General features: G+C 37.9%; 1 protein-coding gene and 1 non-coding gene across 2 annotated transcripts; one reads left to right on the plus strand and one right to left on the minus strand.

The window, feature by feature from the left end:
• Positions 1-28,878: 28,878 nt before the first annotated feature.
• On the minus strand, positions 28,879-90,499 carry TFAP2D (transcription factor AP-2 delta). Its single transcript, XM_053603006.1, has 8 exons — positions 89,946-90,499; positions 88,453-88,950; positions 84,818-84,878; positions 74,964-75,129; positions 74,668-74,786; positions 56,762-56,903; positions 49,129-49,242; positions 28,879-29,265 (listed from the first exon to the last, which is right to left on the minus strand). Exons 1-8 carry the CDS (start codon positions 89,982-89,984, stop codon positions 29,046-29,048), a joined length of 1,359 nt encoding a protein of 452 aa, XP_053458981.1. The 5' UTR covers positions 89,985-90,499; the 3' UTR covers positions 28,879-29,045.
• Positions 90,500-124,769: 34,270 nt separating this feature from the next.
• Positions 124,770-124,913, plus strand: LOC128594977 (U4 spliceosomal RNA). The gene has a single exon (XR_008382676.1). It is a non-coding gene; the product is annotated as a U4 spliceosomal RNA (small nuclear RNA).
• Positions 124,914-144,179: the final 19,266 nt, after the last annotated feature.

Raw genomic sequence — 144,179 nt, forward strand, 5'->3', positions numbered from 1 at the left:
TATATATGTGTGTGGAAGTTCTATTTGTTCTATCTCAAGCTTTGAGACTCCAGATTCTGCATTCTTCAGAAGAAACTCTTCCATATTCTGCTAGTAGTGACTTTCTCCCATAAAGTCTCTTTGTGGTTTTTGGCTGGGGCTGGGGCTGGGTTTGAACCCACCACCTCTGGCATATGTGACTGGAGCCCTACTCCTTGAGCCACAGGTGCCGCCCTTCTCCCATAAAGTCTCACTATGAAGATTTCCAAATCTTGATTTATGCAATAGAAGCCTGTATCCAAGTTCTCATCTCTACTACCATCTTAGCTTTTGGCCCTTGGCCCAAGCAAGGCAAAGGGCATTGGACTGTGAACCTAAGAGGCTAGCCTTGGATGATCTTTTTATCTCCTGGGTCTCAGAATTCAGGAACTGGATTTTGTGACTGAATAGCATGTTGAATGACAAGTTTTCTAAGCCCTTATTCTGTGAAAATACAGCTCAGGGAGAGAGCAGGGTCAGAAAGTAAGTAGTCGACTACTTGGAAATATTGGAAAGACTCTCTCTCAGAACTTACATGCACACATACATGCAGACATCACACACACAGACATACACATACGAGGTCTTAAAATTAAGTTCATGTACTTACCACCATGCATTTATGTTGGCAGCACTGTAAAAAAGCTCAGTAAGGTTTTATAACCTTGGTGTATCAGTGTCTCACAGCTGTGTTTGTGTTGATGTGTGGTGGTTTCTACTGAGTGGTGTTCAATATTGTTGCATGTTTTTGTGTGCCAATGTGAGAATGTCAGAAGTTAAATTAGAGTAATGAACAAACATTAAATTTTTTGTTAAACTTGTCAGAGTAAAAGTGAAATCAGGGACATGTTAGTCCAGTTTATGGGGATAATGCCATGAACAAAATGTCAGTGTACATGTTTCTGAAGGGAGAGAAAGCATCACTGAAGAACAGAGCTAATGGCAACCAGTAATGAGCAGAACTGATGAAAGGATTGCAAAAATTCATCAAATTGTGCACCAAAATCATTGGCTGACTATGAAAAGCATAGCAGACCAAGTAAACATAGACAGAGAAACAGGAAAATCTTAACTGAAAATTTTGACCTCAAATAGGTGTGTGCAAAAATGTTCCCAAAGGAGCTCACGAATAAACAAAAGCAAAGGAGAGTTGAAGTTTGCCCAGACCTTTTGGAGAGGCAAGACAATGTTTTGGCCATGTGACCACTGGTGATGAAACATGGGTGTACCAATCCGACCCTGAAACAAAGGGTCAAAATGCACAATGGAAGTCAGCCAATTCTCCACAACCATAAAAATTCCATCAGTCCAAATCAAGAGTCAAAATGATGTTGCTAATCTTTTTTTGATATCAGGAGGATTGTTCATTATGAATTTTACCAAATGGACAAGCAGTTATCCAAGTTTAACTTTATTTGGAAGTGCTGAAAACACTGTGTGTAAAAGTTAGACAAAAGTGACTTGAACTTTTCACCAACTCATGGCTCTCGCATCACAACAATGCACCAGCTCACATGGCACTGTGTGCAAGGGATTTTTTAGCCAGTAAACAAATAACTGTATTGGAAGAATCTCCCGACTTACCTTATCTGGCCTCCAATGGTGTTTTTCTTTGCTCAAAGATAAAGGAAATATTAAAAGGAAGACATTGGAAGACATTCAGGACATTAAGGGTAATATGATGGCAGCTCTGATGGCCACTCCAGCAAAAGATTTCCAAAGTTGCTTTGAAGCATGGACTAGACACTGGGTTCAGTGCATAGCTTCCCAAGGGGAGTACCTTGAAGGTGACCATAGTGATATTCAGGAATGTGGTGTGTAGCACTTTCTCTAAGATGAGTTTGTGAGCTCAATTGTCAAACATTGTCCCCAACCAACATTTATATTTTTCTTTAACAGAAGAACAGCATTTCTTTTTGAATGATTGTTGTATTAATATACTCTATTACTATCAACTTATATCTGAGAATAAATACAGTTGCTCCAATGTGAAATGGTGACATTTCAGACACTTCAACTAAATTAGAAATTTGTGGCTTTAACTGGGCAAAAAGGCACAAAGGATCATCATCATTAACTCTGCCCTTTGCTCTGCATTTATTTTTGACACCAACAAAAACACTTTAATTTCTATTATAAGCTCTTCTACTCTTAAATTCTCTTTACTGTGATTGGAATACAGCTTCCTTCTCCCTGGTAGCCTAATATTATTAAATACTGCCATGTAGTAAGACCATATCTCATGCCCAGCACATTACGTCCTTTAGCTCCCTTCATTTCATTTTCACAAGGTCTATGGAAAAGGCATTATTACTCCAGTTTTTCAGGTGACAGAACCAATGCTCAAAAAAATTAAGCAACTTTCACCAATTGTCATAAAATTAGGATTTGGCATAAATAGGATTTGAGCCTAAATTTGACTTCAATTGTGACTTCTCAGCCTCATCTCCATTCTTTGGGGGCTCAGAGTCAACTTTTCTTTTCCTTCCACAGGTCAGTGGTTTGGACAATGGCAAACTAAATCACATGTAATTACAACAGGAAAAAAAGTAGAATAAATGAAAGAGGAAAATGAAATTAAATGGAGAGGAAAGAAAAGAAAGGTGAATAGAGAGAGTGTGGAAATTGAAAGAAAGAGAAAATAGACTATGTGGTTGATTTTTCATGTAGGCAGTGGTCCTCGACATAGAGGTGGGTGATCTTGATCCCCACAGGATATTTGGAAATGTCTGCATTTTTTTTTTTTAGTTGTCACCATTAGAGTGGGGTGGTGGGGGTGGTATTACCAGCATCTGGTGGGATGAGGCCAGAAATGTGCTGAACAATGCTTACAGGATGGCTCCCCCAGCAAAGAACTGCCATCGTGTCAGCATTGTTGAGGCTGAGAAACCCTAGTCAAGCATTTGCTTATCTAAACTTCACAAGCTACCACTAACCATTCAGAAACTATTAAGAAAGAGTATTTTTGGAGTAGCTTTGTGATTTTCTGTGGCTCAACAGAGTAGGGCGCCAGCCCCATATGCTGGAGGTGGCAGGTTCAAACCCAGCCCCTGCCAAAAAAAAAAAAAAAAGTAATTTTCTAAGAGATCTTAAATTATAATCTTCAATAAAGCCTAGGGTACACAAGAACATGAAAATACTGCCTTCACTTTACTGTTAACTCTCTTTTTGCCTGCAACATCTGAGAAAAAAATAATTCTATAAGGTAGTTTTAAAGTGATTTATTTTATATTTTTGTGTATGTTAAATATTTTGTTAAATACCATTCAGTTAAATTCAGTCAACTCCAAGGAAGCAAAACTGAGTTGAGCAATTAGTTCTAACTTGTGTGTGAAGACTTTAGGAGCCCAGAGTAAGAACTGGGAGGAGGCCCATTATTTTACATAAGAGAGAGTTATGGCTCAGGAAAGGTAAGTGACTTGGTAAGGTCATAAGTGGCTGGATTGGGACAAAACTCCAGTTCTTCTACTTTCTAACTCTTAGTTTTTTTCCTCTATAAAACTTGCTTCTGCAATCTACTGCTAATCTTCACCGTTAGAAATGACTTAAATATCTTTCTCTTTAATTTCTCAGGTCTCTTGGGTGAAAGGATACGTGAACACGCTGATGGGCACACATTAAAATTTACGGTTTCTCTTAAAAGTTTTGTGATGATTGATATATCTCCTCTTTCTACTGAGGACAGAAATGTCCTGATAATGAAGTATGGTATTTGATTGAATTAAATTATAACTTTGCCATGATGGTAGTTCATGAACTTTTATAACTCGCCATAGCAACAACACTACAAATTCACTGTTTCTTCATCTCATGCAGTTTTCAAATATGTCTAAATTCTTATCAGTATAATTGTAACTTAAACATAGGAGAATAAAATTCAACAATTAAAATCAAATATATGAATCAACTGTGTATTAATCACACACATTTCCTAGATATCTGTTGCTTGCATTGTGCACCGGAGGTAGTGACATTGACATCTAAGGCTTATCAAGTGCTTTCCTGAGCCAGGTAATGGTGTAAGCAGACGTGTTAATTGTATTAATTCAAGCGCTGCACTAGTAGGATCTGGATATGATTAGAAGTTTAAGTCCAATTCTTTTGTCCTTTGGGAATCTGTATTTAATCAGGGAAGCAATGCATAATAATAGGCCGAAACCCACTTATGTAGAGAAATGTCTGATCCAGACTAAAAGGGAAATGGATCCGAGAGAAAGCCAGCACTTGTAAGAGCATGATTTTAATCAGAGGAAGTTTCTAGGAGAAGGTAAATATCCAGCTAAAGCTGAAAGGAAACAGAGAGGAGAAAACACAAAGGGAGGTGCAGGAAGAGGGGGGCAAGGCACTGTGAAAGCATAAAGAATCCTGTCCCAACTACAATTGAGAAACCCTATCAGTGTTACTGTAATATGTGTTTGGTTGATAGTTTCCATCCTTATACACAGTATTCTAACGCTTTAAAACTAATGAAACTGCTCAAGGTGAATCGAATTCACCTTAACCCACCTGAACATGGGACCTGCAGCTGCTATGCACAAGCCAGCGGGGAAGCAACCTGAGACAGGAGGGGCTCTGAGCAGAGGAGCTGCAGATCTTCCTGTGTGTGGAAACGTGCGTTCTCCTCCCTCTCAGGCTGGTTCTGAGGAGTCAGCGCACCTCCAAAGAGCATCTATCAGTTTGTTTCTTCAGTCAGAAATAGTTTCCTTTGATGGGAGAGTTAAAAAAACCAATAAAAACAACAAACCATTGCTTACTATATTTTCCTGGATAACCAGAAATGTGCGCAGGATAATGAGTTAATTGACCCACTAATTTAATCAAATATTCTTTGTTAGGAGGTATAACTCTATCAAATGTTACATATAGAGTGAAGTGATGAAAAAAAGCAGCAAAATACCACCTTCCCTTTACTATTAACTTATTACTTAAAAATAATATTTTGGAGCCTATTAATCTTAATATTAAAATATTTATTTAAATATTGTTAAAATATTAATTTTGTATTGTTATTAAAATAACAATAATATTTTGTAACAAAATCCTAAAGCCTAGATATAAAATTTCACATGTGGTTCATTACAGCTATCTTACAAATATATTCTGGTTTATCATAACAAGTTTGTGGGGAGCTACATCTAGTGGAATTAATACAGGAGACAATGAGAAGAATGGCAGGGCTAAAGAACCATCTCAGGTCCATTCCATGAAAGGCATCATTTTTTCATTAGGGAGTATACTTTGCTTTCTTTTTCAAAAGAAAGTCTGGCTAACTTTACTTTTACTTATTGCTTTATTTTTGGCTTTTACCTCTTTGAATTTTTTCTCAATGCATTTCACTTGCCCCATCACTGGATCCTTACTCATATAATCTTTAAAAGGACATTATTAGAAACTGTTGACATTCCCTGTTCACAGGATTTGAAGTTAGGAATAAATTATATTAAAAATCATATTTTAAAGTTATGTATAAAGGAAATATATAATTAAAATCAGACATTACAGATTAATCTGTGAAACAAAATAAAACAAATGAGTAAAATATGGTGCAGGAAGATAAACAATAAATGTTAGTAAAGAAAACATGTTTCTTTTCCTTGCTTTGTAGCTTGGGTTTCATGTGGCTCTGAACATTTGAATTTACCCTGTTAGACAATGAGAAAAATTTTGCATTCATTCTCTGCGCAAATAATAGCAATGTATAAATGAATACATACAGGCATTCATGAATAAAAAGGCAATTTATTTTAACAAATACTTTAAAATCTGTTTTTCGTCTTTTGATCAGAATGATGAAGCACAAACCAATTTTAGAGACTGGTTAAAAAATAACACAATGGTGGGCGGCGCCTGTGGCTCAAGGAGTAGGGCTCCGGTCCCATATGCCAGAGGTGGCGGGTTCAAACCCAGCCCCGGCCAAAAAATCACAAAAAAAAAAAAAAAAAGGATTGCTTTAGGGCAGTGCCTGTGGCTCAGTCGGTGGGGCGCCGGCCCCATATACCGAGGGTGACGGGTTCAAACCCAGCCCCGGCCAAACTGCAACCAAAAAATAGCCGGGCATTGTGGCGGGCGCCTGTAGTCCCAGCTACTCGGGAGGCTGAGGCAAGAGAATCACTCAAGCCCAGGAGTTGGAGGTTGCTGTGAGCTGTGTGAGGCCACGGCACTCTACCGAGGGCCATAAAATGAAACTCTGTCTCTACAAAAAAAAAAATAAAAAAATAACACAATGAGTAATAGTCTCTTTTTCAAATTCTGGAACATTAGATGGGAACTCAATTTCCCTTTCATCTTTCCAGGTTTTGGATGTATATTTTTATATACAAAGAAATGGTAAGAACAACAGCTGCTTAAATACAACAGCTCTTAGTGGAGAAAATTATGGAAGCCTAGAAACCCAGATGTGGTTACGAGTGAAACATATACTCAGCATCATTTTTCCATAGCACAGCATTCAGCCTTCGCTTGCAAACAATCTAGATCTTGAAGTAAATTAAGTTGGTTGAACTCAGTACTCCTGATAGAATCACACACGGTTCATCATTCACTTACAATGATGTAAGCAAGAGTAGTGTTAAAGAGAAGTCTTTTTTCCTTAAATGGTTTTAGCATATTATAATAAATAAACATGAAATTAGGTTAATTTATGTGTTTTTTCAGGACCAGGAGAGGAATTACGTGATCTTATTGCATCGTTTCAGAAGGCAAATGAAGTCAATTCGTGCCATCACTGGTGATATTAATGTTGATTGCTTGGTTAAATGGTGTCTGTTATGTGTCTACACTGTAAAGTCATTCTCTTCCCCTTGTGGGGAGGGAATACAGAATGAATACTATTTGAGAAATATGCTACAGAATACCTGTCAATATCACAGAAATGAGAAGGAGAAACTATTTAATGTTGAAGGAGATCAAAGAGATAAGACAACTGAACACAAAGCATGATTTGATATTTTCTTTTACTATAAAAGATTTTTGGTATAATTGGAGAAATCTAAATAAGATTGTAGATTCTAAATGGTATTTATAAATACTAAGTTTCTGATTTAAAAAATTGTGTTGTGGCTATATAAGAGTATGTGTTTGCATTTAAGAAACACGCAAAGAGGCATTTTGGGGTAAAGAAGCATTATGCCCACGAATTATTGTCAGATGGATATATGAAGCAAATGAATGTTAATATTTGGAGACTCTGAGTGAAGTGTATGTTAACACACACTTCGGCAGTGTATAAGGCAAAAACAGAGGCCTGCTTCTGACAGCTGGTTCTTATTTTGATTTCTCGTCTAATTCTGGGGAAAATACTTAGATCCTACTCTTCAACTGTCACTCTCACCATTTTTCACTTTGTTCTCTTTCCATTTGTAAAGACTGTATGTTCAGACTTCGAAAGTCATTTGCTTCACAGCCTTTGTGATTTCAGTTTTACTAGGAATAAACCTTGCGGAAAGGCTACTTTTCCCAGTCTCTGATGGTCATATAGTCATATAATCAGTGAACTGTGAGTACATCACAGCCTGAGACTTCAGGAAGTGAGCAGATTGAGCTAAGAAGAGGACATTTACTCTTCTCTCCCTTTCTCATTCCTTTGTATGCAATGTGGGTCTGCTGCAGCCATCATGGGGCAGGCATTGAACCTTAAAGACGGGAGCTGGTTCTCAGATGGTGGACCTGAAGAATAGAAAGAGCCAGACCACTGATGACTCCAGTCACCACACCAACCCTGGATTGCCTACCTCTGGACTTCTTTTATATAAAAGAGAAATAATTTTTTTCTCATGTGGATCATTTATATTTTGAATTTTCTGTTAAACCTATCCCAAACTGACTGACAACATTATTCTGAGTCTAAATATGGGTAAGATAGTTTCTATAGGCACCTACTATATTAAGGCATCAAATATATATTAATTATATTTTCCCCAGTTTTTAAAGTTTGGCATGCCTCATTGAATGACTATATGAATGAAGACCACGGTATTCTTTAACCTGAAAGAGGAAAGTTGAATTGAAAGTTTTGAAATAGCTGGGCATTGTGGTGGGCACCTATAGTCCCACTTGGGAAGCTGAGGCAAGAGGATCACTTGAGCCCAAGAGTTTGAGATTGCTGTGAGTTATGATGCCACTGCACTCTACTGAGAATGACAAATGAGACTGTCTCAAAAAAAAAAAAAATTTTTTTTTTTGCTTCCCTGGACATGGTGGCTGATGCCTATAATTTTACTATTCTGGAGGCTGAGGCAGGAGGATCCCTTGAGTCTAGGATTTGGAGACCAGTCTGTGGAACATAGCAAGAGCAGATCTCTCTAAAAAAAAAAAAAAAAAGGGTGGCGCCTGCGGCTCAGTCAGTAGGGCACCAGCCCCATATACCAAGGGTGGAAGGTTCGAACCCAGCCCCAGCCAAACTGCAACAACAACAACACCAACACCACCACCACCAACAGCAAAAATAGCCAGGTGTTGTGGCAGGCGCCTGTAGTCCCAGCTACTTGGGAGGCTGAGGCAAGAGAATTGCCTAAGCCCAAAAGCTGGAGGTTGCTGTGAGCTGTGATGCTATAGCACTCTACTGAGGGTAGTCATACTGTAGTCATACATGGTTGTAGTATCAGCTGCTGAGGGGGCTTAGGTAGGAAGATGGAGTAAGCAGTGGAGCCAGGAGTTTGAAGTTGCAGTGAGCTATGATTGAGCCACTGCACTCCAGCCTAAGGTGATAGAGTGAGATCCCCTCCCCCCCCAAAAGTTTTACTTTACTTTTTGGATCTTCCCAAACAGGTTTAGGTAGAGAAAACTAGTACACAGGTTCTCCCCTTCTTCCAAATCTTTAGTTTACCAAGCCTGGAAAGGGAAGGCTCCTGACCATTGTAAAAAGCTGACAATGTCAGGACATGCTTATCCTTATGAGAAATTTATTGCAGAAAATCAGCATCTGGGACAAAGCCTCTTAAGACAACACTGCCAGCATCCCTCCTTCATGCTTGAGATCTCCACTAGCTCTCCGTTACATAAACCCTGTGTTTGGACTTTAAGGCCTCCCAGATGTTTTTCCATGCTCTTTCCTTGGCTGCTTATTTCTTCCATTTCTTATTAAGCAATCCTCATCATTGTACACTAGCTACATCCTTTCAATTCCCATCTCTAAACTTTTCTTACTTGCCTAATCTTAATATTACTTGGGAACCAGCCCACATTTTACTTTTTTCTTGAATCATCCCTCAAGCAAGTTCTCATTGATTTCTCTTTTGTTATTAGTGTCAAGAGCACACAGTTGAGCAATTAATTATCATTATATGTTTAATAGCACACCCATCTCCTCGGGCAAGATTAAGTCCTCCTTAAGGCTTGTCTCTCAGTATACCCCACAGATTACTCTTATATGTTTTCATGGACATGATTTTCTGCATCCTTACTGTTTTATTAAATTTCAAAACATCTAAATGAGGTAGGTTAAAAAATATCATTTAATAAGAAGGAAACTGTGAGACCAACACAACTGAAAAGAATAATATGGAATAAGTTGGAAAATAAAGATTGGGACTCACATCTTATTTCATAGACCTTCCTCTTGTTGTTGGGTAACGTAAGTTAGAATGTAAGCTCAATGAAGGCAGGGTCATTAGTTTGTTTTATTTACTGATATGTCCCCAGTACCTAGAAGAGTGTATGGTCCTCAGTGAATACTTTTTGAATAACTGAATGAGGATTTTTAAGCTCACACAATAAAGTTAGCTCTTTGTTAAAAAAGACCGTGGACATATAAGCTGATTTCTCTATATCTTCAAGAAAGTATCTTATAGTTAAATAGGAGAAATAAGTTCTAGTGTTCCATTGCACAATTGGGTGACTATAGTTAATAATATACTGTCTACTTCAAAATAGCTAGAAGCAAGGATTATGAATGCTCTACCACAAACAAATGATCAATGCTTGAGGTTATGGGTATGCTTATTACTTTGAATTCATCATTGTACAATGTATACATGTATTAAAACATCACATTATATCTTATAAATTGTACAATTATTATGTATCATTAAAAATAAAATAACCTTTAAAAAAGGTATTCTATTTGTGGGAAATAAATACAAATTTAAGGATATTTATTACACAGAAATGTATTCATAAAAATATATAAAGCACCTATTTATTTCATGTTCCTTTTTGTTTGTTTGTTTGTTTTTGAGACAGAGTCTCACTTTGTCACCCCCAGCAACCTCAGACTCTTGGGCTCTACTGATTCTCTTTCCTCAGCCTCCCAAGTAGTTGGGACTACAGGTGCCTGCTACAATGCCCAGCTATTTTTAGAGACGGAGTCTCCATCTAGTTCAGGCTGGTCTCCAACTCGTGAGCTCGTATGATCCGCCTTCCTCGTCCTCCCAGAGTGCTAGGATTACAGGTGTGAGCCACTGCGCCTGACTTATTTCATATTCTTTAAAAAAAAAAATTCTTAATTAGGAGGTAAAATGATCCTTTAGTAAACAGGTTAGTAAATTTGCTTTTGTGTGTGTGTGTTTGTTAAATGAAACACATTTTTTAAATATTAAAAGAGTTAATTCTTAAAAAAAAATAGTTTATTTTGAGAATCTTGAGAATAAATAAAATAAATAAATTTGTGTCTTCACATGACACATTTGCTTAGAGTACAGCCACCTGATAATCAAGGAATGAAGACTTGATTCTTTTACCTATCAACTTCCCCAAAACATTTTGTCTCTATTAATAATTCATCATTCTTGACAGATGATGGCACTCACAGATGGAAATATTTACTGGGAAAGGAATTCAGTGTATTTCTTTTTTAATTGTGATATCCTATGCACCTGGAAAGTACTAACAAGTACCATGGAAAATGACCTGAAGTTAACTGGAAATCCCCTCAGATTTTCCAACTTAAAGTTCATAAAAATCTCTTTTAGCAGAGCATTTATGAATGAACCTTATAATTTTGTGGCTTGCAAATAATGACACCTTCCCATCTGTTATTTATTTACTTATACAAGTTGAAGCAGCAGACACATGAAGAAAGATCTGAATAATAACATTTTGATCCTTTGGAGGAACCACATCAAATAGTTGAGGCAACCAGGGGTGCAAACATTATGGAATGGTAGAGGTTGAAGACATATTGGAAAAAAACAAAATGACATTTCTCCTAATACGATTGAAACTGAAGGGAGGGCAATTTGTGATGCCCAAGAAACCTCTATGAGTCAGGAAGGACAACTCTAAGATCTTACATTGCTTCTAAATAATTATCCATGAGAACAAATTGATTTTCATCTACTCTATGTAAGAGTTGGGACATATAATAATAGATTCCTATATTAAATAATAAGTTCAAACAGGGTAATCTGGGCCCAGATCTAGGTAAATTGTGAGATTGCCCCAAAAGTTAAACCATGAGTATGGAGAAAACTTCATCTTAATACCTACTCTAATGGTATACACAGTTTCAGTTAGATAGAAAAAGAAGATGCCATGTTAGGGCTCCAGGTACCCCCTCCGGTCATGGATAGGTGAGAAAAAGGAAGAGCTAGGAAAGATATGGGACATATGAAGAAAGGATATTTTTCTCTTCTTTCCAATGTTCCAATGGGATTCCATTTTCTCCCAGTTGGTCACATTTTCACAGGTCTCCTTCATCCTTTCAATTAGCCTTCCCATCTCCTTCCCCTAAGCAGTTTTTCCTTTCTTCTGAATTCTCATAGTTCTTTTTTGTTGTTGTTGTTGAGACAGAGTCTCACTTTGCCACCGTTGGTAGAGTGCGGTGGCATCATAGCTCACAGCAACCTCAAACTCTTAGGTCAACTGATTCCCCTGCCTCAGCCTCCCTAGTAGCTGGGACTATAGGAGCCCACCACAATGCCTGGCTATTTTTAGAGATGGGGGTCTCAGTTTTGCTCTGGCTGGTCTTGAACTTGTGAGCTCAGCAATCCACCCACCTCGGCCTCCCCTAGTGCTGGGATTACAGGTGTAAGCCACTGCACCTGGTCTTTCTGGTAGCTCGTAAGCTACCCCAAAGAGATGGATGTGCTTTTCCAAGCTCCTTTCTCTCCTCCCACTCATTTTTGCAGCCAACTGACTAGAGAAGAGTTCATGAAACCCACTTACTCTACAAGGTCCTGAGGTGACTTTTCTCTGTGTCATTAGCTCTTCTCAGATGAGTTGTTCTTCAGGGATAAACTACCTTAGGATTCCATGGAGATTTTGCCAGTGTCAGAAAGTAATTTTGATATTGAATCTAAAGATGCTGCAATAATGTAAGAAATGTGATTAAAACCAATAATCTGCCTGGGAGTGTTGGCTCACACCCATAATACTAGCACTCTGGCAGGCTGAGGTGGGAGAATCGCTTGAGGTCAGGAGTGTGAGACCAGTGTAAGTAAGAGTGAGACCTGGTTTCTATTAAAAATAGAAAAATTAGCTAGGTGTGGTGGCACATGTCTGTAGTCCTCACAATTCAGAAGCTGAGGCAGGAGGATCCATCGCTTGAACCCAGGAGTTTGAGGTTACAGTGAGCTATGATGATGCTATTGTACCCTAGCCAGGTGACAGAGCAAGACTCTGTCTCAAAAACAAACAGTAACCACAAAAAACCCCTCAATAATCCTTAGCACAAACTTATACCTATCCATAAATGCTGATCGAAAATTCATAAGCATTTTCTAACCTATACAGATTTCATTTTTACCAAGAAGGGAAAAGGAAAAGAGAAAGAGAGAGATGAAGAGAGCGAGGGGGAGAGACAGACGCTATGGGCAGGAGGGAAGGGATGGGAGCAGAAAAGAGAAAGAATCAAAATAAACTGAATCCTGGTAATACAGGCCCTAGCAGCAATTTTATTCAGCACCTACTAGGTATCAGTATGCATACTTTATGCTTTATATATATTTTCCCAAACTCCCCCAGACTCAGCCATCTACATTTCTCTATTACATTTAATAAAGTTTGAAAATATGACTCTGGGGAAATAAAGTGGCATAACATGGAGATTCAGATCAGGAACTCTAGAGCTTTTAGTCCTAGGCTTGAATCCTGACTTCATCACTTAATATGTGTAACTCTGTGACTAAGTATATAAAAGATATTTAACATTCTCTATGACTTAGTTTCCTCATTTGTAACATGAGGATTATAATAATAATCCCCTCAGGGGATGCTATGCATGGTAGTATTATGCAGTTGTTTGTTCTAACGTTTCTTAGATGCTTTGTTAGAGAATGAGATTCAAACTCAAGTCTGTTTAATCTGAAACCCAGGCTAATTCCTAGCTCAATGATTAAAATAGAAGTGTGAAATCAGTGTTTGAGTCCAAACTTCGACCCAGTGTGTGAAGACGTATCATTCACACTAAAAAATAAATATCAAAAATAATTGGCAAGGGAGCATAAGACTGTTCCCAAACTAGGGCTAATTACGTTTTTAAGCCATTGTATTTCACATACAATTTGTGGAAACTTTGAGTTAAAACCATGATTCAAATAAAATTATGCTATGTTAAAACACAGAGTCCATATTATAAGAAAATTCACACATACACAAAATCACACACTGTTTTCACCATCAGTATATTTGTAAAGTTGGAGTTAAAACTTTTACTTTAAAGATAAGTGAACTAACGCACAGAGTGGTGAAATTATTTACTGAATGTTGTGTTAAGTGTTCTCATGAACTTTAAAATCCAGAAAAGCTCACAAGTGGATAACATCACACAGATTATAATGTTGCAATAAGGTCTTTAGTTACGCAGTCATTTGTTCTTTATTTACCTGACACCAATTTTTCTGTATTCTAACCTAGATTTCATCCCTTTATCGAGCAGCTTCATTTTATTATCTTCATATAAATGCTTATCATTTTAAAAGTGTTATCCTACTTTTATTTGTAGATTTTCAGAAATCCAACTTAGTCCCCTAAATAGAGCTGATATAGTTGTAGAGTATAGATATCCCGTCTCACCTCTGATTAATATTCTTCTATCTATCTATCTATCTATCTATCTATCTATCTATCTATCTATCTATCTATCTATCTATCTATCTATCTATCACTACCTACCCATCAATCATCTGGAACATTGGCTGGCAGGTGATAAATAACAAGTTGCTGAATGAAATTGCAGAGGGAGCCCCCATTCCCTCCACTTGCCCCAGCCATCTGTTTGATGAACGCTAACTCACTCCATCTTCCAGCAGAGGGCAGTAGAATACACTGTGTCGCCTAGTAAGGTTTTGGGAACTACTGCAGTTATTTTGAAAGGAAGTAAGCATATTTCAAACATGTTTGGCAGCAAAGTAATGTGAGAGTTTTGGGTAAAAAGAAATTGTAGAATAAGGGAGGGTTACATTAGTTCTTGTTATAAGTCAGAATTAAAAAAACATTTCTCTTTTGTTAACATTTTTTTCTTCAGGGAATTGGTAATTGGAGTGTGACTGAAAAGTGCTCATCAACCTATACTTTGTACTGATTTTTGTTAATTATCTTCTATATTTAAATAAAATTATACTAATACTGTATTTCCTTGTAGAATGGGGTATAGAGAGTATGAATCAGACCGTATGTTTGCTTGTTTAAGAAGGTGAATTTTAAAGTTACTAAAATATGTAGTACTTATATAAATCTGTCTTCTATAATTGTTAATTTGTTAGGTAGATATTCAACAAAAAAACTAAAAATAATTTTAAAGAAACATTTTTAGGACAGAGATTATTTTGTAGAGGTTCATCTATAAAAATAACTTTCCCCCCAAACTTGTTTGCCCTGCCTGTAAACATGTTGGGATATATAGATGCAGAAAGTTTTCCCAGTGCTTACACTTTGATCTTACCATCTGTTTGATCAATTACACATCCGGACACATGTAAAATCTTCACCATACACAAAATCCAAACCTCCCTTGTTCTTCCCTCCACGATGGTTATCACTGTGTTTGCCAATTTTCAATTTCAAAGATAGAAAGTAAAGGAAGTAAGGAAACCCAAATGCTTGCCCAGATTAGAACTCCTGGAGGCATCCCAGCTGGAGACTAGCAGACACTGCCAGGTATTTGTCACTCAGCTACTTCTTAGCTTCGATGAAGGAGAAACTGGAATTTGGGGAAACAGTGGGTAGAAAGCAAGAATGGGCCACAATAGAAGAGACAGGAAGAGATTCCTGAGCAAAGCCACGTGTACAGACATTTTTAATAGCTGTCCAGGATAAGATCCTATGACCCTATCATCTCAAAGACTGTTATTTTTTATGAAACTAAGGCTAGGTTGTATTATATCAAAGGTCCTTTCCAACTTAAAATTCTCTAAATATGTCACACTCACACTTATGTGAGTGTTTGTTTAACTGGTTCGATGTAACAGTCTATGTCATTACATCAAAAACAAGAGAAATAAGGTCCCTGCTCTCATGTACTTCACTGTCCAGTAGTGCTCATAAACGCATAGGGTATTATAATAGAGAGAACTATAATGTTGCCCCTCTATTCTTTATTTATTTGGCTAATACTTATTGATGATGTTCCCTGTGTTAGGTACCCCAATCTCATGGAGACAAGAAATGAATCACTAAATAAATAGATAATTTCAGATAGTGGTAAGTGCTATGAAAAAAGTAAATTTTGATAGGTGTGGAGGGATATCAAAGAATACTCACCAAAGATCTAGTGTGACTTACCCTTATAGGTTGTTGAAAATATTCCAGATCTGCCCAGGACCTTTGAATAAATGTGGTGAGTGGTGAGGCAGAAAGGCTGGCAAGACCAAAAAACAAACAAACAAACAAAAAAAAAACTGGATCTCTCTAAGCTTTGTTAAAGTTTTAAAACTTTGCCCCAGTATCATTAAAATGGAATTGCTTTAAGTTCTAAACAATGTTTTTCAAACATGCTTTGGTATAAGTCACCATTTTTTTATTTTGTAAATGGTGAAAAACGTTTTTAAAATAAAAATCCTGTATTAAGCATGTATTTTCCAAAGATTATTTTAATTTCATTTATTTATCCACCAGGAGTCTTTTACTGTCTCCTCAGTTTTTCTAATAGCCGACTTGGTCCAATATAGCAGTTTTTAATTGTCAACTCAGTCAGTTACATATTGCTGGGTAACAAATATTCTAGCACATAATGAATGTAAAACAGCAACCATTTATTATTTCTTGTGAGTCTAATTAGCTTGGCCATTTGGCTGATCTGGATTGAGTGTCCTTGTACTTGGTGGGTCTTGTTCATGCATCTGTCATCTCTTGGCGGGTTGGCTGGGAGCTCATGTTTTTCTCACAAAATCCCTTTTTTCTGCAACAGGCTAGCCTGGACTTGTCCTCTAGGTGGAGGCCGGAACCTAAGTGAGGAGAAGGCAAAAGGAAGGGATAGGGAGAGGTGAGTAAGGGAGAGAGGGAGAGAGAGGCAATGAGCAAGTATTCCTTCAAGTCCTTGCTTGCATTGTCTGTTATTATCTTCATTGGCTTAGGATGCCATGTGGCTAAGTCCAGAGTTGGTGTGGAAGAGCAAGAAAGTGTGTGGTTAAAGGAATGTGGGAAAATTAGGGCTGTTAGAACAATACAAAAAAAATGCAACATGGAACAGTATTTACTAGAAGGACAATCTCGAAATCACTGCAACTCAATATCTGTGAGAGGTTCAGATGAGAGGAGGAGCCTTCTTGAATTCCTGACTGGTGGATATCGAGTTAATTATTCCACATATAACCATGGATTAAACCTAGCTAGTAGAAGGCTAAATAACTGGGCTATTGTTCTGACCAAAAAAGGCTCTTGTTTGAATTGTGTTTTGACATAATGCCATTTGTCTAAAAAACATTCTTTCTCCTTGTTGGACCTACTGCAGTGGTTCTTAATAGGTAAGGTAGGGGGGTGGGGATTGGAGTAGGGAGCATAGAATTTTGGCCTCTGACAGACATTTGGCAATGTCTGAGGATGACGTTTGTTGTAACAGCTGGAGGAAGGATGCTACAATCATCTAGTGGATAGAGGCCAGGGATGCTGAACATCCTGTAATACACAGGATAGCTTTCCCCTGCAAAATGTCACCCAATGGGCCAGGCTTGCTGGTGTGCTCTTGTAGGACCAGCTACTTGGGAGCCTGAAGAAGTAGAATCACTTCAGCCTCAGCGTTCAAGGTTGCAGTAAGCCATGATCAGGCCTGAGTGACAGCGAGACCCTGTCTCTAAAAAAATAAATAAATAACACAAAATGTCAGTGGTGCCAAGGTTGAGAAACTCTAATCCATTGAAAAGATGTTCTTTCCAAGGAGTCTTTTGAAAAACTTTCTTTTTCCCAATTATATGTCAGAAATTATTGCACTTCTGAGCAAATGTTTTGATTTAATCTTAGTCATAAATATTGTGAATTGAACACATGATCAACTTTTCCAGTTCTGAGTCTCTGAGTCAAATTTGTTACAGATCTATAGCAAATACCCATGTTTCTGTTTTGTTTTTTTTTTAACTTTTTAAATAGACAAGTTCTTGCTATGGTTCCCAGGTTGAAGTGCGGTCACAGCACACTGTAGCCTCAAACTTGTGGACTCAAGTGATTCTCCTGCCTCAGCTTCCCAAGTAGATGGGACTATAGCTACGTAGCATCATGGCTACCTTCTCTATTTTATTATCTTTATTTCTAGCTCCATTTTATAGCCTTACCATTAATTTTCCTCTGTCTTTCCAAGCTGTTTCTAATTTATAGTATTTCATTATTTTTTAAGTTTCTGGATGCTGTTTTAAATCTCACTTTCAAAGAATCTAGAGGCATAAATGAATACATGCATAAAATAAAAAATTTCTGGTCTGTAATCAAGGACTTTCTCAAAAATAAGTACGGAATGGGAATTGCTATTTGTAGTCACTGGAAGTAAGCATGAGCTCTTAGATCTAGAACTTGAAATTGATTTGATTCTTAAAGAAACAAGACCAATGAAACAAAAAAGTGAATAAAATTTAAAGTCTGAGTGCCGAACTTTGTCAGCACATTCTGTTACGTATCTAGCATAGTGACTGGCATATACTCAGCTCTCAAAACATATTTATTGAATGAATAAATGAATGCATTTAACTATTCTCCCTTCTAGGAGATACTTTTCAATGCTTTTAAGTTCAAGAAATTGTTGACTAAATATACTTTGTTGCTTATAGTGAAAATTTCAGCTTACCCACATTATGAAGAAATCTGGATTTTCCTCATTAGTGTTTTGATTTGCATTTCTCTGATGATTAGTGATGTTGAGCACCTCTTCATATGTTTGTTGTCCATTTGTCTATTTTCTTTAGAAAAACTGTTCATGTCTTTTGCCTACTTTTCAATGGAATTATCTGTTTTCTTCTTGCTGCTTTGTTTGAGTTCTCTGTAGATTTTGGATATTAGCCTAGTATCAGATGTGTAGGTTTTCTAATATTTTATCCCATTCTGTAGGTTGTCCATTTACTGTGTTGATTATTTCCTTTGATGAGCAGAAGCCTTAGTGTTTATTCAAGTCCCATTTATTTATTTTTATTGTTTCCATATTTGCCTTTGTAATTTCCTAAGTTACTATTATATGTTCTATGAGATTTACGTGTCCATGACAATTAAATATACACTTTTATCCTAAATTTAACTACACGATGAGAAGAAAACTTATTTGCAGTGTATGCTCAGCATCCTATTGCTTTTCCTCATGCCCTAAGGAAGTCACAAGCAAGCTTCTCCAAAACCCTTTCCAATAATACCACACCAGCAGTCTTTTGTTTCATTACATGGTGGCTTACACCTGTAATCCTAGAAATCTCGGAGGCCAACGTGGGTGGATCACCTGAGCTTAGGAGTTCAAGATCAGCCTGAGCAAGAGTGACACCCTATCTTTACTAAAAACAGAAAAAACTAGCTGTGCATGGTGGCTCATGACTGTAGTTCCAGCTATGTTAGAGGCAGAGGCAAGAGGATAATTGAACCCAGGAGTTTCAGGTTGCTGTGAGGTATGATGATGCCATAGCACTCTACCCAGGGCAACAGGGTGAGACGATTTCAAAAACACACAAGCAAACCTTGAATTAATTATAATAGCTTTATAATATCTAGGATAAAAGACTAATTTCCAGTGGAAGTCTGTCATTCATTAAGAAAACAAAACCTTATTCACTGTAAAATGCAAGGTAACTAATTAGGAAAAAAACATTTATGAGTCTTCTCTGCTGCTCCTAAAAAAAAAAAAAGTCTTTTCTATGCTAGTAAATAGGCTTTAAGTAGATAATGAAACAATAAGCATGTTGATATGTGTTTCAGTATTGTTTGAGGATATCCTAATTTGTACAAAGAACGTTTTGCTATAGATGAGACAATAAGCTGTCAGCTTTGTTGACCATTACTGTTTATCTAAATATTTTTTTTAAAACAAATTTTTGAGGACTTATACATAAGACTAAGCTTGATACTGACTTTCTGTGTTAGTGCATGAGATATTTTGCATCTATCACTCTGTCACTAAATGTGAAAACACTCCTAGGGCTTCCAATAATTATGTTTGTTTCTATTTCTTTCAGAGAATCTTAATATTTTCTCTACAGATCTTGGAATAGTTCTTGAATGACATATTCATTCATTTGCCTATTATTTACAACAAATGAATGAACTCTTGTCAACCATGTGGCAGGTAGGAAGTGGGCTGGTAGCTGAGGATGCGATCATAGGCAAGATCTATGGATTTTCTCTTCAAAACCTAATGCTATTTAATATTAACAATTCTAATATTTGCAATAATATTAACAGCTAATATTGATTAGGCTCTAACTATGTATCAGGCACTATTATTGTTTTATGTAGGTCACTCAGAATGTTTTGAGACAGACGGTTAAGGTCCATTATTTCACTTCCAAGAAACACAGTTGACAGCCTCCTTTCTGATTCACCTGTGCAAGTTTCAACTTGCTTGTATTATTGGTGATGTTGGGAGGGCTTCATTTGTTTCTGTCCTTGTGGATTTTGTGTTCCTTGATTCTTGCAGATCTTATAACCTTCGTGATGATCCGTGTACATAAAATATGTAATTGAACACTTATAAAAACCCTATGATGTAAATTCTATAATTATCCTCATTTTACCACTGTGGAAACTTAGAGCAATCTTTCTAATAGAAATAATTAAGCAAATGATTATTAAAAATGTCTTTAATAAGTGACACAACAGGTGTAAATGGTGGTATTGGATCACCCTGGTTTGTGGAATTGGAGACAGTTGTCTGCAATAGGCAGAATGTTAAACACGAACTCTCAAGATTTGGCCCTCTAATCTGTGGAGCTGTATGTATAATGTGATATGACACTGCGATTATGTTACCTTAGATGGTAAAAAAAAAAAATGAATGCTACTAATCAATTGCCTTTGAGTTGATGAAAAGGGAAATTACCTGAGTGGCAATAAGCTACTCATGTGAGACCTTTAGGAGCAGTGATTTCTTTCCCCAGTGGTAGCAGAAAGAGAGATCCATGTTGCTGACCTTGAATATGGAGGGGGCCGTGTGACGAAGACCTGGAAGTGAAACTGCTATGAACCCTACTGACGGCCAGCAAGGAAATGGAGACCTTAGTCCTACAACCACAAGGAAATAAAATATTGCCAGCCATCTAAATGAACTTGAAGTGGATTTTTTTCTAGAGCCTCTAGGAAAGGGCCCAGCCTGACTGATGCCTTGAGAGCCTGAAGCAGAGGACCCAGTTGAGCCCAGCTGAACTTGTGTGCTGTAGAAATATGCACTAATAAGTGGATCCTCTAGGCCACTAAGCTTGTAGAAATATGGTGTGTAGTGATAAAAAAACTGATACAGCTGCAGGGACTTAGTAACTTTTAAACTGACTGAATGATAAGTAGGAGCTGGATGCTGATAGAGGTTAGTAGAACAAGAGGTTCCCATTTAAGATAACTATAACAAACTCTTAGATCATGGTGAGTTTCAGGAATTAAAAGAAGTTTGATGTGGCTGGACCATGGCACATGTATGGTGGTGGGGAGGAGATGATATGGGGGAAGCAGAGACACAAGATAAAGCCAGGGGAAGCTGGAGAAGATGGCAATGGCCATGTCAGAATCACACTGTGAATCATGTAGAAGAGTTTGACTTTATCATGAGGGTAATAGCTGGCCATGAGGAAGATTATTTGGGATATGCAAACCAGATTTACATTTTAAAATCATTTTCGGCCGCATGCTGGAGAATAGTATATAGAACAAGACTGGAGGCAGAAAGTCCAGTTAGGAGGCTGTAGCAGTAATGTGATCCTAAATTGCTGGTGCCTTGAATTAGAGGATTGGCTGATCCATACTGTCAATCAAGAGGCCCTGACAAATTAACTTATTGTACTTTTATGTATGATAGTAGGAGAGGATAGAAAGAGAGGGAAACTGTTAAGATAACTCACACGTTTCTGTTTTAGACAATTATATGGAATCATCTTTAGAGAGAGAGAAAATTTAGGAGAAGAAATTGATTGAGGGAGGAAGTAGATTAGGACTCCATAGTTTGATATATGTTGAGTTTGAAGATGCTTTTTTTTCATGAAATGATCGTTAAAAACTGGCTTCATGGACTGGGTGTCCATAGCTCAGTGGTTATGGCACCAGCCACATGTTCTGGGGCTGGTGGGTTTGAACTGGCCCAGGCCTGCTAAACAAACAAACAAACAAACAAAAAATAGCTGGGCATTGTGGCAGGTGCCTATCGTCCCAGCTACTAGGGAGGCTGAGGCAAGAGAATTACTTGAGCCCAAGAGTTTGAGGTTGTTGTGAACTATGACACCACAACGCTCTACTGAGTGTAACAAAGTGAGACTCTGTCCAAAAAAAAAAAAAAAGGCTCCATCTGGAGTGCAGAATAGTATGGGTTTAGAATTCATTAGCATTGTACTAAGCTAGGGTGATAGTAAGAAATAGTATCTCCTGACCTCCCCACCCCAATTTCAGAGGTTAAACATAATAGAAGTTTAGGTCAAAGTCACAGGTGCTTCTCCTCCATGTGATCATTCAGGCATCCGGGTACTTTCTAACTTGTGTTTCTGACATCTGTAAGATGGTGGTTCTCAACCCAGAGTGATTTAACAATGTTTGGGATTAATTTGGGTTGTCAGAATGGGAGGAATACTATGACATCCTCTAGATAGGGGCCAAGGATCTAAATATCTCACGACACACAAGACAGGTCCCCCCAAGAAAGAATTATCTGGCACAAAATCTCAATAGTGCCGAGGCCGAGCATCCTCGCTGCGGGTCCTTCCCATATACCCCAGGTAGAAGAGGGCAGAACCGCAGAGAAGTGCAGGGCTGAGGTTACCAGTAGTAGCAAATATCACTTCTATTCTTCAACAGGAGAGAACTTTATTACATGGCTACAAATAGCAAAAAGCTTAATCTAGGTCAGGATGGGAAAACTCTGCCTCTCAGGGCTAATCCAACCCACTATTTTTGAGTATGACGATTTGCTGGATCACAGTCACAGTCACTGTATGTATGGTCTGTGTAGCCACTTTCAGGCTATACTGGCAGAGGTGGGCAGTTGCTGTAGAGGCCATATGGCCTGCATAGCTTAAAATATTTACTATCAGGCCCTTGCTAAAAAATATTTGCCAACTCCTGGTATGGGATAAACCCAGGACAAAGGTAAAATGTACTTTGTTATATGATAATTGGCCTCTGCCACAAGAAAAAAATGATAATTAAAATTATGGTAGAAGATAATACGGCCCAGGGAGAATGTTCATGGTGAGAAGATAAATGATCCTAACATTCACACCCACAGTTGGCTTTTACAGACAGCAAGAACATTATAACTAGACTTGGAACGATGTCTAAACACAACTTAAATATCACACTTCAGTATCCAAATAGCTTTTGACATAAAGAAAATAATTAAGGAAGTGAAATGTTAAAGAATAGCTTTGAAAACTTACACTAGACTCTAACTGGAAATAACTAATACATCCATATTTAAAAAAATTCTCTTCTGCTTCTTATGGAAGATTATTGAGTTATTTTAAGTTTTCAAAGTGCCTGTGTCTTTTTGAATTATCTATGACGCAGATGAGAAGTAGCTAAAATAGAGTTTTTAAGTGTAGTAGGTCTGAACATCTGTCTGCCAATTTGGATGTATGAGAAATGTCACTTTATTTTCTATAACGTGACAATTTTGATTTTTGAGCTCCCATGTTGAATGAAATGTGGCAGAAAGTTGATCTTGGTCTGCCGAGAGTCCACTTTGTTTGCGTCTGTGTCCCAGGGTTGGGTAGAGAGGACTTATGCAGCACCAAGCGTACCAAGTGTACAGAGAAACATCTGGCCTGGGTCTCTATCTGTTGATGCTGCATCTGCAGAGACACCCTTCCTTCTCTATTGTGTGAAGCCAGGCTTGGAAATCTATTGACTATATTTCTCATAATTCCTTGCCCGCTGGCTCTAATAGATTCTGCCAATGGGAGACACTGGTGGGAACCGGAAGGAAGAAGGAGGGGAAATGACGCCGCAGCATATTTCTGGCTTCTCCAGCCTCCGGCACGCCCAGAACTAGGTGCTCACCCCCACAGCAGGACAAGTGCAACCAGCCCCCGTGTAGAGGAGGCTCTCTCGGAGCTCAAACAACCATGAGTAGAAATGTTCTCACCTCCCAGTTCCTAGATTCAGGTGACTACACCTCTTTCCTTTTGTTCCTCCATTTCTGGGGATGGTAGCTGCTTTTTTAATTGCTAATATTTGGTGTCTCATTTTTGCTCTTTTAGCCTTCCTATCTGGTCTTTGACACATCTTGGGTTCTTCCTGTGTGTCCAGACTCCAAGGCCCACTCTGCATTCTTGCCATGGGTTAATCCTGGGTGAGCCCGAAATATACCATTGCTGCTTCTTGGTTTCTGCTTGCACTGTGTCATCCTGGTTTGTTACAACTCTTTGGGGGAAACTCAAGGAGACTATCTGAGAGCCACCTGCTGGACACAGTACAGTTCTTTTGCTTCTTCACCAGGCTGGGCGTTCTTCCTCCTTGGGCTTTTCTCTGGGATGAGGAGAAAATCCTCTGTCAAGGATTTTCCATTCCACCTCGGGCCATGTCCTTAGATGAGAGATGAAAAGACAGCTAAGATTTTAAAAATTCCACATTTCTCTCTCTTTCCCCAACCTGTGAACTATTTTCTGGTTCTGGTCTCGTGTGTGTGTGTGTGTGTGTGTGTGTGTGTGTGTGTGTAGAAAGAAAATGAAAAGATCCTGATGATATGCTTTTAAAACTCAAGTGCCCCTTAGAGCCTAAGATTTTAAAACTAAAAACTTCTATAAAAATTCACTTTTTTGTTGTCTGCATTCTTCTGGGTCACATTCTTTCCCTGAGACAATGCAGGCGAAATGTCAGCCACCCCCAAATGCAGGAGGAAGGTAGGAATAACCAGATATACAAGGTGCATCTGTTAGTTTTCAAAATAGCATCCTGCCCTACAGTTTTTAATTCTCCCAAAATTATAAGGTCCTCTTTTCCTGATCTCCACCTTTTTCTTTCTGTAGTCACAACTCTCTTGATTTCCCACGCTTCTCTCTCCCACCTTCTGTTTCCTAGACTCTGGTCTGCTTTGTGCTGGGCATCCTATGCAAATTTTCTTCATGGCACACACCATATTCTAATGGCTACCTTTACAGGAGACTGTGAAAATCTGAACAGAAAAAAATAATGTCCTAGTACACTCTTGTATCCTCTAGGACAGAGCTTGGCGTGAAGAGGTGCAAGAAACTGAGAAGAGACTGATGTCTAGATACAAAATGACTTGTCTAAACCAGATGTCCTCAAACTTTTTAAACAGGGGGACAATTCACTGGCCCTGAGACCACTGGAGGGCCGGACTATAGTTTAAAAAAAAACAAAACTATGAACAAATTCCTATGCACACAGCACATATCTTATTTTGAAGTAAAAAACAAAACGGGAACAAATACAATTCACACCGCTTCATGTGGCCCGCGGACTGCAGTTTGAGGACACCTGGTCTAAACTCTAAGAATTAATGGCAATAACCAACACGTAGCACTAACATGACCCTTTTCTGCTGTAAGCAGTTTAGATACACTACTTCTATGATTCTGACAGCAATTTTGTGAGTAGGTGTCCATTTATCTTCATTTTACAGATGGGAAAGTTGAGACACAGAGAGGTTCAGCAATCTGCCCAAGGTCACACAGTAGAAAATGAAAGGACAATAACTTAGAGCCAGGTATTTGGCTTTAGAGTCCATACTCTTAGTCACCCGGTCATGCCACCTCTCACACATTGACTTGGCCTCTGTAAAGAGTTGGCATACTCATTGTACAGAGGAGACTGACACACATTTTAAAAATCTTGCTGGTCCAAAATGCTTCCAAAGAGGCATTGGGAGAAGAAAATATGGGAAAAGAGATTTTATTATTTTACTCATTATTAATACAGGTGATTTATTGGTACATTTACCTCAAAAGAGCTTTGTGGCAGAAGGTCAAATTCTTATCACTGTCACACTTGGGTCTCTCTGGCTCAGGCTGGTCTGGAAACTGTGAGCTCAGGCAATCCACCTGCCTTGGCCTCCCAGAATGCTAGGATTACAGGCGTGAGCCACCATTTGAAGAAAACATACTCCCAAAAAGGGAAGGGAAAAAGGGACTGGAAAGTCAAGAAAAATTATCCTATTTTTAAGGCTTCTAAAAAGTAGGCAGGAGGAGAACAGAGACATTTTTCTAGTACTCTGATTTTTTCAGGGAAAAAAAATGGAGTAATTCATAGTTTTCATTAATTTTTCTAGAGCCAAAAAGTCAAATAAAGTCAAATGGTGACTTTATTGACCTAGCCTGGTGGTGGCATTATTGTGGCAGGTGCCTGTAGTCCCAGCTACTTGGGAGACTGAGGCAAGAGAATTGCTTGGGCCCAAGAGTCTAAGGTTGCTGTGAGCTATGATGCCACAGTACTCTACTAAGAGCGACAAAGTGGACTCTGTCTCAAAAAAAAAAAAAATTTTTTTTTTCTGTTGTCATTAATTTTGACTAAGTATGAGAGATTTGGACATTTTTTCTGGGCCAGTAGTAGTTTATCTGAAAAGCTTTCCCATTACTTTGTTATGTATTGTAGACCTGAATATCAGACAGATTTTTGGGAGCTATCTTCCTTTGCTACAAACTACGATAATGATAATAATTTCAACTTTGGTAGTGGGGGAGAGGGAAGAAGGGGGGATTGGTGTGCTCCCACATAATAGGCACAGTGTAAGGTTGTATGGCACACCTCTCGGCTGTAGGACACAACTACATTTAACAAATGCGAACATGGTAATCTAATTGTTTGTAACTTCACATTAACTTGAAATAAAATAAAATAATTTCATTTTTGTTGAAATCTTGATATCTAGTTTTCTTTGTTGTTGCAACTAATGTGCCATCTTGAAAATATTTCCTTATTCAAATAAAAATAATTATTGATAAATTACCATGGAGGAAGAAAGCCAGATTGAAGCACCATGTACTGAAAAAAAATAAAAATTAATAAGGTCCTTTGGCCCATTTTGGACAAAGAACACACACACATTCATTTATTCATTTATTTAAAAAGTGTTGAGTACCTATTATATACAAGGCAAAAGTTGGTATGTTAACAATGTCTATTAGAATATGATAATAAATAGTGTTTCTAAACATGACCAGTCCATCAATTCCTTTATGTCCTAATGGCTGGTTAAGTTAAATGATGGGTGCTATCCATTTAAGGCTCTTAAGGCACCCCAAATCCTGGTAAATAATATGCATTGTAGTTATTGTTATACTTTTTTTTCAAGGCTAATAAATAATACCCCATTGAGGTGTTTATAACCCCAACTAGTTACAACTAAAGGTGAAGAAGTAAGCTGGTAATATAAGCCAGATCTAACTCTTTGTCAGATTATTGGTGAACATTTGACGTGGTGTATAACTACATTAAGTACCTAGCAGATATGCATATCAAAATATCATATTAATACATATGCATTGTTAATAACAAATGAAATAAAAGAAAGTTAATGTGGAAATTTCATTAAGGAAATAGTAGCCCACATTATTTGTATATAACTTTCCTACTACTTATTAAACTGAAATTTTTATCATCTTTATACTTTTATTTCATATTTTACAATATGGTAAATTTTATGTAAGATGGAATCATGTATTTTGTGATGAAATTTGGAACTGTAGCAGAATTTCAGCTTTGTTCTGCTTTATTTAAAAATTTTAAACCATGAATAATGGTAAAACTTTAAAAATGGAATTAAACACATGAAATCACAATTCATTACTTTTATGTTTCTTTATTTTAAGCTCTTCTACTGTGTAACTATAAAACCCCTTTTTATGGAATTCCTTAGTCATGTTTTCTGTTCATTGAATTTAGAAAATTTTGATTTTCATCCATATAGTTCTTTTTGTACAAAACTGAAGATAATAGTCAAGTGCCTTTAAAAATTATTGTTAAGTAAAAATAATTTTTTGACCTTTCCATTAAAATTCTTGAGCTATTTTCCCTCAATTAAAAATAATACTAATATTTCCCATGGGGTTATAATATGGCAAAGACTTTTTCAAATTAAATATGTTAATGAGAGGAGAATAGTTTCATGCTTAACTAAGTGTCGGAAATCCACAAATTATTCAAATGATACTTGTGTTTTTACATAGATGATGACCTACATTTTTATTTGCCTAGAAGTTTATCAATGGTTAACAGTAGAAAGATTAGTTCAATGTGTTACCAGATTTCTCAACACATTCAGGTTGAGAAATCAAACTCTTGTTCAATTAATCCTGGCCTTTGCAGCTAGGAACCTCTGGTTTTTAGTGTCTTAACTAAAGGATAACGAAGTTATATAGAACAAGCTATGAGAAAAGGAAGCATCTTAAAGGCAAAATCTTCTCTGATCATTGTGTTTTGCTTTCTTTATTGAACACAGACCTGAATGCTTTTATGCCTCAATCTTTTAGAACACAGCTATCAGGTAGGTAGAAGCAGCACAAAAGTAAAAAAGAACAGCTCTCATTTTAACCATACAATCATTGGCCAGCAGCACTGCACGCGGCCTCTCCTAAGTCCCTGTTCTGCCCTCCTGTCTCTGAGGGGAAGGACTTTCCAGAAAGATCAGTTCTTATTCCCATGGTTTTGTGAGCAAAACAATGCCACTGCTTTTCCCTGGCAGCCCAACAACGGCAAAGCTACCCTCCTTTCCTGTACCCATCCTGCCTCAACCCAATAACCACAAATGTGTCCTTGAACTGTTACGCTGGTGATGTGAGGAGAATGGCTAGAAGAGCTTATCACATACACTGACAGTATTTTGCTTTCTGAGTATCTTCTCCAAGGGGGAATGAATCTGGGATGAGGTGAGAATGTCATGGATAGAAGGAAGAGAATTTTCTGGAATTTGTACATACCACCAAGGCACTGGTAGTTAAGTGGGCTAGGGGTGACCAAAATTTTAGAACTGCTGCTATCAATTTTTAGGACAAAGATTCATAACTGCCCTTTGAGTTTCCCAGACATTTAATTAATGGATTAATTTCCACATTGATCTATTTAATGAAAAGAGGCACTCTTTAGTTACAGGGAGTTAAGTCAAGAAAGACTGGAGCTGTAAGCACTGGTGGTGGATTCCAGTTTGGTCATGCTTTCTGATCCGTAACTATTGAGTTGGATAAGAAAGTGCATCAGCTAGATGTGTAAAAGCATGTGCTGCCTCTCCAAAGTCCAGAAGTGCTTAAAAACTGTGATGTATATAATTCAGAACAATAAGTTACGTGCACAAAAGGAGTTTATCATAACATAAAATTAAAAAGTGACAATTTCATCACATGGTAACACTGCTGTTTTCTTTCTTTTTTTTTTTTTTGGTTTTGTCCTTTTTTGTTTCATTTTTCATTTCCATTTTTTTTTTTAAGGAGTGTTGGGAGAGGGTAGCGACTTGGTCCACTGAAGATTAGTCACCCTCAATGATATATATATTAGAAAAAATATCAGCAGCAAGACTCTCTGGAAATAGACTCTGTTTGATGTAGCTAGTCTGTCTTTTCTGTTTTGCCCTCTTTCACAGCAGCCTCTGAAGTTTTCCGCAGGGGGGCTTTCTCCGAGTTGGCATGTCCTTGGCCAGAATCTGCCGCTCCGCTGTTTTTGTGAGTAGTGTGCTTTTCCAAGTAGTTCAGCATTTCACTGAGGACTGTTTGGAAAGTGCTTAGCGCTGCACATATTGCTGGAGTCCCAAAGCCATGAGTGATCAAACTGGAAATGGAAAAAAAGAGATGAATGAGTTACAGAACAATATGCAATGGAAAATCTCATCATTTAATGCACAGCCTTCAGTTAAGCAGGTGTTTATTTTGTTCTTAAGGGTGCTGAACATTATGGAAGATGCAACACAATTCAATGTATTTCTCTTGACTATAAGAAATTTAGGACAAATTTAGAAAGACTCCTTATTGATAGACTTGATATGCACTAATTACTGTCAAGTCTGACTATTTAACACATAACTTGATTTTTTACCTCATTAGGAAGTAGGTAGAAAATGTAATTTTTTATGTATGAGAATCATCTTGCTTTCAAGAATGGCCCACGGGCTTATAAGGACACACATTATTGGCTGAGTGTGCCTCATGGCTCTTCCTCTAACTTAAGTCCTCTCCTTTTCCAGAGGAATGCAGTTTTATCTGGGCAAATGGCAGCTGGAAACTACATTTCTAAGCTTCTCTTGCAGCTAGGTTTGGACATGGGACTAACCCACCCACAATACAACACCAGGGGAATGATACATGTAATTCTTATTTGCTTAAAAGGAAATTGAGTGCCCTTTATTTCCTCTCAAAATAGCTATGCATTATATAAATAAAGATAAGTCATTGATTAAGGGACAAAATAAGCTAGGATGAACCTCTTCCCCTCTGGACTCCTAAGTGAGAGAAATAAAATTCTATTTTATGTAAGATACTCTACATTTTGGGTATCAGAAGCTAAGTAATTAACTAATAACCATAACTAATAAGCACATTTAAGGAACGTTATGGTAACCTCAGGATAGGTAACCCTTCCAACTATGACACATGTCATCTCTGGTTGTACAATTATATAACTGTAGATTCAATTTTCTTGTGAACAGAACCTACTCAGATCATTCATTTGTGTCAATTTTTCTGAAGTGACACTTTACTTATTTGATCCCTATAACTTAGTCTTTTAATAATACAGAAAAATTTCCTTGCCATGTATTATGCCCATGTTATAACACAACAATTGTACATTAAAAAAATAAAGCCATTAACTGCTTACAAGTCCTAGGTTGTAATAGTAGTTATGACAGTAGCAATTTTAAAATTAGATAGTACCATCCTTCGTAATATGTCACTTCTCTTGTGGTATGTAATCTTTAACAACAAAAATAGTGGGATTTTAAAACAATGCAAATGAGGAATTTAGGGTCCAAGGCGGTCTACTGATATACCTTAATGGAAGCAATAGTAGGATTTACCATATAGAGTTATGATTTGTATTAATCCATGCAAAGTCTCAGAATAATGCCAGACCTAAACCAACTGCTTGACAAATAATAGAGATTGTTGACGCAATATATTCATGGTAAGGCCAAAGTTTTCTGCATGTTCCTTATTATATTCCACAGGCTGTTACCACCTTTCCCATGGATATATTACAAAGCTTTCCCCATGCTGCAGTCATAATTGAAACATATTTTTAAAAAAGGACATCAGTCTGTGATTATTTAGTAAATAAGAAAATATAATGCTTGGACAATTGTGTGCACCAAGTACTACATGTATATGCAATATTTGCTGCAATGTCTTGAATTGTCAAGCAGGAAAACTGATTTCATTTCTATTTCTACAATGAGAAAACTAGAGGAGAATTCATATGATTTGGGATCTATCAGGGAGCCTTGGACAACAGTTAGACTTCTTGGAATAGTAAAATAATTAATCATGGTGCCACTCACAAGAAGAACTGAGAGAAACCAAGCACTAATGTCTACATGGTTGGCCCCAGGCACAAACTGCCCTTTTTCTTACGTTTTTCTCCTGTTTATAATTATTTGCATGATTATATGTATTTTATTTTCCCTCTACTGGCATGTCCTTTTTGTTGTGACTCACATTTTCATCTACAGCTTAGTATACAGAATTTGGTTTCACTGGAGCAAGTATTAAAGTGAATGAATGTTAGGTCCTGTCCTAATTTGTTAGATCACTTCATATTATACAATAAGAAGTATTCATATTTCCATGTTTCATATGAAAAATTAAGACTCACAGAAGTTAAATAATTTGCCTGCGAAATCGGATATTCTGTATTATCTCTATGCTTATGTTCCTCTCAGACTCTTCTTTACCCCTTTTCATTGAGAAATCACATTTCTATTAGCAGGTTTAGCTCAACTTCTCTACTTAACTTTATTCTGGGGCAGCCTTGTAGGTCTGGAAGATAAGACTCTTCTTATTCACCTTCCTGTCTAAAGGTTTTTAAATATCAAGCCTAAAATGGGTAGTTCTACATAAGAGGTTCAAGCTTTAATTATCCATGTCAAGAAAAGAGTTGTCACCACAATAAAAGATTTCTCTTAAGCTGGTATTGTTCTTGACCGGTGGGATTTCTAACTTCCTAAATATACATCTGATCATTAGCAGGTTGCATTGCCATCTGTGCTGTGGATTAAGAACCAGGTGTAGCAGGTCCTCACATTGGTTCTGACCTTAGGCACTTCGTGATTTGGGGGAAGTTATTTAGTCTTTTAAAATGGCAGGATCTGACAAGACCATCTGCTTTCAGGTTCTTCCTAACTCTAAGCTTCACATTAGGAGCAGTAATGTTTATAGTGTTCTTTTTAATCCTAAGGATATGGACAGAGGTTATGGAAGTTGAAAAACTACTTAGATGAACAGAGAAGTCTAAAACTGTGGGATATTCAACTTAGAAAAGTAACTACCTGAAGTGTTATCTTTTAACATGAAATAGACCATACAAATTTTGTTAATGACCTGAACGTTAAAAAATGTTCATGGAGCACTGTACAGGATGATAATAAATATAAAACATAGCTTCTTTTCTAGTAGTTTTCTATTTATAAATCCAAATAATCTAATCTTACACTAGAATTAATGCAAAAAACAGTGTATAAAATCAGAAGATGATTAAAAAGAATTTCTGGGAATAGCATGCTATTCATTTAGCCATAAATTGTAGAAAAACAGGTGTGTAGCTCTTTCATAGTGACATACAAAAAGGAGATAAAAAATAATGTAGAATCTACAGTAAAACTAAAGAAAAACAGAAATGGTTAAGGTTGACTTTCAATCCTAGACAGAAAATAAACTAGAATAAACTAAGGTCATCTGCAAGGTAACAAACTATAGCAAAATCTTCACGATCTCTGATCAAGATTACTTTTGTCTTTAGGAAATCTTATTTTTCAGGCACAGATTTTATATTTAAGATGAGCACACTTGGAATTTGCATATATATGCATTAGATTACTATCAGAGAACATTTCATCTGCAAATATCACCAGGTTATGTAGTAGCCATAATGCTTTGAAAAAAAAGTGGTCAAAATACAAGTCTTTTAGGGCGGCACCTGTGGCTCAGTGAGTAGGGCGTTGGCCCCATATACTGAGGGTGGCGGGTTCAAACCTGGCCCTGGCCGAACTGCAACCAAAAAATAGCTGGTCGTGTGGTGGATGCCTGTGGTTCCAGCTACTCCGAAGGCTGAGGCAAGAGAATCACCTAAGCCCAGGAGTTGGAGGTTGCTTTGAGCTGTGTGACACCACGGCACTCTACCGAGGGCAATGAAGTGAGACTCTGTCTCTATCAAAAAGTAAATAAATAAAAAAATTAAATATGTCTTTTAAATTCAAATTCATCTAAAACTTTATCCTCAGTGAAATGACTGAAAGAAAATACTGGTATAATTCTAGACCCTCTTACATCATGTCCATGACATATTTGTAAAATTTCTGCTGAACCATGATTGCACAGGGTTTAAATGCTGTATCAGACTTCTTCATGTTTCCCAACTCTCTTTCCTTCACCCTATGTAATCATGTTTTCTATTGCCTTATTTTTGTGAAGCTTATCTCAGGCTTATTCTTCTTAATCCCCAAACCTTTGTTTCTCTTCTCTCTTTTTAGTCAATTCAAATTTTGCTCAACCTTCAAAGCTTCTTTGATGATACTGATAAAAAAAGAGTTAAGTTTCTGGTCCCTTGCTTAAGATACTGAAAAAGATGTACTCCTTCCAAAGGTTAGAAACCTGCCAAAGTGATCAGAAGAGTTAAACAGAATTTGGGGGAGAAAGTAGTAACATTCCTCCCAAAAATGTAAAACTAGAGCCCACAGAGGACCATGGGAAGGAAACAGACAGATGAGGCTAAGCTCCTAGTCCACAAAGTGAGTAGTGGGAACAATATTGGTGGTATCAGAGCGTAAATGATAATCAAAGTACACCAGATACTTACTACAAGTGGCAAATAAGATGTCATGTATATCTCCAGAAGTTCATGATTTGGGTTTCCTACCACATATTAGTAATCATTAGTAGGTAATCTTTTCTCAAGATTATAGTCTAATCTCGAAAAAAGTATAGGAAGTGTTAAACAACATCAAAACCAACTATAAATCAACAGTGGAAACAATAATACACTGGGATGAAGATAAAGCATTTGACAATACTTAAGATCTTTTCATGATAAAAATTATCAACAATTTAGGAATAGAAGGAATGTACTTCATAATAAAGACTGAAAATTAAAAGCCTACAGCTAACATCAGTGCTAAGATTACAGGCATGAGCCATTGTGCTGGCTGAAAACTTTTTATTTAAGATCAGGAACAGTACAAAGGTGCCTACCCTTACCACTTCTATTTAACATAGCACTGGAAGTCCTAAGCAGGGTAGTTAGGCAAGAGAAAGAAATCAAAGTCATCCAAATCAGAAAAGAAGAAGTTTGTATGTTTTAATCTGCTGATGACATGATTTTATATATAAAAAATCCTAGAGGTTCCACTTAAAAACTGTTAGAACTAATAAAGAAGTTCAGTAAAGTTGCAGGAGACAGATATTGGTTGCATTTTTAATACACTACCAATGAACGATCTGAAAAAAGGAATTAAGAAAGCAATCACATTTACAATAGTATTAAAAAGAATAAAATACTTAGGACTAAATTTCACCATGAAGGCAAAATGCATGTAATGTGAAAATTATGAGACATTGATAAAAGAAATTGAAGATGACAAAAATAAATGAAAAGATATGCTGGTTGCTTGGTAAGTACAATTATGCATAGCTTCAGTGATGCACTGAAGGCCCTGACTTCACCACAATGCAATATTTATAAATATTTATATATTTATAAATATATAAATATATTAATGTAGCAAATTGTGCTTGTACCCATTAATATATACAAATTGAAAATGTATGAATAAAAAGAAAGATATACTATGTTAATCAGAAGAGTTAATACTTATAAAATGTTCATATTGTCCAAAGCCATCTATAGATCCAATACAATCCCTCTTAAGTGGAAATTTTAAAGGAAATAGGAAAAGCAATCCTAAAATTTCTATGGAACAATAAAATACTCCAAAGAACCAAAACAGTCTTGAGAAATAAGAATAAATATGGAAGCATCATGCTTCCTGATTTCAAATTATATTACAAAGCTATGGTAATTGAAAAAGTATGGTACTGGCATAAAAACAGACACCTAGATCAATAGAACAGAGTGAGTCCAGAAATAAACTCACACAGATATGGTTAGCCAATCTTTGACTAGCACACAAAGAAGAAACAATAGAAAAAGGACCATATCTTCCATAAATGATGCTGGGAAAACTGCATATACATGTGCAAAAGAATGAAATTGGATCCTTATCTTACACCACACAAATAAATTAATTTGAAATGGTTCAAAAATTTAAATGTAGGATCTGAAACTGTAAACTCCTGGAAAAAAAAGTAGGGAAGGATCTCTTTGACACTAATCTTGGCAATGATCCTTTGAATATGACACCAAAAGTTCAGGCAACAAAACCAAAAATAAGCAAATGGGATATGTCAAACTAAAAAATCCTTCTGCACAGCAAAGGAAATAATCACAAAATTAAAAAGCAACCTATAGACTTGGAGAAAATTTTAGTATACCATATATCCCATATGGGATTAATATCCAGAATATATAAGGGACTCATACAATTTACTATCAAAAAACAAAAAACAAATAAACTGATTTTTAAGAAATGCTCACAATAACTGAGAAAATGCTGTGAAGGCTATGTTAACCAGTTTGATGAAAACATTTCACATTGTATATAAAACCAGCATATTGTACCCCATGATTGCATTAATGTATACAGCTATGATTTAATAAAAAAAAAAAAAAAGAAAGAAAGAAATGGGCAAAGACAAACCATGGGCAAAACAGACATTTTTCTAAAAACAATATACAAATAGCCCACAGGTATAGGAAAAGATGCTCAACACCACTAACCTTCAGGAACATGCAAGTTAAATCACAATCAGACATCACCTCACACCTGTTAGGGTAGCTATTATCAAAAAGATCAAAAAGACAAGTTGTAAGTGCTGGTGACAGTGTGGAGAAAAGGGAGCCCTTCTTGGTGAGAATGCAAATTGTTCCAGCCATTATAAGAAACACTATGGAGGTTCCTTAAAAATTTAGAACTACCACCAGTAGTTCCAATAAAATTACTTCTGGGTATATAGCCAAAGGAAAAGAAATCAACATCTTGAAGAGATATATACACACCCCTGTTCACCGTGATGTTATTCATAATAGCCAAGATTGGAAAGAGCTGAAGTTCCTTCACTTAACGAGTATATGAGCACTATGTACATAAAATGGAATTCTATTTGGCCATAAGAAAGAAGAGAACCCTACCAGTTGTAACAACACGAATGAAGCTGGAAAACATTATGCCAATGTGAGGTGATGAATGTGGCAGTCATTTTTCAATGTATATATCAAATCATCAATTTATTAAATATTTAAATATTAAGGCAGCTTACCTCAATAAAGCCAGAAAAAAATAAAGAAGTAGGAGATGGGGAACTATTACCATCAATCTATACTCTACCTGATGTTATCTTCTGGCAGTAGTAACCTCTCTCCAGGAGGCCTGAGATTAGGAGAACAGGAGTGGGGACTCTAGTGTATAGAATAATTGAATTAACAAGAAGCGAAATGTCCCTTTCATTTGGGAGTCTTAATGTGTAGACTAGTAGGATTTAGTTATAAAATTTTGTTCCAAGAATAAGGAAGAGGAACAGCGCATTTAGGCCCAATGTTTAGGGAAAGAGTGAGATGTTAGCACATGAAAGATTAGATAGTAATTAGATACTTTGCTTTCTTTTGAAAGAATTTAATCTTTAAAACTGGCAGTCATATAATTAATGAAGCTGAGACTTTTTTTTTTTAAGCCTGGAAAACTCCTATTTCTCGATAAAGATACTATACTTGATCTCAGCCTAAAGGCCGAGAAGCAATACTATTTCTGGGTAAAGGCACATGCTCCAGAAACAATGAAGCTGTTAGGTAATCTCTGAAAAATCATGGAAGATAAGAAACAAAGTAGCAAAATTAAACAGAGAAGTGTGCCTTAATAGTTAAAGGAGGGGGAAAAGAGACAGATTTTACAAACTCTGGGTTATTAAATTATTTTTAACTAGTCCTCCAACAAATTTCTGTAGTGGGATATTTTTAAAAACTGAGTTTATCAAGTTTGAATTTGCATATGGTAATATTTCCTCTTTTTAGGTGTACAGTTGGTTGAATTTTGACAAGCCCACACATTTGTGTAACTACCAACGTTTCTCAAAAAGCTTTCTTATGCCCCTTTTCAGTCAGTTCACTCTCCCCAACCCCAGCTCCTGGCAATCACTGCTGTACTTTCTGTCCATACAATTTTTACTTTCCTTTGGAAGATCATATAAACTGAATCATAAAGTCTGTGGACTTTTGTGATTGGTTTCTTTCACTTAGTATAACAATTTTGAGATTTATCTATGTTATTGTACTTATCAATACATTGTTTCTTTTTATTGCTGCTAAGTATTCTACTTACAGTATTTATCACAATCTGTTCCTGTAATGGGTTTTTATTTTTACTTTTTTGAGATAAAGTCTTACTATGCCACCCTCGGTAGAGTGCCATGGTGCCACAGCTCACAGAAACCTCAAACTCTTCTCTTGCCTCAGCTTCCTGAGTAGCTGGGACTACAGGCATCCACCACAACGCCTGGCTATTTTTTTGTTGCAGTTGTCATTGTTGTTTAGCTGGCCCGGGCTGGGTTCGAACCCACCAGCCTTAGTGTATGTGGCTGACTCTGTAATCACTGTGCTACGGGTGCCGAGCTCTGTCATGGGTTTTTAAAAAGTTGAAATGTGAAAGTAGACGTGATCAGTGAAAGGCTGCATAGATTTGGTAAGTAGTGCAATAAGGGAACCGTATTTTCTTTTAGAAAATGGTTATTAGAGACGTGGCAATGAAATGTATTGTAGATTTTAGTAATGCATCTGACAAAATCTCTTCAAATAGTATATGATAGTTGGGGGCGTGGGGAAAAGCTAGATGACAGCAGAGTAAGGCAAATTCACAGCTGGTTGTGCAATGACACCCAAAGTGTAGATGTAAGGGCAGTTGTCAGCCGTGAAGGATGTCTCTAGTAGAGTGCTGCAAGGCTCTCATTAATCCCACTCTGCTCGACATGTTAATTAACAATGTGATTGACAGCATCATGGATTTTTAACTTAATGGCTTGCGTTAAAATAGGGAGGAAAATTCCTGCATTGCATAACAGAACCAAAGTTCTGAAATACCTTAATGTGGTAGGCAGCTTAATTGGTGGGCCAAAATCAATGATATGAAATTTAGGAGAGATTAAGGAAAGCATGTCTGCCTGGGTAAAAAGCAAATTAGTGTTGCAGTACACTAAGTGAGAGGTCTGATTCAAGAGCAAATCGTAGGGGAAAGACTTACAAAATCAGGAAGTCTAAACTGAAAAAAGGAAGAGCCAAAATTTGAGGCCTGGATCATAGGTAGGCAGCTTACAAGGCACATTTACCTCGGACTATATGCACTTCCATTTGTCTTTCTATCTTGCTCTAACTAGATTCCAGCTCATTGATTTCATTTTCCTATTACTAACTTCACACTGAGGAGCAGAAAGTCTGACAGCCGACTGTGAGCAATGCGATCACCTGTGGAGAAAATCCAGCCTGCTGTAGTTTACGGCACCTGAAGTTAGAGAAAATGTAACTTACATTTAACAGTCATCTTCCCTATTTTATTCATGGTTTTAAAAACTCCGATTTTGCCAGACCTCCCAATTAACATTCTTGAAAGCATCTTTCTGCAACATAAACCATCTCTTCAAATTGGCTCAATTCAGGAAGGTGGTGACTGTTTGCAGGATTCAGAGGTGATGCTCTAGTATTCCATCCATCCCCTATTAGGTTACCCTCTGAAGGGTTCACAATTCAGCCGAGTGAGAGGGAGAGAGACAGTGTGTTGTGTGTGTGTGTGCCTGTGCACTTGTACTGTGTTTGCCTTTTCATACAGAGTTAGAATGTATGAAAAAGAAAATGAAAGTTTAATTGTATATAAAACCAGCACATTGTACCCCATGATTGCATTGAGGTACACAGCTATGATTTAATAAAAAAAAAAAAAAAAGAAAGAAAATGAAAGTTTCTTTAGTGTTTGCCACTCAAGACTTGGTCACTTATTTGTGTCTGTCAACCATGGATGATTTTTTTCTAGGTATGAAAACTGTAAGTAATAGATACTATTATGTTATAAACTAGAAGACTGAAAATCAAAAGAAAATATTGTCATCATCATTTGAGTAATTCAACTAAAAGATAATTTCATTTTGTAAAATTTCAGTGTACTACTCGAAAAAGAAAACTTCTCTTTTCCCCCACTTCTTTTGGTATGTGTGAAGGCTGAAATAGAGTTTTGGTTATTATTCCTATTATTTGTTATGTTCTATCATCCCAGTATGTACAGTCATGTACTGTCATGAATCTGTTAGAGTCTAGAATTGCATACAGACACTACTCAGTTCTGCGTTTTGGTCTCTGGGAAACATGAAAATCAGATTTAAAGGGAAGACAGATCTCCCTTTCCTTTCCTAGGGGATTATTCAACTGCTGCAGGTTTAAAGCCAAATGTGGTCCAGGACGCTCAGTCTGTGCTCCCTACCACAGTAATAGATGGCCAGTGGAAAAGGGCCTTCTTCTACTCATGGGAACAACCTTTGGGGAAGGTGTCTATGGCCTAGACCCTGGAGAACAACAAGAAAGGGGTTGCATGTCTGTTCTGCCAAACTTTACTTCCTTTCACAGCTCTGAGTATGAGGCAGCACAACTTCTAAATATAGGCAGGCCATGGAGAGAGACCCCTGCCCTAGGCAAAGTAGGTGGGGCTTAATCTTTGCAAAACTGATGGCATCTATTTTGTGTATTCTAATTTATTAAGGAATCAGGAAAGGGGAATCTAGCTGATGATGCTTATTTTCTACATAGATTATTTTACCTCATAGCCCCAAGGGCTTAATTTAAAATTGAATTTAATTTGTTAAGGTGTATAATTAAGACATCTAGTTCCCTGGTAGTGGGGAATCATTGAAATATATTCATTAACAAGGCTTTGACCACACTCTGAATGTTCCATTCTTTCTTCAGTTGGTGGTTCTCAACCCCAGATGCATACAAGAAATCACCCTGGAAGTTTGTTTCAACAATATCAAGGTATAGTTCTTACTCCAGAGATCCTAATTTAATTGGTTTGTGATGGGTCCAAAGCATCAGTATGTTTTAAACAATCCCCATTCAGTGTAAATGCAGTCAGGGAGTTAGACATGTCTCCTTGAGGCCAAGAAAGAATGTCTGCTTTCCTCCAGACAGAGAGAGAGAGGATGATGTACTTCTTCAGTGTTTCTCTAAGAACTTCTACAGAACGTTAGTTCCATAGAATGTTAGTAGGTATTCAGAGATTTGAAAATAGTTTCTGTGATCAAATTTTGAAAACATGGGCCTAAGAATCCCTTTTTTTGTTAAAGGGCCCTGGGAGCCTTTAATATGCTGGTGTACATTGTCATATTTGAAGGTGGGTAAAATACTCAGGGTTTCTTAAACAAAAAATCACTTGACCATGAAATAGTTGTAAGAAGCATCTCATGGGACTAGTGTTGTATGAAGCTCCATTTGAGGAACTGTGTTCCTAACTATCATAAATCTTTGTTAGATTGGCAGGTGGGTGCCCATCCACTGCCCTAAGGTCACATTTCTTTTGTTCTTCTTAGCCACTCACTTCGAGATCCCAAAGGGGAATTAATTGGTCCGTATGACTCCATTTTACATCAATTCACCCATTAGCAAGGCAGGCTCAGGATACAGCCATTGCAGGTACATTAGAAGAGACCAAAGTCAATCGCATTCAAGTCGACTTTAAAAGTGGTGATACTTGAATCGGCACTACATTTTTTACATATGGGAATGGAGTTTTTAGGAATAAGTTAATCATTTTCTTACATTTCTCCCCATCAGACACATTAACAGGTGAAGAAAACAAAAAGAAGATATGAGATCATATAGAAACACAGTGTGACTAATGATTTAAAACAGGGTGGCAAATTGTGAATGGGGTAAAATATCACTGGTCTTGAAGGAGATTTAAAGATCATCCAGCTTTACTGCACCAACTTACAGATGGACATGCCAAGGTCAGACAGGTGCAGTGTCTACTCTAAATCAACACAGTTAGTTGGTAACCAAGAAGAAATTGAATTAAGTTCCCTGACCATCCGTCCTGAGTACTTCCCACCATGCTCTGCTGTCTCCCTCCCAATCCAAAGCTCCGCAAAGACAGAAATTAGTTAAATAAAAATTCACCAGATTTCTTTCCCAATGTATGCATTCCCTGAAATCAATTATTCACACATGAAGATATTACAGGTCATGTTTCCAAGCTATAATTAGAAGCAATTGATTCTGGTTTCTACTGTTCAAATTAACAGTCTCTTATATGTCGAACAAAAACAAAAATCCATAAAAATTTAATCAAATGAACTGCAATGCATGATTTAAGGCTTCTATCTCCTGACAAAGATTCTTTGCTGGGTCAAACTTTAGTGAGGCCCTTGGACCCTTCTACAGCCCCTGTTTTAGCAAGGATCTTGCTAAGTCAGTGTAGCAAGAACCCTACAACCTCAGCTTCTGATCTCCCTGGATATCTGCTCAAGTCCTTCACTTTTTACCATTCACTAGGTGATGTCTCATCACCATGGTCTATTCCATTGGGTGAGTTTAGCAAGAATCACTTTTACCTCCAAAGTTTCCTCTTGGCAATTTTTCATCCCACATTGTTTCTTTACTATAAATTCCAACTTGACCATGTTGTATTTAGAGCTGAGCACAATCTTTCTCCTTCATTGGCAAAATCTCATTGCAACAGTCCCCATATTGATCACATTGGTCTTGAATAATGTCATTCTCACCATGCTTTAATAAGAATCATTGAGTATTTTTTCTTTTCTTTTTTTTTTTTTTATTGTTGGGGAATCATTGAGGGGAGTATTTTTTTCTTTAACGTACTTACAGCATTTACTTTGGTATCATGCAACTTGTGAAGTATAATACATATAGAAAATCGATTTAATTCTTTAATTTTCTGCTTAATGTTAAATGAACATAAGTAATTTAAGAAGAGCACCATAGTTACTTTTGTCTGCAAACAAAGTGAAAACTAGTGCTCGCTTTATTTTCAGTACACGTTTTTGCTAGTGAATGTTTTACTTCAAGAAAGTCTGTTTTTTACTCTTACATAGATACAGGCTATCCTTTCTTAACCAGTGAATAAGACCCAAAAACTTACAGGTATGTTTATCTTTGCATGTGATGTGGTACTTGCTTCTGGGGTTTAAGCTTTTTTTCTTTCTTTTTTTTTTTTAGAGACAGAGTCCCACTTTATCACCCTTGGTAGAGTGCTATGGCATCACAGGTCACAGCAACCTCCAACTCCTGGGCTTAGGCCATTCTCTTGCCTCAGCCTCCCAAGTAGCTGGGACTCGGGTGCCTACCACAACACCTGGCTATTTTTTTTTGTTGTTGTTGTTGCAGTTTGGCCAAGGCCAGGTTTGAACCCACTACCCTTGGTATATGGGGCCTGCACTCTACCCACTGAGCCATAGGTGCACCTTGAGTTTAAGTTTTAAAGGTTAATTTCTACCTTACATAAAAAAGCTTGCTTGGGAAACACAGGATTATTTTTTTCATAATTCAGGCCTACTATTTCCAATATTCTTAAATTATAAAATGGTCTTAAAAGGGTGCCACCCATAGCTCAGTGGGTAGGGTGCCAGCCACATACACTGAAGCTGGCTGTTAGAACCCGACCCGGGCCAGCTAAAACAAAGGCAACTGCAACAACAACAAAAATAGCTGGACATTGTGGTGGGCACCATAGTCCTAGCTACTTGGGAACCTGGGACCTCCCAAGGTAGGTCCTTGGAGACTTCCCACTTTTTTTGATAGGTAGGCCTATCAAAAGAGAATAGCCCAAGAGTTTGAGGTTTCTGTGAACTGTGAGGTCACGGCATTCAACCCAGGGTGACAGCTTGAGACTTTGTCTCAAAAATAAAATAAATAAAATAAAATAAAATGGTCTTAAAAGTATCATTGAACTGAGAGAACATCCTGAAGAGGCTTGATAATTTTACTTTTTAAAGGCTATTTATTTTATGATCTTTCTTTTTGAGATTGGAGATTAAATTGAAATTTCTAAATTTCTCTCTGACACTAAAGAATGTTTTCACAAAACTAAGAAAATTCCCCATTGCCAATGACCTTCCCAGCCGCTTTCCAACCCAAGCTAAAAACAAACCAAAACAAAAAAACCCTGAAAACTATCTACATATTAGGCTCCGCGGGGAAGACCAAGCATGCTCATATTTGAGTAGAGACAAACATCTTCTTTTCAGCATGCTGACAAGAACATAGCACCCTGAAAATACTAGTTGAGTTGTCTGGAATGCCCCACATGTGTGGGACACTAAAGAGAATGGGAATGTATAACCCAAGAAGAGAAAATTCAGGGAGACATGAGGACTACCTTTAGAAATGGGGCAGAAGACAGAATTAAAGTGACTCTGTATGGCCCCCATAGAGTGGGACGTTAGAGAGATGGTGGTCGAAGGAAGGCATTTCTGATAGAGTTGTCAGAGATAGCAGACTAACGTGTCATCAAAAGTTTTCAAGTTTGGAATGGATGACAACTGATGGGGATGTGGGAGAGAAGATCTCCATGCAGAAGGAACGCGAGCTTTCTAGTCCTGAGAATCAATGGTGAAAATTTAATCACCAGCAAACACCCAGGGACCGCCTTACATTGCTTCTTTTTCAAGGGCTATGGGAGTGGTAGGAGGATCTATCTCTAAGGTGTGAGGTCAGTGTGATTTTCAACCTAAGAGAACTGAAGCACATTGCTCATTTTATATTTCTAGTCCATGGCCCTGGGAATGAACCAGTGGAGAATACATTCAAGACCAATTGAAGTATTATAATCCGTATTTATTAACATATATTCATTAGACTCATACTATGTGCTGGATACTATGGATAGAGAGATGAAAGACTTTCCTAATTACCTGAGGTAAATTATAGTACGTTTAATCCTCTATTCTAGATGCACTCTTACATATTAGGAGTCTTTCTATGTAATTATTTTCCACTTCAGCAGTTCTTAAATTCTAAAGATGATCTGTTGTCATCTTTTCATTATCTGCCATTAGCATAATGAAATACCAGAGACAATAAAATTTTAGCCTCCCAAGGTAGATGCTGAGCAAAAAATAGTCTTCCTAATTTTTTGATAGGTAGGCCTCTCTAAACTGAGCAATAAAGATAGTCTAACTCATCAAATATTCTTTTGCTCATTTCACATTCAAGAAGATTATGAGAACATAAGAGACAAAGAAGGGACAAATTATTAAAAATTCCTAAAATATCAAAAAAGGACAATTTTATCATTTCAGAAAATTAGGGCTCTGGGTTTCTATCTGAGCTGCGTCTGTTCTGTCTGTGAAGCCCCATGCCCCCTTGGTCTAATTGCCATCACCATCCTGGGAATTGTGAGTCTACGAGGTCTTCTGCAGATTTTCAATCATATTTCCCCCCCCGTCCTGGTTGGTGTTGTGATGTCTGCTGTGTTCTCTACAACAATACACACTGTTGATGGTACTCAGTAAATTGTAAATAATAAATAAGCTTGCCTTCTGTCATTTTGATGGAAACAAGAAGCTTTCCAGGCTGTGAATCATGCAAAGGGTCACAGCCATGCACATGTCTTCCGGGAACACACTGATATGTCACTGAAAACTGGAAGTAGTTATCTGTGCTTTATCTGGACATATTCAATGTGCTGAAAGTAAGCCCAGTGTCCAAGGTACCAAGTTTGGCACCCTATAAGGTATAGTTTCAAGTGGTACACATTTTGGGAAGGAGATTTTGAGTAAATAAAATAGTAACACAAGTTGATGTTGCTAATTAGAGTTTCCCCTATGTCTATCTGATCACACTGCATCTTCACTTCTATCCCAGCCAGCACTCAGCAAAAACAGTATAAAATCAGACTCTGCCCATTGCCTGCTTTCAAAGTCAGATGCGATATGCTTCCATTCTAGTTCATCTTTCTTTTGAGCTTACAGCTCTCTCAAAATTATGCTTACTGCTGTCAGTGTAAATTATGAAAGAGACACACTCTATGCTACCACATGTTTACTCGGACTATTAGCAGAATCATAGATGTAGAATCTTCTTTTTAATATGTTAGTATACATGACAGAAGTTTACATAATTCTCAGTGCCACTTTAAAAATGAATTAGAATTGTTTTTCTTTCAAGGGGGGGAGCTAATACATGTAGATAAGGAATATCTTAGAACCATGGTTCTTAATCACAATAAGGTTCAGAGTTTTGAAATTGACATAGACACATGAGTCTTAACCTGGAACTATTGAATCACATCATTAAAAATGTGCTCTAGTCCTTGAGATTGTTATAGTTCCAAGAGTGATTCTGCTGCGAAGCCAAGTTTAAGGAGTATACTTGCAGAGGCTATTTCAAGGCTGGGCAACAAGCCGACTTCTGCTATCCTATTGTTAAGCTACTCTATTGATGCCTCTTTTAATAAATGCACAGTAAAAATCATTACACACATTTAAACGCAATCTAAATCAGGAGCCTACATCTGGGTTTTAATTAGAAATGTCAACCATGTATCTTTTGTTTGAAAATATATAACTTAAAACATGGAAAAGAATTAAATTGGACTCTTACCTTATACCATATACAAAAATTAACTTAAAATGGATCAGCTACCCAAAAGACCTAAAATTCTAAAACTCAGAAGAACAAATGGAGGAACAAGTAGAGGAAAACATTAAGACATTGGATTTAGCAAGGATTTCCTGGTTATGCTACCAAAAGCACAGGTGGCAAACACAAAAATAGACAAATTGGATGACGTCAATTAAAGACACAGTCAACAGAATGAAAAGAGAATTTACAGCATAGGAGAAAACATTTGCAAATCATATATCTGATAAGAAGTTAATATCCAGAATACCATTTATAAAGAACTCCTGAAACTCAGAAACAACAAAACAATAATAACTCTCTTTTAATATCTCTATTAAAAAATGGTCAAAAAATTTGAGTGGACATTTCTCCAAAGACAATATAGGAATGTCCAGCCAGCATATGAAAAAATACTTAAAATCACCAATCATTAGAGACATTCAAATTGAAACCACAATGGAGGCTCGCACCCATAATTCAGTGGTTAGGATGCTGGCCACATACACCGAGGCTGGCGGGTTCGAAACGGCCCGGGCCTGCCAAACAACCATGACAACTTCAACAAAAAAAAGCAGGGCCTTGTGGTGGGTGCCTGTAGTCCCAGCTACTTGGGAGGCTGAGGCAAGAGAATCACTTAAGTCCAAGAGTTTGATGTTGCTGTGAGCAACATTACAGCACGTACAGAGGATGACATAGTAAGACTCTGAATCAAAAAAATAAAACACAACGGAATATTACTTCACACCAATTAAGGTAGCTACTATTTTATTTATTTAGTTTTTTGGCAAGCATAAAACAATGTTTACTGAGGAAGAGAAAGATAGACTGACAGAGCAAGGAAGCTTATAAAGCAGGATACATTTGCCAGAGACAGCAAATGGGCCTCCATTGCCAGGCCAAGCAGGCAAAGAGGCAAAAGACTACTATTTAAAAAGGTAAGTAAGTATTGGCAGGAATGTAGAGAAATGGTGCACTCTGTGTAGGGAGGTAAAAACTGCTATAGAAAACAATAAGGCAAGTCCTCAACAAAAAGAACTAAAATTTCAGTATGCTCCAGCAATTCCACTTCTGGGAATATATTCAAAAGAACTAAAAGTAGGATCTCAAAGAAATCTTTACACAATCATAGCACATATCCACGATAGTCAAAAAGTGGAAGCAACCCAAGTGTCTATCCATGGATGAATGGATAGACAAATGTGATATATGTATTTATGTACAACAAAATATAGGGTGTCCTAAAGGTTGCCCATTAAAGTCTCCATACAGAAGGAAAATGGAAAATTGTAGACAGATGTACTTCTATTTAAAAAATATTTATTATAAAATTTTATAAAATATTCTCTACGTGTTGGCCACCTCTTTGTAAAAGTTTGTAATGAATATGGTAGAGGTACATTTAGCTACATTTTCACATTTCCCCTATGTATGGTAACTTTATAGGCAATCTTTGGGACATGCTGTACTTTGCAGCCTGAAGGAAAAAGAGATTTGTACACATGCTACAACATGAATGAAGCTTGAGGATATAAGTGTGGAGCCATTCATACTTTTTAAACTTGTATCAGTGAAACAGGCAAAGGACAGATCATTTATTGAATGCTTATTTTATTTCAACACACTATGACTGTACAATGAAGGGGTTCTTATCCCATTTTAAGCTAGGGGAATAAAAGTTTGGAAATAGTTTATAGTTACCCCAAACAGCTCAGCTCACATTCATAACAGCCTGGATTTACGAATGATCCTATTGACTTTAAAACCTTTTTCTCTTAACTTCTGAGCATCATGCTTTCTCCTGACCTATTGCACTCCCCCTTACTAACTCAATGGAATGATCTGAAAAAGGTTTTGTGAAATATATCCTATATTGGTGCCATTTTGAAAGATAAATTCTAAGTTTATCTTTAAGAATAAACATTCTTAAATAAGAATTTAAGAATCTCCAGATATATGTCTACTACCTCTTAAGGAATCTTGTGACATACTGCAAAATAAAATATTCTGTTTATAAGTCGCCAATTTTGTACACTAAATTCCAACTTATTTAAACACCATCCTTATTATGTTATTTCATATAATTGAATATCCTCTTAAACAGCTTTATAATCTTTGACAGGTATTAAAAGTATTTTTAAATTTAATGTACATTAGTATTTACTGGCATTTTTTTTATCCAAATGGTAAAAATTAAATGAAGATAAAATATTTTATAATGATGAGAAATATCACATAGGAATTTAAATTCTACAGTTTTAAAACTACTAGGCACCTAAGTAATTACGAGGTCCTTTCTCTCCTTGCATTTAGGCCATGAATTACCCAGAAAAAACATTCTATTTGTTTCCAAAATATCTCAGAGAATGAAATTTAAATATATGCTTTCAATAATTCATTCCATGCTCTTGTGTGGTCTACTTAAGAACCATTTATGGTTTCTATTTGTGTAAACATTATGATAGACCCTCTGTAAGTTGACCACCCAAGGGACCACCCAGGAGCAGACTGGTCAACATATGAAGGTGGTCAGTTAGGCCGACTGTACTGATACATACATGTGGTGCACGTCCAGTCTATGAAAATTAGGTCAACTTAAGGAAGTGGTCAATGTAGGGAGAAGGTCAACTATAGAGGTTCTACTGTATTAACACTGAAAAATTGGTGATAGCCTGCTCATGTCTGTCAAGTCATCTGTCCATTCAGCAATTTATGTAACCGAGATGTAGAACTGTTAAGAGATTTCAGAACCCCCTTCCTAAAGTGCTAAGTATCATTTGAAATAATACTGTTTACTTTCATAAAGTCAGAATTTCTTGCTAAGTGCATAAAGATATTAAATTTTCCATCTAAAATGATTCACATATTGTTCTTCTCTCAATTTGATCTTACAAGCTAAGTATTTAAAAAATTTCAGTCACTGCTATGGTTTGAATACTTCTGTCCCCCTCAATTTCCTATCCTGACACTTGACCCCCAGTGTGATAGTATTAACAGGTAGGGTCCTTAGGAGGTAGCTAACTCATGGGGAAAGATCCTGCAGGGACGGGATTAGCAGCCTTATAGAAGAGCCCTGGGAATCTTATTTTATCTCATGAGGATAAATCGAAAAGGCCCCAGCTGTGAAACACAGGGTGAGCCTTCATCAGACACTTTTTTTTTTTCTTTTTTGTAGAGACAGAGTCTCACTTTATGGCCCTCGGTAGAGTGCCATGGCATCACACAGCTCACAACAACCTCCAACTCCTGGGCTTAAGCGATTCTCTTGCCTCAGCCTCCTGAGTAGCTGGGACTACAGATGCCCGCCACAATGCCCAGCTATTTTTTTTTTTTTTTGGTTGCAGTTCAGCCGGGGCTGGGTTTGGTTTGAACCCGCCACCCTCGATATATGGGGCCGGCACCCCACTGACTGAGCCACAGGCTCCGCCCCTTCATCAGACACTTAATCTGCTACTTTGATCTTGGACTTCCCCCCAGCCTCTAGAAACATGAGCAATAAATCTCCATTGTTTATAAATTATTCAGTCTAAGGTATATTTTTTAAATACATAGCAGCCTCCACAGAATAGAACAGTCACTATACGAATATACAAGTCATATTTCTAAATGGAACTGTGATAGGAATACAAAAAGGTCTGGATTAGTAAAGATGGTTTGACAGTTCAAAATAAGTGTGCGAACAAATTGGAAAACTAGTCTTACCTGAAATGTGTTAAGTGTCTCTGGATGTCAAGGTCTAGAATTGGAGTGGGCCTCGAGGATCCCAGTGGTGATCTATCTTGGCTCAAAAGGTCTTGGAATTCTTTACAAATTTGTCTAAAATAAAAGATTGAAAATTGAAATTTTAACTACATTTCTGATGACAAGGAATGCTGCAAAAATACTCTAGTTCAACAAAGAGTATCACAAAATAATTTTTATCCATTTTACAGTGTTTCAGAATTACCAGTTGATTTTTAAACACAAAGTAGATATTATGGCAAACTATTGTTCATGCAACTCTTGTGCTCAACAGGAAGGCATAGGATTTCCTACAATGAGCCACAGTATAAAGAGTTATTTTTGTACAAATTAATGCATGTCACATTTAACTTAGTGTGCATGACCTCAAAACTGAGGTGTTATTCCAATTTATAAAAAACTACTGGCATAACTTTTATGCAAGTTTTTTTTTTTTTTTTGAGACAAGTCTCACTATGTCACCCTCGGTAGAGTGCTGTGGTGTCACAGCTCATGGCAACCTCAAACTCTTGGGCTTAAGAGATTCTCTTGCCTCAGCCTCCCAACTAGCTGGGACTCAGCACCCAACTAGCTATTTTTTTGTTGTTGTTGTTGCAGTTGTCATTGTTGTTTAGCAGGCCTAGGCTGGGCTCAAACCTGCCAGCTTTGGTGTACATGATCGACACCCTAACTATTGAGCTATGGGCACCAAGCTGCTTTACGAAGTTTTTAAAAATAAAAAGTTTTCTCTCTAAAGTGGCTCAAAATAGATTGTTAATGGCTGCCTTACGATAAAATGATTCTAAAACAATTGAACAGATTAGGCATATTATTAAAGGTGTTCAGACCATTACTTGATTTGCACATCTACTCAAACCTCTTTATGGGTCTTTATTCAGCAGTGCATATGCACCAAATTCTTGAAATGGGGTTTCAATTTCATAGCTATGATATTTTACCAAAGGTTTATTCCCTGCTTTAAAAGACGACCAGATAAAATTGTAAAGCAACCGCCAAAGTTTCATTTATAGCATATAGAGTGTATCACGCTGGTGATTTTGCTCTCAAGGACTATAGGATAATCACAAAACAGTTCCCATTTCAGCCAATGATAGTCTATGGACACTGAGAGAAGCAATGATTTTTTTTTTTTTTTTTTTGAGACAGAGCCTTAAGCTGTCACCCTGGGTAGAATGCCATGGTGTCACAGCTGGGACACAGCTGTAGTCCCAGGGAGCTGGGACTACAGGCACCCACCACAATGCCTGGCTATTTCTTGGTTGTAGTTGTCATTGTTGTTTGGCAGGACTGGGCCGGATTTGAACCTGCCAGCTCTGGTGTATGTGGCTGGCACCCACTTGAGCTATAGGTGCTGAGCCAGCATTGATTATTTTTAAGGTGACTATTCATAGATTAATCTCAGGGTGACAGAAAGTTCACATAAAAAATAACAATTCGTAATTGTTTTTTAAAAAATTAAAATATGACTTTTGGAACATCATATCTGTAAACAAGATTTTTTTGTTTGTTTTTAGAGACAGGGTTTCGTTCTGTCATCCAGGCTAGAATGCAGTGGCCCGATCATAATTCACATGTTAAAAAAGTTTAGTTAAAGTTATACACTTACATCAGAGCCACGATTCAAGCAGACTTTAGAAAATCCCTTTGCCCAATATTGCATTACATTTCAGACTCTTGTGGACTAATTTTGTATTTTAATATTCGAAGTAATCACTTACCCATAATTTAGTTCACTAGCTTTACAAAAGTGGTTACGTTATGTGCCATGTAAACTGATTTCTTTCTCTCTCTCTTTTACTATTTCTTTCTCTGTCTCTCTTCTTTCTCTTTTCGCTCCTCCCGCCCTTCTTCCCTTCCTTCCTTCCTTCCTTCCTTCCTTCCTTCCTTCCTTCCTTCCTTCCTTCCTTCCTTCCTTCCTTCCTTCCTTCCTTCCTTCCTTCCTTCCTTCCTTCCTTCCTTCCTTCTTTCCTTCCTTTCTTCCTTTTTTCTTTGAGGCATGATTATAGCTCACTGCAGCTTCAAATTCCTGGGCTCAAGCCATCATCCTGCCTCAGCCTCCCTAGTACCAGGATGTCAGGTGCAACACCATACTGGGTTTCCAAGTAAGCTGATTTTTTGCAAAAAGTATCCTCAAGGTCATATTTCTGCTACTTTTTTTTTTTTTTTTTACTTTATATGATTATTTCTGATCACTGGTTTCAGTTTAAATAAAGCATTGCCATGTATGTTGGATAGTAATAAATTCCTTGTGACACACAGTCCAAATGATATAATTCCAAAGAAGCAGAATACTGTATATAGAGAAAACAGGCTTTTTTAAAAAACAAAAAACTACAAAATTAATTCCATAGCTCAAAATTGAAGTATTACCAAGAAATTGCTTAAAAGCATCCAGAATCTAAAGTGGGGATCATTTGACAGGGATTCAGCTTTTTTGTTTGTTTTATAATGAACAGTTACAAAATGTAATAATGTAGCCTGGACTATAACTAGCATGAAGACAGGTCAAAGGGTCAAAGTATCTCACAAGTGAATATGGGTCCAGCCATTATTCTGCTCCAAAACATTTGTGTGATTAACAAATGACTACCACAGAATATTATGCAGCCTTAAAGAAACATGGAGACTTCACCTCTTTCATGTTTACATGGATGGAGCTGGAACATATTCTTCTTAGCAAAGTATCTCAGGAATGGAATAAAAAGTGTCCAATGTACTCAGCCCTACTATGAAACCAATTTATAGCTTTCATATAAAAGCTATAACCCTGTTATAAACTAAGAATATGGGGAAAGGGAAGGGAAGGGGAGGGCAGTGGGGAGGACGAGTGGAGGGAGGGTAATCCATGGGACCAGACCTACGGTGCATCTTACAAGGGTACAAGTGAAATTTACTAAACGTAGAATATAAATGTCTTAACACAATAACTAAGAAAATGCCATGAAGGCTATGTTAACCAGTGTGATGAAAATATTTCAAATTGTATATAAAACCAGCACATTGTACCCCATGATTGCATTGATGTACACAGCTATGATTTAATTTAAAAAAAGGGACAAAATATCCTGAAGTACAAATAATTTCTCACTGAGTTATAATCAGTGGAGACTTATCTATTATTAGGTGTCTAAAATGTGTCAAATTCTGCCAAAAATCACTTATTTTTTTATGGACAACGAAGCTCTGGTTTATTGCCAATGTTCAAATATTGTTTCATTTCACAGAATTGTCTTATTCATTTTCAAAGAACACAGGGGAAAGTAGGGTGGTAGGAAAAACAAAGTCCTTTTCTATTTAAATAATACAGGATCCTCTCTGCCCTTTTTCTAATGTTTTGGTTGTATCTTTGAGATATACCATTTAAATGCATGCTTTTAGCAAGTGTGTGTCTACTTTTATTGAGAATATTTGCATCAAACTCTGCACTTTTTCAGTTTTAGAAAGACTTAGCTCACTTACAGTTGTATTCTCTGTACAGTATTTTAGTCACTTCAAACACTTTAAGTATTTGAGAAAAGATTGCAGTTGTTTTTAGACTAGTATTTTAATTTTATATTACATTAAAATAAATTTTAAAAAATTGAAATAAAGATTGAAGCATTGTTTTAGTTATTGTGATATGATATTGAAATTATTTGGAAAATTGAATAATTTATAAGTTGACAAATCAACTTTATTCTTGTATAAACAATACATCAAGTTATAATAAAATGCATGAAGAAATCAGAAAAAGGCAAAGGGTGGAAAAATTGAACCCATGCTAAATGATCCATCTACACTCCACATGGTGCTCTATCAGAAGAGTATTAGAATTACCCACTTCTTACATTTAATTCTGCTGCTTAACACATTCACTTTAGGATTCTAGACTTAGAAACAGATGACAGTCCCATAAAGTCCCCTTAGGCAATTATCATCATCATCTCTTTATGACAGCTACAGAATTATTATTCTTATGACTAGTCACATTCTTATTTAAATTTTTATTTATGAAGCTGAAAATACTTTTATATATCAAACCAAAATGTCATATTATGAATTATGTAACACAAGATGATTGTCGATGAATCATACGTTCTAACTTTATCACTTACATCATTGTCCTTAAGGACGTAAGTTTTAGCTCATGTTTGAACCTAAAGTTCACTTTTGATGATTAATATTTTCATTACGATAACATTAAAAATTGTTAACTATTTTGCTTTACCTCATGCAGATCAAGTGTTAAGTATTTGTAGTTCCAAATTCAACGAAGAGGTTTACATGTGTTTTCTACTTATCAAATAAACAAATGTTTTGTCTGGTACATTTTTACAATTCAAAAATTGTATCTCTTTCCATCCTTCTACCTTAATAATTGTCTCAATTACACCAAAATATTTGGTTCATCAATAAAACGCTAAGCAATAATGAGGAATTAGGAAGCTAATCGCACTTAATTAACGGGCCCTTCACACAACTGTGTACTTGGCAATATATTAAATGCAACCAAATATGTTATTCATGAAGTAAGAAAAAAATATGCAGGTCAATGTGACAATGTTGATCAGCCATTGAATCACCCATCTAATGAATTTTAGATTTTGCATATATGCATATATTTTTTGTAAAGTAGTCAAAGTCTTATGAACAAATGTGAGCTAATTAGAATGTTATAAATATCCGTATAAGCTACTTAAGGCCAACTTTTAGCATTTTGATTGATGAAAATATCCAGTGTTTTGCTGTTGGTAAACTCAGAACACATTTTGAATTTTTGCATTTGACGGAGAATAAGCTTGGTATTCCTATATTTCCCTTAATGTATCTAGTTACAGTGACTACTGGGTGTCTCGTATACGTCTGCTGTGACTGCGTAGTCCCTGCTTCTTTGATTCCTGGTTCACACTGTATAATAAGACGATGGGATGCATGTCAATAATAAGAAGGGAAAAAGTTATAAAAACTATTTTAATTTCCAGATGTACACCCTATTTATTCTTCTCAAAACAAGTTAATTGGGACTAATGCACTCAATTCTTACTGAAAATTTCCAGCCATGGTCAGACAGAGTAAAGAAAATTACACGTTCTCACAATGTTTTATGAAATCAAAGTTCAAAAATATTCCTACTTGCTTAAATACATATTACTCAAATACAGATAGTTCAGCATAACTTTGACAAATATGCAAGTATTTCTCTTACTTCCCTCAAATTCTTCTAGCATTTCCTTTTGTGATAACAAAATCTCAGTATCAATTTGAATGTACTCAGAGATTCCCAAACATGTAAACAGTGATAGGAACCTCCAGGAACTTGTGTTTATAACCTTGATGGGGGTAATAGCGAATCATTATAGAAACATACTTCGTGGGGGGAAGAGAATAAGAAATTTCTTTAGGTTAGTAGTAAAAGTCTTAGAATACACATGATGAAACCAATGAGATAGAAAATGTGAAGTTGTTTTCCGTTGGGTAATGTGTATTCTGGGATAATACCATCTTTTAAACGTTATCCCATGGATGTGCATGTTGGGAAATCTGCATGATCTTGTCAGCTAGAATGATGCACGTTGGGAACCCCGGAAAGGTACAACCTAACACTAGTATTGCATAATTCTCTTGATCTGTAACAAGTCTTTATCTTTCTCCTCAAATTATATCAAGGATTCAAGCTAACTATATGTACTTCCAGCTCCTTCAGGAGAAACTGAAACATGACCCATAAAAGCCCCTTTGGGTCAAGAAACTATTTGGAGGAGGAAAAGAGTACAAAAAAAGGAAAAGTAAAGACCTCCAAAAGATAAACCATACAAGTTTAAGATTGTCCAGAGTCTTTCCAATGGTAAGTCTTTAAGAGCTTTCACGATACACTGTTTTTCTTCAAATTTTAAGTCTAATTTTTAACCTGCCCTAATTTTCATTCCCTACCTCTTGGTCTCCATCCTCTCTTTCTACTATTCCTTTCCCTGCAATCTTATTTGACCTTTTCTCTTCTCTTTTTACCATCATTTTTTTTTTCTTTTTATCTTTGGGACAAGATGAGACAATCATCTGGTATTTTTAAACACTAGATGTCACACCAAAGAGTTGACAGCCACAAGCAGTGCACCAACCCCAATTAAGGGATCAAGCGTCTCGGGCAGCCTGTCAAATAGTAGACGTCCCATATAACTCCTTAAATTTGTAAAAAGAACTATGTTACATTAGAAGCTGGTAGAAGAGTGACTATTTGGTTTTGGTTGTGTGCATTTTGAGACAATTTAAATTTTAGCCAGCAAGTTGTAAAGTCATACTAATTTTCTCCTCAGTTTCTAAGAAGCAATATTTCTCATGCTATCTACCTTAAATTTTCTCAAAATGTTTTCCCAGATAAAATACTAACTTTTTCCCCTAACTTATAGATGATAATTTAAGTACCTGAAATTATCATTATAAAATCTAGAGTTACAAAATTATTAGAGATTATTAATTATTATGTTGCAATAACTTACTTCAACACATACCACTTGAAATATTTTTTTCTAAAACTTTCAATTATGACTTGCAATGATACTTATGATTCGGACTGGTTTTCACACAAGAAACAATAGTATTTCCAGAATTTATCAAAGAACTTTCATGTTTGAGGATATTTATAAGTGAGCTCATGCAAATTTCTTCTTCTCTATTATATTGATACATTTGCTTGTATTATTTTGCTGATTATTTTAGTTTGCAATTTAATTGGGCTTTTTATAATTTCCAGAAGCTTTCAAATATATTACACCTTTAAAAAAATAATATTACCATGGGAAGGATGAAGCAGTACAGGGAACAATTGCTTTAATACATAAGAGAAGATGTTGGCATTGATGGAGATCCATGGTACCTGAGGTCTTCCTATTACCCTGTACACATGTGTGCCCTCAATTTTTTTTTTTTTTTTGTGACAGAGTGTAATTTTGTCACCCTAGGTAGAGTGCTATGGCATCATAGCTCACGGCAACCTTGAACTCTTGCCTCAGCCTCCCAAGTAGTTGGGACTATAGGTGCCTGCCATAATCCCTGGCTAAGTTTTAGAGACAGGGTCTTACTTTGGCTCAAGCTGGTCTCAAACTCCTGAGCTCAAGCAATCCACCTGCTGTGGCCTCCCAGAGTGCTAAATTTACAGGCATGAGCCACTGTGCCAGGCCTTAAGCCACTGCGCCTGGCCTTTGTGCCCTCCTCTTTTGCCATATCCTCCAAACACTCTTAGTGTTTTGAGATATTTAACCTCATCTATGAAGCATAATGAGTGCCTTAGACAAAAAAAATCACATGGTAATCAAAGGCATATTTGCCTAGAGTCTACATTTCCTAAACCTATTTTTCTCCTAGAAATTTCTGCAAATGCTGGAGAGGTTTCCTAAGAAATTCCATAGTTTCAGTGATAGCCCTATCACAAGTCAAAGGCAGTTTGTCAACCTTGTCATGGGTGCGGGAAGGTGAAGAGTCCTTGTTTAGTACAGTTAGCTGCTTCAAGGTCAGGACCCCCTATTTTAGAGAGCTGGTGCTATCGAGACTATTCCCCTCATTCAAAGAAAAAGTTAGAAACTGAAGATGGAAGCACACAGAGTCTTCCCATTCTGCTTACTTGGTTGCTAGGATCATCTTTCTTCTTGCTGTCTGTTCTTTCTGTTCCATATGTTGTCTGGCAAGATGTTCTCCCACTGCTTTGGCTGGAAACTCTGTTTCACAAGTGTAGCCAAAATCCCGGGCCAAGTGCAACGCCTCTCCTGTTGGCAGACCACACAAGTCAGTTTCTTACCAATATCCAACCTCAATAATAGTAGTAGCTTGTATTTTCTTCAAGCTTCACTTCTCATTGTGGCCAGATGTATCTTATTTATTTTATACAATCCAAGAAAAAGGACTTTTTCGGGGGGGGGGGTGCAATGAGAAAGGATAAGGAGAAACTGAGGAACAGAGAAGCCACTTACCAGGCAGGGGTAATGGAAAATTGGGGGGGAAAACAAGAAAGACTATCCAGAAGTTTTGATTCCTCTCATTGCTCTGATCACCAGATTGACTTCTAAGTAGTACATTTGATTCCCAAGGGAAAAAATCTAAGTGGAAAGGTCATATTCTTGTTGTTCAACCTACAGACTATTCTGGGTATCTAAACTATTCCGAAGATGTCTTTTCCATGAGACCCATTAAAGAATATGACAAAAGGTCCGAATAACTTCCAAAGAAGTTGGAGAACTTTGGAAACCAAAATTAGTTACATCAATTTCATAAAATTATGTTGCTAAAGGCAGTATTATGTGATTATAGCATTATCAAGCCTTAGGTAAGCCTTCAGTACATTAAAGCAATCTTTACAACACTTCCTAAGTACATTGTAGCATCATACAATGCTCAAGTACAATAAAATATAAATAACTGTTGTTCTTTCACAAAATATTAAACCCAACTACATTTTCAAGAAATGGAATAAAAATGGCTTAGCAGCAGAGTAAAATTTTGGAATGGAAATCAATCTGGGAAATGATGGTATTTTAAAACTCAATTCAGCCATTAAATCTTTTTAAAAACCAAGTTTCACTGCATATATATACTAAACATCTATTTGGCCATTAAATCTTTTTAAAAATCAAGTTTCACTGCATATATATACTAAACATCTATTTGGCCATTAAATCTTTTTAAAAATCAAGTTTCACTGCATATATATACTAAACATCTATTTGGCCATTAAATCTTTTTAAAAATCAAGTTTCACGGCATATATATACTAAACATCTATTTTGTTCAAGGCACAGTGAAAGGTAAGAGTAACGGAGAATATAAAAGAGCACCAAAAATCGCCCAGTCTCAAGGAAAATGACAATTATAACAACAGTAACAGCAATGACAATGAGAACAACAAACTGAATACCTTAGTACCATTTTACTATTTTTATTGCAACTAGACAAACATTATCTGTACAGAAAAGAGAGAAAAGGATGAAGAACTCCAGCATTAGCCCTCTTAATAAGGCATTTTTTAATAATCATTTTTTTATAATCATAAAACATTATCTGTAATCTATACATATTTATTAACATTGTGGTGACATTAAATATAATACAAGATATTGTATTACAAGTATCAAAGGAGTGTTAAAGATGAAGTGTTTTGTTTCGTTCAAAGGAGAAGGTGGTAATTATGAAAAGGTGATCCTGCAGCCTTATGGTTAATCAAATATTGCCATGAAAAAAGAAAAATTAGGCTTGATAACTAAATCATGGAAAGTTGTTTGGTGATTGGACAAAATGACAGACTAAGAAGTGATGGATTTGATGCTGCTTTATACTCACAGATAACAGAGTATTTAATGAATTCATACCAGGAAGAAATGAAAGTAATTAATAAAAGAAGAGGAAAAACTTATATGTATACAAAATGGGTTAGTTAATGTCAAATAAAATATCCTTAGTAAATATGCCATTTCTTTTTCTTGGAAAAATAAATATTAGTTTTTCAGATTATACAATTTACATTTACAAAAATGGCAAAGATAATTAACAAAAATAGAAAACAGGAAGATATTTTAGGATGATGTAGAACTGAAAAAAATATAATCCTGAGAGTAATTTCCCCCATAAATTATTCTTGCCTTTATAAAGTTAAAAATGCTCTGAAAAAATGTAAATCAATTCCCAAGAATTTTGTTCAAATATATTATGACAAATTTCAAACATATAGCAAAGTTGAAAGCTCTGCCAGTGGACAACCATATGCCCATCCTTAATGGTCAGCCAAACTAGCCTTATCACTCTATCTACCATCAATTCATATTTTTATGCATTTCAAAGTAAATTTGAAACCTCAGTACAAAGCTCCCTCAAATTTTCAGCATGAGTATCAGTAACTGGTGCTCAATAATTGTTTATAGTTTTTCCCTATAAAAGCTTTATCTCTAGAGTTTTCCCTCACATATAAGAAAAAGAAAAACAAGACTAAGAATTCTTTAAGGATCATTTATTTGTATCACTTATACCTAATGACTGTATAAGTGTGACTTTTGCCCTTATTTGAGAGATAAGCACATTTAGACAATGGAAAGGTCCATTGTGACTAATAAGCAGATACTAGTTAACGTCCAAATCAGTTTATTAATATAATAATATATTTTATATAATTATTATAAATATATAATATAATCAATAGAATAATATATAATATAATTAATATAATATTACAACATTGATATTTGGAATAACATCCAAATATTAATTAAACATCACAATTAGACTCTTTCATTTATGTATGTTCAATTTTAATTTGTCATCCACTGATAATAATCTTTTCATTAATTTTTTCATAGATTCATTCATGCTGTAACCATTTCTTTCATTCCCACAATATGAGATCTCCTGTTCTAGGCCCTGGTAAGAGTCTAATTTAATATAAAAACTATTGCAATGAAGTAAACATATTATGCATTTATGCATGTAATGTTTTGTGAACTGGCCAATCATGCCCCTTCCCACCCACATTTCAAATGAGCAATGCCAGGTTTAAATTGATATTTTTATGTTTGTATGGTAGAAAACATCATCGCTTTCCCCTCAATTTTAAAGAAAGAGATGACATAGCTAAATAGAAAAGGTCTCTATATCAATTAGCCTGAGTAGTGTTAGCTTAACAGAGGATCACAGCTTTGCATAAAGCTGTAATGCACAAGTCCTATTTATAAAGTGTTCATTACCACTACTTTAGTGTCCTAACCCATTAGGAAAGAAAATGTATGCCTATGTAGCAGAAGAAAATGACACAAAGGATTTGTTTTATGTTTTAGAGGATGTTGTAATACTATATGGGATGGTGACTCTTCCAGAAATTTCAAAATTAAGGTTAAAATATCTTACGGCTCAACTCATCAAGTAATGCTATACTACCTGACCAGTGGATAAATTCACGTGGATCTTAGGATTCAAAGGTATCTTGTCTTGAAACTAATATAATAACACCATCTATAATAATACATAGTGTCATCTTTGTACAGCAGGTTTTATGTATATATGCATATTAATATAGCTGTACATTGCTATTGTTTATACAGAAATAGTTGTTTAAATAGCACTTTAACAGAGACTATATATACATATAAGATCCATGTATATAATATGGATACATTTCCCTCTACTGTTTGTACAATAGTGAGAACTAAAACAGGAGGCTGGCAGCATGCTTCTTGAATTTTGTGCTAAAACCTGATTCTTGAGATCTGTCCTATTTTACGGAAAGCTCTCACCGTGTGATAGCTTTAAAACCAGTTTGAGCAGCACAGTTGCTATTTACACTTACACTGACAGCCAGACCCTTCCTTCCCTTAGTTCTGTTTATGCTTTCTTCCTGCTTGCAATATAACGTTGTTACAGGAGGTACAGCAACGCGACATCAGAAGAAGTGGCGGGTGAAGACTTAGTTAAAATGTGTGCATCATGCCACAAAACCTTTGTGTGTGAGGACACAAGAATGAAGGAATGCATGGATCCGTGGGTTCAAAGTCACATGGTGCTCAGACACAATGACAAATCTACAGTTAAGTCCTTTACAACAGATGTCTTTAGTCAACAGGTTTAAGAAAAATAGAAATTTTAGGATCAGAGAGTACAGGAATAAAACTGTGAGGAATTTGACTGATTTTGAAAATCAGACCTATGAGCTCCTGTTTCTATGGCAGGACAAAAGGCTTATGTGAACAATGAGCCTGTAGTAGAAAGAGAGAGAACATTTTTCTCTCTAATTCCGTAGCAGCAAAGAGGGCTGCTGTGGCCTCACTCTCTGAGGAAGGTAGGATGTCTTATTCTTTTGTTCAGAGTGGGTTTAAGTATTCCTTTAATGTACTGCAGCAGTTGGCCATCATCTTTTTTTAAAAAAAAAATACTACTGAAGCAACATGTTAACTCTTATGAACAACTCCATTTTATTTCATGTCATTTCAAGAACTCTATATTTAAGATACAGGCCAGGCATGAAGAGTGGGATGAGCTGACTGGTTAGAGAGGAGTATTCCGGCTGCACGGTTTAAGGCTCTATCTGCCAGTTATCATTCACCTCCCCCCCCAAAAAGTGGAAACCACTGAAAGATATTCAGTTTTTCAGCAGTCACAACAATAAGCGTTGACTTTATAAATAACTTCTTTAAAAGCACACAGAAGTAAAATTCAGAACACGGGAAAAATGAAAAGGGAGAATTTTCTCCTCGGTTTCGTGGCAGTCATCTTTTTCACAATCCAAAGTTAAAAAACAATAGGAAGAAATATTAGGAAAAATTTAAATGACAATTATTGATTTTGCTCTGATATAGAAAGTTAATGGAAAAATATTTTCCGAGGAAAAGTTGATGGCACATGGTACCGAGGTCCTGGGTACCCACATTATTTCACAAGAGATTTAAATGCTCTGCTAAAGATAGTAACTATTTAAATGCTCTGCTAAAGATAGTAACTATCTACCTGGTTGATAGTAACTATTTAACCTTGCATACAGTCACAAAGAATTTTTCCTTTCTTAAAATTATTATATTTTAGGAAAAAATGTGCTCTAGACAACTAAAACTCAAGATCTAACACTAATTTGTGTTACTTCTGCATTGGTATCCACTAGGTAAGTCCTAATTACTGTCACTGTAACATCATTGCCTTAAAAGTAATTTAGGTTTAATTTAGTCTTACAAGGCTTGATGTTGTTAAAGTAACAATTCATATGTATAAATTCCACTCACATATCTATGATTTCAATCTTATTTTCATGTAGAGGGAAATAGCAGATTCAACTCTAAGGGACAATCCCAAGAAGTACCTATTAGAAAGTAAAGTTGAGAATATTTTTAAAGTTGGATGAAATAGTGCATTAAAGAAAATATCTTTTTCTTTTTCTTAGAGACAGAGTCTCACTCTGTTGCCCCAGGTGAGAGTGCTGTGGTGTCAACCTTGCTCACAGCAACCTCAAACTCCTGGGCTCAAGCAGTCCTCCTGCCTTATCCTTGTAAGTAGCTGGGACTACATACAGACACGCACCACAGTGCCTGGCTTATTTTTCTAATTTTAGTAGAGCTTGGGTCTTGCTCTTGCTCAGGCTGGTCTTGAACTTCTGGGCTCAAGTCATCTATCGCCTCAGCCTCCCAGAGTGTGAGGATTACAGGCCAGAGTGATACCACCCGGCCTAAATAAGTTATCTTATAATGCCAAGCTTTAGTAAACATTAGAGCTAAAAGACCAAGTAAATGTATCTGTTATAGGTTTTCCAATCTATTCTTAGAAAAATTAGCTCTCTATCACTAAACGTTATCCAATCTATGGCATAGATAGGTGCCTTATAGTGGGTAGTTTCACTAGTTCAGTGATGATTTTGTTTAAACACCAACACTTTGTTTTTCAAAGTGATAGTCTGGTTTCCCATTCAGTATCCTGCATTTAGCATAGCCCCTGATTCACAATATACTCAGTAAACATTTGTCATATGAAAAAGCTTTCAAATACCTTATTGGTTAATTATGACAATAGTCTTGTGAGGCACCTCTTTCAAAGAAACTCATGAAAAACTAAAGCAAAAGAGACTTGCTAGAAAAAATTAAATATGTATACACCTACATAGAAACTTATAGAAAAAAGAGAAATAGAATATGTCACCATATCAATGGAGCCATTTAATAAAATAGACTATACTTGAAGTCAAGGTTTCTCAACGCTTGCTATTCCCTTACTCTGGGGAATTGCTTTTTTTAAAAAGTCTGTCTTTTATCCATTTATCAATTAATTTCTGGTGCTAGGGCATCTGCATTTCTTGAAATTTCCTAAAGTAATTCACTCAAAGACTGAGTAATTCATTCAGTCTTAAGGTAAACAGAAAACATTAGGTAGAGATTAACTATGCATCCTCCCAAAACATAGATTCTGTAATTTATTCAAAGGAAAGGCAGTCACTATCATGTTAATATTAAATGGTAAGAGCCTTTGTCTAGTGGCTACTTACTTGATGATTTCTGCCTTATTTGGCTGATATGTTATAAATTCTAGAAAGAAAAAAGGAAATGTGGCAGTAGAGATAGTATTGTTAGGGAAACAGTAAAGACACCAGTCTCTCTATGTATTTCTAAGGGGAGTTTAGCAGAAGATGAAGCTTACTTTCCAAGTTAGTAGAGAAGAGATGGATTATCAATAAAAAGTGTTGGGACAACTGGGTGGCCAACTGGCAAAAAAACCAACAACAAAATCACACCTGTAAACCTAGCACTCTGGGAGCCCGAGATACGTGGATTGCTTGAGCTCAAGAGTTTGAGGCCAACTTGAGCAAGAGCAAGACCCCCATCTCTACTAAAAATAGAAAAAGTAGCCAGATGTCATGGCTGGAACCTATAATCCCAGCTACTTGGGAGGCTGAGACAAAAGGATCACTTAAGCCCAGGAGTTTGAAGTTATTGAGACACCAGTGGGTATGATTACACCACGACATTCTACCTAGGGCAATGGAGTAAGACTCTAGCTTAAACAAAACACAAACAAAAAACAATCACAACAAAAAAAAAACAAACTTAGACTTACACTCTACATCTAGCAACAAAACGAAGTCCAGATGGATCACAGAGTTAAGCATAATAAAACCCACAATGTAGTTAGAAGATAACACAGAATGATTCTTTTATAATCTTGGAATCAAAAAAATCTTTTAAATGATTATAATAGAAACTAAAAGCTGTGAAATAAGAGAAACCTGATTGTATCAATACCAAAAGCTCTGCATGACAAAGAGCTAAACAAACGAGCAGGCAGCACCCGTAGTCCAGTGGTTAGGGCGCTGGCCACATGCACCGGGGCTGGCGGGTTCGAACCCAGCCCAGGCCTACTAAACAACAACAACAACTGCAACAAAAAAATAGCCAGGCGTTGTGGCAGGCGCCTGTAGTCCCAGCTACTTGGGAGGCTGAGGCAAGAAGATCGCTTAAGTCAGAGAGTTTAAGGTTGCTATGAGCTATGACACCACAGCACTCTACCCAGGGCGATAGCTTCAGACTCTGTCTCAAAAAATAAAATAAACAAAATAAACAAACAAGCAAACAGAAACCTGAAACAGCAGAAAGACATGAATGCTGGCAGTGTCAAGGTCTGCCACTCATATCAAAGACATACTAATATATACTAATATATATTAATGTATAATGAGCCAATTTTCCTGACATACACTGAGAACTGAAAAATGTTCCTAACATACACTGAGCACTTAAAAATCCATAGGAAAGGTAATAAAAATTACCCCATAGATACAAAGTAAATCAATAGACAAAAAAGCTCACAAAAGTCTAACAATGTGCTAAACCTCCTTCATAATAGAAGGAACTTTTCTTTAATACCCAATCAAATTATCAAAGATCAAAAATCAATAGCATCTTACTTAAGCTAGAGTAGCAGAATGTACTATCACCTCAATGTTTTTTACCCCATTGCTGATAAACTGTAAATTTCCAACCACTACAGGCAGCCCTGAGTTACAAACATCTGACTGACGTTTGACTTGCACTTACAGACAGGGGCTATTACAGGTAATTGGTAAATGTGCCTGTTTCTACTTACATACAAATTCAACTGAAAAACAAACTTACAGAAGCTGTCTTGTTCATAACCAGAGAGCTGCCTGTACTGAGAACAACCAGACAACAATATGTCAAAATTACAAATGCAAATACCCTTTAAGCAACATCACTCCTAGGAATTTATTGAATAGATGTACTTGCTTGTCTAAAGAATTATTTACGTAAGTATAAGGTTACTCATTGCAGCACTGTCTGTAATAGCCAATGTCTAAAAACTCCTATATGATTTTCAGAAGGATTGGTTAAATAAAGTATGATATATTCATGTAGTAGAATAATATGTTCAGGGGAATGAATAACTTGCAAACACTGAAAAAAGAGTGAACACTAAGATAAAGTGTGAAAAAAATAAAGTGCAAAAAAGAATGTTATTTCTTTTGGAAAAAAAAATGCATATGCACATGTACCCTTAGAAGGAAACAGAGAAATTAAGAACAGCTTTCTTCTGAAAGGGGAACCGAATGGGGAACAGAGTGAAAAGGACATATTTTACTGTATACTTTTGTATAACTGTTGACTTTTGTGCCATTCTTTGCATTATCTATCTGAAATTACATCAATTAAAAAGAAAAATTACTCCCTGTCCTGTTCTTAGATGTAATTCTGAACTCAAATATTTGTTGTAAATTAAACAGTCGCCATTCCAAGACTTCCATTGTCATTCAGTAGGAGTGAAACATCCCTCGGAATGATTCCAGCCTATTTGATTAGAATACCTATGAATTTTGATAAATGTGAACAGGGGCACAAAGTGTAAACTGAGTGTCTGAAAAGTACATTTGCTGAGCCACAGACTTGGAAAGGGAAGAATCATAGAAAATAGAAAAGAAAGTCAGTAGGAAAAGAATGCAGATACCTGCTTGTAAGTGAGGGTCCCTTTTTATTTGCAGAGTGAACAATGAGCCCGGAGTGGGCAAGGGAAGGACTGAGGCAAATGGGTTTGGATCAATTGCCTTTTTGTGCCACAGTCACCATGAGTAGGGACCTGAATTGAAGGGACCCCTGAGCACAAGCTCAGACACGAGGGCATGTCTGTGGCATCCTATTTCTCCTGCTTCTTCATGCAAACACCTTTTCTCTTAAAAAAATGAATGAAGTAATATAATGCAGGTCAGGGGAGTGGTATTAGGATGGAAGCCAATAATTTCAGATATACTCTAACACCGTGTCTATCGGCCCGTCATATTATATGATACAATCTCCATTTCATTTAGAGTTTAGACCAAATTATTGGATATGGATAAATACGTTTTTATATATTAGATAACAATACCTAGGTATTGTTATCTAATTACCAATTATCAATGCAGAATCTCCTAGATAGAAAATATTCTGTGCCTAGAATAAGAAATTTACATATAATACAATACCTACTGGTCTTTTAAAAAAGCCCCTTTCCATAAAAGACCCTAAGATGACCAACTAACACAGGTTCTAAACAGCATTTAGTTTGAGTATAAATTTCACTGGCAGCTCTGAAATGTAAAACTGTACCCAAGAAATCTTTGTCAATACTAGAGTGTTTGTATGGAAGGGGAATGTCAGGGCTCTTTTGAGTAATTCTCTGACTAAAGCAAACATCAGTTAGAACTATTATGGAGAAGGGTTAGTACATTATTCTTTTCATATCACATACAGTTTATCCCCAAGCTGGGACTAATGTAGGAAAGGAATGTCTAGAGAGGGCCAGAGAAGGAACTCTTTGGAGATGGTGGTTCTTTCAGACATTCAAGCATGCCCATAAGTCCCTCAAGGCTAGCCTTTTAGCTCCATGTGTCCAAAGCTGTACCTGTGTGAGGACAATGAGAATAGTTTATTCCAAACTTGATATAAAGAATGATTTATGATGAGTGTGCCCTAAACAAACATTGTGACTAATACTTGGCAAGATGATTCTGTGTTTGAAGTCTACGAGCCTCATGCAGTGAGCATTACTTCTTCCTAAGGTCACACACTAGTGGCATCAAGAAAACTTGACTGATAGATCTCTCCTATGGGAAAGTGTTCATTGATAAATCGTTGTTTTTTTTTTTTTTCCCTAGTTTAGTAGAAATGCAATTATTTAGGCTCAGGATGAAAGACAGACTGTGACACAAAGTGACAGAATTTCTTTCTACTACCATTTGCTGTTTGGCTGGAGTGGAAGAAAGAGGTTTTGTTGGGTAATCTTGTAACGAACTGACCTGGGATCCTTTTTAAAGCAAGGTGAAATACTGATAATTATTCCCGAAAAGAAACACAAACTAAAATTTAATGTCCCTCTAACTTTGAGGGATTGAGTAGCAGCAGAAGGTTCACCAGGATTTAAAAATCTTGCACTAGTGAACAAGGATTTTGGAGCTTGGATGCAGGAAAGTCCGAGAAACATGTGCAGGATTCCTAGTGGCAGTGTGTGGGGGGGTCCAATCCAATGCAAATGACAGGGTCAAGGATTGATACTTTTCTCTATACCTCAGTTTTGCCTTCATTAAGCTCAGAAGCAGCTCGGAAAAGCAATTATTCGTAGTCCATGCTACAAAAGACAATCCAAATGGAAAATACACTGTGGTGTTGCAAACCAGAACGTAGTTCTCATCCTTACTATAACCGATTGCGTAATCCTGTGTAGAACATTCAATCTCATTATGCTTTAGTTTTCTCATTTGAGAATATCTATAATTTATTGAGCATTAACTTGATGCTAGGCACCATTCTGAGGGCTTTGCAAACATTCCGATTTAACCCTCACACCCACCTTATGAGGAAGGAATTATTATCACTGCTTTAATAAGGAGACTGATGCTCAGACAGGTCATGTGTCTTCCTCTATAATGGGTAGTAGAAGTGAGTGCAAACAAGCTATTTGACTCCAAAATCCACACTCTTCCATACTGTGCTCTGATCTTACACTACTCCATCTTATTTCCTTCCAGCACTAAAGTTTTATGAACCTGAGTAAATTTTACTATTAAGCAGCAATTTTGTTTAGGGAGAAGGAATCTAGAGGACAGGTACTAATCTTTATTAAGTGCCTCTGCGACACCCTGGTGGCCAGTATTTCATTTATGGGAATGTAGTTAATGCTACACAAGACACACAGGGCAGATATTGTTGTAAATGTGGATGCTAAACCATCACAAACTTGTTTGTTTGTTTTTTTACATACTATAAAGTTATTTCTGAGAAGACTCTGCCTGGCTAGAGTCCATATTTGCAGCATATCCCACCCTCGTCTCTGTAGTTGTGTATGGCTCTGTGACTAGTCCTTATGGAATGTCCACAGTAGGTAAGTGGATCACTTCCTGGCCAAAGCAGGTAAGGAGTGATGTACTTTCACAATCATTCTCATCTGTGTGCTAAATGAATAGAGTATCAGGACCTACAGGACGGCACAGCCATAGACAGGAGAACTCTAGTTCCTGAACAAGACAGTGATAAGAAGGAAAGCCCCTTCTGAGGAACAACCATATCAGACTGCGATGAGGGAAAAATAACTTGCTGTTGCGTTAAGCCACTGCAAATGTGAGAATTAATTTGTAATGGCCCATATTATTGTCATCGTTATAGATAGTATAGTTTTCACTTATAAGTTCGGAAAATGAGCTCAGACAAAAGGAACCGGTCCAAAGTCAGGCACTATTTCAAAAATGATATTATTCTAAGGGGAGAGGGTACAGGGTAGAGGCCAAAAGATGGCTAATAGATAATGCAAGTGCCACAACTAATCACAGAAGGTAAAATATGCAGGACCGGGTTTGGGAACCTGTATATTTTGAAGCCAAAGAAAAAAGCAACTGTGACAAAAGTTAAAGTACAAAAGAGTGAGTAGAAATCAGATGCAATACCTGGGGATGGTTTCCTTTCTCTTGCTGATATATATTTACACTCTCCATTGTCTCATTCTGTTTAAACACACACACACAGAATTTGACCTCCTATCACAACAGAATGTAAGCCAAGGTATTTATTTGTAAGCTGTGCTTTCACAAACCCAGGCATTGCCAACATACCGAGGAAACATTGCACTCAGCTAAGCAGAAGTTCCTTCTATCAATACTCTACAATGTCAGCTATCCTGAAAAAATCACAGGTGAGGACAGAGTGATGGATGGGAATGACTAGGTCATTGACTCCTTATTTTTGCAAATATTGTTCTGAAATCAAATACAAAGGAGGCAGCTAGAGAAGCCACCAATTGAAAAATAACAAACATATAGCAAGGGTGTTAGAACTGAACAATAATATTGGCTAAGTTTTTTTTTAATGTTTCCAGAGACAGAATTATTTCCACTTCTAGAAGAGTCTGGAATTATCCCCATGTCTCCTCAAGATTAGTGCATTGGACTAAGCAAATTTAAGCCATCACATTTTTTTTTTTTTTATTATTGTTGTGGATTCATTGAGGGTACAATAAGCCAGGTTACACTGATTGCATTTGTTAGGTAAAGTCCCTCTTGCAATCATGTCTTGCCCCCAGAAGGTGTGGCATGCACCAAGGCCCTGCCCCCTGATCTCTCTCTGATATAGAACCTACAATGGACAAAGGAGAAACCACAGTAATATAATTAACAAGGAGAAATGAAAAAAAGGGGCTCATATTGAAGTGAGGTACAGAATTGGACCTAATCTTAGCCATACATTTAAACCTTAGATGAAGACATGGGAGTAAAAAGGGAGTAAGATTTGCTTTCATGGGACTCAATTAAAATATTTCTATCTCATTCTAGGTTAAATATATGTATGTTATATACACTCCAAAAAAGCCCTACTTCAAATACGTATATATATTCCTTACTATAATTTTATTTTTCAAACAACATTATCAGTTGTTTATTTTTCAAACAACTTTATCAGTCTTAAGTTCTTCATCCTATTGGTTACTAGGTACAATAATACTTGTAACAGAAAAGTTGTGATCTCTTGAAATATATTTTAAATTTACATTAAAAATTTCCGTTAACACAATAATTAAGAAAATGCCGTGAAGGCTATGTTAACCAATTTGATGAAAACATTTTAAATTATATATGAAACCAGCACATTGTACCCCACTCCTTATTTTTGCAAATATTGTTCTGAAATCAAATACAAAGGAGGCAGCTAGAGAAGCCACCAATTGAAAAATAACAAACATATAGCAAGGGTGTTAGAACTGAACAATAATATTGGCTAAGTTTTTTTTTAATGTTTCCAGAGACAGAATTATTTCCACTTCTAGAAGAGTCTGGAATTATCCCCATGTCTCCTCAAGATTAGTGCATTGGACTAAGCAAATTTAAGCCATCACATTTTTTTTTTTTTTATTATTGTTGTGGATTCATTGAGGGTACAATAAGCCAGGTTACACTGATTGCATTTGTTAGGTAAAGTCCCTCTTGCAATCATGTCTTGCCCCCAGAAGGTGTGGCATGCACCAAGGCCCTGCCCCCTGATCTCTCTCTGATATAGAACCTACAATGGACAAAGGAGAAACCACAGTAATATAATTAACAAGGAGAAATGAAAAAAAGGGGCTCATATTGAAGTGAGGTACAGAATTGGACCTAATCTTAGCCATACATTTAAACCTTAGATGAAGACATGGGAGTAAAAAGGGAGTAAGATTTGCTTTCATGGGACTCAATTAAAATATTTCTATCTCATTCTAGGTTAAATATATGTATGTTATATACACTCCAAAAAAGCCCTACTTCAAATACGTATATATATTCCTTACTATAATTTTATTTTTCAAACAACATTATCAGTTGTTTATTTTTCAAACAACTTTATCAGTCTTAAGTTCTTCATCCTATTGGTTACTAGGTACAATAATACTTGTAACAGAAAAGTTGTGATCTCTTGAAATATATTTTAAATTTACATTAAAAATTTCCGTTAACACAATAATTAAGAAAATGCCGTGAAGGCTATGTTAACCAATTTGATGAAAACATTTTAAATTATATATGAAACCAGCACATTGTACCCCACGATTGCATTAATGTACACAGCTATGATTTAATAAAAAAAAATTTCTGTTTTATAAATCCCTCAAATACTCTCTAAAAATAATGACTCTGATATAGGGACTTGAAAATGACGCTAGAAGCTATTAGTAAAGTGACTTTGTTTAAAAGGAATATAGTAAAATGAGTTTTAAAATTATTTTTAAAAAATTTTTGAGAATCCAAAGCAAACATAGAAAACTAAGAATATCATGACGAAACCTGTCATATCAGTGACAAGAGTTGTTTTTGAAAAACAAATAATTGCTACTTTGAATTGACACCATAAGGCATTTTACTTGCTGTTCATTGATTGGACCTTTACAAAGATTATGTCGTCTCTGCATGGAAATCCCCTTAGGGTCCCCCCACACAATTCCTTCATTGGTATTTGTATAAAAATGTCGATGATGGCAAGTCTGTATTCAAATCTTCCCCCAGAAAGAGGTAGAGGCAAGTTTGTAAAGTCATACAAGTTTGACCTTCACGAGATTTATCTTTAAGTCAAGTCTATGAAGAATAAAGTCAACTGGATGTTTTCTCTCTTGTACTCAATACAATACCAAAATAAACACCAGTAATATACAGGCCTTCACAATGTCTAAGAAACTACAAAGATAGTCATGGCTGGTGACTATGTTTCAGGAAGCAGTTTCCAGAGAGAATAAAGAGGAACTAAATTACTAGCTCTTGGTGATTTAAATGAATGCATGCGTTAATACAGAAAATCCAGGAGATAAAGAGGAGATGTCAGTAAAGAAAAAAAAAAATCATGAAAAATAGTAGCATTCTTTCCAAGAAAACTATAGATTTATACAAAAACTGATAGACAATTTTAGATGACTAGGAATCTAGTTTTAGAATTTCTGGAAAAATAATCTAAAATGTTGCTGATTTTTGCAAAAATATTTGATTGAGGGGGGAAAAATATTACCAAAAGATATGATCAATTCAAGAGTCTATGAACACCAAACAGTAAATATGGTGAAGTTTATACAGAGCAAAACTGTATAAAAAGAACAAACATCAGACACATATTTGCTCAAAAAGAATCAAGGTTCCAGATACAGTGTCGTGAAGCATAATCTGTTTACTTTGGGGTCATGTGCTCAGTGTAGAACATGGCATCTTGCGACCCAGAAAGGAGTCATCAGCTGTTGCCAGCAACCCAACTGAAATGTGGTACTAAAAATAGAAAGGAGAGTCAGTCATCATGATGAGGTCACTTTTATTGTCAGCTCAGGATTATAATGAAGCCTCTTTCAATTTAGATGGAATGTCCTGCTTCATCAAATATGAGGTTCTCCTCACATCCCAGGACAACATGTAGTTTTTTAAAACCATGAATCATGACTCATGACTCAGCAGTGAGTTTTGAAATAAATTTGGTGGGCTTATAATGAGTACTTTAAAAGAACACAAAAATATCGAACATTGCACATGGTAAAAAAACTTTAAAAATTATGTGTGTGAGAGTGAGTTTGAGGGTCAAAATAGGTAGGGAGTTGAGGGATGCAGAAAGTTCCTTTGTCCCCCAACATTTATGCTACAGTTGCATCAAAGTGCCTAAAATTCAACAGTAAAAGATTTATTTCTCTATATTAAGAAGATTTGGGGGATTTCAAAAGCATCCAGTTAAGACAAGATGTAGCTGGGGAGAATAAAATCTTTAAGTTTCATCAGCCAAGGCTAATAGTTACCTGCAAGCAGAGGCCGAATGAACAGAACAAGGAAAGGTGTGCTGAAGAGCAGATGGAAGGGCTTCAGAGGTCGCCTTAGCATTTCATGTATTTTCCCTGTCCCCTTTCTGTTAGTACAGATTAGTGACTTCCACACATGATACCCTAGTGCAGCGGTTCTCAACCTGTGGGTTGCGACCCACAGGACCTGTGTTAAAGTGTCGCGGCATCAGGAAGGTTGAGAACCACTGCCCTAGTGCTCTTGGCTACCATGAAAATCAATAAGAGGGATTATGAACATACACTTTAATAGCTTTTCCATTTCTATTGGCCAGTATTTTCATAAACACTATGGAGAAAAAAATCTTTCTGGAGGTCTTTAATTTTCATAACAGTTACCAATTTTGTGAGAATTTATAGTCAATCTATTCTGGGTAGTAGAAAGGACCTGAGGGAAATTTATACCAATGATACTTAAAATCCTTACACATCAGAATCACCTGAGCAGTTTGCAAGACTCTAGATGTGTGGGCCATACTCCCATATTGGATTTCAATCGGTCCAGAGCTGGGGCCCAAGCACTTTCTAAAAAACCTTCTCCATCGATTCTACTGTGCAGTTAGGTTTGAGAACCATGCAAGTCCATACATATGATTCTTGAATTCCCTCTATTATAACATGAACAAGTGTTTTATTATGTTTTTAGACAACTACAACTTCACCAGCGTTTTTATTCAACATGAGCAGGAATTGGTCTCCCTTTAGAATCAATTAGTCAATTTTTCTACCTTGCTCTACCCCCTAGAATACCCCATGGGGCTATCATAGGTCAAATTCCTCTACCATATGCCAGCCTTCCGTATCAGCACACATAGGCAAACATAGCATAAAACCTATAAGACAGTAACAATAACACTTATTAAATGTTGTTTGCCAGTAATATTATTGTGGTTGTTATTATCTTTACACATTAGAGAACAAAGATTACTGTTAAGAGAAAAATCATCAAAGCAGTTTTGCCAAGGTGAATGTCAAAAGCATACACCTTCTCAATGTTATGCAGTAAATGCTATATAGTGATAACATAGAAAAATGCTAGTAGATGCTTTATTTTATGCTTCACTCACCACTTCTAACAGTGCCATATAGACAAGTAATGGATGGAAGAAAAGTGTCATAGGTGTGTTCATGTGACGTTTGGCCAAAAAGGCCCCTGCCTTTCATTTTTAAAAAAATAGCATTCTGAATTATGGAAGAAATTTCCTTTGGCATTCAAAATCTTCCCCATATTTTTTTTTTTTTGTAGAGACAGAGTGTCACTTTATGGCCCTCAGTAGAGTGCTGTGCCACAGCTCACAGCAACCTCCAACTCCTGGGCTTAGGCGATTTTCTTGCCTCAGCCTCCCGAGTAGCTGGGACTACAGGCACACACCACAACACCTGGCTATTTTGTTATTGCAGTTTGTCCGGGGCCGGATTTGAACCCGCCACCCTCGGTATATCGGGCCAGCGGCCTACCCACTGAGCCACAGGCACCACCCACCCACAAAGTTTTTTTTTTTAAGTCTCCAATAATACCTCTCTTTAAAAGATTGAACAAAAACGTGTAAAGTTCTCCTTATAGAAGAAACAAAGTGGAAAAGGAAAGTTGGAAAAAAAAAATCACTTCTGGGAATATACATCTACTTCTCTTCTACTGATTAATCTTAATGTCTTTCTGACTCAGCTCAATCACCCAGAAAGCCAAGGAACTTCAATGTGCTTTAAGAGATGTTTACCAAGATTAATACAACGTGATTTCAGACTCAGTGTCATGCTTAGGCTTCTGTGAACTCTTCATAAAGGATCATTGATCTTGCAGATCATATTTTACTGACTATAATGAGTTAAGCCAGATTTACCTAAACTTTAAAATAAACAATAATAAAAATGACAATAGCACAGCTAGTTTTTCCTGTGACTGTTATCGAGGTAATACTGGAAGAAGTACTTAAATGTGCCATTGTCTTCTCCCCTATCGTGCCAAGATTAGCAAATTTAATATTAAATATTAAATATTAAATATTTTATGAATTATTTAAGTGTTAGCCTAAATCTAATTTAATCATCGTTGTCAAGATTAACCAGGAATGTTAACTGTGTTGTTTTACACACAGTGTAAAACAGAATTTACAGTATGGAAAAAAAAATGAAATAGTATAATGCGACAGACCTGAATTTCAAAGAATTTCCAACCTTCCAGAATTACTTTACTGAATTGAAAAGCCATACCTTCAACTAAGGAAGTGAGCAGGGTGACATTGGCCGCTTTCCGTCTTCCTGCTGGCAAGTTTAAGCCAAGCCTATCCAATTTCTCTCTCAGGCAGCGGCCCCCATTCTTGGATTTTGCTCTGTCCAAAAACAAATAAAAACTAGGTTTTGAAATTTCACATTCTGATAAAAATTACGAGAAGACTCAACCATGTGGAGAATGCAACATCAGACGGAGGACATAAGGGCTGAGGGTCGAGGGTGTGGTGTCAGGACAGTTAACATACACACAGTGCCAGAAAACACCTCTGTCTTACCTTCTCAAAATGCCTCCCAAGAGTGAAGCATTGAGGCACTCAGGGGGTGAGAGTCGCCTCTTTACCTCAGCAATGGTCACCTTGTATTTGGAAGTAGAACTGAGAAGGGACAAGCGGCCGGGAACAGAGCAAAACAAGTCTGTGGGGTTAACCACACAGGTACCACCTTGGGGGATAAAAGCATATACCATGTTAGTGACAGGAAGAGAAGGTAACCACATGAGAGGCTGTCAACATCACGAGACTATTCTGGATCCAGGAATACATGATAAGCATTGTACTTATACGTCACCCAGATCATCTCAGAGAGCTGCTCTGAATATGTCCTTTCAAATACTACTCATGGTTGTACCTTCTCAGTATCACATATAAAATGTTGGGGGTATAATTGTGATTTTAGAGAAAATTGGCATCCTACACTGGCTTACCAGTGTTTGACATCTTCCACAGCAAGAAATTAATTAAAAACCTGAATTCCAATGCCACAAAGGGTAGGTATTATTTATTCATGGTTGTGTGTCTATATATACACACAGATACACATAAACACACACACACAATAGATAGAAATGTTTTATCCACCACTGTCTTTTCCAAAATATTGATAAAAACTTCTATCTCCTTTCCTTCATTCATCTACCATCTTAAGGTACCACAGTCACTCAATCCCACATACCACAAAAGGCATTTGCCCATTTCCAGAAATTTCCAACATATACAGGTGTCAATAGGTCGTGTACTATAAGCCAGCCCTGAGTATCAGCACACATGAACAAACACAGCACAGGAACTAGAACACAGTAACAGAAACACTTAATAAATGTTAGTTGTCCATAATATTGTTGTAATTATTATTATTAGGGAGTAAAGAAAGATAGCTAACTGTTAATACCAAAATCACCAATGCAATTTGCCATGCTAGGATTCCTGGAACAGAAGCTTTCTGTCTCCAAGGTCCAGCAAGCCCCTGGAGCTTCAGTCATTTCCAGGAACCACAATGCACATTTTCTGTCCTCACACAACCGAATGAGAACTGAAGCAGTCTTGAAGACACAAGTGTGACAATCTCCAGGGAAAGTTTCCTGCTGCCCAATTCCTCATCCACTGAAAAAAGTCCTGAGCTGATGTCCACCCTGGTAACATGATGACTGTGATCTTGGGATCAAAGGCTGCCTCCTCATGCATTGAGCAATCTGAAGGCAGAATTTTTAGGGTTCAGTGACAAATTCAAATTCAAAGCTGGCTTTTCTGAGCATGCATTTGATTTCTTCTGTTAGCAGCAATCTTAAGACCCATCTCTATAAAAGGGTCAAGAGGGGAAAGCACGGATAAGAGAAGACATATGGGCAGATGAATGTTGACCAAAGTATTTTTTACTCTAAGTATGGGGAACATCTGTATGTCCTATGAACTTAACAGAAGTGTAAAATCTCAGGCTCAGCCCTAGACATTCCGAGCTAGAATATGCATTTTAACATGATTTCTAGATGATTCATGTCCTCATTAAAGTTTGGGAAGAACTGGAGTAGGACTCACCACTTGCACCTCAAGTGGCTCTTACTCTCCTTGACTAAGCAGCACGAGTGAAATGTTGCATGGGTGTGGAGTTTTTGGTGTTCGGATTTTGGTGTGCTTCCTGGGGATCTTGGTGGAAAAAAACCTGGGAGAACATTTAAAAAGGCAAAGGAACCCCAGATCTGGGGAGGAGAGGCAAGGGGAGAACAAGCTAACCTCACTCCGCTCTTAACAATGTCTTTAACCCCTGTACTCTCTGAAATTCCCACTGCTTATTTATGTGGGTCACTGCAAAAGTTTTGAGACAGACTGTGTTAGGTCCATCATTTCACTTCCAAGAAACACAGTTGACAGAATCCTTTCTGATTCATCCATGCAAGTTTCAACCTGCTTGGCTTATTGCTGTTAGTGGGAGGGCTTCATTTATTTCCATTAACACAGATTTAACATTTCTTGATTATTCATGAATATCAAAACTTTTGTACTGACTCATATCGTCAACCCAAGTTTCCCCTAAAAATACTAGAGACCAAAGTCTTTCTCTGTAAGCATTCACAGGCTAAATGCTTCAAAGCCCTCTCAGAATAGGACAGAAGAGAGTGGGAGTGTCAGGGCAGCCAACTGTCTCCAGCCTCAAACTTGGTTCCTATACAATTGGCCACAATCCCCATGGCAGTGCCTGGAAACCTGCCCTGAAATCCAAGAGATCATAATCTCAATTGTCAAATTAAAATCTATTTCTTGGATTCAAACTTACAGCCAATACCATGAAAACTTGGAAAACTATGCAAACATTTGATTAAGGAGCTAGAAACACAAATTCTCCTGTATTTTCCCGCTATGCATTTCCAGAGAGTTTTAAATCAAAACATAATAACAATAACAAAAATATTTTCCCAAATTCTTGGACCTGAGGCTACCATTTCACTTTTGTTCATGCTTTCACTTTGTATTGATTGATGCAAAATACATTTTAAAAATAGGCTCTTAAATGAATTCTCAAAAGTTGTGATGAACATGAAAGCAAGATACGTATGAATGAGTCTTGGTTTCAGAGTAACTGATTACTTTAGGATATATGTCAATCTGAAACAAAAATGTTAAACAAACGAATGTCTATATCCAATAGCTCTCTTCCAAAAACAGGCCTCTACTCACAAGTCACTATGAATCATAAGCAAATTTATATTCTTACATAAACCACCCTCTCTTGCACACCAGCAAGAATGCGATTGAGGACATGGGAATCTTACCCAATTGGTTCCAAGTTTACTATGAGTAAGAGAAGAGAATGTTTGCGTATACTGTATTTGGGGGTGTTTTTAGCAGGGGCTGCTAAGGGAAGGGAATGACATAATTTTAGACTTCTCCTATCTTCACTAATCTTCAATGTGTTCGAAACATAATTCAGAGAGATTCAGAAGATTATTGTTTTTGTTTTATAAAAGAAGGAGTTAAATCATGCTCTCTCCCATTAGGAAAACGGCCCCTCTTAGGCAAAGCAAACCCCCAGTATCGAAAATGAGCTGCTCCCAGGGAAGCCACTAAATCCATGTGCTAACTTCCTGGGCCCCTGGGTCTCTCCTACGCCCAGGTTGGGTTTTGGCTTATGCTCAAATAGGCATTTATTAGGTAAGTTATACTGGCAGCATATTAAGAGTAAGCCTTATGCACACACAAATCACACAAATTGCCTGAAGGATTTATTTTGTATTCAAGATTAGCCATCAACTCTAGGGTTTTTTATTTTTTATGTCACAGCATCTTTAAAGGGAATTTCTGTTGCTTTGATAGTTGGCATTGTTGCAGCCTTGGGGAACTCTCTCATTCTGGCTAAAGATTTGGCAACTTGTGGAGTTTACAGCAACATGGGGAACCTGCTATCTTTCTTCTCAATGGTTTTTTTGGGGGATGTAGAAAAAATTAACAGGTCAGTATACCTAGAATTCTGCATTTGGAATGAAGGTACCAAAGAGACGGGACTTCTTTAAGGGACTAGACTACAGATGGTAATAATGAAATCACAAGGAAGGAAAGTCATGAAACAGAGGACCACATCAAGCAATGTCCAGTAGCCATCCCAGTGTTACCAGTCGAAGTTGCTCATGGTGCTTGTGCTGCGTGTCAGCTCTTATTGAAATTGTGAGATATTCATTCTAGATCTGGCTCCCCAATTCAGAATGGCTTTGATGCCACAGCCGGGGTAATCTTGCAGAACTTCTCCAAGAGTTCATCTTTTTCCATGCATAGTTCATAGAAGCAATACCTCCATGAAGGTATTTTCAAAGTTGGAGTTAGGATTTTTTTAGTTCCAGTGATGCTGCAAATTCTGATGGGTAGCTATGGTAACAGTGTTAGAAACCAGGATTTACTCAAGCCTCTTGTCTAGGACAGGATTTCATAAAAGGAACAACTTTATAATAGCTACAAGAAGAAGTCAACTGGAGACTTCCTATGAGTGTGACAAAACCAGGCACACAGATGCACACAGATGCAGGTCCTTAGTGGCCATACACACAGCCTCAACCATGGCTGGGGCTGCATTCTTCTTGGTGGAGCCGGGGACTTCTGGCCTGTGCCTGTAGGCACAGTGTTGGGTCGTGGAAAGAGTACGGGGCTACAGGTAAGAACTTGGCAAGCTGGAGACCCATGCAACCTTGGGTGAGGAATTCTCTAAGCCTCAGTCTGTCCATCCGAAAAATGAAATTGCTCACACCTGCTCTACTTATCTCCCCAAGTTGTGAGGAGGTGCAAGGGGAAATGGCTGCACAGCGCGCTCATCAACCTGAGTAAAAGCCAGCAGACCACGTCTGGGGTGAAAGCTGCGAAGCGGGACAAGACAGTTATCCCCAGTTTATACTGCAAATGGCTGGGAAAGACAAGCACTGAGGCCTGGGCAAGCTCTTCCTCTTCTTACCCCACGCTATTAGGTCAGAGGAAACAGCCGAGGCTGTTTCTAAGGAGCTGAGGCTCCCAGGGCTTCCCTAAATCTGCCTCTGCGCCGCCCTCCCTCTAGAACACACCTGGCTGCGGCTCGATGCCCTGCGCGCGCTGCAGGTGCGATCAATACTTCCTGGCGGGCTTCCCGCGCGGCCGCTGCGCGCAGCCTCTCCAAAGCCAGCGCCGCCCCACTCGTCGCCGCGTCGGTGTTGACATAATTAGACCAAATCTTGAGAGCAAAATAAATGTTCTGTTCGCCTTACAGCCAAACAGATGTTTACAATTCAAATGAAAGAAATACAAACGGCAGGGATTTTTCTTCTCCCCTTCTTCATCTCCAGTGATCGCTCGTTTTTTCTGACACATTAAAAATGTGTAAGCGATTACAAGAGTTTCCTGTCCCTGTTTGTTCTAAGGTTGCATTTCTGCGAGGTGCGGGTGTAAACTGGGTGGGTAGAATTACTCTCCGCTGCTTCCCCTCTAGCCTCTCGCCCTTCCTAATCCTTCTCCCCCATGTCATCCGCCACCCGCGGCTGCAGATACTAAGCGTAATCAAATAGCAAAGGCGTGCGCGCTTAATTGCAATCCAGTAGGCCTTTGATGATTTGTCAGCAGCGGACGGTGCTGTTTGGGGGAAGGGTACACACCATCACAGGTATAACTGGATCACCAGGGCTGAAGGAGCTCCTCCCGGAGCAGATTCCAGGCAGAACAAAAGAAAGGGAGGTCTGTTCCAGGAGACCCGCTAGTTTAACGCAGTGGTGGGTGGGTAACAGTGTGTATGGGGGGAATTAATCCCCATTTCTCAATGCAAGAGAGGTTTGACTTTTGATGATTTTCAAAGCCCTAAGAAATCAGAGAGAAGGCAGTGGGCTACGGGAAGCAGTCTCCCCTTCTCTGACCGTCCCCCCACGCCCCGAAGATTCCAAACAGACCAAGCCTCTAGATTAAGGAGCATGGATTTCAAATCTGCGTGATCTGTATTTGGGAACCAAGGCAGGTGAGGACCCAGGTGTACTTTTAGCTCCATTTTCACTACAATGGATAAGCCATAGCCATGAGTTTTGGCCAGTTCCGGTAGAGAGAGATTCCCGGGTAGCCACTCTCGACTGCAGGGGCGGCGACAAAGGAAGAGAAACAAGGCTTCCCATCCTCCTCCAATCTAACTTCTTCCAGGAGCAGCTGAAGAGCGAACCGGGTCCAAGGCTCAGGGCCTGGTAACACCCGCAGCAGAAACAAAAAAAAAAAGTGCATCCTGGTTGCACAAGCAGCCTGAGGGCCGCCGTCAGGGCAGCAAAAGGGAAGGCGGTCAAGTCCACCTACATGTTCTTAACAGAACGGGCAATTGAAGCTAAGGGTCCTTCTCAAGGAATTTTTTTTTTTTAAAGAAATTAAATCAGATCTGACAGTATTTTTAGCGAACATAAAAGCCTCCACCTTGGTGTGCTAGTCACCTCTAAGCGATCTGATAAACTCTAGCTCTCTTAAAACGTGCAAAGTTCAGGTCATATTAATTCCCCCAAAATGTTTTGATTCAAAGTAGTTTGTATTTTTTGTAGCCACGGGCAATCGGGAAAGAGCTCCTGCCTGCCGGTGGCCGGGTCGCTCCCTCTCCCCGTGGCCCAGAGGCTATAGCTGTATTTAAGCTTCTGAAATTAGCCTGGGGCTGCAAGGCAGAATGATCACAAAGAGAAACAAGGGCGCTTCCTCTCTTCACTTTTTCATTTTTTCCTCTCCCCCCTCACCTTTTTTTTTTTTTTTTCAGTTTTCCATCCGATTTCATAAAAGAGACCAGGGCCAAAATGTCACTTTTTCACCCGCATTTGGAAAAGCTAGGTCTTCTCATCCCACTTCCATTCTCCTCTGAAGGCTACACCCTCCTCCCCAATTCTGCCCCTACCCTTGAACTCAGTCTGGATCTGTTCATGGTTATCTTCATCATCATCATCGCCGTCGTCACCAACATTGTTCCCGTGGTATTAAATACCCAGAGAAAGAAATGAAAGGGGCTGTTCCCTGACAGAGGGGAGGGGGCAGGAGGGAGCCTCAGAAGATTCACGGGGAAAAGAAGAGTGGGTTTTCCTTCCTTTTCTTTTCTTTCTTTTTTTTTTTTTAATGATTAAAAACACAGACGACTCCTGTAAATAGAAGCCTCATTTCTTCAAGAGACGTCTTTTGAAACCCAGTATCTGAATATTCAACGAAGGCAAAGCTCCACTCTGTACGTACAACATTAATATGATCTCTGCAGAATTTGCTACTCAGTAATATTAACATATCAAAGCCGACGCCCCAGGCGAAAGAAGCTATCGATACGCAAGCACAGGGTAAAGTAAAGATTATTGGTTCTGATGGTTGGAGTGGCGGAGCTGCGGGCAAAATCGCGCACACCATTAACGGAGAGTGAGCGCGAGGGGACCTGCGCCTCCAAGGCAGTGGCAAATATTTTATTTAGGTGGTAATTACCTCGCTGCTGTTCCCTCCACCATGCATTCTTTGGCTATCAGGCCTTCATTACAGGCAAAAACAAGTAATTGCACCTTAATAGAGTGAGTCGAGACTGTGATATCTTGCTCTTTACAAGTGAAAAGCGGCCAAAGGGAAAAAAAATACCTGAGACCCCCACCCCACCCGTTCACACCATTGCAAACCAAGACAGGCTCCCTAAGAAGGCATAGAGGTGTGTGTCTTTCTTCAAGAAGGACGTTTTGGAGGGAAGGGGGCCTTTGGAAGGGAAATCTATTTATTTCCTCCCACAGTAAATTTTGGAAATTTATCCAAGAATTTATCAGAAGAGAGAAAATGGTGAAAATATATGCTTTTCAAGAAATGATGTTTTATGTGGAGACTGGAATAGAAACATTCTTATCCAAGCTGTTAGACAATATTGGTTTACATGAGGTATGGCTGTATAGCAGTGTGTTTGAGTTAAGGTCCTCCGGATTTTTGATAAACAAAGTTGATCTGAGTTATTGGTATCAGGGGTCCTGTGCACTGCCCTGACTGTAGAGAAAAGAGGCTTCCCTTAGCATTTCTTTGAAAACAGGAAGGCTGGGATGGGAACTAGGCAGCTCTGCAGAACATACCCCTCCTTTTAAGACAACACTTCCTTGCTATCTACTTGTAAATTGTCAAGAACATTGATTGTTTCAGACACACTCCCTTCTCTCCAGGGCTCAACTAGGTTAACTGATTTTGTTTTCTTTCTCTGATAGGTGAAACAGAATAAACTCAGCTGCTAAATTCTGAATTCCTTCCAAGTGGGGGGATTGGAGTTTAGTCAAAGGATGCAAGCATAAACCCCAAGTTACTATTCCCTTTCTCTTTAAAGCTAAGCTATTCTCCTATGAGATCCATATTTGGTTTAAAATAGCACATTCAGTGATGATTTGTTGGTGAAACGAATGGGCCCCGAATTCTATAAGAACAATAAAGCACCTCTTAAGGGAGGCTATTTTTGTAGCCCCAAGAAAGTAAAACCACCTCTTGCACCTTGTAGACACCTAAGAGTTTTGGTTTTTCTTGAAGGGATAGGATGACAAGATGGAAGGGTGTCCCCTCACTCTTCACCCAGAAATTCAACGATCCCATCGCTGCCTCCTCTCCAGCTTCTGTCCTTGGCCTCAAATAATTTCCACCCTCTGGCAGCTACTGTATGCTCAAGTGCAATTTCAAAGCATTTGAGAATGTGATTTTGGTTCGAAAGTGAATGCAAAAACCACAGTGGCTGGAGCCGGGCTTTGGGAGGAGCCGGCTCCGGTCCCTAATCAGTGGCGCTGTCCTTCAGCACCACAGACGTCTCTGTGCGCCTGGCTGGCTCTGCCTCCCCTTTTGGTTTTACAAGCCCCATACAAACCCTGATCCGCGTCTCTCACCTGGTCCGCTTTCCTCTGTGTATTTTTGTTATTGTTGTTGTTTACCTCCTCCAACTGTGTGTGTATTTTATTTCAATATTCACCAGTCTTGGGCCTATTTTGTTATTTCAATATGGCTGAGCATTAGCTGGGCTGGCAAACTTAATATTGCTCATTTGAAAAATCTTTCTGAAGCAATACCCGTGGTTGTTTACTTCTTTTTCTTTTAAAAAAAAAAAACTACACTTTAAATCTCCGCCAGGTAAATAACAGAGTTGAACAGCTCTTTTATGTTTTGACCTATTTTAAATGTAATGTAAACTCCAAAACCACAATGACAATAGCCAAATTCCAAAAGGAAAGCATCCTTTGTTTTCCTTCCTCCTCAACTTACATGGAGTTTCACTTTGGACATCAGGTTAAGAAATCTCCAGTTTAGACACGGAGTAATTCACTGCTTTCTACCAGTATATGACTCTCTCCAGTAAAGCAAAATTTTTGAGAAACTTTGAAAGGGATGGGGAGGAAATGCAGGACATTTTTTTATATCATCAGAAGTGACTCAGTTTTTAGTGGTTAGGTTACTAAAGACAACTGCGGCCCTGGAGCAGGAATTAGTCTTGGTGAATAGGCCACGTCCTATTAATTCATATAAAGTTGGGATAACAGCTGGTCCCTCTTGCTTGCATGCTCCTTGGGTTACTCAGCTTGCTAGGAAAATAAACTTCAGAGGCTCTGGATACAGTTAAGTGGGGAAGCCAACAAAATCTGCCCTGCCTTGAGGCCCTGAGAATGTCATAGTTCAAAACCTTTTGTCAAAATGAAGCATATGAGATGCAGCCCCCTTTAGCCCCTGAACTAAACAGCTCTCTTCTTTCCTCTTGCCTTCCCTCCCCTTCCAATTCCATGGGTAACTCTGGATTCAGATGTTTTCCTCAACAGATGGGAACAAGAAAGCTTTATCCAGTACAGTTAACACCACCTCCTCCTCCCACCCTCTCTTGAAGAAAGAAATGTTCTGGACATTTAGAAAAATTAGGGCAGCTACAATATTGGTGTTTCATTAGCCTTTCCTAAAGCCTCAATGATCTAGCCTTTCACAGAATCTCTCAAAGCCTCAAGCAGCTAACACCATCACCTCAAACACCCAGACTGTGGCTGGCACATTTAGGGCTAAAAGAGACCCAAAATTGTGCTTGAGGATGTAGTATTGATGTTGGGGGAAAGGGGTGTGAGAAGCTTCCCCCCTCCCCTTTTCCTTTCCTTTTTTCTTTTTTGTCTTTAACTTTGATTCTGTCGCTGTTCTGTGAGGAGCAGCAAATGTCTCCCATCACAAGTCTTTGGGGGCATAGCCTGGGTTCAAGCCTCAATGGAAGAAGGGAGACTTTTTAATGTAAGTATGCTTGTGTGGGACTAGAATAATTCACTAAGAATAATTGTTTTCTTAATCATCAGAGGGATCTGATGTTTAAAAGCACCACTAGATCTTCAAAACAATGTAACAGATAAAAGAAGAATGTTTAGGATCGACGCGTTGTTACTTACCTCTTCTTATCACTCCACCTTGGCCATTGAGAACAAGCCCACACTGGGCTTCCACAGAGCCCTTAATAAAAAATAAAATAAATACAATCACTCAAATAGATACTGATAGGTATGACCACATGGGTGAAGTCTTTTAAATTGGCCCATCCCTGAGCCTCATCTCAGTAGACATTTTAAAGCAAACATTGAGCTGAAGAAAGCTTGTCACCAAACACAATTTCAAGAAAAAAAAAATCTCAAGAAAAACCACAATCTAAAAGTTGCATAGATCTTAAGGTATGCATTTTACATCACCACACAATATTATACTTCAAAGTGCCTGAGAGTCTTTCATCTTGGCATAAGAGAATGAGAAGGCCTTTGAGTCCCCATCAAGGCACACAGCATATATACAGAGGGTGTATACTCAACACTTTCTGAGTGGAGCAAATTACACCTAGAGTGTCTTAGTCTGGGAGTGTGGGTTTCTTGGGGGCTCAGAGGAGCTATTTCATATGCAGGATTGAAGATATCTTCTGGAGGTTCTCTTATACCCCAAATGTAGGAACATCCTATATGCTACCTCAAATGGGCCTTATGAAGGAAATATCTTTGGGTTCACTCACTGGAGATCTTCAAGCTCCTAATAGATTGAGGAATCATTTGAACTGGAAAGGTAGAAAGGATTGACTGATTTTTGGTTAAGAAAAATCAAAATTTCTCTCTGTGTCTGTCCTTTTTTTTTTTTTTTTGAATCGAAATGTGTTAAAAGCTCATTTTCCTTGACAAACAAACGAGGTATTGGACATGAAAGAGGCCTTGAAGGGTGTTAACCTACCCAACAGCCCGTGAAGAGTTAAGTAAATGCGGAGAGAGTCGGTGCATAATAAAAACCCACTTTACAAAACAACCTTTACAACCCTGGCTCCCTTTCGCCTCCCCATTTTCACCATATTGAGGCAGGCCTGCAAGACCCCCCTTTTCAACCTACTCACGAGCTCTTTCTTATTTTAAATGTTCTGCCTTAAAGTGATTATCAAATCAATATGAAAAAAAAAAACTTGGAGACTGAGCATAAATTAAAGCGGTGATGGGAAAAGGTGTGACAGTTTCCTTTGTTGGCCATAGCAAATCTTTTTAGGGGACTCAAAGATGGAACTGAAGCCACAAGACTGTTTGCATCTGTTAGGCAGACTTAGACCGCCCTCCAAACCATTGGACTTTCACTTAAAATTCTGTGCAGGGAAAAGTATATTTACATTTGTTGCATTTGAAATGAGGCATATGCTGATGAATGTTTTAAAAAGAAAGAAATAAAAGGAGAGAGACGGGTTTCTCCCACACCCTCCCTCCCCATTTCTCGTTTTAAAAGTAGCTATGACTCTTTCTTTTTCATTTTGTCAACTTGATCCAAGAAGAGTAGAGGAAAATAACTTGCTAGATTTATGAACTTGCTACATAACATTCATAGATAGGTAGTTAAACATATAAATATGGATACAGATTATGACATAAGCACGTATGTGTATATCTATGGAAAGATAAATGCAGATATCATACACCAACTCTGCTTCCTCTAGTATCTTGAAGCGTTTCCCTCAGTACAAGTGATATTGCCTCCGAATGAGTAATAAAAAGGGAAAAGGGAGAACAAGTATGTAAAAAAAGAGATGAAGAAAAGGTTTCAAAATATCTGAAATGTAGATGGTAAAGGGCCTCAAACCTCTCCAAGGGATTGAACCACTTTCCCTCCCGCTCTCTGGCGCACCATTAATGTGTTTATTTTCTTAGAAAAAACAAATCTTGGTCCTTTCACTTAACAAACTTTTCCCCTCATAAGTAAAACATGTTGTTTGGTCGGATGACATTGCATAAATGACCAGTTGAATGGCACTAAGTTGAAAATTGGATAAACTACGGTGTCCTTTTGCATGGGATTCGCTCTTTGTCTGGTGCTTGCAAATGTTCTAATCCCCTCTTTTGAAAAATGCCCGGCTTTGTGCCTAGCACAGAAAAAAAATTTGTTCAGATACAAAAAAATCAGCAGCAGACGCGGCTATTAAAAGGAGTAAATAGGTTTTAGTTGAGCTAAGCATTGAATAGCAGATTTTTTTCCCCCTTGAGACATAAGGGGATCCTTGTGAAAAATGTAAAAATGCCCTGAGCATATAAAATTATTTTGTGAATATAAATTTAGAAAGTCAAGGTTTATGGATCCAAATCTTTTTTCTTCTTCACTGATCTTGCAGCTATGGCTCTTTGTGGGAACTGTAAGGGCTTTCACTTTAATTTAAAAATAATCCCTTGCTCAGAGGTAAATGAGGGGGAAAGATTTTCTGTGCGCAACAAGGGATCTCTCACGTCTCCAACTTGTGCTCTTGGGATATCTCTCCATTTCTTGCGGAGAGTGTTCAGAAGGTGGCCAGCTTTGTGCAGACTGAAAAAGTAGGGAGTGTCAGCTAGAGCTGAACTTTCAGCTAAAAAGAAATACAAACTTGGGTCTTTTGAATGATTTAACTGGACATTTGTGGGTTCATTTGTTTGAAATGTACCTATGACAATACAATTGCATAATTATAAATTCTATTGTTGGCAAACAATGTGCAAAAATGTACTAAGAAAAAGCAAAAGAGAGATCATTTGACTGAGCGACGTCCTCTTCACGGTCTGAATCCCTTTCTTCTTTCTATCCTTAGTTCTTTCCTTCCCTCCCTTACTCCTTTTCTCTCTTATTTCCTTCTTCCTTCTTTCTTTCCTTCCTTCCTTCCCTCCCATCTTTCACTTTCCTTTTCTCTTTCTTTTTTCTCCCTCTTTGGCTTCCTTTATGTCCTCATTTCTATCTTTTTAAGAGTTGCATCTTATGTAAAATGTAATGATCTTAAGATAAAAATATAAAGTTGTGAATCCTTCAGCTGGGTTGGGGTTTGCATGCACATCCTGCAGAGAGAATTAAACTCAATTCTAACCCTGGCGAAACGCGTTGTGCAGATTCTTTCATTGGGGTGGATTTTTGAGGCTTCCAAATGCTATTCTTTATTTTCCATAGCAATCAAATATATCTGGTGAAGCTTTTACTCAAGCTCAGGGTTACACAATTTTCTAATAAGAAACCAGGCCCCCCAATTATTAAGTAAGATGCCCACAAGTTCAATTTGGGAAAAACGCCTGGGAGGCGTGGGTAGATCCTGTAAAGTACAGAGACCGAGGGTGCGATTGGCCATCAACTTATCGAGTCTAACTCTGAGTCCAGTTGGCTCAAGGGCAGCCTCCCGGACCTCCCCCACCGCATCCCCTCAGGGTCAAATAAAGTCCTTTCACAAAAGACTTCCTAGAAGACAAACCTACGGTGGGGGTCGCAGCTGGCCGGTCGCCAGCACGTCCAGGTGAAGTGCCTGGATCCAAAGAGAGGGACAGCACGGAAATACTCCTCCCTAATTGTTTTGATAACTTTTCATAAGTGGTGTGCGTGCGTGCGTGTGTGTGTGTGTGTGTGTGTGTGTGTGTGTGTGTGTGGTGGGGAAAAGGGAGGGGGAGGAGGGAGAGAAAGAGAGAGAGAGAGAAGATGGCTTACAGTCAGAGCATTAAAGCATTAATGGAGCGGGAGGGGGTGGGCACAGAAGGGAGGGAGCAGACAAATTCTCTGCTTGCTTATTTACCTGCAAGTCGTCTGCTCCCGCGGCGGCCAGCCCCAGGCTGGGCCCTGGCAGGAGCCTTTGATCTGGGTGCATTCCATACTGAGAGCCATGGCTCATGAGGGACAGGTCGTGCCGACGGTAGGCATCGAGGCAGCCCAGCTCCCGCCTCTGCTCGTCCAGGCAGGACGACTTGAGCGCCCGCGCATTGTGCAGGTTAATAAAGTCGGTGGGCTCCCCGTGGTGGATCTGCTGGTAGTACTGCTGCGAGTGGTGGAGCGAGTTCAGAGAGTAGGCGTCGGGGGTGACGGCCGGGTGGCTGTGCTGAAACTCGTAATGGAAGGACTGGTGGTGGAGCGGGGTGTACTGGTGGTTAGTGGAGAAGTAGGGGGACGCAAACTCGGTGCCGGTGGTGGAGTAAGTTAAAGGGGAGGAGGAGGAATAGGCGACAGTGGAATTGGCTACGGACTCCAGGCAGCCAAGCTGCATCAAACGGTAGCTGTTTGATCCGTCGTGACGTATCTGGAAGGAAGAGGGGGAAAAGGGAGAACAGAAAAACTTGAGGTTTGTCATTTTGCAACCAAGGCGCCTCTCTCCGAGAGCCAGAAGCGTTCTCTGGCAATCCAAGGAGAGCGAGCGCGCAAGGCTCCGGCGGCGCCGAAGCCAAAGCCGGGACTCAGCGCCTTCGCCAGGGAGCCTTTGCGAACAGGCGAACTGGGGGTGGGCGGCCTCGTCCTCACAGTCGAGAGAGCGGAAAAAAATCCCCCACCCTATATAGGTGCGGGTGACACCACGCACACACGCACACACACGCGCGCACACACACACGGAGCCCCTGCCCAACTTATGCAAGGAGCTGGGCTTTGGGAGCCAGGTTTGCAACTGACTCCGGGGCCGCGGGAGCAGAGGCGCGGGTCCACTCGCAGAGAGCGCCGGCCCGCGCCTTCCCTCGGCATCCAGACTTAGCCCTGAAATTCCGCTCCTGGCCATGCCGAGATCGGCCCGGCCTGCTCAAAATCATTACCCACATATTAAAAAAAAAAATCCAGTCTGTGCAAATCTTTCAATTTGTTCATCCTTAGCCATTTGGGGGAGGGAATACAACCCCCCCTTGCTGCTTCCCTTGCCTTGAATAAGCCCATTCCAAAAGGAGTGCGTTGTTCCCCACCCCCTTGTCCACCTACTACCCCCCCCACCAGTCCCTTTTCTTTGCCTTTCAGAGAATCTTTTTCCCCATCTCTATCTCTTTCTCCTCACCCCCCCCTTTATTATTAGGATTATGTTTTCCCGCTCATTATGGCAAATGTTTCTTAACGTGGCAGAGAGTTGCTCTCCCTGGCGACAGATGTCATAACGAACTTTCTCCCCTTTCCTTCCTTAACTTCCCCCAAAAGCCAGATTATAATTAAACATAACGGTCCAATATAGATTAGAGACAGGGGAAGCTGCCACCGCCGCCGCCACCGCTGCCGCCGCCACACACACGCGCGCTCAAAAAAAAAAAAAAGTAATAATACCTCGGCATCGTGGACCAGTCCCGGAAAGGTAGTTGACATGTTGGGTTTCTCCGAAAGCTTACGATGCAATTTCCCCCTCCAAAAAAAGAATCGGGAAAAAAATCCAAACTTCTTGTATTTTCCAATTTTTTTTTTAAGGAAAAAAAATGTTCTATAGATAGAGCTCTAAATTGTAATGGTTTTGCCCGGATCAGATAGCTCCTTGCCTCGTACCCACTTAAAAACCTGTAGGAACAAAATTTTCCCTCTGCACAAAAGCAGCTCCCTGGAACAGATTTTGTACTTGCTGAGTATTTCTTTGGCTGATGTCGTAGGTCCCTTGGTAATATAGAAGTTTTGAAAATTAAGCATCAGCACTGGGAACTGGGAGGACAATAGGCAGAAGAGATTTATCCCAGGAGACAAGGAATAAATATTGTATCTTCGCCTAATAAGGAACTGGAGGTTCTTTCAACATTTTTATCCATTTTTTCCAACCTTTATCATGCTTTTCTATACCGACTGAGGTGGGGACTCATCTCTGTGGAGAGCAATTGCACACATTTTATTGTGAATAGAGAGATGGAGCCCCCATGTACGTATATTAGGGATAGAACTATATATTAATTAAAGCTTCCTTTTATATGGGTAAGTGTTCATTCCTATTGGTTCCACTCCCTGGGTGCTGAAAGCTGCTTTTTCCAACAACCATCCGAATCAATTTTGCCCAGACTGGGGGGGTGTCTGCCTTTGCCTAAGTGGAAACAATGCTGCTCTTTCCATATTTACATCGAATTTAGGTTCTTTCTCCCTTCTGGAAAGGCAAAACCAGGTGGTGGCTTACACTTTTCAGCAGCTTTTAAAATAAATAACGTGGTGATGGACAGTCTGGAGTTGCTCTCCTAAAGCAACTGTCTAACTGGCAGTGTATTTAGAAAAAAGGCAATAAAGATGTGTGACAAGATTCTACATTTAGGTAAAATGTTGTCTTTCCCTCCCCAGCCCGGCCCGTTTCCCCCCTCTTTTGTGTTTTTCTTCTTCCCTTTTGGAAACAGTGCTTGTAAGGGTGTGTATGTGTGTGTGTGGGGGGTTTGCAGTGGAGGCATAGCCCATTTAGCAATGACACTAGGTATTTGAACACCCTTACCCCAAAATAACCCTTAAATGCTTGGAAGTTGAATTTTACAAAGAGAGGGCAGGAAGGAGGCAGTGCACACCTATCTCCGTCTCTGCGGTGGATTTCTTGACTTTCAAACAGTTTTTGAGCTTTACTTCGTTCAAAATTCAGCTTCCCCCACTAAGTCATCTAGTGCCCGGAGGGGGTGGCGGTGGCTACAAACCCGCAACACTGAGGCTTTGCAACATCTACTGTATCTCATAGGAAGGAACTGGCTGGCCCCACAGACTCATCTCCGAGGTAGAAGGGGTAATTCAGTCTTAATTGCCATTTCATTTGGTTAGCTTTTAAGTGTTTAAGCTGAGAAGGTGTCTTAATAATAAGCCGCAGGCAAACAGGCATGTGGCTTTTTTTTTAGGTCGGGGTTTGGGAGGGTTTATTAGGATCTGCTCATGCAGGCTAACTGGGGCTGTCACTCAGCGCTCTTTGCTTTACACAAATGGACAAAGGCACACGACAAGAATTGAAATGCATTGTCTGCAGTGGAGATCCTCGAGGTTTCAGCCCCACACAGGGTCAGTAGCCAGCACTTGCTCTCTGTTTCAAGGTGCGCCAGCGCCCTCCTCCACTTCTTCAAACCCCATATTTTGGTCTAATGAAGTCAAGAGGCTGATATCCCAATGAAGACAAAAAGGAAGAATGTCCAGCTTGATCTTTAATGAAAGTGGTAAAAGGAGTGCCAGTGGCACTGAGGGGCTGACTCCCCAAATGCTTGCAGTGAGTCTTTGTTTGCCAAGTCTGAGGCAGGGCCTGCATAGCTTACCTATTTATTTCCACAGAGGAAATAAACAACCTAACTCCCTATAGGATCTAGGGCCTGCCCCCAGGAACACCTGTCCCTGAAAAAGTACAAATCTCCCCCCTCCCCGAGAAGAACAGGCAAGGCTCATAGTTTATCTTGGAAATGGCCAGATGAGCTTTTCCTGGCAAGTGATAGTTGGTTTCCTGGGTTAGTCCCAGTAAAATGGAAAAGGATAGGCCCTTCTCAGACAAGCTGTAACCTCCCTGCAACCCCCTACTGTCAGATACATCTTCATTGAAGGTGAAGGGACTTCTCTTTGCGGCTTAAGTCCAGGCAGCAGACGCAAAACCCACTCCCCTGGGAACAAACAGGAGGCTCCAGAAGAAGTGGCTGGCTGCTCTGCCGGCTGTCCCAGTGTGTTTGGTCCACATGTTTCTCCCTGTCTGGGAGAAGAGCCACACGCAGCTCCCTGCACTAGGAAGACGTAACCTTATGTTTCTGAGTAATGAGCTCAGCCTCAAGCTGAGTGCAACCCTCAGAATAATCTCCGGTTGCCTGCCCCTGTGCACAGATCAGAACATCACCCCGTAACTGGAAATTCTATCCTATCCCATCCACTATCCCCACCCTATTTCCTCAGTGACTTTAGGTACCTAAACAAAGATCAACTAGAGTTTCATTCACTATGTTTCTTTGAATTCCTGTGGAGTTGGAGGAAACTAAAGATTGCGAAGAAAGAGGGGGAAAAAAACACCTTTTATTTGTACTCATGTGAAGATGAAGGAGGAAGGATAAAATGCACCTCTTTTAGTTTGGAGATCTCCTTTGCTAGGGCCCTCAATTCCTTTGGAAAACCTTCCTTTTACCCCATGTCCTGGTTTCGCCCACTAGCCTCTGAACTGTACAGAAACACTACTTGACCAACTGCTCCCTCCTGCCTCATCCCAACTTAAAATTAAATTAAAAAGCTGTTTCTTCCTAAAAGAAAAGTGGGGGAAATCGTCTGTGCCATATGCACATACTGGTCAGCGCTCCCTTCCATCTGCTCTGGGGTTGCTCAGCGCCACTTTTCTAAAGAAACTCATTGAGGCAGGTGTGTGGTGTGGTGTGTGTGTGTGTGTGTGTGTGTGTGTGTGTGTGTGTGTGTGTGTGATGTGCACGTGGAATTTGTTTCTGTCAGGCAGACACCCCCCCACCCCAGCTTCCACCTTCCATCCAATTAATAGTCCTGAGCAATTAATAAGTATCTTCCTGTTTTACCCAAAGACTGGCCTTTTCAGGAAAGTTAATTCCTCTTTTTCTGGTTTTCTTCTTTCCTGGAGAGGGATTTGCTACACATTCTCCAGTGGATGGCATAGTTGAATTAACTGGACATAATGCTTTGGAGATAAGGTAGACTACTGTCTAGGGTCCCTTCCATCAGGAAACCCACAATACATTTTCCAGCCTTAGCCAGAGGCCAATCAGGTACATGCCCAGTTAAAAATAGCCCTTAAAAGCATGGAAATGTGCCCAGTTGGGACCCTGGAACCTGGGGAGGTTCTCCCTCAGCACCCATCACTTCCATTCTTCCTTCTGGTTCTATGCTTCACACTCCAGAAGGGATTGTCCTACCATAATTGCTTTAGGAATCTGCAAAGAAATATTTATACATACCATTATTATCTTGGCAAGGATCCGTACCTGGAAGAGAATTTTGGGGAGTTGCAGGTCCATTTATGAGCTTCTGTACTAGTACCATACAAGTCATTCCAGCTTTTACTCAATCTCAAACATCTCCATTAAGTCTGCCACCCACTGTGTGAACAATTACAAACCAATTTGTGACTATCAATAGCTTTTACAAACATGTATTTCTTCAGGTTTTTTTCTACTTAGAGTTTCCTTTCTTGTTGTGAATTGATTTTATGTATTTACTTTTTGCCTGAAACGACTTATCCCACAAAATTGCCTGTATAATACTAAGTGAAGTAAAGTAAGGATTGTAGTAATTTGAGCATTTTGGACCAAAAATCTTTCCTTTGATATATGTAAACACATGAATCAACACTCCCTATCTCTCTTCCTCCTTTTCTCTCTTTCTCTCTCTCTCTCCTTCCTTCCTTCCTTCCTTCCTTCCTTCCTTCCTTCCTTCCTTCCTTCCTTCCTTCCTTCCTTCCTTCCTTCCTTCCTTCCTTCCTTCCTTCCTTCCTTTTTAGGGGAAGGTAGAGAGGACATTGACTCCATTCAACTTATTGCTTTAAGCAAGAGTTTGTGTACATTGTCTAACAATGAAATTTAGTTTGTTTTACTCCAGTGGGGCATGCAGCTCCATAACCAAACATAAATTTGCACAATAGAAAACAATTTCTATGGTCACAAAGACCTTGGTCTTGAAAGAATAGTGGAGCACTGGAGGACCCAATATGGTAGGCAATATTCATTCCATTAAGCAAAAGGAGAGATATAGATCTGAAAATCAGCACCTGTCTTTACTGATTCCAGCCTCTTTCCTTTCACTCATTATTTTGTACTAATATGAAGAGCAGAGGTACATTTAGAGAATCCAGTTTAGCCAAAGGACTTCTGTGTCCTCATTAGGAGTGTTCTGGTTCTGCCTGTTGTCATGCACCTTTCCACCCCTTTCAGAATCTACAGACCTCTGAATCCTGGAAAGGCTTCCAAGAGGTGATGAGCTTAAGGTCTTCTAGAGCTAACTACAGAAGGAGCTGTCAGGGCCCTCTTGGGGGGAGGCCCTGAGTTTCAGAAGTCACTCAGGATGTTACTGACCGAGAAATGACATCTTCTGGTCCAGGAACCTACTGTGGTGTGATTCTTCTCATCTCCCAACCTTTCTCCGTCCCAGCTGCGGTTAGTGGGTGGGGGCAATATTTCAGGTGGTCCAAAGAAAAATAGTATTCCAATCCCCTAGATCGTTCATTTTTCTTCATTAGACAAGATGAGGACAAGAGTGTTCCAAACACTGAAGCAGTTCTGGGCAGGAGCCAAAAATCTAAAACTTGATCTAGTTACGTGGGTCACAATATTTGGGGAGAAAGGGCCTGACCACGCAGGCGCACCAGGTTCCTTCTCCCTCCTAACGAATTGCTCGCTTGCCTTTCTTTCTGACTCGGAGTCTCTTTTCAAAAGGTCCTTTTCCTTTTTCTAGTTATCATATATGATAAGTCTTAACAAATTATCAAGTAACCAAATCTGATACCTCTTCTCCTTTGTCTTGCTATTCCTCTCCTAGTCCACTGACCCCCATCACACCACTTCCCGTGATACAAGGACACGCGGAGTAAAACGTTCCCTGATTGCAAAGGAGAAAAAGCAGACCATTTAAGAGGAAAAAAATAACCTCTAGAATATTTAGGGAAAATTAAAATTTCTGACAGATTCTTCAGTTTAAGGGCTGTCATTGATTTTTTAAAACTCCTCTTTCTGTCTGTCTGTCTCTCTGTCTTTTTAACCTCCTCCATCACGACCCTACCCGCCCCCTAGACTGTTTGTCAAAGGCCTGAAGCAGATCTGCATTCCGCCTTAGCCTTGCAGCCAACGGGCAACACGGATTCCGTAATAGCACAGAGAAAATGCATTTGCAAGCAATTAAAAAACCTAGTCGAATATTAATGGAAGAACTCTCTCGTCTGAAGTCTTCTCTTTGATAACAGGGAAACTTGAAGCTCAGGTCCTCGTTTGAGACAGCGGACTTCTAGTCCTTCCTCAACAGCTGCCAAGCTGGGCTCAGGAAGGGCGCAGGCTGGCCGACCCCTGGCCTGCAGCCCGGGCGGACACGGAGCCCTCCTCGCCAGCCCTGACGCGTCAGGGGACCTTCGCTCCCCGGCAGCAAAGCCGGAGACCCGGGAGGCACGATGCCTCACAGGCCTCCTGGCAGGCTGCGCTCCCTTAGTCAGGAAGCCAGCTTTTCAGGATAAGACCTTGTTCTCCCATGGGAAACCTGTCCCCTTCTGCCAAGAAATGCTAGCGTTCCCAAGGAGGCTGTCCTCCATCTCTTTCCCTCATTTAATCTTGTAGCGCTAGAGGGGGTTTTGAAAGTCATCTCCTGTTGACCAACCGCTTTAAAAAGTATTGACTCATTTGATCCTGAGAGCACTCTCTTTCTCACCACTTGTATAATTATTACCCTGTTTATACAGAGGAAAAAAATAACAAAGTAGCAGAAACAGCTAACATTTACTGAACACACCTTAAGTTCCAGGCCCACTTCCGAGCCCTTCAGAAGCTTTGTACGTTTATCATTTCATCCTTTCAACCCTAGGGGGTGGGTGTCAGTCCAAATGTGTTCCCTCTGGAAAAAGGAGAGACTGGAAACACTCGGAGGTGTCACCAGATCCCACTCTTATACTCCATTCATTGGTAGGTGAGCTGGGAAATGTGAGACTTAAAAGGTGGGAGTAATAACCAAGTTCACACAGGGCTTTGGCCTCAAACCCAGAGTTGTATTTTTTCCTACATCGGATCTTTGCTGTTGAATCTAAACTTTTCCAGGCTTTGTATTTCTACCATTCATCCCCTAACTCATTCCTTTCCAAAATGATAAAAGAAAACGTCCCTATGGAGGCCTGATTCACTTTCCTTTGCAGGAGGAAATTAGTCATCTTGACATCTTTGTGGGGAAGTCATCTGCCCTTAGCAAATTCAGGCACCTCTACCTTCCCTGGTGACCAGCAGAGGTATGGGGCTCCCAGAGCTGTGTCCTGCCCTGACTAGCCCACTGCAGGCCTGTCCTGAGGGTCGGTGGGCCCCTTGTTGCCCGCACCTGGGAACCAGGCCTTACTTGCCTTACTTTCCAGTCTTCTGCCCCATCTTCGTGTTCCCACAGCAGCTGTGGCTTTGTGAATCCCGTGCTGGCCCCCAGGACTCACTAGTAACTGAGGTTGTCAGTGGAGTCAGAACAGAAGTGCTGGCTGTGGAATCACATGGCCTTGACATTGGCATCAACTCCAGATGGGCTTCCTACATGGGCATCATTTCTACTTGAACAAGTTATTTAATTTTTCACCTATAAAATGGGAAAAATAATACTGATATTACATTCATTCAGCTGGTGTGAGGGTTAAGTGAATATAATATAGCTTAGATTTGCATGTACTGGGAAGTCCTTGACAAATGTTCCCTATTATTATCTGGAAGGAGGGAGACTGTTACTACAGAGATGCTATTAGTAGGGACCCTTCCTTCTCTACGGTTTATTTTGTATACCTGGGACAGATGGCACCAAATAAAAGCAGGCTATAGGAGACTTCCGAGGCCATTAGATCCCACCCTTTACTGAGTGTAAGGTCACACAGCCACACAGCGGATCACGCCATAGGGCCAAGGCTACAGCTAGAACTCAGTTGCTTGCATCCCCTCGGCCCAAAGCCACAAATTCAGGAGCCCAAGAGTGGACCTTACAATCTCCAGCCCAGCTGCATCCTTCTCTTTTATGGCTAGCTGTCATTTCCTCTCAGCTTAATTAAAATTTTGACCTTACGAATTTTTTTTTTTTTTTTGAGACAGAGTTTCACTTTATCACTCTCAGTGGAGTGCTGTAGCATCACAGCTCACAGAAGCCTCCAACTCCTGGGCTTAGGCGATTCTCTTGCCTCAGCCTCCCGAGTAGCTGGGACTACAGGTGCCCACCACAACACCCGGCTATTTTTTTTTGCAGTTTGGCGGGGGCTGGATTCGAACCAGCCACCTGCAGTATATGGGGCCAGCACCATACCTGCTGAGCCACAGGTCATGACCCTGCCCCCCCCATTTTTTTTTTTTTGAAATAGAGTCTCTAGCTGTCACCCTGGGTAGAGTGCCATGGTGTCACAGCTCACAGCAACCTCAGACTCTTGGGCTTAAGCGATTCTCTTGCACATTCTCTTCTAGTCCCAAGTAGCTGGGACTCCAGGCACCCGCCACAACACCCAGCTATTTTCTTTTATTGTATTTGTCATTGTTGTTTGGTGGCCCAGGCTGGGTTCAAACCCACCAGCTCCAGTATATGTGGCTGGTGCTCTAGCCGCTTGAGCTACAGGTGCAATTTTATCTTCTCTCTCTCTTTCCTCTCTCCTGCTCTTCTTCTCCACCCAATCCTCCCTTCTTTTCTCTCCCAACATTTGCCCTTAACCTCTCCTTCAATCCCATCCTCCCTTAATGCACATCAGGGTGCCCATTTGCTTTCTGAGGATTCTGCTCTGATTGAACTCCCTCCTTTCTAATCTCCAAAGGTTTCTGCTTCACTTTTGTCTCAATATCCTGGGTATATTCCTAGTGAAGCGAGGGTGTGGAGGTGTTTCTACATTTGAAATACTTCGTGTTCTGGTCACCCCCGGTACCTCGCTCCTCTCTTACCTTCTAGCCAAATCTCCGTGGACCTGTCTGGTCTCTGACCCCAAGTCTCTGCCTCTTTTCCCTCCTAGCCTTGAGAGCTTTGAGGCAACCGAGGCCTCCAGTTATTTTTTTCCCCCTAAAAGAACTTTGTCTGCTTCTTTTGTCAATTACCCCAGTAGCCTCTCAGAGGTCGCGTTTATTTTTCCATTGACCTTTCCTTCCTTATGTACTGGAACAATGCCTTATTATTTTATTTATCTTAATCTCTGGTGCAATCGTCCTTTTATTCTTCAGCTTGGCTGTGCTAGCGTTTGCCTTTACACTTTCTTAACTTCATTATGTAATCTTGCCGAATCTCCACACTCTGTGCATGCTGTTTAGACCTCACGTCTGTCTTTTACTTGCCCTTGAATAGTTTTGTTTTGAAACTCCTGGCCCATTCATATTTGCCTTATTCCTTTGTTTCTTACTATTTGTTTCCTGCTCATAATTCCCAAGGACATTGTGAGGAAATTTGCACCAGTTCTGCTCTACCTCACATTTTATCCAACAGGACATTCCATTACAAAAATATTTTCCGATGTTGCCTCTGCCGTTTTTGGTGGTCTGTGATAATACCTCTTCCTTTCAAGACAGTTCTGCGTGTAGGTATCATATGGGGATTAGGCAAGTGCTAGGATGAATTTCTCCCCTTGCATTTTCTTTTGAGCAAGTGGACAATGGTGATGTAGTCAGTGAGTCTGCTGCTGATTGGCTCTGCCACTTTAGACACATCACTTGACCATTCAACTCTCCCTCACAGCCAGGTTATAACTGCAGGAAAAAAAAAAAATATATATATATATCTAAGCCAACTTTGAAATTTATATTGTGCTTTAAAGTTATTTGGTATGTTTTATTTCTGTAACCAGCCTGCCTTCTTGGAATAGTTCAAGTCCCCTTATTGGGTTAATATTAACCCTAACAGTGATACAGTCTCTTGTTTACTGTCTATGACTTATCCTTTCCAACACTGAGTTATGGTCTGTCTTTATCCTAGACAAATATTTCTACTGACTTTCATGTGAAAAGTATAGAATGTGACACCTTTTGCTCAGGCCTTCTTTCTTTCTATTGTCATGAAAAGCCTTGAAAGAACCAATGGCCTCCCTACCAAATTCTCTCTGTCTCTCAATGAATGTTCTCTGCAAAGGATAGAGGTTGTAATACCAGAAACAGACTACACTACTCTTACCCTTTGGTAATCCTTTCTTGATCAATTTTCCCTCTTACCCTCAGCCACCCATCCCTTTCCCTCTCTTTATCTTCAGATACAGAGCACTTACTGAAGAAATTACTGCAAAAAAAAAAAGAAAGAAAGAAAGAAAAAGAAAGTCCCCTGTAGGGATTCTAGGTTTCTCTTCCCCTCCAGGGCATCTTGGCAATCTGGCTCAGAGTAAATCATATCATGGAAGGTCTGTTTTAAGAAGTTCAGTGAAGTGGGGCAGTATAGGTTCATGCTTTCCTGTCTTCAGATGCGAAAATGTCACTCCTTGCACTCTTCCTTTTGGAGAAATTGCAGATTAAATTTAGCATTGGAACTTCTGTCTAGTACAAGACATTGGAAACACATATAGATAACTGTGATGTATTAAATATGTACCATATATTAGAAATGTCTGTAATGAATGCAGACGTTCTGATAAATAATACAGTGTAAGGTTCTTTCTGTGATTGAACACTACCACTACCTACTTCTCATATATTTATATGCTAGCAGTTAAAGTGAACAGATTTCTTTCCCTAGTTAAATTCATTGAAACAGCATTAGTCATTTAAAAGTGTGTTCCCACCTGAATGCTAACATTTAGATGGTGACAAAACTAAGCACATGTAGGAGCTCTGCCCTGGAACATTCAATTTGTACTTAGAGCAGAAAGTTTTCCCATTCATTATCTAGATTCTGGTGTTGGGGAGGGGGGATAGCACAGAATACTAGAAAGGCATCATTTTAATGTGTTTTTCATTGGCAAGGCCAACTGTGACTCAGATGCAGCTGACAGCAAAATTCAAAATTCTTGAAATATAGAAATTGTATACCTTGACAACATATTTGTTTCCCATCATGATAAAGATTATGATAACCAAAATCACCCAAGCTTTACAGAGGAGTGGGGATTTCAAATTGTTCACTCGAATGATTTCTTCTTTTTCAAAGCCAACAAACCAAAGGTCAACTTCAAGATAGTGATTTTCCAGAGAACATGGAAATATCCATAGTTCCACAGACAAATAAGACTACTAATTTACTGGAAAATTAATAATAGGAAGTTCATCTTGTCTTTCTCTAAGAAGGCATAACCGACATGAAGAAAGTGTTATTATGACTCTTATTAGGTTGGAAAGAATACCAGTTGGGTGGCTTGGAATAACTGAGTAAAGGATCTTACAACACAATAAAACCTATTCTCTTTCTTTCTTTCTTTCTTTCTTTCTTTCTTTGTGTTTTTTTTTTTTTTTTTGAGACAGAGTTTTACTTTATCACTCTCAGTAGAGTATCATGGCGTCATAGCTCACAGCAACTTCAAATTCTTGAACTCAGGTGATCCTTTCTCCTTAGCCTCCTCAGTAGCTGGGACTACAGGCGCTCACCACAATGCTCAGCTATATTTGAAGAGGGGGTCTCTCTTGCTCAGGCTGGTCTTGAACTTCTGAGCTCAAGCAATCCACCTGCCTCAGCATCCCAGAGTGCTGGGGTTACAGGCGTGAGCCACCTCGCCTGGCCAAGAAAGCCTATTTTTAAGAAGTGATTGATTGAGGCAAGAGAATCGCTTAAGCCCAGGAGTTGGAGGTTGCTGTGAGCTGTGTGATGCCACGGCAGTGTACCGAGGGCCATAAAGTGAGACTCTGTCTCTACAAAAAAAACAAAAAAAGAAGTGATTGATTGACTGGAGATTAATAAATGCTGACAAGTAGGGGGATGTTTCACCTACTTTATTTAACTTTCATTCAACTTCACCCTAATGCAGAATATAGAGCCATCTCAACACCTGATTACAGAATTCTTTACCATGACTTCAGTATATTACATTACAGTGAAAGAAGATAATGAAAAGAGAAACAAATGAAAATCCAAGCTCTTTTACCAGCAGTAAATGTAGCAAAATCTTTTTTATCCTATTGAGGAATTTCTCCAGCCAGTGTGTCTTGAGAAAATAGGCAAGATGACTATCAGAGTTTCTACAGCTGTGCTGTCATATGCAGTAATGATAGCCACATGTGGATATTGAGTACTGTTATGGACTCAATAGTGTCCGCGCACATTTCTATGCTAAAACCCAAACTCCCAATGTGACTATACCCCCTTAAAGGAGGTAATTAGAGTTGACTGAAGTAATAACGTTAGACCCTAATCCAATAAGACTAAAGTTCTTATAAGAAGAGGAGGAGACACCCGAGGAAGGTCATGTGAGGACACAGTTTGAAGACAGCTAAGGAAAGAAACCTCTGGAGAAAGCATATCTGCTAACACCTTGATTTTGGACATTCAGCCTCTGGAACTGTGAGAAAAATAAATTTCTTTTGCTTAAGCCTTCTAGTCTGTGTTATTTTGTCATGGTGGCATCGGCCAACTGATGTAAACATTTCGTGAAAAACAACAACAGCTCCTGACATTTAGGAGCTGGCCTGGTACTATCAGCTGGGGCATGTTGTTGCCACATGCTGGTCTGGCACTCACAGTATGGTGCTGGTATTCTCTGTTGAACTCAAACTGTCAACATCAGGCAAGGCCACTCTGTGATCATGATGAATCAAGATGAAAAAAAGACCACTCTCGTTACATCTGAATACAGACAAAACGTGAACATTGTCTGAGCCATAAAATACCAAGTATACTCCACTCCTGGCTAACATGTGTGACTACTGCTTCCTTACCAATTATAGCTTTATCTTCACTCTAGTCTTTGGTTCTTATAAACAATTTGTAGAGATGCCCAGTTAGAGTTTTCCCCACTTTTTAAGAGCACTCATTACAGTCTGAACCTCTGCTTCCATGGACCATACCTGAAATCAGCCCACCAAAGTCCCAAGTCCCAGAATAAGTCCTTTCTAACACTCTCTGACTGAGACAGTCCATGCTTCCTCGTGATGTGTGTCCTCTTCCTGCAACCAGTTATAAGCCGAATGTCAACGACCAGTGTGTGCTTGGTATTCTTTGGTTAGAAAGCATTGGCAATTTGAAATGAAGCTAGTTTAAGTTAAGATGTACTGTAAGTGTGAAATACCTGATTTTCAAAAGCTATAAGAGTATAAAAATATGTCATGATTTTATATTGATTAAATGTTAATATTTTGGATATGACGAAAAAGACAATATATTATTAAAAGTTAACTTACTTGTTTTTTTTTTAAATGTAGCTACTAGAAAATTAAAAATTACCCATCTGTCTTACATTTTATTTCTCATGAACAGCGTTGGTTTATAATGTCCCAAGGAAAGTCGGTCATTGACTATTTTGACCATGTACACACAGCCTTATTATTATAAAGCTTTTTATTAATTATATAATGAGACACTACACTCTGGGTAAAACACAACTCCCAAATCTCTGTGACTTAATAATGCAAAAGTTTATTTCTTTTCTTTTTTTTTTTGCAGTTTTTGGCTGGGGCTGGGTTTGAACCTGCCACCTCTGACATATGGGGCCGAGGCCCTACCCCTTTGAGCTACAGGCCCCCACCGAAAGTTTGTTTCTCTTAAACACACAATCCTTTGAGAGTTAGAACATCTCACCAGGTAGCTATTCTCCATTTGGGAGCTCAGAGATCTAGTTTTTATTTCTACATTATCATAAAATAGAAGTGGGAAGAGGCTGTTGGAGGGTTTTCTCCTAGAAACCCATTGGCCAAATCTAGTCATGTGGGTCAGCTTAACCAGAAGGCAGCAGGAGAGTATAATTTCCACTTTTACCCAGAAGAAGGAAAGACCTGAAAATGAGTAGCAATAGTATCGTCTGCCACAGTGAAAGAAATGCAAAGAGAAGTGCGTGTTAGAAGCCAGGTGTGGCCATCTGTAATCCTCGCACTCTCAGAGGCTGCCGTGGGAGGATTACTCGAGCTCTGGAGTTTGAGAACAGCCTGAGCAAAAGCAGGACCTCATCTCTACTAAAAATAGAAAAATTAGCCAGGCACGGTGGCTGGAGCCTGTAGTCCCAGCCATTGAGGAGGTTGAGGCTGGAGGTTCGTTTCAACCCAGGAGTTTGAGGTTGCTGTGAGCTAGCCTGATGCCACAGCACTCTAGCCTGGGGCAACAGAGTGAGACTCTGTCTCCAGAAAACAAAAAATACATGTTGTAGGTTTCTAGCTTAACACAAATGTGGGACATATTTGATCTATGCCCAAATTATTTTGTCTAGGAGACCTGGACTCAGAGGACATTGGCACTTTTAAAATGCATTGTAATAGTTCATTAGATTTTCTAGCTCATATTTTTGATGGCATTTTAATGTTTCCAGCTAATTAGATGCAATGTGTAAGTTACCAACAGCTCACGGTTCCTGACGTATTTTTCTAATATGAGAGAAACTGTAAAATAAAGTTAAAATTTTGTTTAAAAGCAGGGTGTAATTTGATTTAGTAGAAAGAAGACATTTTTCAGGATCATTGGTTTTTTTTTTTTAAGTTGGTTGATCAGGCTCACCCTGCTTCCATATACATTACTTCATTCAACAAGATTTCATAATAAAAAAATAAAAATAAAGTGTGATCTTGGAGATTTGATTAGTCAGAAACCACCCATCTGCAGGAAGATTCCTAAAATGCAGGCAGCTTTGCTTTTCTCCTCTTCAAAGGTCTCCTCCTGGCATCAGAAAAGTTGTTTGTAGTAAACCCAGGGGAGGGAGGAGGGTCTGACAAGCTTTCTCCTCCCCTTTTGTGGCTGAACTAAGAAGGCTTCTAGTATGACTAATTCTACCAATATGAATCAGTAGGTTAATTTCTGGAGGAGGTAAGCCTATGGCTGTGTGGGGTAGAAGAAAGAGGGGATTCAGCACTTGATCTTATTCTCCCGCCCCTGTCTTCTCTCCTTCCCTGTCTCCAGGGTCTGCCGTGGCCCTCCTAGACTGCCAGCCTCCAGCACGCAGCCTTAGAGAAAGGAGCTGTCCGTTCAGTACCAGAGCCACGTGCAATCTGCCCGCCAAAACACAAAGAACTGAAATATTAATTAAAAAAAGCCAATCTGCTCAATCCTCCGCCCGCAGGCAGGCTCTAACAGAAAACCGCATATGCTTTCCCTTTCTCCTCAATAAATCTTCAAGTGGGCATTAAAATACCTAAAAGGATTAGTCATTAAATGCTTGTACATTTGGCTTAATTCGCAAGAAACTGTATGTCACAGGGTTACATCAGAACTGCAGTTTAATCTCATTTGCAGTATTTGCGTAAGTGCTTTATTTCTTCTAATGATTGTTACAGAGGATAATATTAATATCCCAAGTGTCCAGAGGGAGAAGGTTAACACACCAACAAGGAAATGAGCTGGATGCTGACTGATGTATAAAACTATCAAAGCTTCTTTTAAGGTGAAACACACAAAAAAGAATAAATGTGGGGATGTGGCTTTCCCTCCTCTAGCCGCATTTATTATTATTATTTATTATTTGATCCTAAGGTAATAAGGAAAATGCTTTATTTGAAAAGGATTTTTGCACTTCAGTTGAATATGCTGTCCTGCGTATTGCATTCAAAAGCTGTCTATGTGGTGACAGTAGAACAACCCTTCAAAGGATTTAATTGCAGAATCATTCTTACTTCCTTCTGAGGAAGTTCTTTGTAGCAACAGCACTCAGTCCAGTAACAGGAGCCAAACCCCGTGCCTCCCCCTCCACACCCATCCACCTCCAAGGATTCCTCCTTCCACCTACCTGCTGGAGCGTATATTGTCTGTATTATGCACCTGCATCTGGCCCTGATAATTTAATTTTTGGTCCATCAACTTATTTTTGTACAAGGTTTAATAACTCACTGGACAGTAAGTCTCCAAACAAAAAGGGATCAAAGGTCCAACACTATTTAGAAAAGGGGTTTATTTGTTAAATATATACTCATTGATTACCTACTCTGTGCAAGCAGTCTGCTATCCTTTACTCATAGTATGTTTCCTGAAATTATTTATTACATGTTTTGGATACATCTTAAATTAATTAAAAAAGGCTGTCATTAATTTTTCTCTGCCCAGAACATCAGGGAGGAGAAGCCAATGGATTCACTGAAAAAAAAAATGCATTTAAAAAATTCAAAGTTTGCCCTAATTTTAGTGAGATTCGTTGTTAAAAAAACAATGAAACACTTTGGGAGACTGAGGCAGGTGGATTTCTTGAGCTCTATCAAGAGTTTGAGGCCAGCCTGAGCCAGAGCGAGACCCCATCTCTAAAATAATAGCTGGACATTGTGGTGGGTGCTTGTAGGCTCAGCTACTTGGGAGGCTGAGGCAAGAGGATCCCTTGAGCCCAAGAGTTTGAGGTTGCTGTGACCTATGATGACACCATAGCACTCTATTGAGGGTGACCAAGCGAGACTCTGTCTCAAAAAAAAAAAAAATACAATGAGATATTTGAATGTAAAATCAATACTTGACTGTCCAGACTTTATGTCTGTTGAAGGCTAAGCGGTAACCTGATAAAGAGTTCACACCAATCCAGGTTTTTCCTTTGTCCATGAGATAACTTCATGATATAGAGAATTAGGTTTCTTCTATCAATCGGGCAGGTTAACAGTTATTGTATTGACATGTTATGCAGGAGGTTAAAAAAGATATAAAATGGGCACCTTCAAACATTCTTTTGAGAAGAATTATTTAGGGCATTCAAAATATCAGCATTTTATAAATAAGCCAATACACTTTACTATTCATTAGAGGTGGCTGAATGTCTGTATATTGTAGTTTTGGCTGGGGCAGGGCTTAAACCCACCACCCCTGCTATATGGGGCCAGCACCCTATTCCTTGAGCCACAGGTGCTGCCCAGAATGTATATCATGATTAAAGGGGCACTGGAAGAGAGATTTGTTTTTTCCTAGTCCTTGTTTACTCATTAGTTTTCATATAGTACATTGCAAATCTCAGAAGACCTTTTGGTCTCAGATGCCTCATCTCTTACGTTAGGTAGGAATACTAGGCATCTTTAAGATTTCTTGGGTGGTGTCTGTGGCTCAAGGCGTAGGGCGCAGTCCCATATACCAGAGGTGGCGGGTTCAAACCTGGACCTGGCCAAAAACTGCAACAACAACAACAACAAAAATTTCTTTATTCTCTGACCATCTATGATACTAAGTGAACATTTTCAACACTTAAAGTTTTTAACTCCAAGTCCTATCATGCCATTCTTACCTGAGTTGAATTCTTGGAGTCACTGTTTTTAGTTTGTTAGTATGTAGAGATTAAAAAAAAATGGTGAAATTTTAGTCAATAAGTGAAGCCGAAGTCATCAGAATTATTTCAGCTTTTATCCATTTTCTCAGAAAATGTAGTTTATTTGTTATGTTTATTCATACCAACAGAATAGTTTATGCTTTCTTCATGTTATATTATTGGTGAATAAATCAACATCTAACTTTTCCTATACATTTTTTCCCTTCTACTTTTATATTAGAACATGCCTTCTTCATGTTATATTATTGCTGAATAATTCTTGTTTATGTATACATGATCATTTATTATGTGATTACATATATGATTATTTTTGTTTATTTTAATAGTTAGTAAGGGTATAACAATTTATTATTACAAAAGTTTTGTTTTAACTTGAAGAAATTAGTTATGCAAAATTAAACTGACTCTGATATTCAATACTAGTTTTTTATCCTCCTTTAGAACTAAGTTACATATTAATTTTTAGTAGTTCAATTAAATTTAAATAATAAAAAGTAAGTAATTATTAAGCACCTATTTCATTTAGAAAAACTGAGATAGTAAGGAAGGCATCAAAACTATAAAAAACATCATTTTCAATATAAACTTACAATCTACTTACAATCTAGTTGTGGGAACAGTATTTGTATATAAGGAAAAATTAAACATGCAAAACAAATCATAATGAATGGCAAATGGGATAACAAAATGTGACTTCATGACGTAGAACAGAGGTGATAGGTTAGATTTTTGAGGGGACATGATGAAGAGGGGCATTTTAAATCACATGATCATAACCTAGGCATTGATATGTGACATTTAAAGTCAAAGTTATAGAATCATACTATGTAATCATTTATTCACATTTTCAACATCTAACTTTGCCTGCACAGATTTTTTTCCTTCTACTTTTCCTTCTACATGTTTTATATTAGAACATGCCTATGCTTTATATAAAAGCTTTTTCTTTCTGGGAACCTCTATCTAAGGAAAGTAATGATACATTCAAAGCATAAACCTGAACTACCCATGGGACTACGTGGATGATAACTACATAAGAGAGTTACATTAGGGCAGAAGTGGAGGTCATGGCATATCAAACCAAAAGCATGAAGCTAGAGTCAAGTTTGGTGGATTTTGTTTGTACCTGATCATTTTCAGGCTAGTTGTACAATTTAAAGTTTTCCCTTTATAAGACTAATAGACTTGCCACTGAACGACAAATTGAGCTTCTTTTAAAGCAGCACTCTAGAAAATAGAGTACTGCAGATTCAGAAATTAGATTTGATCCAGAATAAATTGGGATGGATGAATCCAAATTAAAATAATAGCAATTAAAATATGTGAGCCATAGAATTGGTTATATAAGCTTTTAGGCTAAGGATGCTGCTTTGTAACCAGTACATTCTTACTAATACAAAGGTAATTGTAGAGGACAAAAGTTTTTCAGAAGACATATGTACAAGAGTATTTAATATCATCTGTTTTCTATAAAATTACATAGCACTTACAGCTAATTTGTATTCTTAACAATTATTTTGGGAAAGTTTCTGTTATGACAAACATGGTTTTGCTAATATTTTATTCATTTTGCTAATATGTTATGTTTGTTACATGAAGGCGTCTGTAGTCCCAGCTACTTGGGAGGCTGAGGCAAGAGAATTGCTTAAGCCCACGGCACTCTACTCAGGGTGATACAGTGAAACTCTGTCTCAAAAAAAAAAAAATTACACACTTTGAAAAACAATTTAGGGTATCTAAAAATATATATATACTATATGTTATGCAATAGCTTTGCTTAAATAATTTTTGAGCTGTAGTCTTAGATCTTATAATATGGGATGTGTTCAGTATCCTAGTACCCAGAATATAAAACTTAGGACTTTTTTTTTTTTTTGAGGCAGAGTCTGTGTCACCCTTGATAGAGTGCTGTGGCATCACAGCTCACAGCAACCTCAAACTCTTGGGCTTACACAATTCTCTTGCTTCAGCCTTCTATGTAGCTGGGACTACAGGTGCCCACCACAACGCTTGGCTATTTTTTGGTTGCAGTTGTCATTGTTGTTCAGAAGGCCCAGGCTGGGCTCGAACCTGCCAGCCTTGGTGTATGTGGCTGGCACTGTACTCACTGAGCCACAGGCACTGCCAAAACTTAGGACCTAAAAATATAATAACATGTTAAGTAAAGGTTTGTAAACTTGTTTACAGAATCTTTTACACTTTTTCCATCACAAAGCATGCGTGTGATTTTGACTTTTTAATAATGGACACTCTGACAGGGTAAGGTAGTTTCTCACTGTGGTCTTAATTTTAATTTTCCTGATGATTAGGGATGATGAGCATTTTTTCATATGTTTTGTTGGCCATTTGTCTATCTTCCTTTGGAAAATTTCTGTTCATGTTTCAAGTTAAAAAGCAATAGATACTGGGGTGGATGCGGATAGAAAGAATGCTTATTCTCTGCTGCTGAGATGGTGAATCAGTACAACCTCTATGGAAAGAGGCATGGAGATTCCTCAAAGAAATAAATGTAGACTTGCCATTTGCTCCAGCAATCTTGTTACTCGGTATCTAACCAAAGGAAAAGAAATCATTATATCAAAAAGACACTTGTACTCAAATTTTACTGCACATTCACAATTGCAAAAATGTGGAATCAGCCTAAATACTCATCATTTCACTAGTGGGTAAAGAAAATGTTTTTTCAGCTCAGCGCCTGTGGCTCAAGCGTGTAAGCGCCAGCCACATATACCTGAGCTGGCAGGTTCGAGCCCAGTCCAGGCCCGCCAAACAACAATGATGGCTACAACCAGAAAATAGCCGGGCGTTGTGGCAGGCGCCTGTAGTCCCAGCTACTTGGGAGGTGGAGGCAGGAAAATCGCTTGAGCCCAGGAGTTGGAGGTTGCTGTGAGCTGTGATGCCACAGCACTCTCCCAGGGTGACAGCTTGAGGCTCTGCCTCAAAAAAAACAGAAAATGTTTTCTCTTAAAAAAAATGTTGTATATATAAGTACCATGCAGCACTACTGAACCATAAAGAGGAGTGAACAAAGGTCTTTTGCAGCCATTTGGATGGAACTGAAAGCATTATAAATATCTTAGGAATGAAAAAACAAACTACGTTTTCACTAAAAATTGGTAGCTAAACATTGTTACACATGAGGACAGATAGATATAAAGGATATTGTAACACAATCGGGGGGAGTCAGAAACTGGCGAGAGGTAAAAACTTACCTGTGGGGTACGATAGATGCTACTCTGAGGATGGGCATCCTCAACGCCATGACTTAACCATTATCCATGTAACAAAAACAATTGGACAGACACCTTAATATATATATATGTATATTTTGAGACAGAGTCTCACTATGTTGCTCTTGGTAGAGTGCTGTGGCGTCACAGCTCACAACAACCTCAAATGCCTGGGCTTTAGTGATTCTCTTGCCTCAACCTCCCAAGTAGCTGGAATTACAGGTGCCTGCCACAACGCCTGGCTATTTTTGTTGTTGTTGTTGTTGTCGTCATCATTGTTGTTTAGCAGGCCCAGGCCAGGTTCAAGCCCACCAGCCCCGGTGCATGTGGCCAGCACCCTAACCACTGAGCATAGGCACGGAGCTCACCCTTAACGTTTTGAAATTTATGAAAAAGAAGGGTGGGGTGTGTGTGTGTGTATGTGTGTGTGTGTGTGTGTATTCCTTAGCCTTGAAGATAGGATGACCTTAACGATTTTTTTTCAACTAACAGAATGCAGTGGAAATGATACTGAATGTTTTTCGAAACTGAAAATGTATCTATATTGAGGGTTGGAACACTGGATTTTGGAATGTCTAATATATATTGCAAAAAGAGGAGAATGGCTATTAGAGGAATATCTGGAACAGGGCACGGTGCCATAGACAGACTTACTGGCTTAGCTTGGTGACTTCCAAAACGCAAGCGTGAAAATTATAGTAAAATAGAGATTTGTCGATACCTCTGAAATTAAGGTGTGGCAGTATTGGTCTGTTGAGTTCCAGAGAAACTTTCTCAGAGGAGGTGATTTCTCAATTAGGTATTTAAAGATTCCAAGGAATACATCAATTAGAAAAGGGATGAGTTATGCCCTAGGCTAAGAAAAACACAGGGAAAATCTCAGAAGACATAGAACAGTATAGCAAATTCAGTTAAATGAAGTAGTTTCAGAAATATTTTTGCATAAGTGAAGTACAGATGATTGTAGAAGTTTGATTGAGAATACGTCAGGTAAAGAAATGCAGAGTTAATCTTAGAGACAATGAGGTCAATCAGATATTTTAAACAGAGGATTGACAAATCAGACTTGCTATTCAAATTAAGTCAATATTCATAGAAAGTTCTTTCCCCCAAATTTCAATTATTGGAGTATCATCATCCCGAATTTTGCTTTACCTATTGAAGAGTCCAGCTCAGGCCAAAATGCTACATGTGATCTTTCAGGCCCCACTCCACAGGCAATCGCAAAGGCTTTGCCTCTCGGGCCTGTATGAGGCCCTCCCCACACCAGTCCATGGTAGTTTTCTGGAGGGAATTGCGGTCAAAAACTCAGGTGCCCTCTTCTGTTTGTTTGGTGTTCTTCTGCAATGAGACAGCTCCTCCCACTTGTGGGCATTGTCTTCTGCTGGTTGTGTTGTGGCATTCCATGGGTTAAGATAGTACATTAGGGAACTAGTGTCTATTTTGTCTCTTGCTGACATCATCACAATAATAAAGGCTTGATTATTACTTTTGGCTTGTGCTAATAGACCATCTTAACACTTGGGACCGTGACACCTTTCCATTACTTAGTTACTGTTTGTTAAAGGTTCACTTTTAAAAAGTTTTCCAAGTTAGCCTTATCCTGAACATCAATATACAGACAATCATGATTTTGGACTGCTAGTTATATTATATTTTAATATATCTCAATAAGCACATAATTATTAACATAATAAAAATATGAGAAATGAAGTTTTAGGGAAGGTAAATGATTTGTCCAAGGACTGAATCAAAATTGTAAGTGGAAGAGCCAACATTCAGACCTTGACAGCCTGACTATAGAACCAAGTCAGGACCATTTTACTATCTGTCCACATACCACTTATCATCATTACCAGTATTACCTTTTGAGAAATACAGTGATAGATCACAAACACAAGTTTGTTCTTCCAGACATCTGACATGAGGTTAATATCCAAAATGTATAAGAAATTCAGACAATTCAACAGCAAGAAATCAAATGACTCAATTAAACAATGGGAGTTAAATTTCTGAAAAGAAGATATACAAATGGCTAACAGGTATATAAAAAGAAAGCTTACCATCAAGAATCATCATGGAAGTGCAAATTAAAACCACAGTGAGATGTCACCTTACACCTGTTAGAATAGCTATTAGCGAAAAAGCAAAAAGATAAATGTTGGTAAGGATGTGGAGAAAAGGGAACCCTTATAAACTGTATAGGACTGCTATTATGGAAAACAGTAGACATTGCCTCAAAAATTAAAAACATAGCTTCCATATGACCCTGAAATTTCACTACTGGATATATGTGTAAGGGAAATGAAATCAGAATACCAAAGAGACAGCTACATTTGCATGCTCATTACAGTATTAGTCACAGTAGCCAAGATATGGAAGACGCCTGAGTGTCCATCAATATTTAAATAGATAAAGGTATTTGTCTTTCTGTGCCTGGTTTATTTCACTTAATAGAATGTCACCCAGGTTCATCCCTGCGATTGTAATGATTGGTTTTACTTCTTTTTAAAGGCTAAATAGCATTAGAATACAAAAAATTGTAATGCTATTTAGCCTTTAAAAAGAAGTAAAGCTTATCATTATCAATTTTTTGTATTGTAATGCTATTTAGCCTTTAAAAAGAAGTAAAGCTTATCATTACAATCGCATGGATGAACCTGGGGGACATTATATTAAGTGAAATAAACCAGGCACAGAAAGACAAATACCTCATGTTCTCAATTATATGTGGAATTTAAAATAGTCAAATTCATAGACGAAGGAAGTACAATGGTGATTTCCAGGGTCTGGGAGATGAGTGAGGCTGGGTGCTGTTTATCAAAGCTTGCAATATTTCAGTTAGGAAAAATTGAGTTCAGCACATCTACCATACACTAATAACAATTAATTATATATTTAAAAATTGCTAAGAAAGTAGATTTTTAACTCTTCTCACTACAAATAAATGATCAATATGTAAGGCATATGACAATTGGCTTAATTTAGACATTCCACAGTGTAAACGTTATTTCAAAACATCATAAATACATAGAACTTTTGTCAATTAAAATATTAAGAAATAATAAAAAACTTTAGATATTAAAAAATGCACATTGTCAATTGACAGAAGTCAGTCTGAAAAGGCTACATATTGTACGATTCCAGATGCATAATGTTCTCAAAAAGAAAAACTATAGAGACTGGTAAGCCTGATGTAATAGGGGCAAATTCTGAGGGATGTAATAAGATCTATGGTTGCTAGGGATTCAGAGGGAAGGGAGAAGGATGGATAGTGGAGAATAGGGCCTTTTTAGGACAGGGGAACTATTCTATATGATACAATCATGCTGGGTACATGACATTATGCATCTGTTAAAACTCGTAGGACTATACCACAGAAAAAGTTAACCTTAATGTAAACTTCGGATTTCCATTACTAACAATGAGGTATCAGTGCAGGTTCAGCAATTGTAGTGAATGCACCACACTATTCATTGCAAGATATTGCATAATAGGACAAACTGGGTTGGGGAGCAGTAAGTGGGAATGAGGATATAGCAACCCTACTTTATGGCCCACTTTTCTAGAAACCTAAAGCTGTTCTAAAGCATAAAATCTATATTAAAAAGAATTTGCTTTCCCTATAAATTCCAACTTAGGGCCACGTTAGTAGAATGAATCTTATAATTTGTGTGTGAATGTGCTGTTTTTCATTTTTCTACTAAGTTACTGAAAATTAGTTCTAAACATAATAAAGGTAAGAAATTAACTCTAGTCTCTGGGTCCTGACACATGGAGTTTGGGTAAACATAAAAGGGGGTGATGGAGCAGATGGCTCTCAGTGATTTGGTGGCAAACATTAAACACAACTAGGAAGCAAGAATGGGAGTTTTGTGCATATAGAAAGAATTGTGTGTAATAATTTTCCATGGCAGGAAATGTCCTCTGAGCTTATTTGGTAGAAAGATTCGGAAAGACAGTAAGTAAACCAAGACCTGTATGCTGTTTTCCAAGAGCAAGGCACACTTCACGCATTGTCTTTTTAAATTCTCATGACAGCTCCCGTGTCAGATGAGTAGTTACTCCTTCATCTGCGTTCTCCCTTATCCCATAGTTGCACTGACCTTGCACTTGGCTATCCAGCTGGAGACCTCATTTCTCCGCCTCTCGAGAAGCTAGGTGTGGCCAGACAATTAAGTTCTTCCCCGCTGAATGCGAGCAGATGTGTGCAACTTCTACAGTCTTCACTTACAATGAAATGACCCACTTGCCTTGTATTTCCCTCCTCATTCCTATGGTGTTTCATCACCCAGCTTCATCTTCATCAAACAGATGAAGATAATTCTCAGACAATATTTAGCACTTCAGGTTCTTGCCATCTGCTACTCCTTCATACCCTGCGGGAATTACACATATTCAGCAGGTGCTGTGGTCAAGGCAAGCATAAGTCCTGCCAAAGACAATGTGCCATCATTGCCATGCATGGACAAATCCAAATGGGTTCATAGGTGGCCAGGGGACACACATGCTGCAGGATACCAGTAAGCCTACTGGGACACAGAAAAGGGCATGGGGTGGTGTGGAATGATTTTTCCAGAAGAAGCTAATGAGAATAATTAGCACAGGATGTTTCTAGTCTGTCTGGGAGGTGGGAGTGGTGTAGAGACCATATGTGTGGGTAGACAGAATGTAACTTTAGGAACGTATTTCAAGTCTGCTCACTGTACCTAAAATCTACACTAACAAATAAATAGATGAGATGGGCAAGCTCCAAGTTGCCCACTGAGCTATCAGTCAATCATGACGGAAGAAGCATGGGTGTGTCAAGGGCAAGCCATTCACTATCTATTTAATTTAATTTTAAGGTACCAGCTAGTACTATTTTATTCAGGTAATTCTGACTAGAAGATTACATCACATGGTTCCCTCAAAGATTGCCAGATACAACAGTTAGCATATTTCATACCTACTATCTTTCCTGCAAAGCCCTAGGTTTCCATTATTCGCAGAATAGTGTACTTAGTCAAGATTCCTTGTTACAATAACCCAAACTGATGTTAGCTTATTATACAGAAAGGGAAGTTATTAAAAAGATCATTGAGTGGCTATTAAGTTGCCAGAAAATTGGAGAAACTGGCCTGTAAAGCGCTAAGGAAGTGTGACTCTCAGCCATAAATTATGCCTTAGAATTATTGTGGTCAGGACAAGATGACCTTTGCTTGTTGAATACTGAATACTGTGCAGGAACACTCTTACTGCCTCGAACACACTTTTTTTACTAGTTCCTGAAATCAAACTTGGGAAACTATATCTCATTGGCCAAAGGCCTAGTTCATGCATCATGTTTAGTTGTAAGAGAGACCAAAATGTTAGCATTGGCTGTGCCCAGTGGCTCACACCTGTAATCTCAGCATTTTGGGAGACTGAGACAGGAGGATCACTTGAGGCCAGGGGTTCAAGACCAACCTGAACAACATAGTGAAACCCCATCTCTACCAAAAAAATTAGCTGGGCTCAGTAGTGTGCACCTGAAGTCCCAGCTCCTCAGGAGACTTGGGCAGGAGGATTGATTTCTTCAGCCTGGGAATTTGAGGTTGCAGTGAGCTGTGATGATATCACTGCACTACACCCCCGGTAACAGAGCAGGACTCTGTCTCAAAAAAAAAAAAAAAAAGCCTTTTTGGCTTTTCTTCCCATGGAACACATGTTCTTCCTCCTACCAAGACATACAAAGTAAATAATTCCTAAAAACAGAAGTGGGACCAAGAAGTGGGACTGAGAGTTACACTCGTTAATCTTAGCTAAGTACTCCCACCTTGCATCTACGTTCTGAGTATATAGATGTGTCTGTGTGTATATATATATATTTTGTCCAAATGATATTAAAAAACTGTATCTTAGGGGCAGCACCTGTGGCTCAAAGGAGTAGGGCACCAGCCCCATATGCTGGAGGTGGTGGGTTTAAACCCAGCCCTGGCCAAAAATTGTAAAAAAAAAAAAAAAGAAACAAAACAAAACCGTATCTTAGAAGGAAAAGATGGTGACATTTAATGACTGATACGATTGGTGTTCTTTTAGCTATAATGATAATATTAATCTGTCACTGGTACGACAACTTCTTGAAAAAAACAAGTATGGCTGGCACAAAGTAAATGGATTCATTTAACACACGTGTACGTGTCTACATTTATGCTAAGAATGAAACAGAACTCACGCATCCTAAGACTTTCTCAGAGGAACACACATGGTTAATAAAGCTTCCTAAAATTTCATTTTAAATCTCCACACTGTGCATTAAACCAATGGTATAAATTCAGTTTGTCACATTACATATTTCATACATACCATATATTTCATACTCTGTAAAGGCACAATTTAATAGCAATTAGGTTAAGATGACCTAATTATCAGTACACCAAGCAAAATTTTGTTTGTTTTCCAACTCAAAATAATTTATGATAATGTAGCTTTTTCCTCATATTTTTCTATAAATTTGGGTTGGGACTAGACCAGAATTTGAGCTCCATCTCACTATTTATTTTTCTTTTGAGTTGTTTGAGGCGTAGTACTATTTTTCTCTATCTGAAGAAGGTGAAACTTGAATTATATTTATCAATACCTTGAAAACTTGGTTATAATTACTTAATAAGAAAATTAATTGAGTTTCTTTTGAATATGGTAGTAGACAATGAGAAAGTTTTTAAATTTTATTTTGAGCCGACACTGAATTATATAGAGAACAGCTTACCTGTGGACATAATATGTCAAAAAAATTTTGTGTCTGTTTTTTATGTGAAGTAGCTTGGATCTTTTGCTTTGAATCGTGATTCATAAATGATTTGCTAGCTGGAGAGACATTATGCTTCACACATATGTTATTCAAGGTTGGAACAATTTTCAGAGCCCAGTCTTAAATTATTTCTGAGAATGTCCTGTGGAAGGAAAGTGAATTAGAAAGAATTTGATAAGGAATATTCATTTGTATCCCATGTACAGCAGAGAACCTGTTGGATAACATCTAAAAGAGGATTAAAGCTGATTTCTTACAAGCTGTAGGATAATCAGATTTCTAAGCTAACGCAGAATTAGGACTTCTAATTCATTTACTATGTAACCGATGCCATTGGCCAAGGCCCTCACGATGCATTTGATTCTGGACATATGATCCCTGCATCTTTTTATCTCCTTTAAGACCTCACTTTTACTTAGTATTTTTCAATGAGAGGGGACTAAGGATGTGTGGCTCTTGACATACAAACTCTAGAATGATTTTTTTGTACTTAATGCAATTTAGGTCATGCCATAATTTCATAGGCTGTATTACATTTATTTGAGCAGCATAAATCCTCTCTTTAATACATATTAAGGACATAATCACACTATTAAATGAAGCATGTTCCTTCTGTAGAGTAATACTATGACCATTTCTGTATTGTCAGCGTAATGTGTACTTTTCAGATCATGCCACTGTCCTTTTGGAAGCTCTAAATTCTGGCATCTTTTGGATGTCTTTGGAGACAGTCTGATGTTTCCATTACATTCTCCTCTCTGTATTTATCAAATTGTGCGGTGTTCATTTTAAAGTTAGAAATAGATCATGAGTAGAATATCTGTCTATCTTCTTTACAGTGGGAGTCCTTCCCCATACTCTTTCTTATTTTAAAATTCTGAATCAGGCCTGGTATGGTGGCTCATATCTATAATCCTGGCACTCTGGGAGGCCGAGGTGGGTGAATTGCTCAAGTTCAAGAGTTCGAGACCAACCTGAGCAAGAGTGAGACCCTGTCTGTACTAAAAATAGAAAAGAAGTTGGGCATTTTGGCAGGCAGGTTACTTGTAGTCCTAGCTACTCAGGAGGCTGAGACAAGAGGATCACTTGAACCCAAGAGTATGAGGTTGCTGTGAGCTATGATGATGCCATAGCACTCTACCCAGGGTGGCAGAGTGAGACTCTGTCTCAATAAATAAAATAAAATAAAATAAAATAAAATAAAATTCTGAATCAATTGGAGTGAAATTTAGGATTATTGTTCACACACATTCACTCCTCCTCCCCTCTCTCTCCACTGAAGATGGGGTATATTTTTCTACCCCAATGTTTACCTTGGCCATGTGACTTACTTTGACTCATGGAATGTTAAACGGGCCTGAATTATGCTTTCACAGCTGTGCTTTGCCTTTGCATCTCTGCCATCACCATGAGAATATAATCCTGGGGGTTGCTGGACCTTAAGCCTAAGCTGGAGACACAGAAAACAGGTCTGAATGAGCCCTTGCTCTAGAACTAAGCCCTGCTGAGTCTGGCTGAGACCAGCAAAATTCCAAGTCTTAGGAGTGAGAAAAATAAATGTTTGTTGATGTAAATCACCAAAAGTATGAGGTTATTTGTGATGTAGCATTATTGTCGCAACAGCCAATTATACAATTGTGTAAAGTCATTGATCTAACATTTCATGATAAACACAAGACAAGAAAAAATAATTTTCAAAGTCTAATTCAATTGTTAAGAGGATGCTGGCCCAATCACTCTACTTAATTTGACAGCAATTGCCTATTTTACATTATTATGTATGATACTTAAAAATCAGTTGAGCAATTATTATACAGAGTGTCTCCAAAGTCATCATACATAGAGGAATTGGGAAGCAATACATAAATGTATCTTTATTTAAAAAGTATTCATTACAGAATTTAAAAAATATTTATGAAATATTCTCTACATATTGGCTATCTCCACACACACATGCACACACAGAGTCTTCTTTCCCACTCAGGGAGAACATGTTCCAATATCTGTTGTTACCTTCTTTCCCATGTATGAAGACTTTTGAAACACACTGTGTATCCTGCAATGTGCTAAATATTTTATTTGGAGTATCTCATTTAATTTTCACAATAACAGAGAGGCAGGCCATGTTTTCCCCATTTTACTTTTATTATTATTATTTTTTTTGCAAGGTAATTATTGACTTACTTTACTTATTTATTTTTTAGTTTTCTTTTTGTTTGTTTTAGTTTTTAATTTTTATTTTTTTATCCCCATTTTTGGAACTAAGAAAACAAAGGCATGAAAGGTCATGAAACCCGACCAGTCAAGTAGCTGGTAAGTTGCGGATCCAAAATTCAAACATAGGTGAATAGACTTAGGAGTCCATGCTCTTGACAATAATGGCAACAAAGAAACATCTCTGTGGGTGAGACAAGTGCTGGATCATACCTATTGTTAAAATGCTGATAGGAACACAAATAGTATTGTGTGTGAAAGCATCACTTTCTTTATTTACTTGTACTTGAAAAAAATCTCATGATCAGATTCTTGTTACCCAGCTATGGGTTTATCATTTTGTTCTCTTCTAAATATATATTTCTATGTGTCTACTGTATGTTACTTCTTGGTTTAATATGTATCATAAATTAACTACTTATAGGTGTGATTTATTTATCCTAAAAATATCTCCTTCAAATTCTAGGGTTCATATGTTCATTGTGAAATTTTAGGATTTGATGATAAATTCTAATTGACCTTATTCATAGCTTTTATATAAAGTACAAACCTTGATACCTTCTCAAATTTTATTTTCTTAATACTCCCTAATCTTTCTAGTTAACTTTACTTCTCATCTATTGCATTTCTTCTAAATGCTTTCCTCAGAGAATAGTCCACATTTTGCACCAGAGTGAAGTATTATTTTCATTTTTGTTTCAAACTATTTTTCTAGAAGCTCTACGAAACTATTTTGAACCTGTAAATCTTGACCCTACCATCTTCAGGTATGTGGAGTTCCAGACAAGCCTGTGCAGGAGTGAAAGCCTGTCTCTATTAAAAATAGAAAACTCGCCAAGTGTTGTGGTGGGCACCTATAGTCCCAGCCACTTGAGAGGTGGACATAAGAGGATCTCTTCCCAAGACTTTGAGGTTGCTGTGAGTGAACTCTGTCTCAGAAAACAAAAACAAAAATCTTTGCAAAAGTCAATTAACATCCACTGTAATGGCAAATACAACTTTTTCATTTAACATCTTAAGTTTTTTTTTTTAGAGGGACGGGGACTGTATTGTCCAGGCAGGTCTTAAACTTCTGGCCTTAAGCAATCTTCCCACTTCAGCCTCCCAAACTGCTGGGATTACAGCCTCTCCAAGCCACTGTACCCAGCTATGTTTTATGATTTTAAGAAAAATTTAAAACCTTATATAAAAATATAGAGGATATGATTGCTGTTATGTAACAGATTTGTGATATGATGGAGGCTGGTGTACCAGATCAAGATTTTTACCACATTTGACCAAGGCAAATGCACAAGTATATAACCCAGAGAAAGAGGGGAAGTTACATTTTTTTTTTTTCTATTCCAGAAGTGGGAACACTGTAGAGGTTGGAGAAATGATTCTTAGCATGCTTCATTGTATAGTGACTTTAATTAAGACTTGGTTTAGGTAGAGCTAGAGGTTACACATATATAATGATGTTTTTTTTGTGTGAGGTTATGTAAAAGCATTCTTATACTGATTTATTTTTCTGGATCATCTTTTTTTGTGTCACTCAGGTTTATGACTAACTAGAGAGGAAAACTCTTTAGGAGCTTGAGGGACATTTTTCTCCCTTTTCCTTTTCTCCAGAGAGTTTTTCAAAGAGTAAAAGTCAAAACCCCTGGATATCTATAACTTATTTTTCTAACTGTCGTTAATTTCTGCTCATGACCATCGACCTTGTTTCCTTTTTATCTATCTGTATGCACCCTGGATAATACTCTGCAAAGACAAAGGGAGGGTGCTTTGATGGGTAAGCAGAAAATGGTCTAAACAATAGATTCAACAGCATCTTTGAAAGAAAATAATAGAACATCTGGAGCACAGATGAGTCACTAAAACAACAGAAGTAACAAGTCAGTTTCTATTTCCCCAAATTTTGATCAGGAATCCCCATTTTGAGAACCATAAGTGTAATTCAAGAACTCATTTAAAACCAGGGGAGTTGACCCTCTGGATTAGGAACTAATTTCATAGTTATTTTTTTTTTTAAACACTCTTTCTTTGTTTTCTAAATCCCACCAGACTTTGCTGAATTTAAGTTCTTCACTGTCCTGCCAGCAGCTAGTAGTCAGAAGCTTCCTTCCAGGCCTAGAAATCATCAGAGGGTGGCCAAACATCTCCCTTCAACAAAACAATGATTGCATTTCCTTTCATTTGACAGTGACTTGTATTCTTTTATGTGAAGCTACTAAATACATTTACCAACATCTCGCTCTTTAAAAATCTGTTTTTCGGTTTAAAATTTAAATGCAACTCCTATTTAGTTCCTGACTTTTACTATTTTGGACTCCTCATCTTTAAAATGTTAAACACATGCAATAGGAATTACATAGGGCAACTCCTAAAGGCACTGCCTACATAGCAAATCTTCTTCCCTGAGAAACAGTAAGATGAATAAAGAGCAGTTTTAAGTTTTATTCTACTTTGTGACCAAATTCCTTTCTGCAAAAAAGTTATATAATTGAGAAACATTTTATTGCTTAGGAAAATACTGTGATTATGAGATCAGGAGTTTAGACAATCAATTATAAAAATACTACATAAAATAATAATAAAATACTGTTAAAAATAATAAACCAGAAGATAGGAATTTCCATCTACTTAGCCTCTACTGGGCATGTACTATGTGGGTATTTTATGTTTTGGCGTGTTATGTAATTTTCTTATCTTTAATTGGTGAAGATCACATTCAAATTTACTTTAAAAGTTTCTCTTTTCCTAGGTCTTCATGGAGAAAAAACTGAATTCCAGTTTAAATCTGTAGCAAAGATAAACAATCACTGATTCCGTGAAATTTCATCTGTTAGTATTTCTCATTCTCAAGGACAATTTGTTTAAAGTTATTTAAAATATGCTTTAGTATCCCATTATTTCCAAAAGAGTTATATGCTAATTACAGATAACTTTCTATTAATTAAAGACAGACTTCATTCTTTGACAATGCTTCACGAATTTCTTTGAGACACTTAAAAATAAGTTTTATTTTGAAAACATTATCAAAGTATAGATTTTGTGTTATTGTAACTTTTTTAAAAAGTTGATTCATTAAACAAATATTTGTCAAGATCTCACTATGTTCTGAAATTTAGCAAACAAGGAGTTAGAAACTGCTAGGAGTTGTCAAGGAGCAGTTCCTCGACACTTTATATAGGGAGGACAGAGATTTCATTGAGTTGAAATTTCAGTAAAGACCTAAAAGAAGTGAGGGAACAAGCCACCGGGAGAGGAATATTGTAGGCAGAGGAAATAGCAAGGGCAAAGATCTGATTTAGAGTGAACCCAGAGTGTTTCAGTGACAGCAAGGGGGCCATTGTGGCTGCAAGGAAAACATCAGGGAAGGGGATGTAGTAGGTGAGGCATGTTATATGGGGCCTGATGATCTTGATGAGCCTTTTTTGGGTATATGTACACGTCTGCTTTTACTTTGTGTGAGCTGAGAAAAGATTGCAAAGTTTTGACCTAACTTGACATTATAGGATTCTTCTAGTTGCTATACTGAGTAAAAAGAAGTTGGGAGTTTTATTTCCCTCTGTGTGCTCATTGGTTTGTTCCAATTTAATAGTGAGAACACATGGCGTTTGTTTTTCCACTCTTTTTTTTTTTGAGACAGTCTCACTTTGTCGCCCCTCAGTAGGGCATGTATCATAGCTTACAGCAACCTCAAACTCTTGGGCTCAAGTGATCCTCTTGCCTCAGCCTCCTGAGTAGCTGAGACTTACAGGTGCCTGCCACACTACAGGTGCCTGGCTATTTTTAGAGACGGGTCTCACTCTTGCTCAGGCTGGTCTTGAACTCCTGAGCTCAGGCAATCCATGCTCCTCAGAATCCCAAAGGGCTAAAATTATAGGCATGAGCCACCACTCCCAGCTCAATGTTTTTTCATCCTTGAGATAATTTACTTAGAAGGATGGTCTCCAGTTTCATCTGGATTATTGCAAAATATATGAATTAATCTTCCTGAACAGCTTAGTAGTACTCCATAGTATACACATACTGGTGGAAATCAACTAGGGGGGAGGAGGGGCAAAAATCTACCTAATAGATACAATGAACGGTATTTTCAGTGGTGGCAACACCTATGTCAGGCATTACAAAAGTGAGCCATGTAACCTAGAACATTTGTACTCTCTTAATATTTTGAAATTAAAATAAGAAATTGAATACAGGAAAAAGTTAGGAGGCTTTTGCAATTATTCAGGAAGAAATAATAATGTCTTGGGGTGGAAAGGTGAGAGTGAAGGTGACACACAGTGGTTGGGACTCTGGATATACAGAATTTTAAAGATTTATCTGATAGGATACAGATAGATCTGTCTGCTAGGATGAAAGATCAGAATATGAGAGAGAGAGAAATCAAGAATAACTGTAGTGTTTTTGTTCTGAGCAACTGGAGTTTTAGAGATACAATTATTCACAATGGAAAAGCTTGGGAGAAAAACATTACAAAATTTTTGACTTTGATTTGGGATATGTAAGTTTAAGAAGCTTGACTTTCAACTGTAGGCGTTAAAGAGGCAATTAAATCTACAAGTTTGAATATTAGATGGCAAGTTGGTCCTCAAGGTATAAATTTAGTGTAATTTTGGAAATACTAGCATTTTCGTGTTTTATAAAACATGAACCTGGCTCAGGTAATACGGAAAGATAGAAGTAGAGTCCAAAGCCTGAGCCCTGGAGGCCACCGCCGGTTAGAGGTTGAGAAGATGAAGAGGGATCAGCAAAGGAGGAATTCAAGGAATGAAGTGAGTCAGGACGACACCTCCACAGTGTGGTGTCTTGGAAGACAAGTGAAGAAAACATTTTAAAGAAGACCTGGTCAACTGCGTTGCATGTCACGGATAGGTCAGGTAGGATGAGGGCTGAGAACTGACAGCTGTAATTTAGCAGATAGAGGTTATTGGTCACATTGACAAAAGCAGATTTGGCAGGAAAGTGGTAGGTGTGATTGGAGTGGATTTTAAAAGTGAAATAGAGAGAAGTTGCAACAAGCAGGAGTTGAGTCAGGGAGAGTTTCCTTTTTTAAGAGGAGAGAAATAATCACATCGTTGCATATTGTTGGAAAAGAAGGAGCGAGAACACGATGGTTTCATGGAAAGCAAAGAGAATTGCTGAATGAGTGTTGTGTGAAAGGCTGGGATCTGCTGTACAAGTGAAGGGTTTGATGTGCTCAGCCAGCTCATCCTTGACGGAAGGAAGGACGTATCTTATCCTGGTGGGAATGTATGTGAGAGCTGGTATATATTCTCTTTTGATGGGAAAATGGAGTAGGAGGCATTGGAGGACTGAGGATAGAAAATAAAGTCTGAAATATACATTTATGAATGTGAATAAACCAGGGAAATAGAATTTGACTGCCAGACAGCTCTGAAGACTCTTGCGGCCATGCCTCTGAAGCGAGGTCAGTCAGCGCACTTTTCCTCCACTTGCGGTTTAAGTTAATTATAAAAAATATTTAGTTTTTTATGTTAAATATTATAAACTGGAGATATAAAAAGGACTAAGATGTCATTCTTGCCCTACAGGAGTTCATACTTTACTGATTTTGAAGGACTTGTAAACCAACAGTATAAATATTTTGTGATAATTTCTATGGTAGTGGTATAAAGTTTATTTATGGCTTAATTTCCCTTGAGTGTAACTTATCCTTTTACACACCAATTGGTCATAACAAAATTAGATAAAAAGAGATCATTAGGGAGGAATCATGGTTCATTTTGACATTTGGCATGTCAATGTGAAAGGTACTGATTGTATTTATAAATGATTCTGAAGTATGTGTTTTGTGCAAGTTTTTAGACTTATGAAAAATTAGGAATGGAATGCAACAAATGGTTCAGTCCCTTAATTTTACACAAGAAACTTGGTCTCAGAAAAGAAAGGCAAATTGTTTAAAAGAAGGTGACTAGTTACTCTCAATCTGAGGCTTTTTCTGGTTCACTACTTCACTGCCTCTGGATCAAGACTTTGGCTTTACGCAGGGGCAGCATAATATCCAATGAGGTTTATCCAAGGTGTGATTATTGCTAACTAAAAACTATCCCGGACTAAGACTTCACTCATCCTAAAGCTCTGAAGTAATGCTTGTTACTCTAACTGTACCTAGCCCTGGACTTTTCTATTTTTCAAGACTGCCCACCCTTAATTTGAGAGCAGAAATTGCTGTGGTTTGTTTTCAGAGATTAAATTCCCAAAGAACCAAAAGCGAACTAGAATTGAAAAAGAGAGAAAAGAATGAAAGTAGAGGACCCCTCAACATAGAATCACTGCAGCGCATTTAACTTTTCTAAGATTTCTGGTTTCTCTTAATAGAACAAGTAGTTGTTAAAAGTTTCTTATTTATTACCAGGTATTGGGAGTATATAGGAGCACACTGAAGGAAGAAGGGCCTCACTTTTGAGAAGACTAAAATCCACGGGCTAAGAGAACCCACTTGCTCGCTCACTCTGTTTACCTTCCTTTTGCAGAGTCCAGACTTAGAGAAACTCCTTAAGTGAAAGGAAATATTAGGGCTAATAAACCCAGCTGGTAACTTTTTCTTTGCATTGCTGAAAATATCAAATATCAAATAAGTTTGAGTAAATAGCACATATGAAAAATAGGAAAGGCATTTTTTCCTTGAAGGGCATAATAAAAATACACAGTCCAACCAATCTCATTAATCAAATAGTTAACTAACTAGTGAATCAACATTTGATTGTGATACAGCCTGAATTGGTTTAGCAGTGAAACTGTATGTGGTGAATAACCCATGTATAATATATAATCCACAAAACATGAATATTTATGGCCAGTAATGAGTTTAAGTTGATAAAGAATAGTTCTTAAACAAAATTTTGTTTGTATAGTTGAATAAAGATCTTTGATTTTTGTGTTTTGGGTCACATAATGAAGTGAATACAAGTTGGAAATATATGTGTGTGTCCGTATGTACATATGTGTAAGTGTATGTACATAAACATACATATTGAAACAGGATAGAGGGGAACTGACAATGTTGTTGTTTATTTAGTTTGGGGTTAGGAGTGGGGGAATATGGGGAATTAGAGAGGACAGGGCCAAAAAAGAAGTGGAAAAAAAAAAACTTTAATGATCATAAACAGATAACTGGATGAGATATTTATTATTATTTATTTTTAGCTTGTATTTCCCTATTTACAGACAACACAAGGAAATTGGAAAGCCACATCCATCTAGTGCCATTCTTCTTGCTTTTTCTTAGTGGTGAACAATCTTTCCTAGTTCTCCATTCCTTTAATTGGTCCTTGGAGAGTCCTCTCAAACCTTTACAATGACATTCAGTGAACATTTCTCAGTGGTGCCAAGCCAGACTCTCTGTGATAGCTCACAAATTACAGATTGAACTAAAGCTGTATTATTTTCTTTAGCAATGTTTAATGCATGAGTTTTCTTAGTTGGTATGGCTAAGCCGATGACACACATTTTTTTCTCTTCTTAAAGCTTCTTGAGTTACTGTAAATATAGTTTAAAATGTATTCCTTAAAAATGATTACATGGCAAACCTTTCCATCTAGGGTTTCTTCTGCACATGGTTTGAAGCAAATGATTACACATGAATGATATATTTCTGAAGACATAGACTGGTCTGCAGAGATGGATTAAAAACGGAAAAATACTTAAAGAATCACTGATCCTGCTTTGACAGTTCCACACAAAGAAAAGTGGATTTTGAAACATTTGTGGATCTTTCAATATCTTAAATGAAATAAAAGGCATATTTTGGTGCTTCTGTTAAATCAAATCAAAAATACTGTATTTTAAATATTTTCTAGATCTAGGTTTAGGTGTAGGAGAAAACTTTTTTTTGATAAAAAGTAAGAAAACACATTTTAAAAAGTTACTCAGAAGTGATTTCTATTTTCTGTTTCTTAGTATTTCAATTTTTTTGAGCATTTTATACATTACAATTCAGTAACTAATATTGAAAACATCTATTGGGTCATTAATAGTGCACTTCCATTTATTTTTTTTTAGCATTTATCATTTTGGGGCATACTTTATATGTATTTTTTTTTCTTTTTATAGCCTTTCTTTTAATGACTAGAAGGGAAACTTCAAGAACATAGGGACCAGGTCTACTTTGTTCAGTGTTGTATTCCCAGTACCCAGAAACAAGACCAGCAAGTGGGTGAGGTCAGCACTAGCTGAACAAAGCATGATGGATTCTTTACTAGAAAAGAAACTTTTGCAGAAGGATAAGAGCTGATAGGCAAATATAATAACAGTCTGCCATGTTTGATATGGTGGTTTCCTAAGGACTTTGCTGCAGGGACAACATGCAGATTTGCACATGTGGGCTTGGTCTGATTTATGACTTTCGGAGCCATCTTAGTTGCAACATAAATGCGTTCACTTCTCCCCAGTGTCACTTCTAGTTACTGCATGGATCCTCATTTCCAGATGATACATTTTCCGCCAGGTCCAAATGTGACTCCACAGGATTGGACAATGTATAAATTACAAATTTAATTGTCTCTAATATTCTCTTGGGCAGAAAGAACAATCAATTTTGCCTTGGCAGGGTTGTTTCTCAGTGAGGCCAGCAGAAAATTTTGCCTTGTTCATTGACTTTTATGACCACAATTGAAAGAGATGGAGAACTATTTCTTTTAGATGATCATATTGATGTACACAGCTATGATTTAATAAAAAATAAAAAAAAGAAGAAGAAGAAGTAGCCTCTCATTCTCTGTAGGTATGTTCTGTTCTAGGAGGGGCAAAAGGTAGAGAATGAATTGCCAGGGCCTAAGAGAAGAATAGGGACAAGCTTCTGTTTGCCAGATACGACTTTTTCTTTCCTTTTCTTTCCTTTCTTTATCTTGTCCTTTTCTTTTCTCTTTTCTTTTCTTCTCTTCTTCTCTTCTTGTCTCTTTTCTCATCATCTTCTCTTTTTCTTTCCCTTCCTTTTTTTTGAGACAGACTCTAGCTATGTTGCCTAAACTAGTGTAGTGGCATCATCATAATCACTGCAATCCGCAATGTCAAACTCTTGGGCTTGAGCAATCTTCCTGCCTCAGCATCCCAAGTAGCTAGGGCTGCAGGTGCGTGTCATGATGCCTACCTGATTTTTCCATTTTTAGTACAGATAGGGCTCTCATTGGTTTAGGTTCATTTCAAACTCTGGAGTTCAAGCAATCCTCCTGCCTCAGCCTCCCTGAGGGCTAGTATTCCAGGTGTGAGCCACCGCACCTAGGCTGGACTTTCTGTTTCCTTTTTCTTGGAAATACATGACCCTTAACATTCTAATCTATTGCTTACTTGGTTGAATTTCTTTCCCCTTCTCTCTGGTATCCACCACACTTCTCTTACCGAGTTATGGTTCTTGAATACAGAGCATCATCGAAACCTTCACCCTTGCCTCCCCTTGCAGTTTCTGTTCCTTAGCCACCAGCTTCAGAACACTGCCCATTTCTCTAATCCTCTTAACATTGGCATTAGTCTTGGCCTATTCTTTGGGTCAACAAGAACGAACAGGGCTATAACTCTTGCCCCTAGGCTTCTTCTCAGTAGATCATATTTGTAATATAGACAGTTGTTACTTTTTTGAGCTAGATCCATTGCAAGTGGAGTTTTGGATAGGACTATCAAATTATGCTTTCCCATTTTCCCGGCTCTTTCCACATCACAACTTAATTTTCCCCACATCCTCTCCCTCCACACCCAATTTTTGTTTCTCCTGCATTTGGCTTGAAATTGTCTATTAGGCATTTGCAATTTCCCCCAAATGTGTGATTAACCTGATCCTTAATGCTCTTGAATTTCTTGCTCCAAACAAAAATAAACTTTTGTAACAAATATTCTTGCATTTCAAGAGGTAGATCAGTCTGAAGAGTTTTCCTTTTGGTATCACCGTACTAAAGTATCTAGAGTATCTGACTTTGTATTTTTTCTCTTTATCTCTCACATTTCAGTATAAGTATCAGTATGTATCAGTATGCATTTTAATATATAAAATCCCATGAAATATGTAATATGTAATTACATTAAATATGTAATTCCAAAGGTAATTACACCTTTTATGGAAGCATGAACTTCCTATTTTGAGTGGCGCCTGTGGCTCAGTTGGTAGGGCTCTGGCCCCATATACCGAGGGTGGCGGGTTCAAGCCTGGCCTTGGCTGAACTGCAACCAAAAAATAGCTGGGCGTTGTGGCGGGTGTCTGTGGTCCCAGCTACTTGGGAGTTTGAGGCAAGAGAATCGCTTAAGCCCAGGAGTTGGAGGTTGCTGTGAGCTGGGTGAGGCCACGGCACTCTACAAGGGCCATAAAGTGAGACTCTGTCTCTACAAAAAAAAAAAAAAAAAAGTATAAAATTGATATCAAAATTGGACGTAGATTACACCAAATAGAAAAGTACTGAGTGTTGCTGTCAGATTTATAAATTAAGTATTAGCAAAAAGATTCCAAGAGTATAGTTAAAATCCATCATGACTGAATGTTGTCCTCAGAACTAGACACTCAGAGACTCAGAGATCAGCACTGCGCACAGAATTATTATTATGAGAGGGAGACCAAGGCTCACTCAGGCCTGTGGTGACTTCTTACATTTATTGGGTGCTTTTATACACAGTACTAGTAAAAAGAAAAAAAAAAGTATAGACATAGAAAAAGCAACATAAATGGTGAAATCATAAAGACTGCTGAGAAATTCTGTGTTCAGCACACATGCTGCTGGACACACACATAGTTGTAAATCGAGACCCTTTGCTCAACACTTTGCTGAAGGCTTAACCACAACGGCTTCTAGCTGTCTTGTACTTGATTGATTAGTTCCCTAAAACTTTAAGAAAGAATAGTTTGCTAAAAGGAGAATAGAGCAGAGCACTCTTCCCGTAACCTCCTCAGGTGCCCAGCCCCCAGCTGCAACCGTGCGAAGCCCTCTGGTAACTTTCCTTTCTGTGAACATCTAACTGATTGTTCTTACTAACCCAGGCATGTCCACAAAGAAAGAAGTTTTTCCATTTTAGGGCGACGCTCCTCGGGGAGCACATGAGGCTATGTCACTTGCTTTGGTTGGGGGCCAGTACCTCTTCAACTGAAGGGAGTTTATTTCAGGAACGCAAGCGTAGTTCAATAATTGTAACACTTCATATAATTAAATATGCTAATAGAGCTAAAGAGAAAAAATTACCATTTGGCAATAAGGCATTTTATGAACCCATCAATTATTCATACTAAAGGTACACAATTAGAAATTGATAGTTATTTCTTTAACCTGATAATATATCTAAATGTGTATTCATTTATATATACATACAGAAGTCTTGGGTAAGCACCAAATGCTTTTTTATTTTTTAATATTTTTGCTAAAGTCAAGAAAAAGACAAGCGTGCTCACTATCTACTATTCAACAGGATATAGTCAATAAAATTAGATTTAAAATAGGAAATGGAAACATCGGAATGTGAAAGAAAGAAATAAAACGATCTCATTTATTTTTCTGCAGATGAGTATTATCAGTCTAGAAAACGAAAAAGAATAAACGAAAATTTAATAAAATACAATTTAAAATATCATTCAGAAATCAATAACACCCATATATACACACTATAACCAGTTATCAGAAATAGTGGGAAGATGTACTTCATTTACAATGTCAAAGAAAAAATATCAATGCCTAAACTTAAAAAAATAGGTAAAAGCTATTATGGAAAACTATACAATAATCCTAAAAGTCCTAAAAAGAAGACTCGAGGGAGTGGAAAAATACCCCCACTTACTGGATCAAAAGACTCAATATTTTTCTTTTCTTTTTTTTTTGAGACAGACTCTCACTATGTCTCCCTCGGTAGAGGGTAGAGTGCCGTAGCATCACAGCTCATAGCAACCTCCAACTCTTGGGCTTAAGCAGTTCTCTTGCCTCAGCCTCCCAAGTAGCTGGGACTACAGGCGCCCACCGCAAGGCTGGCTATTTTTTGTTGCAGTTGTCATTGTTGGTTAGCTGGCCCAGGCCAGGTTTGAACTCACCAACGTTCATGTATGTCACTGGCACCATAACCACTGTGCTATGGGCACCAAACCTTAACTTTTTTTCTTCTTAATAAACAACTATTCTTAACTAAAATGAAGTAAAATTTATCAGTCTTTTATGAATAGTGCTTTTGTGTCTTTTAAAAAAAATCTTTGCCTATGTCTAGGTTCCAAATGGATTCTCTTACATTTTCAAAAATTGTTTTTTTTTATTTTTACATATACATGTATTTATTAGGTTTATATTTATTTGCCTTCACAAAATTAAAAAGGCTTAAAATTTAATAACAGTAACAATGTTTCAGATAAGGTCTAGAAACAAAAACCTTGTAAAGAACTAATGAACATAAATACAATCAGAAAAGGAATCAGATAATTGCTACATTGATATTTAAGCAATAACAATAATAATGATAATAATAATGATGCAAAGAAAGTAACATTCACATTGTCAAGTAAGAGTGTGTCTATTATAGAATGCTTTGACTTTGAGATTCAGTATGGAGTCATCAGTTAACTTATTATTTTTTTTTTAAGTCTCAAAAATAGACAGCTAATATTTATAAATAAAAGGAAAATATAATTTCAAGAAACAGATCCTGCCAAATCTTATAGACAATAGAAAAAGAAGAAATACTTCAAAATCATTCTACTTGATCTGGGTACACTTGATATTAAAATTGGAGAAAGTATATTATTATAAAGGGGAAATTACAAACATATGTCACTTATAAACGAGGATGCAATATCCTAAACAGAATATTAACAAGTTGAATTAAAAAATAATGTTTAAGTGATGTACTTTGGTCAAAATTAAATCCAATTTATGTGAGAATTAGTCACTATTTTCTTTTCTTGTTTTTTTTTTTCTTCTTTTCCTTTCCCTCACTCCTTCCCTCCTTCTCTGGCTGGTCTCCCCTTCCCCCATGCCTCACCATGTCATTAATTCTCATTAATTGTCTTCATATCAAAATTGAATACATAGGATTCATACTTCTCCATTCCTGTGATGCTTCACTAAGAATAATGTGTTCCACCTCCATCCAGGTTAGTACAAATGCTGCAAAATCTCCATTTTTTTAATGGCTGAATAATATACATATACCACAGCTTACCAATTCATTCCTGGGTTGAAGGACATTTAGGTTGTTTCCAAATTTTGGCAATTGTAAATTGGGCTGCGATAAACAGCTTAGTACAAGTGTCTTTATAATAGAAGGTTTTCTTTTTTCCTTCTGTATAGATGACCAGTAATGGGATTGCAGGATCAAATGGGAGGTCTAGGTTGAGCTCTTTGAGGTTTCTCCATACTTCCTTCCAAAAAGGTTGTATTAGTTTGCAGTCCCACCAGCAGTGTAAAAGTGTTCCTTTCTCTCCACATCCACGCCAGCATCTGCAGTTTTGAGATTTTGTGATACAGGCCATTCTTGTTGGGGTTAGGTGATATCTGAGGGTGGTTTTAATTTTCATTTCTCTAATAATTAGGGATGATGAGCATTTTTTCATATGTTGCTGGCCATTTGTCTGTTGTCTTTAGAGAAGATCTATTCATCTCTCTTCACCATTGATGTATGGGATTGTTGGTTTTTTTCTTGTGGATTAATTGAAGTTCTGTATATATTCTGGTTATTAAGTGTTTGTCTGATTCAAAATATGCAAATATCCTTTCCCATTGGGTAGGTTGTCTATTTGCTTTGGTTTTTGTCTCCTTGGCTGTACAGAAGCTTTTCAGTTTAATTAAATCCCATTTGTTTATTATTGCTGTTGTTTCTATTGCCGTGGCAGTCTTCCTCATAAAGTCTTTCCCCAAGCCGATATCTTCCAGTGTTTTTCCTATGGTTTCTTTGAGGATTTTTATTGTTTAATGCCTTAAATTTAAGTCCTTTATCCATCTTGAATCAATTTTTGTGAGTGGAGAAAGGTATGGGTCAGTTTCAGTCTTTTACATGTGGATATCCAATTCTCCCAGCACCATTTACTGAATAGGGAGTCGTTCCTCCAGTGGATGCTCTTGTTTGGTTTATCTAAGACTAGGTGGCTGTAAGTTTTCTATTTGATTCCAAATGTCTATGTCTCTATTTTTGTGTCAGTACCATGCTGTCTTGACTGATATGGCCTTGTAATACAGCCTAAAATCTGGTATGGTAATGCACCCAGCTTTGTTTTTATTACTAAGAACTACCTTAGCTAAATGGGTTTTTTTTTAGTTCTATACAAATTGCAGAATCATTTTTTCCAATACTTGAAAGTAGGATGTTGGTATTTTAATAGGGATGGTGTTGAATTGGTAAATTGCTCTGGAAAGTACAGACATTTTAACAATGTTGATTCTTCCCAGCCATGAGCATACTATGTTCTTCCATTTGTTAAAGTCCTCTGCTATTTCCTTTCTTAGGGTTTCATAATTTTCTTTATAGAGGTCCTTCACCTCTTTTGTTAGGTGTATTCCTAAGTATTTCATTTTCTTTGGGGATATGGTGAAGGGAGTTGAGTCTTTAATTAACCTCTCATATTGGCTATTGTTGGTGTATACAAAGGCAACTGACTTGTGAACATTGATTTTATATCCTGAGACATTACTGTATTTTTTGATGACTTCCAAGAGTCTTGTGGTTGAGTCTTTAGGGTTCTCTAAGTATAAGACCATATCGTCAGCAAAAAGGGAGAGTTTGACCTCCTCTGCTCCCATTGGGATGCCCATTATTTTCTTGTCTTGTCTAATTGTATTGGCTAGGACTTCCAGGACTATGTTGAATAGTAATGGTGACGGAGGACAACCTTGTCTGGTTCCAGTTCTAAGAGGAAAAGCTTTCAGTTTTACTCCATTCAGTAAAATATTAGCTGTGGGTTTGTAATAGATAGCTTCGATCAATTTAAGAAATGTGCCACCTATGGCTATACTCCTCAGTGTTCTAATTAGAAAAGGATGCTGGATTTTATCGAATGCTTTTTCTGCATCTATTGAGAGGATCATATAGGTTTTGGTTTTGCTTCTGTTGATATGGTGAATAATGTTTATAGACTTGTGTATGTTAAACCAGAATGCTTTTTCTGCATCTATTGAGAGGATCATATAGGTTTTGGTTTTGCTTCTGTTGATATGGTGAATAATGTTTATAGACTTGTGTATGTTAAACCAGCCTTGCATCCCTGGGATACTACTTGATCATGATGTATGACTTTTTTGATGATAAGCTGTAATCTATTGGCTAAGATTTTGTTGAGAATTTTTGCATCTATATTCATTAGTGAAATTGGTCTGAAATTCTTATAGTGGGTCTTTTCCTGGTTTTAGTATCAGGGTGATGTTTGCTTCATAGAAAGTATTAGGGAAGATTCCTTCCTCCTCAATTTTTTTGAAATAATTTCTGTAGTATAGGAATAAGCTCTTCTTCAAAGGTTTGATAAAATTCCAGTGTGAAGCCATCTGGACCAGGGCATTTTTTTGTTAGAAGATTTGATTCTCTTACATTTTCTTCTATGGGTTTATATTTTAGCTTTCACATTTAGGGTTATGAGCCTTCTCCAAATATTTTTTTTGTGAATTATGTGAATTAGAGGTCAAGGATCACTTTTTTCCCATATAGATACACATGATTCACAGCTATCAATTAAAAAGGTCATCTTTTCTCTACTGAAGCAAAGATTCCTAAATGGTCTCCTTGGATTTAGTTTTGCCTCTTTTAGAGTTTAATCATCCTCTAGCAACCAGGGAAATTACTATCACATTGTGTAATATTATTTCCATCTTCAAAACTCTTTGGTAACTTCCCATTGCACTTACCAAAATCAAAGACTCCCTTGACCAATAAGAACCTACACTATCTGGTTCACACATCACCTAATTTCCTCTGACACTCTTTCCATCTCTTCTTCCATTGCGCTCTCTCTCTCTCTCACACACACACACACACACACACACACACACACACTGGCCCCGTGTTGTTCCTTGAATTCTCCAAGTATGTTTGGCCTTAGGGTCTTTAAACTAGGATTTCCCTCTACCCAGAGTGTCTTGCCAATCTCCAGGTATTCGTATGACTCACTATACTATAGCACCTGCAGTGTCATTTCCCTAGAGAAGACTCCACCGAGACCATCTAAATAGTACCATTTTCTATCCTTACTTTGCTTCACTACCTGACATCATATTTTTATTTGTTGCCTTTCTGATTCCCACATCAAAATGTAAGCTCCAAGAAGGTAGGAACTTTACTTATCTCTGCCTCTCAACCCTAGACAAGCACCAGTAGGCAGTACTATACCATATGGAGTATAATATAGTATAGCCCACACACAGTATGATATGTATAGAACATAATACGTAATATATAGTACAGTGTACAACAATCTGATAGAATATAATAATATAGTCACATACTCAAAATTTGTTACATGGATTTGTTAAATAAAGGTTGATGTCAGTGATAGATAGCAAGGCAAGGGTGCTGAAAGAGAATGGTTGAAATACATTTCTCTCCTTTGAAGGCCTAAATATTTTGTCTCATGTTGCTTCTGCTTTCTGTGTGTGCTTTTGCAGTTACTAATACAGACAACTGCAAGAAAATTGAGGTTCAAATCATGATTCTGTTATGTAACAACTCTGTGATCTTTGAGACTCTCTGACCTTCAATTTTCTATGTAATGGGAATTACAAGTATCTGCCTTGCTGTGGCACAGTTGTTAGCATTACAGTTAATTCGGTTTAAATACCTACCAAAATGCCTGATATCTAGTAGCACTGCAAAAACTTTATTTGTATTATTATATCATTTCCCAGTTCTACATTAAATGAAGACAGAATTGATCTAAAAAATATTTTGTATCCAGCACAATTGCAGGTAGGATTTTTTACACACATTAAGAGTACAAAAAATGCTTGTTGTGTGAATAAATAGGTACTGACAGACTCTTCAGAAATGAAATTACAGCAAGAGCCTGTTTCCTTCTTTCTCTCTGTGTTCTGATTAATAACAGAGTTTATCTGTCCCTGTTCTAATTAGAAAATTCACTGGAGTAAAAATCCCTATTTTGTGTAGTCTTTTAGTCCCACCAAATATTTTTGACTTCTTATATCTTCTGTACCTTTAGAGGTAGACATTTTTGATTCATCACTATGCACAATTGTATATTTCCATGATTTTTTTTCAATAGGCAAAATACTTCTCTCCCTTCCCTTTTCACTTCTACAACCTCACAAGCTGTTAAAATGTCCATCCCTTCTGCTCCATTTCCTCACCAAAATCCTATCACATACCATATGAATTTTTAACCCTAACACCTGTCTACCCACATGGTTCCAGAGGGGTGGATTAAAAAATATATTAAAAAACAATAAAGCCCCCATGAATCCCTATGCAACGAGCTCACAGATTCTATGAAATTCAGTTTGTCAACACTGTCTATTGTGTACATGACTCCAGTGATCAGAAGAACACAAATGAAAAGTGTAAAGATCATCCCTTTTCCATGTCTCTTAGTTCCTGATCAATGATTTTGTTATTCTTCAACTTGTATAGTTTCAAAAGCCTTGCATTTTATGTTTTTGCCTCATTATCCAGGTGTCAAGCAATCCTCTATGCTGCAAAGAAAGCCGATTTCTGAGATCTGCTTCCGCCTTAGGGTGTGGTTTCGTGACAGAAAAGAACAAGAAGGAAGTATGTTATTGCCAATTTTAATTTGACTCATTAACTGTACAAATGCTTGACATTATAATTTGCTCATTCTTGTATTGGGTGTGGGAAGGTAGGGAAACCTTTAAAGAAAGCCTCTGTATGAAGCCATAGCTCTGTGGATATTTGAAGTTCTATATCGGAGAAGTAGCTACTGCCCCTCTAGGGCACCTGGAATAATTGACATGCTCCCCTCCTTTGAGCCTCCTTTATTCTCACTTACTTCCTCACACTAACCTCACTTTTTGCACCTGATCCAGGTGGCAGCCAAGGGGAAGAGCAAGTGTGTAAGTAGCCCATCATGGAGGAAAGACATATTTTATCAGACATTGTTCAAAATCACTGGCACATGGTGATAAAGGATATAAGTAGCTCAACTTTCACTTGGGTTTTAGTTGCTGATTTAGGATTTTCTATAGATGACCACCACGTCTCTTATTGCTGGTGCCTAGGCACATCACTCTCACCCCACCCCCACCCTCAGGGGGCTGACCACATGCCAGAGTTTCTCTCTCAAGAGACATGGAGGTGCATCATTTGGAGGCCAATTCAGTAACGAGAAGATGACTACTTTGATGCAGAAATGAGAAAGACCTAGCTTCATTTCATTCTATGATAGATATTCTATTTAGGAAATTGTGTTTAGCTGTTCTTTTTCCCCCTTGACTCATTTGTTTTTTTCCTTCTTGTTTTGGAAGTTTTATGCTTAAGGGACTTGCTGGTGAGGGCAAAGGAGTCAGTTTATCAATTATTGAAGTACTCAGGTCTACATTCTTCTCCCTGCTTTAAAGGTCACCAAGAAAGACTAAAATAAAAACAATAAATCTGATAGAACACCATTTTTATGGGAGAAGTAATGATTTTTTTATCACTGATTAATAAAATACTATTAAGGCCACATTTGAGGATCATAATTAAGCTATTTCTTTTGCTATGCTTTATAAGCTCAGAGCAAAATCCAATCCTAATCTTGATTGTTTATCTTGATAAAAGTATGTCTTCTTTCATAATAAGTTCAGGGGCCATAATATTCACAGATACTACTGATGCTACTAAAATTTTGGAAAATCAGCCCAAAAGGCATAGCTTGTTCGGTGACATACCATATTTCACTTCATCTGAAGAGGCTCAATACTACTTTCCTTCATTTTGTGTACTGCCAGGAAAGAAAAACAATGTCAATTACGTTATTTTTTATAACTTAAATGTTTATTTTATATGCATTGTATTACAAGTAGTTTTGGGGATCTACTTAGACAAATTTTCTAGTTTATTGTACACATGCATATAAAGAAAATACATACATAAAATTAATTATTTGAGACTCTTCTTAAAATTTTCACACTGAGCCTGCCATGGATCATTTGTACATGGAGAGTTGCCTATGTTTTATTTTCCTCCCCCAAAGAATATTTCCTCTGTGTCATCAATCGTTTTGTGATACAGTATTTTCTTAAAGAAATTTCCCACTAAGGTTACCAGGCTCTTTTTCTACAATAGTGCCTTTTTTGACTTTACTGGAAGGGTGGGCCAGCAGAGGCAATCATAGTCATCTTGAATTTATGACCTCAGTTTCCCCCTTGAGAAACTAGAAAAAGAGAGGGAAAAAATCTAAAGAAAGTTGAAAATAATAAAGATCAGAACTTCAGGGAGTGATAGTCATGACTCTTGTTTGTGCTGGTGTCCAGGTATATAAACGAGTGAGCTTAACACTGTTATAGGAGCAGCTTATTGTTACATCACTTATACCTCCATAAAGTTGTAAAAAATTCGAAACAGTGTAATAGCCTTTCATTTTATCTTCTGCATAGACTTGTCCAAACCCTAGGTCTACTCTCCCATATTTCTGCCTCTCTTTCTTCCAGATACAACATAGAATTGTATTTGTACACTTCCTTGAAGTGAGGTGTGGTCATGTGCTTTACTTTGATCAATGATATATGGGCACAAGTGTCCTGTGTCCCTTTTCGTGGGAGCACTGACTAGTTGGGGTGTGATTTCCTGTGCTATTTCACAAGCCAGGTGCTAGGTCTCCATCAGCTCAGGCGTCTCAGCGGAGCTGCCTGGTGACATGTGATTGAGATACAAGTATAGTGAGAAACTAAGCTTGGTTGTTTTTTTTGTCATCAGCAAACTTTTTGTCTAATGTTCTGGATAGTAAATAATTTAGGCTTTGCAGGGTCTGTTACAGCTGCTCAACTTTGCCATTGTGTGGAAGCAGACATAAATATAATACAAAAAATGGGTATGGCTGTGTTCCACTGAAATTTTATTTATCAAAATAAAAATTGTCCAGATTTGGATGTTACTACTTTTGTTGTAAGACATTGAAGTTTGGGGTTATACCACAGTTTTACCTAACCTACTCTAACTAATAGAAGAGTTGAGACAAAGGCCCACAGCAGGCTTGATGCAGGGTCATAAACCGGGAAGCAATGCCCCTTTCTTCTTCTAAGGCCATAATGGACAGGTAAACTTATTCAAATTGTTTTCCAAACAATTTCAGTAGATTTATAAAACATAATTTGTTACTAGAGGCCATCATCCTTAGGTTAGCTCCTAGTATATGTGAAAATCCAAATGTGTTAGTTCACGTCTCAAAGACTACTTCTGTACAAGGTATTGGAGACCATCTTAGCAAGAGTGAGACCGTATGTATACAAAAAATGGAAGAATAGCCAAGCATATAGCACCTCTGTAGGCCCGGCTACTCGGGAGGCTGAAGCAGGAGAATCACTTGAGCCTAGGAGTTTGAGGAAGCAGTGAGCTTTGATGATACTGCTGCACTCTGGCTGGCCTGGGCATCAGAGCAAGACTCTGTCTTAAAAGAAAAAAGAAAGAAAGAAAAAGAAAAAGAGAAAGAGAAAAGAAAAAATATCACTCCATCACATTTTTAAGGAGGAGTAAATGTGAATAAACTTGATGAAGAACAGGTGCACCTTAACTGCTATCTCTTCTTTCGTCTCCCCCTGCCGATTCTTTTCTTCATGTCTTATTATCTTTTGCCAAAGCCACTGTAATTGTCTTCAAACTGACTTTCTTGTTTGAAGTCACTCTAGCTTTAATCCATGTTAAACAGTTCCAGTATGCTATGCTACAGAGGATGAAAACATAAATAATATTTACTTACTGAGTAATAAAGTGGTATTATGAGATGTATTTTAAGGAAAATTAAAGTTCAAATACACTCGTCTATCAGTTAAGATGATCTCAATATGGTTTCAACAAGATTTCTAGCATAATCTCATTAATACTTCTACATAGACTTGCCCTTTGATGGGTTAATTTGTTATCAATTAAAATTCTACATGCAGATGACTTTTATTTTGTTTGATTCATTTCTGGAATGTCTTGTTTATTCCTCTTTGTTTTAGTTTTTCTTATTTTAAATTTTACATCCCGTCATGAAGTCACCCAGGGAGACTCCAGCCCCCAGAAATCTTTTCTCCTCTCCAAATCCTGTAGCGCAATGATTTGACGGTTGAAGTAACTCAAAGTATAGTGTCATACACATGTGTTTATGTGTAAGAGTGGGTTACGTAGGATAAGCTAACTGTTGTAGTCCGTGTAATAATCAACTTTAAAGTCTCAGTAGACTTACCAAAAAGAAGTTGGTTTTGCTCATATACTAGTTGAAGCAGAGCATTTTGGGAATGGACTTCCACAGAGTAATTCTGAGATCCAGGCACTTTCCATGTTGGGACTCCACCATCCCTCCGAGCTATGTTGTCTAATGTGGTATTCCCTAGCCTAAATGTGGCTATTGTGCACTTGAAATGTAGCTAGTCCTTAATGAGATGTACCGGATATGTGAAATACACACCAATTTTAAGACCAAGTAGAAAATATGTAAAATATTGAATTAATAATTTTCATATTGATCACACTGGAAATGACAATATTTTGTTAATTATTTATGTTGGTTTAAATAAAATGTATTATTAAATTAATTTGCCTTTTTAGTTTTGGCTGTTAGAAAATTTCAAAGTCTGTGTGTATTATTTCTATTAGACAGGGCTGTCCTAGAGGCTTAGACTTCTCTTGCTTCTGCTGTGGCTGGTAGGAGACAAAAGAAAAGAGAGAGTGCAGGTGAGTGTAAGCTACAGATGAGCCAGGCCTGAAGGAGACACGTATTATTTGTCTCCACCATTCCTTGGCCAGAATTTAGATATATGGCCACTGGGAGATGGATATAAGTCTGTGTCCAGGAGAAATAGGAAACTGATTTTGGTAGCCATATATGCAGTCCTTCCTGCAATATGTACACATGTTTGTGTTTCTGCATGCATGCACGCGTGTGTGTCTGTGTAAGTGAATAAAATATCTTTCCACCCAGTTAGACACCAGCTCCATGAATCTTCACATTTTTGGAATTTTTCCCTTTTGAGTTTTGCACAATCACTTAAGCACCCAGAGTGTCACAAAATACCTTTGACTGGTTTGAATCTCAGGGAAAATAATGGAGGCAGGAATGAATCTTCCTGAATTGGAAGACCTGAAGATACTGAATTTGCTATGTTGAGTGAATGTGCATGTGTGCAGAGGTCCGGGAGTTGTGAAGTATAAACCAGGAAACTGCTAGAGAAAAATGTTCATGGACGGTGACGATAGTAGGTAGGAGAATATATTCTTGATTCTACAGAATATAAAGTGGATTTAATGACTAGAGTGCAGTGGGAGATGGTGAGATCATTATTTAGAAAAAACTGATGCTGTACACATTGTTACATTCGAGTGGGGAAAAGTCTTGCATCAGCAAGGCCTGAGAGAAGGCCATTGATGATGTATTGAGGTCAAGTCAGTTATTTAAGCTAAGTGTTAGGAGAGCAGAAAGGGAAAGAGGCTGCTTACTATCTTGCTATCTCCTCTCTTAAACTTCCTTGCTCTTCTTTTTCTTTTTTTTTTTTTTTGATCCAAAAGTAAAACTTCTTCATTTTTTTTTATTATTAAATCATAGCTGTGTACATTAATGCAATCATGGGGCACCATACACTGGTTTTATATACAGTTTGACACATTTTCATCACACTGGTTGACAAAGCCTTCCTGGCATTTTCTTAGTTATTGTGTTAAGACAATTATATTCTACATTTACTAAGTTTCACATGTACCCTTGTAAGATGCACCACAGGTGTAATCCCACCAATCACCCTCCCTCCACCCCCCTCCCCCCTCTCTCCCCTCCCTTTCTGTCATACCAATTGTATTGGAGTTTGTTCCACTGGGGAGGGGAGTGGAAATTCATAATCCTGGGAAAGGAATCACTCTAAGATACTGCAAGGTCCATGAGGTTGGTGGGAGTGTCTGTGATAGTTGTAGGTGCTTGGTATTAACCCATCTGCATTGTGTTGGAAAGAGATGTGATCTTCTATCTTTTGGTGATGTCTAGTGTGGAGACTGGAAAATCTGTTGCTAACTTAGTATTTGCAACTGTGTATGTAAAAGTTGGTTTAATGCATGTGTTCACACATGAATAAAGAATATTCTACACCACATAATGGTTATAAATGAGGGCTTAGTAGGTCAAAGCATCTGTGGACTGTAGACAGAACATGCATTCTTTATCATATTGTGATCAGATAACACTAACTCAAAGCATTTAAATCTGACTTGAGTTTTAAAACTTTTATTATCAACATATATACTTTTATACTCTTTTTAGCCAGCACTTTCTGCTGATGTAAACATTGCAGCACCTATAATGTCATCTGTTCTTTATATCAATCCTTTGTCTAAAGCAAAATACAATTCCCACTTAAAAGGATAAGAAAACTAGTCTTCAAATGGGAAAATGAGTTACTCTGGTGATTGGAAGTGGAAATGAGACTGTCAATATGCAGAACAGAAAAAAACAGGCATAGTCCAATCCTAAATGGAATGTGATCCAATTAATTGGAATATAGATGACATGCTTCATAATCATCCAGGATGCCTGTTAAAAATTCACATTTCTGAGTTTAAGGAAGATCTGTAGAGTCAAAATTTCTAGAAGTAGTGCCTTATAATCTGCATGGGTAGTAACTGTGTTAGATGCTGTTATGCATACTTAAGTTTGAAAAACAAAGGGAAGTCAAATTCAATTATAATGGCCTTAGAGTTTGAAAGTCTTAGAATTAAATTGCAGCTATTTGACACTGTCCATTATTTTGTACTTAAAATACGGATAATAACACCTACAACTATGAAAAACTTTTCTTTGTGTTCAAGAGAAAATGCAGTGAAAAATAGATTTCTGAAAAAAATGGTGAGTGGGATTATTGAGAAACATACACAAATTTAAACCATTTATATTAATCACATGAGAAAGAAAAAAATTAGTAAAAAAGAGAAATACATAAAAAGAAAATAAACTTGTTCTATAGATCATGTCAGCTTATTTGGTTAAGAACTTATCTGAATAATATGGGCTTCAAACAGAAGGAAACATAAAACTCCTGAACTTCAGAGTTTAGACTTCCTCTAGCACAACATAACTCTGATTGCCTGCTTGGCGAAATTTTTTTAAAATTTAATTCCCCTGGCAATCATAGAAGCAGAACTTGAATAACTTTCAAAAGAAAAAAAAAATCTTTGTTGTTTGCATAGCACAACTTTCTATTCAGTTAGAAAAAATTACTAAAATTTCCCTTGAAAAGCAATGATGGAAATGTTCTAAAAAAATTCAAAGAACTTTTTGAAAATATCAGCTTCAGAACAAAATTACTCAAGATTTTTATAAAACCAAAATACCAAAACCTTGATGGATGCTCTCTTATCTCTGGCCCATAAATTGTTAGCTAATCTGATGCTCTAAATATTTTGGGGAAAAGAATCATAGAGCCAGATTTTCTAGTGCCTCAACTTCTTGCTGGGATCCAGTTAAACAGTAATGGAAAGTTACTTATTTTTGTCAGGCAGATGAGTTAAGTAGAATAATACACTATTTTTAGATTCATATTTTGGGACACATACTCTGCTAAGAGCTTAGAAAAGAAGAGATGGTAAAACAAGATTTGTAGTATGTAAATATTGACAGTTTCATATTTATAAACTATAGAAAATAATTTTAGATGTTGAGAAATCTGTATCAGTTTACATCTTTTTTTTTTTTTTTTTTAGTATCTTTAGTGCTCAAAGGACGGAATTTCCAACATTACTAGGGTCTTTAGGAATGAAAATTTTCCTGTAATATTCCTTACACAAAAAGATGCTTGGTAAGTGGCTTACATTTCAACATCTGTGGAATCAAGAATAGATGATATTTGTTAGTTCTGACCTTGACAACCTGTGAGGAAGGACCAGGCTTTTTGAAATTTCACTCAAACTTTAGAAAGAGAAATTATTGAGAAAATATCTAAATCATGTTGGGATTCATTTTTGTTGAACTATCTGGCTCAATATTTAAGAGGTAGGCCACTGAGAGGAATTGGTTTGATTGATAATGTGTAAGGGATGAGGGTTGAGAGGATTGATTTAGAAAATAGAGTACATGTAAGTGGGAGAAATTATTTATTCAACAGATATTTGCACAACTGCTTTATTCTTGGAAGCATGCTAAACACTGGAGATCTAAGAGACAATAAGATATGGTTTCTGCCCTGAAGGCCTGTGGATGTGGTGCTGAACAAGAATAATGCTTTCTTTGCTTTCAAGGAGCTTCTCATCTGCTTTTAGGATTCTGATCCATCTGCTTGGCTTCCATCCCACTGTAAGCACTGAACATTGATATTTTATCCAGA

This window comes from Nycticebus coucang, chromosome 9 (genome assembly GCF_027406575.1).
Source record: "Nycticebus coucang isolate mNycCou1 chromosome 9, mNycCou1.pri, whole genome shotgun sequence".
NCBI classification, from domain to species: Eukaryota; Metazoa; Chordata; class Mammalia; order Primates; family Lorisidae; genus Nycticebus; species Nycticebus coucang.

Excerpts from the sequence above, each read along its gene's own strand:
- TFAP2D (XM_053603006.1), bottom strand. The coding sequence starts at position 89,984 with ATGTCAACTACCTTTCCGGGACTGGTCCACGATGCCGAG. Across the intron at positions 75,130-84,817 it reads AGGTGGAGTGATAAGAAGAG|GTGGTACCTGTGTGGTTAAC; the intron begins GTAAGTAACAAC and ends TTATCCCCCAAG. Across the intron at positions 49,243-56,761 it reads AAGATGATCCTAGCAACCAA|ACAAATTTGTAAAGAATTCC; the intron begins GTAAGCAGAATG and ends CTTTTATTTTAG.